At 41.5% G+C, this 121,978-nt stretch overlaps 2 protein-coding genes and 1 pseudogene across 12 annotated transcripts; 1 reads left to right on the top strand and 2 right to left on the bottom strand.

Annotated features, from left to right (window-relative positions):
• Window positions 1-8,119: 8,119 nt before the first annotated feature.
• LOC107651962 (zinc finger protein 420-like) lies at window positions 8,120-114,725 on the bottom strand. Of its 6 annotated transcripts, none has more exons than XM_056821966.1 (7): window positions 113,937-114,091; window positions 113,259-113,366; window positions 109,215-109,339; window positions 107,429-107,539; window positions 100,057-100,183; window positions 98,574-98,669; window positions 8,120-11,208 (listed from the first exon to the last, which is right to left on the bottom strand). In XM_056821966.1, the coding sequence occupies exons 3-7, from the start codon at window positions 109,245-109,247 to the stop codon at window positions 9,188-9,190; spliced, it is 2,388 nt and encodes a 795-aa protein (XP_056677944.1). In that variant the 5' UTR covers window positions 109,248-109,339; window positions 113,259-113,366; window positions 113,937-114,091; the 3' UTR covers window positions 8,120-9,187. The 6 variants fall into 6 exon arrangements, with proteins under 6 accessions (XP_056677944.1, XP_056677946.1, XP_056677949.1 ...); XM_056821968.1 differs by lacking the exon at window positions 8,120-11,208 and adding an exon at window positions 91,580-93,836 and having other exon boundaries at window positions 113,937-114,082; XM_056821971.1 differs by lacking the exons at window positions 8,120-11,208; window positions 107,429-107,539 and adding exons at window positions 91,580-93,836; window positions 113,602-113,750 and having other exon boundaries at window positions 113,937-114,070.
• LOC100027742 (zinc finger protein 420-like) lies at window positions 48,539-72,103 on the bottom strand. Of its 6 annotated transcripts, none has more exons than XM_007489586.3 (5): window positions 71,954-72,103; window positions 68,195-68,340; window positions 60,912-61,038; window positions 59,377-59,472; window positions 48,539-52,013 (listed from the first exon to the last, which is right to left on the bottom strand). In XM_007489586.3, the coding sequence occupies exons 2-5, from the start codon at window positions 68,297-68,299 to the stop codon at window positions 49,594-49,596; spliced, it is 2,748 nt and encodes a 915-aa protein (XP_007489648.1). In that variant the 5' UTR covers window positions 68,300-68,340; window positions 71,954-72,103; the 3' UTR covers window positions 48,539-49,593. The 6 variants fall into 6 exon arrangements, with proteins under 6 accessions (XP_007489648.1, XP_007489649.1, XP_016287800.1 ...); XM_007489587.3 differs by having other exon boundaries at window positions 71,891-72,078; XM_016432314.2 differs by lacking the exon at window positions 71,954-72,103 and adding an exon at window positions 69,389-69,763.
• Window positions 53,116-54,507, top strand: LOC130458237 (thioredoxin-dependent peroxide reductase, mitochondrial-like; annotated as a pseudogene).
• Window positions 114,726-121,978: the final 7,253 nt, after the last annotated feature.

Genomic DNA, 121,978 nt, shown 5'->3' with positions numbered 1-121,978 from the left:
ACTCAGACCCAGATGATACAGTACCAAATGGTACAATAATAGTTGAACAGAAAATTGATGAAGAACAGGAACCCTATGAGTACATCAAGCTTTATGATAGAGTTAAAAAAGATTTAGATGAGTGGAACACAAGTTGGTATAGTGAACACCTGAATTCAGAATAAACAAGCTTTTCTGATTCTGATTCTGATTTAGCAATTGAAAACATAGGTAACTCATTATCAGTACAGGAAATACTGTATATTACAGGAGTCAGTAGTTCTGAAGAATTTTGTAAGAAATATGACTTAGGGGACAGTGACACTGAATTGGAAATAATATGATAGAGAACTTGGTACCAGGACTGGTTTGAGTTCTATAGGGTAGCAAACAACACAAAACCTTATAAGAACCCAGACTGGTACTAGGCATAAGATCTGACACCTGATCCACAAAGAAACCTTATTCAAATCAGGAAATCACCTAAGTCCATAGTGACAATTCCTGGCTGAAAAAAAATAAGATAAGTCCATGAACCCCAGTAAATGTAGATGGAAAACATCCAAGATGCTATTGGAGCATCTTAACTAAATGAAACTGAAACCGAAACCGAAACCAAAATAGAATAATGCCCAAAACAGATAGTATAAATTTGGGTTAGTTAGATTAGGGAGGATTAGTGTAGCCTGTGAATCACAGGAGAAGCGATTCCGTGTGGAACCTGGGAGTTTATTTGGGTGGATTTAGAATCCTTTAGAATTATTAAACCTATATAAGAATTTCAATCTCAAGCCTTGACTAAAATATCATTAACCTCTACAATCAACCACATAGGAATAGAATAATTGCCTTACAATCACACATTATGAAAGTTACCTAGTTTCATTACATTAAAAAAATCTCATTTGCATGCATGAGGATGGCACAAACATCCTGTATAAAGTTTTATTCACAGGCATCAAAATATTCACTCTTACATGCATGCACACATTAATCTTCCACACACACACATGATCCTGTAGTTCCGGATACCTGAGATCATCTTTCAAGGTGAGACAACAGGCAAGTATGTATCCTGTAAAGGAGAAGGCACCCTGGACCTGTGACAAACTTCAAGCAATACCAAAGAATGGAAGATACACAGACAATTGGAAAGAACTTTCAATCAAAGACATTATGGGAAATTAACTTTGGGAAAATGGGTCATATAAGATTAATTGCCAATCATATTAAATTCACATATAGGGAAGTACATCCACATATATATTGGAATAAATATGCATCCACCAAAACATAACTACAACATGAACAAATTTCACATTGACATTAGAGACTGTGCCATTTAAATAAGGACAGTCCATAACTTGTATATCTGCAAAGAAATCTCTACTCCCTGAAGATATATATGTATATATGTATTTAAATAACATGTGACATATGTAAATGTATTAAAATAGTAGACATGTATATATATAACATAATAATTATCTAATCCACTAATATAGATAGAAAGGAGAGTTAAAATATTAACCGATTGTACCACAGTGTATAAGTTTCTGTGTACAATGTTCTCCTGGTTCTGCTCCTTTCACTCTACATCACTTCCTGGAGATTGTTCCAATTCAGGTGGAATTCCTCCACTTTATTATTTCTTCGAGCATAATAGTATTTCATCACCAACATATACCACAATTTGTTCAGCCATTCCCCAATTGAAAGTCATCCCCTCATTTTCCAATTTTGGCCACCACAAAGAACACAGCTATGAATGTTCTTGTACATGTATTATCTCTTTGGGGTACAAACTCAGCAGTGTTATGGCTGGGTCAAAGGACAGACAGTCTTTTATCACCCTTTGGGCATAGTTTGAAATTGCCCTCCAGAATGGTTGGATCAATTCACAACTCCACCAGCAATGCATTGTAAACCTTAAAATTTCTTAGAGTTATGAATGTTGGAAATTTCACCATTGGGAAATTTCATACTTGGAAAAAATGTCCTACTGATAGTAAGAACTCTATTGGAATGTGAAACCCCTTGGCATGGAAGGATCCTTATCCTCCCTACTTAAGACTACTTTAGGACAGAAACTTTTTGCTAAACAATGGAAAGGGCTTTGACCTATACTTAAGCATAGAACAGGAAGTTCTTTGAGTCATGATTGATTTTAGAATTGATACAATAGAGATACTTGGAATGACAGAACCAGGTCTTGGAAAATACAATCTCCACCCTACTTAGAGCAACAGGATTTAGGAAGGGCTGCAGCAAAGATCAAGATTTAATTATTTGAGAATATGACCTTCAAGAGACATGTGCAAAGCCACAGACCTCTGGGTGGTCCTGGGTTAAACTAGAGCCACCATTGGCACAGGGGAGACATCGATAGTGATTGGTAGATGTGAGAACTGAGGGGAGGGAACTTAGATGGTTTCCTTAAAGATAGCGAGGTGTGAGGACAGAGGGGGAGGAGTTTTTTTGCTCTGAGAGGTTTTGCTCTGAAGGAGTCTGGAGGTGGAGGCCCCTGAGACTGTTTCTCCATTTTGGTCACGTGAGTGATAGGGACTGATCTCTTTTCTTTGCCTTAGCTATCTAAGGGATTGGGCCTTTGGCCCAGCCTAGGGAGAGGGGGTATTTAAGTCCTATTCCTTTTCTCTCCCCTTTCTCTCTCTCTCTCTCTCTCTCTCTCTCTCTCTCTCTCTCTCTCTCTCTCTCTCTCTCTCTCTCTCATACCTTTCTTCCTCCTGTTTTTAATTAAAAACTCCAAAAGGTTGACTGCTGACTTGAGTTTTCATTTAGGAATTACATAGCTGAATTCCTTGGCGACCTTAAATTAATATATATCAGTCTTTTAAAGTGATTTCCATATCACAGCATTAATGTCCCTACTTTGCCACATCCGCTCCAACATTCATTACTTTCCTTTGCTGTCATGCTAGCCAATCTGCTAGGTGTGAAGTGATACCTCAGAGTTGTTTTGATTTGCATCTCTCTGATTATCAGAGATTTAGAGCACTTTTTCGTGTGCTTATTAATAGTTTTGATTTCTTTAACTGAAAATTGCCTATTCATGTCCCTTGCCCATTTTTTAATTGGAGAATGGCTTGATTTTTTGTACCACTAGTTTAGCTCTTTATAAATTTGAGTAATTACACCTTTGTCAGAGGTTTTTGTAATGAAGATTGTTTCCCAATTTGTTACTTCCCTTCTAATTTTGGATGCATTCGTTTTGTTTGTACAAAACCTTTTTAATTTGATGTAATCAAAATTATTTATTTTACGTTTTTGTGATTTTTTTCTAGCTCTTGCTTGGTTTCAAAGTCTTTCCTTTCCCAAAGATATGACAATTATACTATTCCGTGTTCACCTAACTTACTTATAGTTTCCTTCTTTATATTCAGGTCATTCACCCATTCTGAGTTTATCTTGGTGTAGCGTGTGAGATGTTGATCCAAACCTAATCTCTCCCATACTGTGTTCCAATTTTCCCAGCAGTTTTTTTTTTTTATCAAAAAGTGGGTTTTGATCCCCCAAACTGGGACTTTGGGTTTATCATAGACTGTCTTGCTGAAGTCATTTACTCCAAATCTATTCCACTGATCCTCCTTTCTGTCTCTTAGCCAGTACCAAATTGTTTTGATAACCACTGCTTTATAGTATAGTTTGAGATCTGGGACTGCAAGTCTTCCTTCCATTGCATTTTTTTTCATGATTTCCCTGGATATCCTTGATCTTTTGTTCTTCCAAATGAACTTTGTTATGTTTTTTTTTTCTAATTCTGTAAAGAAGTTTTTTGGTAGTTCAATGGGTATGGCACTAAATAAGTAAATAAGTTTGGGCAGGATTGTCATTTTTATTATGTTAGCTCATCCTACCCATGAGCAATCAATGTTTTTCCAATTTTTTAGATCTAGTTTTAATTGTGTGGAGAGTGTTTTGTAGTTGTGTTCATATAGTTCCTGTGTTTGTCTCGGCAGATAGATTCCTAAGCATTTTATATTGTTTAGGGTGATTTTAAATGGAATTTCTCTTTTTGGTTGATTCTCTAGGATTCTTTAAGTAAATCATCATATCATCCACATTGCCAATTTTAATTTTAATACCTTCAATTTCTTTTCCTTCTCTAATTGCTACTGCTAGTGTTTCTAGTACAAGGTTAAATAATATGGGTGATAATGGGCATCCTTGTTTCACTCCTGATCTCACTGGGAAGGCTTCTAGTTTATCCCCATTGCAGATGATGTTTGCTGATGGTTTCAGATATATACTATTTATTATTTTTAGGAAAGGCCCTTCTATTCCTATACTTTCTAGTGTTTTCAATAGGAATGGGTGTTGTATTTTATCAAAGGCTTTTTCTGCATCTATTGAGATAATTATGTGATTTTTGTCAGTTTGCTTGTTAATATGGTCAATTATGCAGATAGTTTTCCTAATGTTGAACCATCCTTGCATTCCTGGTATGAATCCTACCTGGTCATAGTGAATAACCCTTGTGATGACTTGCTGGAGTCTTTTTGCTAGTATCCTATTTAAGATTTTTACATCTATATTCATTAGGGAGATTGATCTATGTTTTTCTTTCTCTGTTTTTGACCTGACTGGTTTTGGAATCAGTACCATGTTTGTGTCGTAAAATGAATTTGGTAGAACTCCTTCTTGGCTTATTCTGTCAAATAGTTTGTATAATATTGGGATTAGTTGTTCCTTGAATGTTTGATAGTGTGAATTTCAAAACTACTCCACCCTATTCAGATTATTCTTTAGAAGATTGGATTTAGCTATTTCCTGATCAATAACAATAGAGATACTTGAAATAACAGAATCAGGTCTTGGAAACTACATTCTTCACCCTACTTGGTGTAACAAGATTAGGAAGGGCTGCAGCAAACTCAAGATTTAATTATTTGAGAATATGGCCTTCAACAGACATGTGCAAAAAAAATTTAAAAAGGACAGACCTCTGGGCGGTCCTAGGTCAAGCTTGAGCGCCACCATTGGCACATGTGAGATGTAGGAAGTGAGGTAGAGAACAGCCTCTGGAATTCTTGGGACTTCCTGGGAGGAGGGATAGAGTTCAGTTTGAGGCTGGTGCTTGAGGTTGGAGGAGCCCTGCAGGCTGCTTTCCTTCAGATTGGTCATGTGAGTGATATGGACTGATTCCTTTCCCTGCCTTGGCTATCCAAGGCCTTAACGCCTTCTTTGGCTCAGCCTGAGCCAGAGTGGTTCTGAGTTAAACTTCTTTCCTTCTCTCCCTTTGTCCTTCTCTCTGTCTCTCTGTTTCTCTCTCTGTCTCTGCCCCCTCTAATGCATGCTTCCTCCTGTTGTAATTAAAACACCATAAACATTTGGCAGCTGACTTGAGTGTTTCATTTAGGAATTATGTAAGTGAATTCCTTGGTGACCTTAAATTAATATATATCAGTCTTTTAAAGTGATTTCAATATCACAATAGAAATCATTTTTGAATCCATCTGGGCCTAGGGATTTTTTTAGGGAGTTTTTTGATGGCTTGTTCAATTTCTTGTTCTGATATGGGGTTGTTTAGGTAATTCATTTCTTCTTCTGTTAGTCTAGGCAATTTATATTTATATTTATATATAATATATAATATAATTATATATAATATATATATTATATTTATAATTATTCATCCATTTCACCTAGATTGCCATATTTGTTGCCATATAATTGGGAATAGTAGTTTTTAATGATTGCTTTAATTTCCTCTTCATTAGAGGTGAGGTCTCCCTTTTCATCTTGGATACTGTCAATTTGGTTTTTTCATTCCTTTTTTTAGTTAGACTGACTACTACTTCATATATTTTATTTGTTTTTGTTTTTCAAGGTACCAGCTTCTAGTATTATTTATTGAATCGATAGTTCTTTGACTTTCAATTTTATTAATTTCTTCTTTGATTTTTAGGATCTCTAATTCAGTCATCTGAGGATTTTTAATTTGTTCGCTCTCTAGTTTTTTAATTTGACCTCTGCCCTTCTTAATTGTTAATATATGAACTCAAGGAAATAAATTTGCCCCTGAGAACTGCTTTGGCTGCATCCCATAGGTTTTGAAAGGCTGTCTCATCATTGTCATTTTCTTCAATGAAGTTATTGTTTCTACGATTTGTTCTTTAACTAACAGGTTTTGGAGAATCGTATTGTTTAATTTCCATTTAATTTTTTATTTATCTCTCCATGTACCCTTACTAATTATTATTTTCATTGCATTATGATCTGAGAAGGTTGAATTTATTATTTTTGCCTTTTTGCACTTGTTTACAATGTTTTTATGCCCTAATACATGGTCAATTTTTGTGAATGTACCATGTGGTGAAAAGAAGGTATATTCCTTTCTGTCCCTATTTATTTTTCTCCACATGTCTACTAACTCTAATTTTGCTAAGCTTTCATTCACTTCTCTTACCTCTTTCTTATTTATTTTTTGGTTTGATTTACACTAGTATAGTTTTTCTGTCTATTTTATACTTGAGCTCCCCTAGATTCTCCTTAAGAAATGTGGATGCTATGCCATTTGGTGCATACATTTTGATTACTGATATTTCCTCATTGTCTATTCTGCCTTTTATCAGGATGTAATTACCTTCCCTATCTCTTAACTAGATTTATTTTTATTTTGTCTTTGTCAGATATCATGATTGCCACTCCTGCCTTCTTTTTATCAGTTGATGCCCAGTAGATTTGGCTCCATCCTCTTACTTTCACCCTATGCATATCTATCCTCCTCATGTGTTTCTAGTAAACAGCATATGGAAGGGTTTTGGATTCTAATCCACTCTGGTATTCACTTGCATTTTATGGGTGAGTTCATTCCATTCACATTCAGAGTTATGATTACTAGCTGTGTATTTCCCAGCATTTTGATTTCTACTTCTGGTCCTGCCTTTTCTTCTTTCACTATTTCCTTATACAACAATGTTTGTTTATAATCAATCCCCCTAGTTCCCACCCCTATTTTACTTCTCTTTCAACCCCTCCCTTCTTATTCCCCACCTTATTTTCCCTGTAGTTTCTAAAATTGCACTTCCACCCTCTCCCTCCCTTGTACTGCTTCCCTCATCACCAGTCTGTTTGTTACCCTTCTACTCCCCTATTCTTTACCCTTCCAGTGTATTGATGTTCTCCCCCCCCTCCTGCCATGAGCTACTTTGTGACATAAATTTACCCACATTTCTTTCTTTTCCCATTATTTTTAGTATTAACCTCTTTTTTTTAGCTCTAGTTGTATGTATATATACACACACATGTATATGTATTTATGCCTGCAGAAAAAGACCAAGCTCACTAACTGAATCTCAGGGACTCAGTCCAAGTGAGTGACCTAGAGAGGATCTCACCAACTCACAGAAGCTTTTCCTGTGTTCTTTCTTTCAAGTTCTAAGCTCACAAACTGCTCTCTACCCTGTTTGTCCCCTAAGAGATTTCTTTATCAAATATCTTATTTTAATCACTATTTTAATAAATATCCTAATTTCCCTATTAAAATAACAAAATGGTGAAACAAAGAGGAAGAATGGTCTTGTTTAAGACAAGTCACAAAGATGGTGGAGGACTATTCTTGTTTTCACATATCAGTTAACCAAAACTGTAGATTCCTATTATTCCATCATAATTATCAGTAAAGTCACCAAGACCTTGAGTGAGTAGTACAAAGTTACCACCCATAGTGATCTTTTTTACACTTAACTAGATTTATCAGTACTTGTCACTAAGATGCTTATGTGAAAGATAATCATCCTTCAATTTTAATTATAACTATTTTCTGTCACTGAGTCATCAGATTTCTTGACATTAAAAAGACTATCTCCTAAGGCTCTGTGTCTCTGCTGTTGATCTTGAATAGGGTCCAGCTTTATTGGGAGTCTGGTCTCCTCCCAAGTAATCTATTTAGCTTGGAGTTCTGTATTGGTGTGATATATTTTTGCCACATATTTACCACAGACCATAATGCAAAATTGGCTTAAGATTTGACATGTAAGTTATAGATATTGAAATGTAACTGTATCAGTTATATTACACAGCCTCTCAGTGCAATCAGTCCAGAGTATAACACTGACAGATGCATGGTGATTTTCTAAGTAAGGTAACTATAATGATAACGCATTCATCTCAATAGAACTCATTGCAAAGTCAATAATTTTATTTCATATTTGAAATCTACAATATCATTGGTTAGTCTTTAATTTTTTATTCATAAAAATTTTTGAGGAAAACTTATATAGAAAATGATGCTAATTACAAATGATTTCTATAGGGCATAGACATTATTTTCTTCCTGAATTCACTCCTCTTTAGATCCAGAGGCCATGAAATGATGAATTCAGGCATTCGCAAATAAAACTGAAGTTTTTAATTGGACATATTGTTATAAAGCAAGTAATAACTCCTTTCCAAGTTTAATCTTGATTATATTAGTTTTGTTCATATAAGTTTTGAATTTAATATAATAAAAACTGTATTTTAAATCCTATGAAGTTATCTGTTTCTTACTTGGTCACAAATTCTTCCCTGATCAATAAATTTATCTGAAAGATAAAAGATATAGTAACGGGAATTGTCTGATTTTGAGCACAAAAGAAAGCTCAGTGAGAATGTCTGTGGTTTCTGTGATGTATGTTATAAAAGGGAAAATTATAAGACTGGCCCTAAACTTTATTTAATCAAAGGCAATAGGGAGAAAAGATGGAAAAATAGGTGACATACTTTCCTCACTGCTCCATTTAGCTTGCTATTCTGTGGGCAGAATTATGGTGCCTTAGCAATACTCACAGGTAAGTCTAGACAGCAAAAAATCTGAAAGAGAAGAACTTAAATATCCGCTCTCAACTCAGCTTTTCAAAATATTTCTCTACCCACTAACTCACAAATCTCATCTTGGGAGCTAACAGTGGCTTTCTACTTTGCCTGAGCCAAACAGGGGGGCAGTCAAGGGGACAATCCAGGAGACATCCACCCTTCCCCCATTGTGATCTTTGTGATCCCCCATTGTGACTCTACTGCAGTGTTTTCCCTCCTGCCATTCTATCCTCAATTGTTCCCATCACGCAATCCTCCCCTCTCAGTCAAGTTCCGAATCACACCAGTTATGCTGCCCCAGAGAGAATTTAGGGTAATTTAATTCACACAACAGCAAGACTGGAAATACATGTGAAGATCATTCCACATAGCTTGTATTCTTAAGGTTTCTCTACATGTGGATTCTCTGATGTACAGCAAGATTGGAGCTCTGACTGAATGTCTTTCCACATTTATTGCATTTATAAGGTCTCTCCCCAGTGTGGATTCTCTCATGTACAGTAAGACTGAATTTCATTGTGAATGTCTTTCCACACTGCTTGCATTCATAAGGTTTCTCCCCAGTGTGAATTCTCTGATGTACAGCCACATAGGACTTATCTATGAATGACTTTCCACACTGCTTGCATTCATAAGGTTTCTCCCCAGTGTGGACTCTCTGATGTCCAGCAAGATGGGAGTTCTGACTGAATGTCTTTCCACATTGCTTGCATTCATAAGGTTTCTCCCCAGTGTGTACTCTCTGATGAACAGAAAGTTTGGACTTACGACTGAACTTCTTTCCACACTGTTTGCATTCGTAAGGTTTCTCCCCAGTGTGGATTCTCTGATGAACAGAAAGTTTGGACCTTTCTTTGAATGTCTTTCTGCATTGCTGGCATTCATAAGGTCTCTCACCAGTGTGGACTCTCTGATGAACAGCAAGTTTGGACTTTCTAGTGAATGCCTTTCCACACTGCTTGCATTCATAAGGTTTCTCCCCAGTGTGGATTCTCTGATGTACAGCCACATAGGACTTATCTATGAATGTCTTTCCACACTGCTTGCATTCATAAGGTTTCTCCCCAGTGTGGACTCTCTGATGTCCAGCAAGATGGGAGTTCTGACTGAATGTCTTTCCACATTGCTTGCATTCATAAGGTTTCTCCCCAGTGTGTACTCTCTGATGAACAGAAAGTTTGGACTTACGACTGAACTTCTTTCCACACTGTTTGCATTCGTAAGGTTTCTCCCCAGTGTGGATTTTCTGATGAACGGAAAGTATGGACCTTTCTTTGAATGTCTTTCTGCATTGCTGGCATTCATAAGGTCTCTCACCAGTGTGGACTCTCTGATGAACAGCAAGTCTGGACTTCCTAGTGAATGTCTTTCCACACTGCTTGCATTCATAAGGTTTCTCCCCAGTGTGGATTCTCTGATGTACAGCCACATAGGACTTATCTATGAATGTCTTTCCACACTGCTTGCATTCATAAGGTTTCTCCCCAGTGTGGACTCTCTGATGTCCAGCAAGATGGGAGTTCTGACTGAATGTCTTTCCACATTGCTTGCATTCATAAGGTTTCTCCCCAGTGTGTACTCTCTGATGAACAGAAAGTTTGGACTTACGACTGAACTTCTTTCCACACTGTTTGCATTCGTAAGGTTTCTCCCCAGTGTGGATTCTCTGATGAACGGAAAGTATGGACCTTTCTTTGAATGTCTTTCTGCATTGCTGGCATTCATAAGGTCTCTCACCAGTGTGGACTCTCTGATGAACAGCAAGTCTGGACTTCCTAGTAAATGTCTTTCCACACTGCTTGCATTCATAAGGTTTCTCCCCAGTGTGGATTCTCTGATGAACGGAAAGTATGGACCTTTCTTTGAATGTCTTTCTGCATTGCTGGCATTCATAAGGTCTCTCACCAGTGTGGACTCTCTGATGAACAGCAAGTCTGGACTTCCTAGTGAATGTCTTTCCACACTGCTTGCATTCATAAGGTTTCTCCCCAGTGTGGATTCTCTGATGAACGGAAAGTATGGACCTTTCTTTGAATGTCTTTCTGCATTGCTGGCATTCATAAGGTCTCTCACCAGTGTGGACTCTCTGATGAACAGCAAGTTTGGACTTTCTAGTGAATGTCTTTCCACACCACTTGCATTCATAAGGTTTCTCCCCAGTGTGGATTCTCTGATATCCAGCAAGGCTGATGCTGTGCATAAACATTTTTCTGCACTGATTACTTTCACTATATTTTTCTGCAGTGTGCTTTCTTTGATGTTCAATATGAGACAAATTTTGAGGTGCAACACTGAAGTCTATGAAAGCAAAGTTATCAGGACCATCACTAATGAATCTTTGTCGGTCAATTTCTTCCACAGAAGGGCTCATCTCTCTTTGATTCTCCTTCATTTCAGGTCTGATTTCTCCTTCTAAAAGAAACAAACAGTAAAACATACATATACAGCAACATATACACATATATAACTCTAATCTTCTCTCCTCAACTGTCAGAACATAAACCGCTCACTATCTAATTTCCTCAGGTAAGAAGAAAAGTCTTCCAACTGAAATGGGCACAATTCATACTTTGAAAATGCCATCCACCTCAAAGCTAAAGAACAATTTAAATAACAAAGAACCTCCCATGTGATCTCATTGGCTCTTGATAACAAATATGGGATTTTGTACAGGCTAGCTTTATTACAATCCTGACTCAGATCATGACCTCAGAAAGGCTGGATGAGTGACGATCCAAAATCTTGGTAGCTGAGACCAAATCTTGGGGCTGGGCATGCTCTGTACACAGTATTAGACATTTGATTTTCAATCTTTTTGCTTTCATTTTCATCACCTATACATTCAATACTCTCTTCCTAGGTATGACACAGCACTGGGTGTATGTAAACTAAAAATATCTAACTTCTTGGTAAGCATAATGAGATTCCCTTGATCATTGCTTTCGAACTTATTTTTTATTCCAGTATCTGAGATAAGATAAAGAAATTTAGCACTCTTTTTTGCATTTATCAAAGGCATAAATGATTTTGTTCTGTTGTGAAGTCCTTAAGAGCAGCCATTACTCTTCTTAAAAGGCCTGTTCTACTAAATACAATTTTAAACAAAAACATGGCATTTCCCATATTTAAAAATGTCTCATATAGTAAGCTGAGTTCAAGATGCTTTTGTAAAGAAATGGGAAAATGGTACATCCAGAGATTGACCATGTACTAGATCATAAAAACATGGCAAACAAATGCAGAAAAGTATAAATAACAAATGCAACCTTTTCAGATTATAACACAATAAAAATAATGATCAGTAAGGGTACATGGTGAGCCAAATAAAAAATTAATTGGAATTTAAATAATATGATTTTCCAAAATCGATTAGAGAAAAAATCATAGAAACAATTAATAATTTCAATGAAGAAAACAACAATGATAAGACATCCTTTCAAAATCTATGGGATGCAGCCAAACCAGTACTCAGGGGAAAATCTATATCCTTGAGTTCATATATTAACAAATTAGGAAGAGCAGAGGTCAAGGAATTGGACATGCAAATCAAAAAACTTGAAAGGGAACAAATTAAAAATCCCCAGAAGAAAACTAAATTAGAGATCCTAAAAATTAAGGGAGAAATTAATAAAATTGAAAGTGAAAGAACTATTGAACTAATAAATAAGACTAGAAGCTAGTATTTTGAATAAACAAAATAGACAAAGTACTGGTCAATCAAATTTAAAAAAAGGAAAGAAGAAAACCAAATTAACAGTATCCAAGATGAAAAGGGATACCTCACCTCCAATGAAGAGGAAATTAAGACAATCATTAAAAACTATTTTGCCCAATTATATGGCAATAAATATGCCAATCTAGGTGATATGGATGAATATTTACAAAAATATAAATTGCCTAGATTAACAGAAGAAGAAAAAGAATTCTTAAATAAGCCCATATCAGAAAAAGAAATTGAACAAGCCATCAAAGAACTCCCTAAGAAAAATTCCCTAGGGCCTGATGGATTCACAAGTAAATTCTATCAAATATTCAAAGAAAAGCTAATTCCAATACTATACAAACTATTTGACATAATAAGCAAAGTAGGAGTTCTACCAAATTCCCTTTATGACACAAATATGGTAGTGATTCTAAAGCCAGGCAGGTCAAAAATGAAGAAAGAAAAATATGGTCCAATATCCTTAATGAATATAGATGTAAAAATTTTAAATAGGATACTAGCAAAAAAGACTCCAGCAAGTGATCAGGAGGGTTATTCGCTATGAAGGATGGTTCAATATCAGAAAAACCATCCACATAATTGACCATATCAATAAGCAAACCAACAAAAAATCACATGATTATCTCAATAGACGCAGAAAAAGCCTGACAAAATACAACACCCATTCCTATTGAAAACACTAGATAGTATAGGAATAGAAGGGTCTTTCCTAAAAGTAATAAAAAGTATCTAAAACCAACAGTCAACATCATCTGCAATGGTGATAAACTAGATGCATTCCCAATAAGATCAGGAGTGAAAGAAGGATGCCCATTATCACCACTATTATTTCATATTGTACTAGAAACACTAGCAGTAGCAATTAGAGAAGAAAAATAAATTGAAGGTATTAAAATTGGCAATGAGACCAAGCTGTCACTCTTTGCGGATGATATGTGTGAATTTTAAAATTTCTCAGACTTGTGAATCTTTAAAAGTCTCAGACTCTACCTTAGAACATTTTTGGTTAAAGCTGCTATCCCCTTATTTTTCAATAAAGGTACTTAATCAGGAATGTAGTTGGGAACTCTAACATTACTATACCCATACTTAGGCATACTTTAGGGGAAGATAAAGTTGTAAACTCCTGATTGAACAATGAAAAGTCTTCAACCCATACTTAAAGTGAAGCAAGAACCCTTAAGCTGGGTCTATTTTTAGATCTAATACAAAGGGGTGCTAAGTACCTATGAAGATCAAATTAATCAGGCAACTTGCAAAGGACAAGATTAGTCTACTCAGGTATGAATTACTCAAAAGTTTTAGTCTACTCAGGTGTGAATTAAGAATGGTCAGTCCTTTGGAAAACATCTACTGTGATTGGTAGATGTGAAAACTTAGGGGAGGTGACATAGGAGAAAATTCTCTTTAAAAGGAGGTCAGGGAACTTCCGGTTAAGATGGCGGCTTAGAGAAAGCTAAAGCTCAGATCTCCGGAAAACCCTTCCCGACCGATCTCAAACCAAAAGCTCCTAAGGCGCCGAAACTCAAAACGATCAACAGCACAGACCCTGGGAACCCTCCTCCTGGACCTGGACCCGGTTCAAAAGGTACGGCTCCCCTCAAAAGCCAGAACCCGAGATCACTCAGACCTCAGGGGTAGGAGCGCAGAGTCCAAGGCTCCCGGAAGCCGCAGCCCGGCCGGGCTCAGAGAGCAGAACCCTCAGGGCCTTCTACCCGAGTCCCAGTGAAAGTTACTGCCTGGGGCTTCCACTGCAGAGAGCTGGTCTAAACAACAGCAACCCTCAGGGCGGGCAAGACAGCCTCACGGGCTGGATCCTGCTATCCAAGTCTCAGTGAAAGTCCTTGCCCGGAGCTTGGGGAAGCTGCAGCCCATCCCCCGCAGGCCTACGAAACAGCCTCACGGCCAGCAATTCTGAAGGCAACTTCCGGAAAGCGAGCTGGGGGGAGAGTGTGGCCGCGTGGTCCGACCCTTCCATTCCAGTTCCAGTGAGGCATATTCAGTTTAACCCAGGGAAAGCTCATAGTCCTGCCCAGGACTAAAGCCTCTGATCACCAGACAGAGATAAGAAAAGCTAATCCTCCACATTCAGAGATGACAAACTCCACAGAAGCACAGAAGCCCCAAAATACCAAGAAAAATAAGAAGAAAGGGGCGACTTTGGACACATTCTATGGAGCCAAAATACAAAATACAGAGCACATAGAAGAAGATATACAAGAAAATTCTCCAAAATCTTCCAAAGGAAATAGAAACTCTCCACAAACCCATGAAGAATTTGAATCAGAAATGACCAAAAAGATGGAAGCCCTCTGGGAGGAAAAGTGGGAAATAATGCAAAAGAAATTCATGCATCTACAAAACCAGTTTGACCAAACTGTAAAAGAAAACCAGGCTTTAAAGCAAGAACTAACAAAGCAAAGCCAAAACACCAAGAAATTAGAAGAGAACATAAAATATCTCACCGACAAGGTGATAGATCTGGAAAATAGGGGGAGAAGAGAAAATTTAAGAATAATTGGACTCCCAGAAAAGCCAGAAATAAACACCAAACTGGACATGGTGATACAAGATATAATCAAAGAAAATTGCCCAGAGATTCTAGAACAAGGGGGCAATACAGCCACTGACAGAGCTCACAGAACACCTTCTACACTAAACCCCCAAAAGACAACTCCCAGGAATGTAATTGCCAAATTCCAAAGCTATCAAACAAAAGAAAAAATCCTACAGGAAGCCAGAAAAAGACAATTTAGATATAAAGGAATGCCAATCAGGGTCACACAAGACCTTGCAAGTTCTACTCTGAATGATCGTAAGGCATGGAACATGATCTTCAGAAAGGCAAGAGAGCTGGGTCTCCAACCAAGAATCAGCTACCCAGCAAAACTGACTATATACTTCCAAGGGAAAGTATGGGCATTCAACAAAATAGAAGACTTCCAACTTTTTGCAAAGAAAAGACCAGAGCTCTGTGGAAAGTTTGATACCGAAAATCAAAGAGAAAGGAATACCTGAAAAGGTAAATATTAAGGAAAGGGGAAAATGTTATCTTCTTCTTTTACTCAAAATCTCTTCTATAAGGACTACATTTATATCAACCTAAGTATACTAATATGTGGGGAAAATGTAATGTATAAATAGGGGGTAAAGAAAGACCAAATAGAATAATCATTCTCACACAAAGATTCACATGGGAAGGGGAGGGGAAGAAAACTCCTACAAGAAGGAGAGGAAGGGGGGGGGGGGTTACTTAAACCTCAATCTCAGGGAAATCAACTCTGAGAGGGAAAAACATCCAGATCCATTGGGATCTTGAATTCTATCTTACCCAACAAGGGTAAGGAGAAGGGAAAACCAAGGGGGGGAGGGGGAGAGGGAGAACAAAAAGAGAGGGAAAGAGAGGGGGGAGGGGGAGGGAACAAAAAGGGAGGGACTAAAAAGGGAAACATCAAGGGAGGGGACAAGGGGGACTGTTTCAAAGTAAATCACTGGACTAAAAGGTAGAGCTGAAGAAGAAAAGGTTAGAATTAGGGAAGGCAATCAAAATGCCAGGGAGTCCACAAATGACAATCATAACTTTGAACGTGAATGGGATGAACTCACCCATAAAACGTAGACGAATAGCAGAATGGATCAGAATCCAAAACCCTACCATATGTTGTCTTCAAGAAACACACATGAGGTGGGTTGACACCCACAAGGTCAGAATTAAAGGATGGAGTAAGACCTTCTGGGCCTCAACTGATAGAAAGAAGGCAGGAGTGGTAATCATGATATCTGATAAAGCCAATGCAAAAATAGACCTGATCAAAAGGGATAGGGAAGGTAATTATATTTTGTTAAAAGGGACTATAGACAATGAGGAAATATCATTAATCAATATGTATGCACCAAATAATATAGCACCCAAATTTCTAATGGAGAAACTAGGAGAATTGAAGGAAGAAATAGACAATAAAACCATACTAGTGGGAGACTTAAACCAACCATTATCAAATTTAGATAAATCAAATCAAAAAATAAATAAGAAAGAGGTAAAAGAAGTGAATGAAATCTTAGAAAAATTAGAATTAATAGACATATGGAGAAAAATAAATAGGGATAAAAAGGAATACACCTTCTTCTCAGCACCACATGGCACATTCACAAAAATTGACCATACATTAGGTCACAGAAACATAGCACACAAATGCAGAAAAGCAGAAATAATGAATGCAGCCTTCTCTGATCACAAGGCAATAAAAATAATGATTAGTAATGGTACATGGAAAACCAAATCTAAAACCAATTGGAAATTAAACAATATGATACTCCAAAACCGTTTAGTTAAAGAAGAAATCATAGAAACAATAATTTCATCGAGGAAAATGACAATGGCGAAACATCCTTTCAAACCTTTTGGGATGCAGCCAAAGCGGTAATCAGAGGTAAATTCATATCCCTGAATGCTTATATTAACAAACAAGGGAGAGCAGAGATCAATCAATTGGAAATGCAAATGAAAAAACTGGAAAGCGATCAAATTAAAAACCCCCAGCAGAAAACCAAATTAGAAATCCTAAAAATTAAGGGAGAAATTAATAAAATCGAAAGTGATAGAACTATTGATTTAATAAATGAGACAAGAAGCTGGTACTTTGAAAAAACAAACAAAATAGACAAGGTACTGGTCAATCTAATTAAAAAAAGGAAGGAAGAAAAGCAAATTCACAGCATTAAAGATGAAAAGGGGGACAGCACCTCCGATGAAGAGGAAATTAAGGCAATCATTAGAAATTACTTTGCGCAATTATATGGCAATAAATACACCAATTTAGGAGAAATGGATGAATATATACAAAAATACAAACTGCCTAGACTAACAGAAGAGGAAATAGAATTCCTAAATAATCCCATATCAGAAATTGAAATCCAACAAGCCATCAAAGAACTTCCTAAGAAAAAATCCCCAGGGCCTGATGGATTCACCTGTGAATTCTATCAAACATTCAGAGAACAGTTAATCCCAATACTATACAAACTATTTGACATAATAAACAAAGAGGGAGTTCTACCAAACTCCTTTTACGACACAAACATGGTACTGATTCCAAAACCAGGCAGGTCAAAAACAGAGAAAGAAAACTATAGGCCAATCTCCCTAATGAATATAGATGCAAAAATCTTAAATAGGATACTAGCAAAAAGACTCCAGCAAGTGATCAGAAGGATCATTCACCATGATCAAGTAGGATTCATACCAGGGATGCAGGGCTGGTTCAACATTAGGAAAACCATCCACTTAATTGACCACATCAACAAGCAAACTAGCAAGAACCACATGATTATTTCAATAGATGCAGAAAAAGCCTTTGATAAAATACAACACCCATTCCTATTTAAAACACTAGAAAGCATAGGAATAGAAGGGTCATTCCTAAAAATAATAAACAGTATATATCTAAAACCAACAGCTAATATCATCTGCAATGGGGATAAACTAGATGCATTCCCAATAAGATCAGGAGTGAAACAAGGATGCCCATTATCACCTCTACTATTTGACATTGTACTAGAAACACTAGCAGTAGCAATTAGAGAAGATAAAGGAATTGAAGGCATCAAAATAGGCAAGGAGGAGACCAAGTTATCACTCTTTGCGGATGACATGATGGTCTACTTAAAGAATCCTAGAGATTCAACCAAAAAGCTAATTGAAATAATCAACAACTTTAGCAAAGTTGCAGGATACAAAATAAACCCACATAAATCATCAGCTTTTCTATATATCTCCAACACAGCTCAGCAGCAAGAACTAGAAAGAGAAATCCCATTCAAAATCACCTTAGACAAAATAAAATACCTAGGAATCTACCTCCCAAGACAAACACAGGAACTATATGAACACAACTACAAAACACTCGCCACACAACTAAAACTAGACTTGAACAAATGGAAAAACATTAACTGCTCATGGATAGGACGAGCCAATATAATAAAAATGACCATCCTACCCAAACTTATTTATCTATTTAGTGCCATACCCATTGAACTACCAAAATACTTCTTCACTGATTTAGAAAAAACCATAACAAAGTTCATTTGGAAGAACAAAAGATCAAGGATATCCAGGGAAATAATGAAAAAAAAAACACATATGATGGGGGCCTTGCAGTCCCTGACCTAAAACTATATTACAAAGCAGCAGTCATCAAAACAATTTGGTACTGGCTAAGAAACAGAAAGGAAGATCAGTGGAATAGACTGGGGGAAAGCGACCTCAGCAAGACAGTATACGATAAACCCAAAGATCCCAGCTTTTGGGACAAAAATCCACTATTCGATAAAAACTGCTGGGAAAATTGGAAGACAGTGTGGGAGAGACTAGGAATAGATCAACACCTCACACCCTACACCAAGATAAATTCAAAATGGGTGAGTGACTTAAACATAAAGAAGGAAACCATAAGCAAATTGGGTAAACACAGAATAGTATACATGTCAGACCTTTGGGAGGGGAAAGGCTTTAAAACCAAGCAAGATATAGAAAGAATCACAAAATGTAAAATAAATAATTTTGACTACATCAAACTAAAAAGCTTTTGTACAAACAAAACCAATATAACTAAAATCAGAAGGAAAACAACAAATTGGGAAAAAATCTTCATAGAAACCTCTGACAAAGGTTTAATTACTCATATTTATAATGAGCTAAATCAATTGTACAAAAAATCAAGCCATTCTCCAATTGATAAATGGGCAAGGGAAATGGATAGGCAGTTCTCAGATAAAGAAATCAAAACTATTAACAAGCACATGAAGAAGTGTTCTACATCTCTTATAATCAGAGAGATGCAAATCAAAACAACTCTGAGGTATCACCTCACACCTAGCAGATTGGCTAACATAACAGCAAAGGAAAGTAATGAATGCTGGAGGGGATGTGGCAAAGTAGGGACATTAATTCATTGCTGGTGGAGTTGTGAACTGATCCAACCATTCTGGAGGGCAATTTGGAACTATGCCCAAAGGGCGATAAAAGAATATCTACCCTTTGACCCAGCCATAGCACTGCTGGGTCTGTACCCCAAAGAGATAATGGACACAAAGACTTGTACAAAAATATTCATAGCTGCGCTCTTTGTGGTGGCCCAAAACTGGAAAACGAGGGGATGCCCATCAATTGGGGAATGGCTGAACAAACTGTGGTATATGTTGGTGATGGAATACTATTGTGCTAAAAGGAATAATAAAGTGGAGAAGTTCCATGGAGACTGGAACGACCTCCAGGAAGTGATGCAGAGCGAGAGGAGCAGAACCAGGAGAACATTGTACACAGAGTCTAATACACTGTGGTATAATCGAACGTAAAGGACTTCTCCATTAGTGGCGGTGTAATGTCCCTGAACAACTTGCAGGGATCCAGGAGAAAAAAACACCATTCATAAGCAAAGGATAAACTATGGGAGTGGAAACACCGAGAAAAAGCAACTGCCTGAATACAGAGGTTGAGGGGACATGACAGAGGATAGACTCTAAATGAACACTCTAATGCAAATACTATCAACAAAGCAATGGGTTCAAATCAAGAAAACATCTAATGCCCAGTGGACTTACGCGTCGGCTATGGGGGGTGGGGGGGGGAGGAAAAGAAAATGATCTATGTCTTTAACGAATAATGCTTGGAAATGATCAAATAAAATATATTTAAATTAAAAAAAAAAAAGGAGGTCAGAAGGCCTCTGAAAAATTAGTTCAGCTTGCCAAAGCTGAATTGGAGGCTGGGATCTCTCTCTCGGTGGCTGAACTTGGGTCAGCTTCCTAAGCTGATCTGGAGGGTCTCTGAACACTAGAGTTTTGCTTGGAAGGATCTTGTGGTGAGTGATTAAAGACTGACTTAGTTTTCTCTTTTAAGGAGAAAGTCTCCTGGGGATTGAAGTCCTGGATTCAAGTCTCCATTTTTAAAATTTCTCCGTGTGATCATTTTTGGAAAAAATTAATTTCCCCCCCAAAGGATCATGAAAACAATCAACTTAAAGATTACAATAATGTGAGGATAAGAGAAAAAAAAGAACAAAACCAATAATTGCTGGACGCATTGACAAAAAGCCAGTTAGGGGGCAGTCCCCTTTGGCATGAAAGTATACATACAAATAAATGTTCAATCAACCACACCCAAAGTTCATTCTTGTGCAGCTTGTGTTCTGGAGGCTTCTTCATGGTGTCTTCTCCAACTGTTCAGTTTCTGGATTCAGAGAGGTAGCATCTTTCTTTACCTAAAATTCTCCTCAAAAGGAATTTAAACTTTGTAATTTAAATAATAATATTTTTTACATTCCCCCTGTTAAGAAGGTGACTGAAAAATACAGGATCACTTAGGGATGCATGGCTGAGGTATGAGGTATATGAATCAATTGGCAAGAGAAATTAAAAAGATATCAGAAAAATCCAAAAGAAAAGAAAATACTGGATGAAAATACAGAGTATCAAAGTCTTATGTGTAAAAATTCTAAGTAAAAGAAAAAAAATCTATAACCGGTCCTTGAATCAGGGCCCAATTAAAATGATCTAAGCAATGATGCATTTACCCAGTCAGTAGCCAGGACTACAGAAAGTTAACACACTATGAAAGACAGAAAAAAAGGACTAGATTATAGGAGCCAAGTAGGAGACAAGTTTGAGATACTTGGTAGAATGTGGAACAAGGAAGACCTGCCTTTACTACATGTTAAACATCTTCAACCTTGAACCCCAAACACGTTCAAGTCCTCTTTGTCTCGGCTCAAAATTACATCAATCCCACCAGGATTGGTTGGTCTCTTTAACCTTGTGCTCGATTGACACTATGCAGTTTAGCTTTTGCTTCTTTGGCACTGTGCAATGGCTCTTTTGTGTGTATCTTGTCCTGGAATTAGACAGAATCATTAAGTAAAGTCCCATAATATCGTTAAAGAATTAGTGGCATCATTTTTATACTCACAAGCTTTTGGGGCATGCGTTAGCAAATGTATCTTAAACTTATATTATGGCAAAATCAAAAAGTTAAAGAAAATTGTAATGCTGGTGACATGTGCTTCAAATATAAAAAGAAGAGAAAAATAAAAACTGAAAAAGTATATTGTACATACAAGAAAAATAAAAGAGCTTTAAAAAATTAAAAAAATATGGCTTATAATCATTGACATGTGTCAGCTAAGGAAATATAGAATACAAGGCTTTCTCACCAAAAATGAGATCTATTTCCTCTTCAGATATGGCCATGATCCACTGAGAGTATAAGCAAATGAATTGAACAAGGTAACATTTTTCATTGTTAAAGAATAGTAGTACAAATATGTAGTTATCAAAATCCCCAAAATTCTCAATAGCCCAATTCATTACAATAGCAAACAAACACACAATCATTTTTACATTAGTTTCTGTATGGCATTTAAAAGCCTATGAATTGATGAATATTTGTCACAATTTTTACAAACATAGAAATCTTTCAACCTTGTTAATAAACATATTTTTAAACAAACTAAAACTCATTTTTGGGTTCAGAACATCAAAAAATCTAGATATCATTCTGGTGGAAGTAAAGTAGCGAGCTGAAGAGTATAAATGAGGAATGTTCCTTTTTTTGGAGGCTTTTTAGGGATACAAATGCTCTGAGATTAACTGCCTCAACTTCCATTCACATATTTAGAAATGTGGGAAGGTGGGGGATTATAAAATGTATTTCACTTCAGCTACTAGAATGAGCCTTACCTTGTGGTAGGGGCAGGCAAAATGACCAGAGATTGTTAAGAAAAATTTCTAAAAATCATGTTTAAAAAAAAAAACCCTTAAAATCAGTTGAGATATTTAACACATTAAATTTTCCAAAGGTAGTTATACAATTGTAGCAATTTTCTGATGGAGTCTATCTATCCTCTATGTGACAATTTACAAAGTCAAAAATAGAAAGGCTGTTTTCATATATGGCCTTAATTACAATGATATTTGTTCAATATAGTTATAGGGGAAAAGCAACAGAATATAACAGTTAAACTCAGTACATTAAAATGATTCAGTGTAACAGAATTATATTGAATGCAGTAATATATGAATTAAAAATCACAAAGTTAAATCTTAAATAAAGCAATCAGTAAAATGTAATAGAATACAGAGATTTTTTATAAACCATTGGAGTTTGAAATGCCTTAAAACTTCAGTCTTTAAAGTTCCTTGGGTTTGTTATCCATTTAGATGTCTATTGTCCGAAGGCAGAGTGCTAAGGGCTAAACAATGGAGCGACCCATCCAGGGCTACAAAGCTGGGAAGTATCTGAGGCCAGATTTCAACTGAGGACCTCCCGTCTCTAGGCCTGGCTCTCAGTTCGCTGAGACACCCAGCTGCCTGTAAACCTCAAAATTCCTTAGACTTATAAATGTTGGAAATTTCACCATTGGGATATTTCATACTTGGAAAATTTCTTACTGATAGACTATAGGAATGTGAACCCCATTGGCATGGGAGGTTCCTTCTCTTCCCTTCTTAAGATTACTTTAGGACAGAAACCTTTTGCTGAACAATGGAAAGGACTTTGACCTATGCTTAAGCATAGAACAGGAATTTCTTTGAGTCATGATTGATTTTAGAATTGATACAATGGAGATACTTGGAACCAATCTCCACCCTATTCAGTCCTAACAGGATTGAGTAAGGGCTGCAGCCTAGATCAAAATTTAATTATTCCAATCTCTACCCTACTCAGGTTAACAGGATTTAGAAAGGGCTGTAGCAAAGGAGCAAAGATTTAATCATTTGAAAATATGATCTTCAACAGACATGTGCAAAGCCTCTGGGCGGTCCTGGGTTAAGCTAGAGCCTCCATTGGCACAGGGAAATTGATGGACAGTGATTGGTAGATGTGAGAACTGAGGGGAGGCAACTTGGATGGTTTCCTTAAAGATCGGGGGGGGGGGGGGGGGGTCTGAAGACTCGAGGGTGGTTGTTGAGGAGTTGGTCGGAGTGGTGGCAGTGTACTCTGAGAAGCTTGCTCTGAAGGAAGCTGAAGGTGGGGGCCCCTGAGACTGTTTCTCCATCTTGGTCACGTGAGTAATAGGGACTGATCTCTTTTCTTTGCCTCAGCTATCTAAGGGCTTGGGCCTTTTGGCCCAGCCTAAACGGAAGGGGTATTTAAGCCCCATTCCCTTCTCTCCCTTTTTCTCTCTCTGACTTGAGTTTTCATTTAGGAATTACATAGCTGAATTCCTTGGCGACCTTAAATTAATATATATATCAGTCTTTTAAAGTGATTTCCTTGTCACATGCCTCCCCAAAGTTAGCTAAAAGGTTGTACAGAGCTGAATTTTCTTTCTGACACGCAAGTGAAGTCAATAAAAGGATCAATTCAATTAAAAGATATCCTTGTAAAATAGCCATGCTTTTAAGTTCCTGTTCGTAAGTCTCTTTCTTCTCCTCTCCCTTTTCTCTCTCCCCTCCTATGATCCTCCCACACGGTCAATACCCCTGTCCACATGGAGGCTTAGCCTAAGGGAAAATTACCCTGTCTGTTACCAGCTGGTTTTTGATCCTGAAGAAACTGGGTCTGCTACCAGCAGCCTGGGTGATGAGCCGGCTGGGGTCGAGTGCGTGGGTCTGGGGTGCAGAAACAGGCAGGCAGCAGCCAGTGGATGGCTGCGGGCAAGAACACAGGCAAGCAGGGCTGGGAGAGCGGGCACCAGGTGAAAACGGAGAGGCCAGGAGCCAGAGCTGGAGCAGGCCGCCGGGGTGGGCAGGACCAGGACCAGGTGAGCGATATCAAACAGGTCCCAATTACAGGCAACAGTAGCCAGGCTGGAAGGGCTGTGACCAGGTGATCGATATTGAATCAAGAAGGTCCGAAGCAGATGGCTGCCAGCAGGAGCTGATCAAGATGGTTTTCTAAAAAAGCATCTTGGAGAAACGTGGCTTAAAAAAAAATTCTAGGCTAAAAAATTTGAGAAGTTTTCATCCAATCTAGTGGTCACCAAAACTGTAACAGTTAAAATTTAGGGAAACTGAGGCAGGTAGAAATTAGTTTCGCTCTGCAAGGAGTTTTATGTTTTTAGAGGTTTATTAAAGGTTAAGGATTAAAGAATATACAGAAATAGAAAAGATGTGTCTAGGCCTCTGGCCTAGACAACCTCACCTACATTATGAAAAGAGCTGTGTCTGCTTGCAATCGGAAACAGGAAAGAGCGACAAAAGCCTTTCCAATTCCGTTAAATACCCCATCTCGCTCTCGGCCCAGGCGAGGTTACAAGGCATTCTGGGAAGTGAGCAAGGACTCCTGGGGATTGAAGTCCTGGATTCAAGTCTCCATTTTTAAAAAGTAGGCCCTATTTCCTCTCTCTCTCTCTCCTTTTTCTTAATTCCTTAATTTGTATTAATTAAAATCTCCCTAAAACCCAGCTGGCTTGGGTATTTCATATTTGGGAATTAATTCCCATGGCAACCACTTTATTTTTAATATAAAACTAAGACACTAAAAATTATCTTTATGCTTTTGGCAATTCACAGTCATGAAACCACTTTTTCGCAGTCACAGTTTATAGCAACCACTCTTTTGTCTGTAACATATGATGGTCTACTTAAAGAATACTAGAGAATCAACCAAAAAGCTAGTCGAAATAATCAACAACTTTAGCAAAGTTGCAGGATAAAATAAACCCACATAGGTCATTAGCATTTCTACATATCTTCAACACATCTCAGCAGCAAAAATTAGAAAGAGAAATTCCATTTAAAATCACCCAAGGCAATATAAAATACTTAGGAATCTATCTGCCGAGACAAACACAGGAACCATATGAACACAACTACAAAACACTTTCCACACAATTAAAACTAGATCTAAACAATTGGAAAAACATTAACTGCTCATGGGTAGGACGAGCTAACATAATAAAAATGACCATCCTACACAAACATATTTACTTATTTAGTGCCATACCCATCGAACTACCAGAAATTTTTTTTAATGAATTAGAAAAAAACCATAACAAAGTTCATTTGGAAGAACAAAAGATCAAGGACATTGAGCAAAAAAATGAAAACAAAATGGGAAGGGGGCCTTGCAGTATCAAATCTCAAATAGTGGTCATCAAAACAATATGGTACTGGCTAAGAGACAGAAAGGAGGTTCAATGGAATAGACTTGGGGTAAGTGACCTCAGCAAGACAGTCTATGACAAGCCCAAAGATCCCAGCTTTTGTAACAAAAAAACATTATTTGATAAAAACTGCTGGGAAAATTGGAAGACAGTGTGGGAAAGATTAGGTTTGGATCAACACCTCACACCCTAACCCAAGATAAACTCAGAATGGGTGAAAGACTTGAACATAAAGAAGGAAAGTGTAAGTAAATTATGTGAACACAGAATAGTATACATGTCAGACAGACTTTTGGGAAAGGAAAGATTTTAAAACCAAGCAAGACTTAGAAAGAATCACAAAATGTAAAATAAATAATTTTGATTACATCAAATTAAAAAGTTTTTGTACAAACAAAACCAATGTAACCAAAATTAGAAGGGAACAAAGTGAGAAACAATCTTCATAACAGAAACCTCTGACAAAGGTCTAATTACTCAAATTTACAAAGAGCTAAATCAATTGTACAAAAAATCAAGCCATTCATCAATTGATAAATGAGAAAGGGACATGAACAGGCAGTTTTCAGCCAAAGAAATCAAAACTATTAATAAGCACATGAAAAAGTGCTCTAAATCTCTGATAATTAGAGAGATGCAAATCAAAACAACTATGAGGTACCACCTCACACTTAGCAGATTGGCTAACATGACAGCAGAGGAAAGTAATGAATGCTGGAGGGGATGTGGCAAAGTTGGGACATTAATGCATTGCTGGTAGAGTTGTGAATTGATCCAACCATTCTGGAAGGCAATTTGGAACTATGCCCAAAGGGTGCTAAAAGACTATCTGCCCTTTGACCCAGCCATAGCACTGCTGGGTTTGTACCCCAAAGAGAGAATAAGGGAAAAGACTTATACAAGAATATTCATAGCTGCGCTCTTTGTGGTGGCAAAAAAATTGGAAAATGAGGGGATACCCTTCAATTAGGGAATGGATGAACAAATTGTGGGATATGTTGGTGATGGAAAACTATTGTGCTCAAAGGAATAATAAAGTGGAGGAATTCCATGGGAACTGGAACAACCTCCAGGAACTGATGCAGAGTGAAAGGAGCAGAACAGGAGAACACTGTACACAGAGACACTGTGGTACAACCGAATGTAATGGACTTCTCTATTAGTGGCAATGCAGTGATCCTGAACTTGGATGGATCTGTGAGAAAGAACACTATCCACATTCAGAGGAAAAACTGTGGGAGTAGAAACAGAAGAAAAACAACTGCTTTATTACATGGGTTGAGGGGTATATGATTGGTATATAGACACTAAAGGAACATCCTAGTTCAAATATCAACAGCATGAAAATAGATTCTGTTCAAAGACGCATATAATACCCAGTGGAATTGCGCCTCAGCAATGGGAAGGGAAGGAGGAATTGAATATCATTTTTGTAACCAAGGAATAATGTTTGAAATTAACCAAATAAAATTTTTAAAAATGTAAGGAAATGGGCAAGAAAGTTCGTATAATTCTCTTCCTGATTCCTACCTTATATACTCACTTTTTCATGATATTCTTAAAAACTGAATACATTTGGTGGGGTATTCTCATTCTATCTCAGAAACATGCTAGGACTTTTAACCCTGGGAAAGTAACAGGAGCTCTGTGGGTTTCAGATTCTTCAACTATATTCTGGACACAATATCAAGTGACTCCTAGAGTTCCTATGAGTATTTAAGTTAAACCACTAAATTTATCCTTTACAATGGATACTAAAGATATGAGCCCTCCTGGCACCTGCAAGAAAATTCCAGGCCCTTCAGTCCCAAACACTGACTTCTTAGAGGGTCACAGACCAATCCCCTGAAGGGAGCAGATAGGAAATGGGGGTCCCAACAGTCACATCTTGCAGATGGGGAAACTGAAGCCTGTAAGTTCAGTCACTTGCCTAGGGAGCCCCTGATAAAACCTCTAAAGAAGAATTCCAAGTCAGGTCCTCCTGCCACCAAACATAGCCCTGGTTTCACCAGAGCACACAGAAGCCTCTGGTCAACCTGGCTCTCCCACACCTCTTTTACCCTCCCTCACCTCGGCAGCAGCCCCTCAGGTCTTCTTGCTCCAGCATCCATGGGGCTTCCTTCTGCTCCAAATAAGAGATCACATCTTCTGGGGGACCTGGAAGCCCTGGGCAAGGGAGAATCGGTCAGGGGAGAGGATGGAGAGAAGCTCATCACTGCGTTCTCATTAGGGAAAGATTGGGGAGTCCAATGACTCTACTCAGACATCTGTCCATGGGGTTCTCACAAGAGTCTGCCCTCACCACTCAGTATCTTTAATACAGGAGTCCAGGATAGGATGTGCCTATTACTCTGCTGAGGGGACTTCAAATGAGCAAATGCTCCCCCTTACCCCCTGCCCCATCCTTTTCTGGTCCTTTGTGACAGAAACTCCTAAACTCCCAATCTGGGTTCAAGGGGTAGACCCAGACACAGGAAACTCAAGGGAATGGCTTTTCTCCCATCACCCTGCCTGCTCCTCCCTCCTTGATCTCTGAAACTTGTGGACTCTCTCTTGGAGAGTCTCTGCCTCCTCTCCTGGGGAACTCAACAATCATCCTTGGGCCTGATGCTCTCAGCCGGTTCATTCATCTTGACAATGACAAGGGAGGGCAAGCAGGGCCTGTGGGAAGCTTAAGGGGCCTCTGGGATGAGAATCTCCCCAGTATTTAGGGTGGGGAGAAGAAAGGGGAGAAGATTGGGGACCAATCTGGAACCAGAATATTAGTTCTGGGTCATTTTCATCAGAAAAGGCTGGACCCAGTCCATAGTTTTCCATTAACTGAAAATGAGAGGCAGCTAGAAGGGGAGGGGGCAGGGGCCTAGGATTAGAGGCAGGAAGTCCTCAGTTTACATTTCACCACAAAAGCACCTATATAGGTGGCTCAGAACAAGCCACTTAATGGAATCTATTTCCTCATCTGTAAAATGGGATTAATTGTCACTGAATTAGAAAGATGAAGGTGAGGAAGAAGTGCCATAATATTAAAGACAGAACCCCAGGCCAAGAACAGGTTGTTATAAATGCTTCATCCCTTCCCTCCCTTTATTACTGGCTCTGCTGGAGGCTTAGGGCAATAGGAAGGAAGACTAAGGACAAACCATCTCTCCTGGGGACACTGAAGAGCTTTGAGCTATGAATTTATGTTGGATAAAGAGAAAAAGATCCCTAATAGTAGATCCACCCCAGAGAGGAAGAGGGTAGGAAGGAAACACTCCTGAACAGTTCTTAAGGATGGGTTTGGGAGACACAATTCCAGGTCAGGGAGAGGTGAGAGAATCAGCTCTGAGGTTACTTTCATACCTGAGATTCTCTAACACATATTTGATCTCTGACTTCAGGAGCACCAAAGGGAATCCCCAAGGTCCCATGACACAATACAAACTCATTTTACAGGAGAAGCAGGCAGCAGGAGGGCCCTGCCTCTGGGACTCAGAATGCCAGCCCTCGTCCCTTCATTAGGATTGAAAATTGCTCCTAAAATTGCCTGCTGCTGAGGGGAATATTCCCTTGGATGGCAGACTGGGGCAGCAGGGAGAGGGCTCCTTACCCACAGAGAGCAGGTTCTGGGCATTCTCTAGCATCACCTCCTTGTACAGCTCCTTCTGGGGAGGGGACAAGAGGCACCACTCCTCTCTGGTGAAGTCCACAGCCACATCCTTGAATGTCACCGCCTCCTAGAGTACCACAAGTCAGAGGACAGAGGGCTGAAAGCCACATCAGAATGAAGAGCCCACCTCTGGTTAGTTACAGGAGGAAACTGGCACACAGAGAAGGGAGGGGCCAAAGCTACCCTTTGTCAGTGTCAGAGACAGCACTAGAAGCTGAGTCTTTAAGAGCCCAATGGAAGATTGAACAAAGTAGCTCTATGATGCTGTGGAAGGACTTCAAGTAGTTTCTATTGTGTGAAGGGAAATATCTAGGGGACCTCCATTGCAGCTTTGATCCCAAGGGCCCCAGAGGTGGGAAGTAGGTGTCACAGAGTCACGTGTCTGTTGCCCTGTTGCTGTATCCCAGTGCAGGCAGCCTCATCAGTCTGAGAGTCATCAACATGCCAGAGCCTGAGCCAAGGAAGGAGGAGCTGGAGAATGTAAAAGCCAGGTGAGGGAAGGAGAGGGGGCTTTTATACCTCCCCCCAGAACCTACTGGCACTCTGGGCTGGAGGTTCCTGATCTCTTCACCTCTGGCACTCCCAGCCTGAGCAAGCTGAATCGAGAAAGAGATCTAGAAAGGCTGAGATCTCTCTCTTTCTGCCTCTCTCAAACTTTCTCTCTTTACTAATAAATCCTCATCAATCTGGTAATGAGCCCTGAGATTAATTTTTACTTATAACACTATGGAAGGCATGAGAAAGGAGAGAATATGTTCCAGAGAGGGTGGGAACTCAGGATGCAGCCCAGCTTGACCTATGCTGGGAGAAGGCTGAGCTGATCTCATATCATTTACTTATTGATGCTATTTACTAGTAACTGCCTGAGTCACGGTTCTCTGTCTCCTGACTCAGCTCAACATTCAGCCAGGCTATAAGAGAAGTGCAAAACCCAGCTCTTGGGCACTTCATCACTCTTCTAGCCTGATTTCAAGGCATTTGCTGACCTTGGAAGATTCAGGTGAGCCCCAGGGAGTCAGGTCTAGGCTTTCTACACCCCTGACCCATCTCAGAGATGTCTGGGTTACCGCCCAAAGTTGGGGACGTGACCTTGCACTGGACTCACACAAGAATCACTTCTTAGTCTGAGGAGAGAAGTAGGGCTGGGGCATTGCTGGTCCTTTATTACTGATTATTCCAATCAGTCACAGTGTCCCTGATCATCCCAGTTCTATAACCAATGGTGACCCTCCATCCTATTATAGACATCACTTACCCTGTCTGTTCTTTGTTCTGTGCTTCCCCAAACCTATCAAAGGGATCTATCCTTCTGCTTAGGGTTTGGAGCATTAACAGAAAAAGCCCCTGACCCCTTTTGTTGACAGGAACCATTACCCTGCTTATCTTCCTTCAAGAGCTGCCTCAGTTTACCCTTTGGTTACATTTCACTCCCAAAACCTGCAAATGTGAGCTTCACAATGTTGGACAGAGCAGTAGATGTTCACTAATGAAGAGTCTGCAGTATTTTTAGGAAGAGATCCTGAAGGGAAGACATCATTTGCTTCTTGAATACACTAAGCAGCAGAAATGCAGGAGTGAAAAACTGAAGACAACAGTAAGAGCAGGAGAACATCAGAGAGCAGAAAGAGGTTTCTTTTAAAAACTATAGACAAGGAGAAAGGGAGGAAGGAGGAAACCCGGGAGGGCTAAAAGTGAAGGCAAAGATAGATAGGATCATGGGGAAAATCTTGTGGTGTCCCATCAGCATACTTCTTGTGTTGGACTGCAGGACCACAGGGGAGTAGAGGAGGTATGTACAGAGAAGATGGGGACACATAAAGGGTTTCTCAAGGACCAGATACTTTCATTTCTATTCCCTCTATATTTAGCACCTGTTCTGTACTTCTGGGCATTCCCCAAGAGGAAAAAGACAGTTCTTGCCCTCCAGGAGCTCATAGTCCACTGGGAGAGAGAGAAAACTTGCAGACACATGGACAGAAAGCAACGTCTGTCTAGGAGAAATAGGGAATAATGGAAGGAACGAAGGCACTCTGACGAAGAGGGATGAGGGAAGATTTCCAGTAGAAACTTTTGATTCTTTAGTTGGGACTTACAAGAACTTTAAAGGGGTCAGTGATCTGAAATATAGAGGGAAAATATTCTAGAAATGAAGTAAAGCCATTGAAAATGCCTGGAACTGGTCACAGACATACACATGGTGAATAAAGTGCCAGATCTAGAGTCAGGAAGACCTGGGTTCAAATGTGACCTCAGTCACTGCTCAGATGTGTGATCCTGGTTAAGTCACTTAACTTTGACTGCCCAGCCCCTACCACTCATCTATCTTAGAACTGATCTTGAAATGGAACTTAAGAATTATAAAAAACAAAAACTGTTTCCATTTGGGGGCAGTTAGGTGACTCTGTGAATAGAAAACTAAAAATAGAGAAAGAAGGTCCTGGGTTCAAATATGACCTCTGATACTTCCTACCTATGTGACCCTGGGTAAGCCACTTACCACCAATTGCCTACCTCTTACCCATATTCTGCCTCACAATAGATGTTTGCCATCAATTCTAAGAGAGAAAGTAAAGGATTTTTTTTTAAGTGGTTAGCTGAAGGAATCCAGAAGGCCAGGTTCCCTAGATCCAACATTACAAACTGGGGAGTAATGAATAAGAAGATGGAAAGTGGGCTTTGTATACCAGAGTGTTTTGTATTTGATCCTGGAGGGAATAGGGAGTCACTGAAGTTTATGGAGTAGGGGAGTGACATGATCAGAAAAGAGCTATAGGGAAAATCATTCTGGTGGGAGAATGGAGAAGGCCTTGGAGTGGGAAGAGCCTTGTGGGAGACAGACCCAGCAGCAGTTTGTCTTAATAGGCCTGGAAGGGGGTAATGTGGGCCTCCACCACAATGATAGCAGTGACACAGGATAGGAGGGGTGTATTGGAGAGAGATGCTACAAAGGTGAAACTGATAGGTCCTGGCACCATATTGGATAATTGGGGAAGGGACAGTGAAGAGTCAAGGGGGAGGTAAGGGGGACGGGGGGGGGGGGGGGGGGGGGAGGAGGAGTGCCTCCTTTTTCAGTCTGAGGAACAAGGAGGCTATAGGCTATAGAGAAGATGGGGGTTCTGTCTAGGTATGAAAGAACAATGTGTTTGGGACACACTGTGCTCAAGATTTCTACTGGTCACCTAGTGTGAAATCACACTAAGGAAATTTGAGATGAAAGACTAGAGGTCAGCACAGAGAATGAGGAAGAAAATGCAGATCTGAGACTCATCAGCAGAGAGATGGTGCTTGAATACCTGGTAGCTGATGAGATCACCTAGTATAGAAGTCCAGAGGGAGAAGAGTAAAGGGGCAAAGACAGGGCTGGAGGAACTCCCTCACCCTCACCCTACTGTTACAAGATCTAGAGGAGAAGCCAGCAGAGAAGACAGAGAATCACAGGTCAGAGAGGTAGAAGCTAAACTAGGAGAAAGAGCTGTGTCCTAAAACCCTAGAGAGAACAGAATATCAAAGAGGAGAGAGTGGGCCAAAAGCATCAAAAGCTTCACACAGGACTGAGAGAATGAGGACTAAGGAGGTGGTCTCTATCTTCTAAGAAAGAGAAGAGCATGTGGGGAAGGAAGTACGGAGGAGAAGCCAAGTCTAAGCCAATATTGGTACATGTAAGACACAGGAAGTGACATAAAGAACGGCCTTTATGTTTTGTGTCACTTCCTGTAAAAGGGATTTGGCTGTGGAACTTGATCCTGGAGGAGCTCGAGCATAAGACCTCAGACTGCTTCCCTTTAGATGATTGCATGGTGAGTGATAAGGCTAACTCCTCTTTCCCCTGGCTTTTCTGGGGAGGCCCCTTGGCTGAGGCCTTTGAAGCCTTGCCTCACTCAGACCAGGCAAGAGCAGCTCTTTCCTTTTTTCCCTCTCCCTGTCTCTGTCTCAATTTCTTCCTTCTATTGTAAATAAAACACCATAAAATTCCATTCTGACTTGAGTATTTCATTGGGATTTAGAATTTAAATCCCTAGTGACCAACTAAAAATATATTCAGCCCAACCATAAAATTTACCCCTTACAATTCCAACTGCTTAAACACCATGGACAGGGCTTAGGCCCTAGATATTGAAATCAGGGGAGAAAGAAACTTATCTATCTTAAAAGAAATGAATTAAATAAGACAATGAATACAAAGGAAACAATTCAATCCTGGGTCATCTTGCTTTCTAATTGGAGAAAAGATTAGGGATTTGCCAAGTCAGGATGGGGAAGAGGGACAAAATAAGTTCAAGGACAAAATGCTTACCCAAACTCAAGACAGAGGCAATCATCCAAAAGATAAAAAAGTTTGAATATTTGATAATTTAAAACAGAAAAACTTCTGCACAGAACCTTAACCTCTGTTTGCCTCAGTTTACTCAACTGTGAAATGATGAGAATAAGAACATTTATTCCAGAGGGTTATTATGCAGATTGCTGAAAGCAGATTTTTAGGAGAACATAAAGCACTCCAGTCTGTCTGTATCCCATTCTTTGCCACTTAGCCAGATGTCTTTCTGACAAGGCCAGGATGTCTCCCTCAGGACCCCCCTAACCCTATTAGCAAAGAAAACTCCCAGGCCTTTCAGAAATTCACCCCTTTCTCTCCAGCCTGTCCAAAAAGGGAAGGACTAGACCAGTGAGGAATTCTACCGAACAGAGAAGGACTGTACCCAGCTGCTGGCTATGGTACAAACAGCTCTGCTCAAGAACATTTGAAGCTCCTCTTCTGGGAAAAAGGCCCTGTGTCAGGGCCCTTCCTGGGCACACCCCAAACTCCTCAGACTCTCTCTGGGTCAGGGAGATCAGCAGCATAAGACCAGCGGGGTGTGGGGGTGGGTCACACTCTGGAGTGGATACAAAAGCTACAGGGAAGCTCTCTGGGTACATCCCCAGCTGCCTGATTCTGGCTGTCACTGGCAAGGACCCTGACCATTCCTACAACAGGCTCCAGTGGCATATACTGATCTTCCAGCCCCTTCCTCTCCCCTTACACCTCTCCCCTCCTCATCTGACCCAGGGCCTCTGGCCTTCTGGCTGATCCTTGGCCAAGACCTTCCATTGTCTGATTCTGGGCCTTTCCTGGAGCAGTCTGTCTCCCTGCAGGGAATGTTCTCCCTCTTGCCTCTGGATTCTGAACTTCCTTCAAGTCCCAGCTGAATCCTCCCCTTATAAATCAATGATCTCCCCAGAACCCTTAGGGCCTTCCCTCCCACAATGCTTGTCTCCATCATGCCCCCACAGAGCTTGTTTGGACATGGCTGCTGAAAGGTCTCCTCAGTCAGACTAGGTGTGGGGGGGAGCCTGGAGAACAGACAATGGCTTTCCCTTCCTTTGTGTTGAGCAGTGCTGACACACACAAGGGTGTTCATCCAGACTGGCTAACTTGGGCTAAGAAGTGGGAAAGAGGAAGGAGCCAGAGAGACCTGGGAAGACTAGAGGACATGAGGCAGAAGCCAGTGAGCAGCACCAGGGGACAATGTCTTCCCTGAGGAAGGCACAGACACAGGCTCTGCTCTGTATCAGATTCAAGAGGGAACAGGTGAATAAAAGCAAAGAGGGTGTGAGTCCTGCCAGGCAACTAGAGAGAGCAAAGGGTTCCTAGACAAAGAAAAAGTCAATGATCATCCTTGACACTCATTTGTGCCCCGGAAGAAATCCAACATGGGAGGCAGTGCTTTGGGGGAGCTCTTGGGGTCTGAGCTGCCCAAGAGCCAAGGGATTACTCCCAAAGTCAAAAAGAGAGCTGGGAAGTACTGTTCCTCCTCTCTTGGATATAGGTACAGAAATGGCCCAGCAGGAAGAATGGAACAGCTTTCTAGCCCATCTTGTGCCAGAGCCAAGGAAGGTCCTGTAGTAAGCAAAGGAAGATTGCAAAATGAACTGCATTTGATTGACAGGGACATGTGACAAAGAATCACATGGGAGCCTGGGTCAAGATTCTAAAGTCCCAACTGAAAAAACCAGACTTCTGGGGGAAGTTTGGAGGTAGCTGTGATTTCCATCTTTTCTATAAGTTTTCTGGCCCTTTTTGGAGATACCAGCTTGAGAGGAGAAAACCTGTTGGAACTGGCTGCTGGCAGCTAGAAAGAAGTCCAAAGAAGAACTTCTCTGCTGGACCTACTTTGGATTTTACCTCTGGGATCTTGGCTCATTTACTGGACTCTGTTTTCTGAGGTTCTGTTTGGTGAGAACTGAACTTATTTAGCCTAGATAAGATAGCCATTGGGATTATATGAAGGGAATTTAGGTTTTGGAATAAGGTTAAGAACTTTTCCTACTCCTTTGTTACCCTCCTTCCTCTCCCTTTCCTCATCAATAAACTTAAAATATTTAGATGTTTCCCTCTTGTCTCTTTCCCTTAAAAAATCCCATAATAACAGTCCTCACTGGCTGATGGGGCTCCCAACTGGGAATGGAATGCACTTACCTGGACTGGGAGTCTGTCCTTCTTAAAGGCCATCCCTGGGACTCCAGGCTCCCTGTAGAGGCAACAAAGTAGCCCCAGAGAGTCCATCTGATGAAGCTACTCCATCTTTTTCCTGGCCTTGTCTCTGTAAGGGTTAAATTAGGAGTTTTAACAAAATAAAAGAGCAGTTTTTAATAATTTAAGTTTTAATGAGAATATAGTAGAGTTGTAAATTAACATTATACCTTTAAGTCAGAAGAAGAAAAACTTCAAGCAGCTTTTAACAATTATCAATTTAGTTTCATTAAAACAGAGATAGTAAAGGAATATGATAAAATGAATAAAGTAAGGAAATATAGGGAAGAAGCAGAGAAAGAAAATTTCCTAATGTCTATACTAGTGATCCTATAACTACCTATATTTACTACCTAAAATTGCCTGTATCTATCTGTAACAACCTATCACTACTGTTAATAACATCTACCCAACAAAGTTCCAATTCGATTCAGCCCAATCAAAACAAAATCAATCAGTGTTTAATCCAACCCCAAATAGGTCTGTCAACTAGCACAAGAGCCCTTCCAAAAAGCTGAAGAAAGAAAAAAAGCTAATAGACCAAATCAAAACCCTAACACCCTCTAAAGGCTAAAGCAAAAAAGCCCTCTCAGTAAGCTGAGGCCCATCTTTAAATTCCAGCAATTAACCACTAGCCACCAGCCCAACACAAAGCAGAAAACGTCCCAACTGCCAGTCCTATCAGCACCTGACAGACTGACCAACTTATGCTGGCCCCCTTTTTCTACCTGATTTCCTGTCTATGGTTTCTACTCCTGTAACTGTGGGCTGATTAATCCCTACACATCTCTATGGTAAGAGGACCTGCAGGTCCCCTGTTAAATTGAAAAAGGAATAAAGAACTCCTTTTGACATCTCCCCCCTTAGGGTCCTGCCCCTCCCCCTCTTTACAGCCCCCTGAATGGAGCTCTTCCCAACAGGCCTCCCTGGGCCCAGGGAATGTCTGACTTCTCTGCCCTTCTGAGCCCCAGTACCTGGTCCTGGAACCACCCTCCCAGGGCAGTCCCTCCACTTTTTCCCCTCGTATAGAAAAGTCCAACTTCCTCACTGCCTTTGGGATCACTCTCTGGGCCAATTGTTCTTGGTTGGATCTCAGAAGAAATCAGAAGACCTCCCTCCCAGCTCAGGATCCTCATCCCTCCTGGGGCCAGACCCTTGGCCTCTGTACCCTGAGCTGGGGGGGGGGGGAGAAGGGACCCAGAGGGGCAGAGGTTTTCCCTTCTCTTCCCAGGCCCAAGGCTGCCCCACAGGGGCACCCTACAAGGGATGACAAGCCACAGGAGACACCAAGGGCAAGACCTGCCCTCAGGGGTGTTACAAGGGAATCACTTTAAAAGACTGATATATATTAATTCGCCAAGGAATCAGCTATGTAATTCCTAAATGAAAAACTCAAGTCAGCCGTCAGCCTTTTTTGGAGTTTAATTACAATAGGAGCAAGAAAGGAATTAGAGATATATAGAGAGAGAGAAAGGGGAGAGAAGGGAATAGGGCTTAAATACCCCTTCTGTTTAGGCTGGGCCAAAAGGCCCAAGCCCTTAGATAGCTGGGGCAAAGAAAAGAGATCAGTCCCTATTACTCACGTGTCCAAAATGGAGAAACAGTCTCAGAGGCCCCCACCTTCAGCTTCCTTCAGAGCAAGCTTCCTCAGAGCCCAGGAACCACACCGACCAAAAAAAACTCCCCCCTCTTCAGTCTCCAGACCCTCCTATCTTTAAGGACACCATCCAAGTTGCCTCCCCTCAGTCCTCACATCTACCAATCACTCTTCATCAATTTCCCTGTCAATGGAGGCTCTCGCTTAACCCAGGACCGCCCAGAGGTTTCTGGCTTTTGCACATGTCTGTTGAAGGTCATATTTTCAAATGATTAAATCTATACTCCTTTGCTACAGCCCTTTCTAAATCCTGTTAACTTGAGTATGGTAGAGATTGGAATAATTAAATTTTGATCTAGGCTGCAGCCCTTACTCAATCCTATTAGGACTGAATAGGGTGGAGATTTATTCCAAGTATCTCCATTGTATCAATTCTAAAATCAATCAAGACTCAAAGAAATTCCTGTTCTATGCTTAAGCATAGGTCAAAGTCCTTTCCATTGTTCAGCAAAAGGTTTTCTGTCCTAAAGTAATCTTAAGAAGGGAAGAGAAGGAACCTCCCATGCCAATGGGGTTCCCATTCCAATAGACTATCAGTAAGAAATTTTCCAAGTATGAAATATCCCAATGGTGAAATTTCCAACATTTATAAGTCTAAGGAAATTTGAGGTTTACAGGGGAGAGCCTGCTACCAGCAGAGGGATGGGGGACAGCTTGGGAAGAGGGTCTGAAAGGGCAGATGAACCCCGTCTCTCTATTCCTCCTCTTCTGCCCCCTGCCTCCTCTCATCCTACCAGAGCCCCAAGAGGCAGCAGTGCTTAGGGATCCCACATGGGATGGGCCCAGGCAAAGCCCCCAGGTCTGACGTGGGAGCCCAAACCATCCTGACAGGGAAGGGGCCTGAGGGCTCTGCCAGAAGGGGGAGCAGGGAATTATGGGGAAGGGGAGCTAAGGGAAGGGCTGGGAATGCACACAGTCCAGCAGAGCTCCTGGCAAGGAGGGCAGGGACCTTGGAGTGACTGAAGTGTTCCCAAGGTGGCAGCTGAGACTGGGGAAACAGAATGAAGGGGTGCTGGGGTCTCCCTGGGAGCTGGGGAGGGCACCTGGAACATGCTACCATAGCTGAGGCTGGGAAGCCCTAAAGGGAACTGGATCCAGGGAGTCCAAGGCCTGGCCCCTGATGGATACCAACCCAAGGGACAGGGGGTTAAAGAAAGGGGCCAGGAAAGGGCTTTAGCCCCTGGAATGGAATATTTCTACCTTTAGTCAACCTCTAGACTCTACCCCAGGTTTGGGATTCCACCTGGGCCACCACCCACAAGGCTGGGCAGGGGAGAGTCCCCCTCCCCCAACCCTTCACCCAGACTGCCTAGAAACAGCCTAAGGGAAGTGGGGGAGTTCCTGGAGGGAGAGCAGGGCCCCCATTAAGGGGATGGGAGGGGAGGCTAAGAATATGTAAGGTCCACAACGAGGTGCCATCTGGGGATTCTGGGGGGAGGTGAACCATCACAAGAGATTCTTACAGGTGAAGGGGAGATCAGTGAAGTTGGGGGAGAAGGGGAGGAGAAGGAAGGGGAAAGGAAGGAGGATAAGGGCAAGGAGGAGAAGGAGGGGTAAGAGGAGGATGGGGAGAACCAGGAACAGGGCCAAGAGGTCAAGGTGGGTCAAATCTGACAAGAATCTGGCCCAAAGCCAAAGCCCTGCTCTCAGGGGGAGGGAGCTGCAGGAGGATCACCTGGGAGGTCTCCCATCCTAGAAGTCCTCAAGTGCCTGCTGGAGGCCCCTTTAGGCTACAGAAGGGTCTCTACCAGTGCTCCAGGTAAGCCCAGACAGCCTCCAGTGGGAGATCCTCCAGCCAGGAAGCCCTTCCAGGGAGCCAGGGCAGGCTCAGGGTTCAAAGGCAAAAGGTGGAGCCCACAATAGCACAGGAAGGGTCTGAGATAAGATTGGAACCCAGGCCCTCCTCACTGCAGGCCTGGCACTCTCCCCTGTGCTTCCCTGCAGCCAGCTGTCAGAAGGCAGTCCTCCCTGCAGGGAAGGCCCTCCTCCTCCCCTCAGCCCAGCATCCCTGACTGCAGGGCCTTCCTAGTGCTCTGCTGGCCTCCTTGGCTCTCTTCTCTCTTCCTGCCAGCCTCCATTCAGATTCAGCCCCTGAGGTGACTTTTCTCTGGCCCAGCCTCCTCTCCATCAAATCTCCTAAGATGCTCTTCAGCACTCCTAGCCCTAATGACCCCATTCCCCTCTTCACTGCCACATCCTCTGCCCAGGAACACACCATTCTCCTCTGGGTCCATGAACAGCACTTCCAGCTCCAGACCAGGAGCACCTTCTCTGGCTGTCTTGGATGGGTGGCTGACAGGCTCTTTCACCCCAGGTTGGACCACTGTCCTCCCCAGTTGTCCTACAATCCAAATGATAGTGTTGCCTCCTCTGGGAAGACCTCTTGAACTCCTCTTCAGTCTTAGCCACCTCTGCTCATTTTTGCCTTGTTTAGCCTGAACAGAGCATGCTTGGGGTGACTGAAGCAGAGCAAGGGAAGACGGAAGGTGGGGTGGGGAGGAGTTTGGGGGTCTGGGGCCCAGAGGCTGGGAGACAGGACTCCTGGATCCTTACAAGAAGTGGTAAAACTGCATGCAGTACTAGGCCCTCCAACCCTGACACCCCCTCCAGGCCCGACGTTTTAGCAGGAAAGAAGATCCCGAAAAGGAAGCTGGAGGCCACAGCCGACCCCTGACAGACACCAGAAAACACCATGGATATATTTTACCCTGCAGGAAATTCGCACCCTGGCGCTGCCCTTCTAGCTCCATTGGGGCACCAAGTCCTTTCTGGTCCCAGCCAGCCCCGCCTAGCTTCAGAGTCCCAGGACGGGGGGAGAGGACGGGTTCCCAGCATTGCGGGGACGCAGAAATTGATCTCCAGGAGACACAGAGAAGGTGATCCGCTCCAAAGGATCTCGTAAAAGGGAGAATTCGAACTCAGTAATGCTCTCTGCCTCCCGCCCAACCTCTTCCTCAGAAGTCAGGCTCCTCTTATCTCTGGTTCCTCCCCACTCCGGCCCCACTTTCCAGCTGTCCCCTGCCACCACTTCATAATTACCAAGGCTTTAGGAGCGGGGCGGAGAAAGTTCCCTGGCTGCTAAAGAGCCGAGGCGGGAAAAAATTTGGAAGTGGAGGAGGAAGTGGGACTATGTACAATCTTAACTTCCGGTTTCCCGGAGGGCTATGCACTGCGTGTTCCGGGACTAGATTACCTCGCCCTGACTCTTCGGGTTGGCCCCTCCCCTCTCCGCTCCTCCAGAGCCTCCTGTGTGAGCCCCGCCTCCCTCCCTCATTCTTCCACACCTATGGTGGGCCCGCCCCGCCCCCTTTCCTCCCCTGTGGGTCAAAGGGACAGTGGTTCCTGTGCTCGCCCTGCTCAGTTTAAGGCGCTCCTGTTTCCTGGCTTTCGGTAAGAAAAAAAAGGGTCCCGGGGCATTAGGCTTCCCGAGTTCCAAGCTCTTTCTGATCCTAAGACAGTACAGGGACACCAGGAATGTTCTCTTCTCCCACCACGCTTGTAGAAAAGAAATGTGGGCGTGGCCAGGCTCCCCAAGGCCCGCAGAGCCAAGATGAGACTGACACCTACGGGATCTGCCGGAGGATACCAGAAAAGAGCCCGAGGCAGAAGAAAGAAGGGGAAAGCCACGCCCTCTCTAGCCACGCCCCGCTACCCGCAGGTGTTTCTGGGCACGCCCAATGTTGCAGTGCTGTCTCTATCCCCTCCTTCTTGGTGCACCCTCTCTAGCCTTGGGCAAGTCCCTTAACCCACATTGCCTATTCCTTACCACTCTTTTGCCGGGAACCAATATACAGTATTGATTCTAAGATAGAAAGTGAATGTTTAAAAAACAAAACAAAACAACTCGCAAGTAGAGGAATAAGTGGGTCTTTCATTAAAATAATATGTAGTATCTATTTAAAACCATGGTGAGTATCACCTGCAATTGGGACAACTTAGAAGCCTTTCCCACTATTAATATTGTACTAGATATTTAGCATCAGGGGGCAGCTAGGTGTCTCAGTGGATTGAGAGCCAGGCTTAGAGACTGGAGGTCCTAAATTCAAATATGACCTCAGACACTTCCCAGCTGTGTGATCCTGGGCAAGTCACTTAACCCCCATTGCCTAGCCCTTACTGCTCTTCTGCCTTGGAACCAATACAGTTCCAAGACAGAAGGTAAGGGTTAAAAAAAAAAAGAAATTTAGCTTCAGCAATAAAAGTAGAGAAAGAAATTGAGGAAGTTAAGGTAGACAGTGATAGTAAATTATCACTCTGGGGAAGATATGATGGTATACTTAGAGAATCCTAGAGAATTAACTAAAACACTCAGTGAAAGACTTAGTAACTTTAGCAAAGTTGTAGGACTCAAAATAACCCAAAGATCATCAACATCTATATATATTTCCAACAAAGTCAAGCAGCAAGATTTAGATAGGGAAATTCCATTTAAAATCACTCCAGACAATATAGAATACCTGGGAATTGACTTGCCACACAAACAGGCATGATATGAAAACAAAAACAAAACACTTTTCACACAGTTAGATCTAAACAATTGGGAAAAAGATTAACTAATATAATAAAAATGATATCTTCTTCAGTTTATTCTGGGCCATATCAATCAAACTACCAAAAATTATTTTATGGAACTAAAAATAATGGTAACAAAATTCATCTGGAAGAACAAAAGATCAAGAACATCCAGGAAATTAGTGGGGGGAAAAAAAGTGAAGGATGGTTTCCTAGCAGTACCAGATCTTAAATTGTACTATCAAGCAGTAATCATCAAGATCTGGTCAAGGCTAAGAAATAGAAGGGTAGATCAATAAAACAGACTAGGGATAAATGACCTCAGTACCCTAGTGTGTGACATACCCAAAGATCCCAGCTTGTGGGATAAGAACTCATTATATGACAAAATCTGTTGAGAAAACTGGAAAACAGAATGGCAGAAACTATTTTTAAAACAATATCTCTTATCCTATGCCAAGATAAGGTTAGAACTGGTATAGGATTTAAATATAAAGGGTGCTATTGACACTAGACTCAACAAAGCTCTTTGGGCCAAAAGAATAAGGAATGTCCCTTACCTTATCTGAGTGCCTTTGTCCAGGAAACACAATGAAGATGAAGACTCACCAAACAAGCTGTATACTCTGGTTACTTATGTGCCTGTCACTACTTTCAAAAACTTACAGTCAATGTGGATGAAAACTAAATTGAACTTCTTATAAATAAAGTTTTAAAATGTAAAAAAAAAAACATTCTAAATGGCTCTGGATTAAAGAAATGCAAATAAAAACAACATTGAGGTACCACCTCACACCTACCAGGTTGACCAACATGGCAGTAAAGGAAAGTGATAAATGCTGGAAGGGATGTGGCAAAATTGAGAATCTAATACATTGTTGGTGGAGTTGTGAACTGTAAAAATGGAGATTTGAACCCAGACTTCAAATCCTAGGAGTCCTTGGCCACTTCCCAAAATGCCTTGTAACCTCACCTGGGCCAAGAGTGAGATGGGGTATTTAAACTGACTATCTGCCTACTTGCTCTCTTCCTGTACTCGAAGATTGCAAGAATACAGTAAGTGAAATTGAATGGGCCTTTTGACCCTCCTAGACATGTGCTTTCCTATTTTGTATTTTCTTTATTTTTTAATCTTTAATAAACTTCATAACCTTTAATAATTTAAAAAATAATAATTAAATAAAATAAATAATTAATTAATAATTTAAAAAATAAAATAAATTTAATTTAAAAAATAATAAACCTTTAGCAGAGAAACTAATTTTAACTGTTACAGAATCCAAGGATTCTGGAGGGCAATGTGGAACTTTTCCCAAAGGGCTGTAAAACAATGCATTCTTTGATCCAGTAATGCCTCTACTAGATCTGTACCCAGAAGAGACTGTTTAAAATGGGAAGGGACCTACTTGTATGAAGATATTTCTAGCTATTTATTTTGTGGTGGCAAAGAACTGGAAACTAAACTGATGTCCCTCAATTGGAGAATGGCTGAATACATTGTGGTTCATGATGGTGATGGGATACTATTGTGCTATAAGGAATGATGAACAGGATGATTTCAGAAAAATCAGATGTGATGCAGAGTGAAATTAGTGAACTGATGCAGTGAAATAAGTGAAATAAGGAGAACCAGAAGAGCATTGGACACAGTAACACAGTAACAACACTATTGTGGGACAATCCACTGTGATCAACTTCACTGCTCTCAGAAATGCACTGATCTGGCACAATTCTGAGGAACTCATGACAAAAAATGCTACCCATCTCCAGGGAAAGAACTGCTGGAGTCAGATTTCGGATCAAAGCACCCATTTTTCACTTTACTTAAGTTTGTCTGGGGTTTTTGGTTTTATATGATTATTCGTACAAAATGAACAATATAAAAATATGTTTTGCATCATAACACATGAATACCCCAGATCAAGTTGCTTGCCAGTTTGGAGAGGGAGGAAGAAAAGAAGGGAGGGGGACAATTGGGAACACATAACTTTGGAAAAATTGTTAAAAATAAAATATTGTTATAAGAAAATCATGATAACCTCAAAGGATCTTGTCAGGAATCCTGCACATTTGCCTGAAAGAATCTGGGAGAAAAGATCAATGAAAGCAGTGAAAGGGCCTGGTGAGATGTTTTTGAGGTCAGTGATGATGGCATCGACAGTCTTTAGTTGGTCTCTCACACAGTCTATAAGACCAAACAAGGCATAGAGAACATTAAAGGATACAAAAGAGTTTGTTTTGAATACATGAAATTGAAGAAGTTCTTGTGTAAATGGAATTATCCTCCTTTGTTTCTTTTTAACTTAATTAATCAAGGACTTGGACTTCCCCTCCCTCTATTTTAATTTATCAGGGGCCTTGAGGACTTTTTATCATTGAAATGTGCAGAGATATACCAACTCACAGTGAAAGGAAGTAGAAACCAGAGAGGCAGGAAGTGACATGGAAAAGGGGATATAAAAGACAAAGACCAAAAGAAGATTGATTGGTTTGTTGGAGACACTCTTTCCTTAGAGTCTGCATCCTTGACTAAAGCTTTCTACACTGGACAGGGTTGCTGAGTGAGTGACTCAGGCTGAAGGAAGTGACTTGCCTTGATGGATTTCTGGCTGAAGATGAAGGGGACTTCCATGTGGAGATTGGGACTTGAGGGAGCCCCTCCCAGATGCTGAGCTGGATTACACTGGAGAAACACTTAGGGCAGTAGGCTAGACAAGGCTCTATCCCCATTCTATATCTTCCACTTTCAATATCTTTTTCAATATATTTGTAAATAAATCTGCTAACAGTCATTTTGACTTAAGGGCTAATATTTTATAAATGGCAACCACAATCTCACTTTTATGACTCTTATATTGAGTCAAACCTAATTTTAATTCTTATACTCTGCACAAACAAAACTACTGCAAGCAAGTGTATTCATTTAGAAAATTTTAATTATTACACAAACTTAGAAGAGAAAAAACAAAATGGAAGGTAATTCATAGCAAATGTCTCTAACAGAAGCTTAATTTCTCAAATATATAGAGCACTAAATCAAATTTATAAGAATACAAATCATATCCCAATTAATAAATGGTGAAGAATATGAACAGACAGTTCTCAGGTGAAGAAAGTAAAGCTGTCTCTAGTCATGAAAAGATGCTCTGAATCACTACTGACTAGAGAAAGAAAAATGGAAACAACTCTGAGATACTGTAAAAATTTGGTGATAGAAACTTCTAGGGAGCAGGGATTTTCCTTCAGACGACACCCATACTCCATTAATCTGTTTTGCTTTCAATTTTTGCTTCCATTTTTCCACTTCCTTTTCATTTTGGAAAGTGATAAATTTAAGTCATCAGTGGTTGTTAATGTTAAAATTAATTCAGGCTCTTCTATGGCTGCTAGCTTTGCCGCTGAATCTGCTTGATAATTTCCTCTAGAGACAAAGTCACTGTCACCTGTATGGGCAGAGCATGAACTACAGCTAGGGCTTCAGGCAGCTGGAGAGAAGAAAGGACTTCATTAATAATTTCTGCATTAGCTATAGATTTTCCAGCTGAGGTTAAAAATCCTCTCTGGAGCCATAGCATTCCAATTGAGTAACAAATGCCAAAAGCATATCAACAATCCATATAAATTGTTGCCTTTTTATCCTTGGCAATTATACAAGGGTGCTTCAGAGCTATGAGTTCTGCTCCTTGAGCGCTAACATTAAAGGGTAATGAAGCTGACCACTCAGTGGCAAATTCTGAGACTACAGCAATCCAGGTGTAGTGTATGCCATCCCTCATAAAAGAGGAACCATCAGTAAATAAGATCAGATCTGGATTGTCTAAGGGAGTGTCCAAGAGATTATCTCAAGGCTTTTCTACCATGGACACTAATGTTTCGCAATTGTGTAATGGTTCTCCTGAAGTTGGTAAATCTGGAAGCAAGGTGGCAGGGTTAAGGGGTTGTACAGCATTTCAAGGTAATGTTTTCACTATTTAAGAAGGTTATTTCATACCTTGGAATTTGCTGATCTGAGAATGCTGGTGCTCTACGCCTTAGCAACAATGCTTCTACCTCATGTGGGCACATAATTGTTAATTGGCATTCCAATACTAGATCAACAGTTTTTTTTTTCAATAGTAAGGCTGTAGCAGCTACTCCTCTAAGACATGGTGGTGCTCCTGATGTTACTGGGTTCAGTTTGGCAGAATAATAAGCAATTGGGTGCTGAGAAGGCCCCAAAGTCTGAGTTTAAAACACCTGAAGCTACTCTTCTTCACTCATGTACATACAAGGTAAATGATTTGTTGTAATGGGATGCCTAGAGCAGGGGAAGACAGGATAGCCTGTTTTAGATCTGATAGAGCTGACAAGTGTTCTGGCTCTAATTTGAGGGGTTCAGGGACCGAGTCCTTTGTTAGTGCTATAAAGGGTTTAGTAATTTCCGTATAGCAAGGAATCCAGTTTCTGCAAAACCCTGTTGCTCCTAAAACTGCTCTCAACTGTTTGTTAGTGGTAGGAGTGCTTAAATTTTGAATAATTTCAATTCGTTTTGGAGAAATATAATGAGCACCAGCAGTCAGGATGAGTTCCAAATATTCTACTTTAGGGAGACACCACTGAACTTTATTTTTCAAGATCTTATGCCCTCTTTTGTATAGTTCCAAAAGAACATGTTTACTATCTTCCTGACATGCTTCTGCATCTGTTGAGGCCAAGAGTAGATCATCTATGTATTTGGTTAATTTACTATTTTTAAATGTTACAGTATCTGTGACTTGGCTCAAAATTTGTGAAAATTAACTTGTGCTTTCCATGAACATTTGAGGCAGACAACTCCATATATACTGGGGGCCCTTCCAGGTGAAAGCAAAGATATGCCTGGAGTTCTCATGAAGGGTATGGAAAAATGCCTGAGCATAAGTCTACTGCTGTAAAGTATGTAGATGTACTAGGAATAGAAGAAATAATCGTATGTATGTTGGGAACTAAGGAGTGTCTCTTTATAACATGGTTGTTCACAGCCCTCAAATCCTGTATGAATCTATAGAGGTGCTTACCATCGGGCCGTATTTTTGTTTAACGGGCAGGATGGGTGAATTGTGTTCAGATTTACTAGGGATTATTATTCCGTAGTCAATTAATGAGTTTATTACTGGGGTAATACCCTCAAATGCCTCTTTTGAGAGGGGATACTGAGGGATGGAAGGAGGTGGACTAGATTTAGTTTTTATCTGCACAGGTACAGCCGACTTAAGTAAGCCTACATAAGATGTGGCCCAAAGAGACTCTGGTATATCTGCAGGTGGGATGCTCTTTCCCCTCCTGACTCTCTGAGAGAAGTACAGGGAGTAATTTTAAAGATTCCTAAGGAACTTCCAATGATAAGGAACTATCTGGGGAGAAAGTTATTGTGGCTCTGAGTTTGCATGGAAGGTCCCTCCCCAGCAAATTTAAAGGAGAGTCAGGCACCAAAAGGAAGGAATGCTGTACTGCTAGAGGTCCTACAGACACCATTCTAGGGGAAAGCTTTTTAACACTTTGAGGTATCCCTGACACTCCCATTACATTCTCTGAGCCAATGGAATAACAATGTAAATCAGGTGTACTCTTCAGTACAGACTTGGAAGCTCCAATGTCTAGAAGACAATCATAATAGGTATTACACACCTTTATAATAACATGGGGTTCATCAGTATGGGGGGAGGTAGTGGATAGGAACAACAGGTAGTAGGAGATCAGGGTCTGGAAAATCAAAGGATGTATCCTCTGATTCCTGTGCCCCAGCTCAATATATTGTTTAACAATATGAAAATAAGGAATAAGAATCTCTTTAGGTGGTTTTCAGTTCTCTCTTCCCTTTCACCAGTCAAGAGTAAAGTTTCAGGTGTCTCTCTCCAGTAGCAGCCAGAAAAAGACCAAGCTCACTATCTGAAGCTCAGGGATTCAGTCCAAGTGACCTAGAGAGGACCTCACCAACAAACAGAACCTTTACCTGTGTTCTTTCTTCTAAGTTCTGATCTCATGCACTGTTCTCTAACTTGCTTGTACCCTAAGAGATTTATCAAATATCTTATTTTAATCACTATTTTAAAATCCTAATTTCCTTATTACAATAAAAAAACGGTGAAACAAAAAGAGGAAGAATGGTCGTGTTTCTAAAACAAGACGAGTCACAAGGAGGGTGGAGGGCTATTTTTGTTTTCACATATCAGTTAACCAAAACTGTGGACTCTTATTATTCCACCATAATTATCAGTAAAGTCTCCAAGTCCCTAAGTGAGTATGACAAAGTTACCACTCATAGTGATCTTTTTTAAACTTACCAGGTTAATCAGCACTTGTCACTAACATGACTATGTGAAAGATCATCATCTACTTTATTTCAATAAAAACTATTTTGTTACATATGTACCACAGACCTCAAAGCAAAATTGGCTTTAAAATTGACATGTAAGTTGTAGCTATAGAAATGGTATAATAAGTGTAATTCTATCAGTTATATTACATAGCCACTAAGTACAATCAGTCTAGTGTGTGAAGCTCATAGATGCATGGCGATATTCTGTGTAAGATAATTATTATGATAATGCATTCAACTGAATAGAACTCACTGCAAAGCCAATAATTTTATTTCATAGTTGAAATTTACAGTAACATTGGTTATTCTCTAATTTTTGCTTCATACAAATTTTTGAGGAAAACATAGAAAATAGTGTTAATTTGAAATTTCTATAGACCATAGACATTATGTCCTTCCTGAATATACTCCTCTGTAGATCCGATGCCAAGAAATGATGAATTCAGGTATTTGTGAATAGGGTTATAATTTTTAAAAACTGAAGTATTTAATTAGACATCTTGTTGTAAAGCAAATAATAACTCCTTTCCACTTTTAATTTTGGTTATATTAGTTTTGTTCATACAAAAGTTTTAAATCTAATATAAAAACTATGTATTTTAAACTTTATAATGTTATCCATTTTTTGCATGGTCATAAATCCTTCCCTTATCCATAAATTGATCTGAAAGATAAATTATTCAATGCTCCTTTAATTTTCTTATGGGATCACACTTTAGGTCTAAAACACATTCCCATTGGGCCCTAATCTTAGGAGACCTTAAGATATAGAGGGAATTGTCTGATTTTAAGCAAAAGGAAAGCTGAGTGTGGTTGCTATGAAGTATGGTATACAAGGGAAAATTATGAGACTGGCCTAAATGTTGTTTAATCAGACGAAGTGGGTAGAAAAGATAGAAAAATAGGAGACATACCTTCCTCATTGCTCCATTTAGCTTGCTATTCTGTGGGCACTATGAGGGTGCCCTAGCAATGCTCACAGGTAAGCCCAGACAGCTGAAAGAGTTTAAATAGCTACTTTTGACTCAGTTTATCAAAACATCAAAATTAACTCTCACAAGTATTGTCTTAGGAGCTCACCTTGGGTTTCTATTTTGCCTGAGTCACACAGGGGAGCAGTCAAGGGGACAGTCCAGGAGACATCACTCTGCCCTCATTGTGACCTTTCAACTCTAATTCGGTGTTTTCCCTGCTACCATTCTATCCTCAATGGGTCCCATCACGCAATCCTCCCATCTAAGTCAAGTTCAAAATCCTACCAGGTATGCTGCCCAAGAAAGAAGGGATGGTAAATTTCATTCAAACTATAGCAAGTCTGGGGCTAAATGTGAAGATCTTTCCATATAGCCTGTATACCTAAGTTTTCTCCCCACGTGAATTCTCTGATGTACAGCAAGATTGGAGCTCTGATGGAATGCCTTTCCACACTGCTTGCATTCATAAGGTTTCTCCCCAGTGTGGATTCTCTGATGAACAGCAAGACTGTATTTCACTGCAAATGTCTTTCCACATTGCATGCAGTCATAAGGTTTCTCCCCAGTGTGGATTCTCTGATGAACAGCAAGACTGGATTTCATTGTGAATGCCTTTCCACACTGCTTGCATTCATGAGGTTTCTCCCCAGTATGGATTCTCTGATGTACAGCAAGACTGTAGCGCCGACTGAATGTCTTTCCACACTGCTTGCATTCATAAGGTTTCTCCCCAGTGTGGATTCTCTGATGTGCAGCAAGATCAGAGCTCCAACTGAATATCTTTCCACACTGCTTGCATTCATAAGGTTTCTCCCCAGTGTGGATTCTCTGATGAACAGCCACATAGGACTTATCTATGAATGTCTTTCCACACAGTTTGCATTCATATGGTTTTTCTCCAGTGTGGACTCTATGATGTATAGCAAGATCAGAGCTCTGACGGAATGTCTTTCCACATTGCTTACATTCATAAGGTTTCACCCCAGTGTGGATTCTCTGATGAAAAGCAAGGCTGGATTTCATTGCGAATGTCTTTCCACACTTCTTGCATTCATAAGGTTTCTCCCCAGTGTGGATTCTCTGATGTACAGCTACATAGGATTTATCTGTGAATGCCTTTCCGCATTGCTTGCATTCGTAAGGTTTCTCCCCAGTGTGGATTCTCTGATGTACAGCTACATAGGATTTATCTGTGAATGTCTTTCCACACTGCTTGCATTCATAAGGTTTCTCACCTGTGTGCATTCTCTGATGTATAGCAAGAGTGGAGCTCTGACCGAATGTCTTTCCACACTGCTTGCATTCATAAGGTTTCTCCCAAGTGTGCATTCTCTGATGTATAGCAAGATCAGATCTCTGACGGAATGTCTTTCCACATTGCTTGCATTCATAAGTTTTCACCGCAGTGTGGATTCTTTGATGTGCAGCAAGAGTGGAGTTCCGACGGAATGTCTTTCCACACTGCTTGCATTCATAAGGTTTCTCTCCAGTGTGGATTCTCTGATGTATAACAAGAGGGGACCTCTGACTGAATGCCTTCCCACACTGTTTGCATTCATAAGGTTTCACCTGAGTGTGGATACTCTGATGAACAGCAAGACTGTATTTCATTATGAATGTCTTTCCACACTGTGTGCATTCATAAGGTTTCTCCCCAGTGTGGATTCTCTGATGTATAGCAAGATCAGAGCTCCAACGGAATGTCTTTCCACACTGCTTGCATTCATAAGGTTTCTCCCCAGTATGGATTCTCTGATGTGCAGCAAGAGTGGAGCTCCGACTGAATGTCTTTCCACACTGCTTGCATTTATAAGGTTTCACCCCAGTGTGGATTCTCTGATGTGCAGCAAGAGTGGAGTTCCGACTGAATGTCTTTCCACACTGCTTGCATTCATAAGGTTTCTCCCCAGTGTGGATTCTCTGATGTATAGCAAGATCAGAACTCTGATGGAATATCTTTCCACACTGCTTGCATTCAGAAAGTTTCTCCCCAGTGTGGATCCTCTGATGAACAGCAAGACTGGATTTCATTTTGAATATCTTTCCACACTGCTTGCATTCATAAGGTTTCTCCCCAGTGTGGATTCTCTGATGAACAGCAAGAGTGGATTTCATTTTGAATGTCTTTCCACACTGTTTGCATTCATAAGGTTTCTCCCCAGTGTGGATTCTCTGATGTACAGCTACATAGGACTTATTTGTGAATGTTTTTCCACACTGCTTGCATTCATAAGGTTTCTCCCCAGTGTGGATTCTCTGATGTACAGCAAGGTTGTAATTCATTGTGAATGTCTTTCCACATTGCTTGCATTCATAAGTTTTCACCCCAGTGTGGATTCTCTCATGTGCAACAAGATGGGAGCTCACGCGGAATGTCTTTCCACATTGTTTGCATTCATAAGGTTTCTCCCCAGTGTGGGTTCTCTGATGTACAACAAGACTGGAGCTCCGACTGAATGTCTTTCCACACTGCTTGCATTCATAAGGTCTTTCTCCATTATGGATTTTCTGATATCCAGCAAGGCTGGTGCTATGCATAAGCGTCTTTCTGCAGTCATTACTTTCACTACATTTTTCTTCAGTGTGCTTTCTTTGTTCTTCAACATGAGATGAATTTTGAGGTGCAACAATGAATTCTTTGAAAGTAATGCTATCGGGATCATCACTCTTGAATCTTTGTAGGTCCGTTTCTTCCATAGAATGACTCATCTGTGTTTTATTCACCTTCATTTCAGGTCGGATCTCTCCTTCTAAAAGAAACAAATAGTAAAACATACATATACAGCAACATATACACATATATAACTCTAATTGTCTATCCTCAACTGTCAACATGAACTGCTTTCTATCAAAATTCCTCAGTTAAGAAGAAAAGTAGTCCAACTAAAATGGGCACAATCTATCCTTTGAAAATGCTATTACATCAAACCTAAAGAACTATTTAAATAACAAAAAGCCTCCTGCGTGATCTCATTAGCTCTTCATAACAAATCTGGGGTTTTGGACAGGTTAGCTTTATTATAATGAGACCATGACTTCAGAAAGGCTGGATGAGTGACTACCCGAAATCCTGGCAGCTGAGACCAAATCTTGTGGCTGGGTATACTCTGTCCACAGTACTAGAAAATTCAGTTTCAATCTTTTTGCTTTCATTTTCATTGTCTATACATTTAATCCTCTTCCTAGGTATGACACCACTGAGTGCATGTAGACTAAATATATTTAACTTCTCTGAAAGCATTATGTAATTCCCTTGATCTTTGCTTTTGACCTTATTTTTTTCATCCAGTATCTGAGATCAGATAACAAAATTTAGCACTCTTTTTTGCATTTATTGAAGGCATGAAAGATTTTGTTCTGTTACTTAGGCCTTAAGAGCAGCCATTACTTTTCTTTAAAGGCCTGTTTTCACTAAAATAAAATCATTCTACTAAATACAATATTAAAGATAAACATGGCATTTCTCATGTTTAAAAATGTCCCATACGGTAAGCTGAGTCCATAATGCTTTTGTAAGGAAATGGGCACGAAAGTTCGTACAATTCTCTTCCCATTTCCCACCTTATATAGATACTCACTTTTTCATGATATTATTCTTAAAAATTGAATACAGTTGGTGCTACATTCTCATTGCATCTCAGAAACATGCTAGGACTTTTAACCCTGGGCAAGTAACAGGAGCTCTGTGGATCTCAGGTTCCTCAACTACAATCTGGACATAACCATGTCAAGTGACTCTTGGGGTTCCTATGAGTATCTAATAACATTTATAAAGTATATGACACATACTAGGGGTCATATACAAATGATGTTTGTTTTTATCATTAGAATTTGGATAATTTCCTCCTTTAATTACTTTTCTCCTAAAATTGTCATTCTCTTCACTCCTCTAGTTCCTGATTTCCCTGTTGAATTAAATGCATTTCTAGCCACGCTTGTAAGATGGTGGCAGACGTGAGATTACACTGGGCTTCGGTTGCTTGGCAAGTGAGTTCATTTTCCTTGGGAATTTCAGCAGTCTTTAGGTCTGTTGCTAACAGAAACAAATTTCCAGTCAACGTAATGCTCACAAATGCTGCCAGTCCCAAATAGGCCTTCAGCACACCAGTGCTTCAGCTTATGTGCCTGCTGTCACCCGACAAGCTCCGCATTTTAAGGGTACAGCTGTTGTCAATGGAAAATTCAATGATGACCTGTTGACTTTAAAGGCAAATATTTGGTACTTTTCTTGTACCCTCTGGATTTCACATTTGTGTGTCCAACAGAAATCGTTGCTTTTAATGACAAAGCTAATGAATTTCATGATGTGAATTGTGAAGTGGATTTCCAATTTAGCCACCTTGCCTGGATAAATAAGCCAAGAAAGACTGGTGACATAGGCCACATGAATATTGCATTCCTATCAGATTTAACCAAACAAATATCCAGAGACTATGGTGTGCTGCTCGAAGGACCTGGGTTTGCAATAAGAGGTCTCTTCATAATTGACCATAATGAAGTTATTAAACACATAAGTATCAATGATCTCCCTGTGGGCCAAAGTGTAGAAGAAACTCTTCGTTTGGTGAAGGAATTCCAGATTGTGGAAGTGCATGGAGAAGTCTGTCCAGCAAACTGGACACCAGATTCACCTATGATCAAGTCACCTCCTACTGCTTCCAAAGAGTACTTTGAGAAAGTGAATAAATAAACTATTCTATGTACTGAAGATGTGTATGACTTTTTAAATTATGAAGAAACCACAAATTGGAATCTACAATAACTTGCAAGAAATTTACTGCATATAGAAGAGTACAATATACACACTTCCTGCTTGTGTCTATAAATATCACCCCCAAATGCTCAGTTTTCATATAACTGCCCCCCTAAAAATTATTTGACCTTAGTGGTTATTCTTAGTTCAAAGATTCCTTTAGTAACAGATATTTGCATTTCCCATAGTTCTTTTTTATGAATTGCACTTCCTATATATTTGACATCTTAATTCAAATATAAAGTCTCCCTTTGTGAATTTATAGGCTAAAGAAATTTTTCATTGCCTCTATGCAGTTTTTTTTTATTTAAACTATAACCTTTTTTTCTCCATAAAGTGAATGTCCTGTGATGAGAGGTAACTTTAGAGGTCTTATATTTGTTTTTAAAAATCTAACACAGTGGTAAGTTATCCTAGTTAATCATGGTGGGCAGACCAAGGATTTTTAATTCAGGGGTTCATTTCACCATTATTTGATGTTTAAGTAAACTTTGTCCTGATACATTTCAAATAATATTTAACGTAATTATAAGGGATATCTGTTGAATCTCCGAGTTGCATATAATGCAGCTTTAGAAATGATTGTTGAATATTTCTTTTTCTTCCTGAAGAATAAGAGTATTCCTTTGATCAAGAATAAAGATATCTTAAAGTAAAAATAAATAAATAAATACATTAACATTCCCCAACAGTCCATTCTCCTTGGATCATCTTAAGAGCGAGATTCAGGATCTGTTGCTCTTTCTAAACCGCCTCAAAGACTGGGTTCTAGATTGTGAGCTCCAGAACAGCTTAGATAGCTGTTTCCCTTCCTTTGCAAACTCAGGCCTTAGCAGGGTTTCTAGAACATATTTCTTATTTAATACATTTTTAATGAGTGACCCCATGACTTATGTCAGGCCCAAGCTCTACCAGGATCTTTGCATTCTGGTCTCTCTCCTAGTCAGCAAATGCATGCTCTGGCCTCACCCATGTTTCTGTCTCTCTGGCACTTATTTTTCAGCAGTCAACAGTAACTCCAACGGAACTAGAGCAGACCCAATCCTGAAGAATACAGAGATTTCACTACAGGCTCTCATCTCTCTAAAGTGAGGTGCTGTGGTCAACTGACTGTCCAAGAACAGGACAATCCTTGCACCCCAGAGACAAGGATATGGGCTGGGGCTGATGATTTGGGGAAAGCTTAGCCTTGAATTGCTTCCAAGAAAGGCAGCAGTTTTCATTTCTGTTCATTGGCAGCAGGTCAATAGAGACAAAATAAATCAGGATACCAGCTGCCTGGTTCCACTCGACATTGAGGCTCCCTGACCTCAGCTGGGTCCTCACCTTGGCAAGGCAATCCTGTGATATCTCCCTCATGGATTCCTTTTGCCACCCACCACAGTAGCCTACCTAATATTTCCCTGGTCTCCAGCTCTCCCTCATGGCTAATTCCCACCCCCTGCCTCACCTTCTGAGCTGAGAGCTTGGCCTCATATTTCACTGAACAAAACCTGGATGTCTGCAGACCTCTCTTATCCTCCACATCTCACTCAGCTCTGCTGCCTCCTATTGCTCATTGGCCTAAGGATCAGAGAAAAAGGTCATTTCTCTAGCTAAGGAAAATCTCTTTTCATGGGCAAAGAAGCACATCCTATCTCTCATCTAAGCCCATCTATTCCTCCATGCAGAGGCCCCATTGTTCTTTCATCTTCAGCTTCTTTCACACTAATGAGCTAATGACTCTTTTCCTCTGGGAACCAATAAACCATTTCTTCCCAATGCTCCAAACACTCTCACTTGATCTCTTCCTCCACATGAAATACTGTTCTATAGCTGTCCGTGCGTTCAGGGCTAAACTGCTAGACATGGCCATTTGCAGTGAATTGTACAACTGCCTTTCCCTTATTTTCTCTGCTACACTTTCCTCCACTCAGTGTGGCTCTCCTGAAGCCCCAGGACACTTGCCCCACTAGACCTCTCTAGTGCTCCTTCCCTTCAGAGCCTTCCCCCTCTTGATTGACTGCTCTGGAGCTGGGATATAGAAAGTTTCTGCAGAACTGTTGTCATGCTGCTATCTGCTCCAGCAGAGGGTGAGCTTCAGGAGAGCAGCAGATGTCCACTGGAGTCTTTTATGTCCCCTATAACTTAGCCTAGGCACAGAGCAATCACTCATACATGTTTCTGGTGGGAAAGGAAATTTGTGGTTCTCTTGGTCTATTCTGAGTTTACACCACTGAAAAGGAAATCATTTATTCTCTTTGCTTAGCTGGAGTTAAAATTTTGCTTAACACTAATTTAAATACCTCTATATTGGGAAGACAGAATTAACTCTCCTTTGTCTACATTTTGATTGAATCAACACAAGGATGAACTAGGAGGAGGAGCTGAAAACCACTTACTGAATACTTTGTGCTAGGTGAGAAGCCAGGAAGATACCTGGAGAACTCCACCCTTTTTTCCAACTCAGCCAGAAACTTTTGAATTCTCTTAAGAGTTCACACTCTCAGAAACTATGAACTCATTCAATGAGTATTCACCTCTCAAGAAGGTGGGAACTGCTTCCCACAAACACTGCCCCCTGGTCACTGTTAGACTATTTAGAAGCTATGATTTGTTTCTATTAAGAGGGAAAGAGATAAGGAGTCACCATAAAAGCAAATCCTGAATTCAGTTTGAGGAGATGGTCTTGAAGAAGATAGCCTGCCTTCTGAAAATAAGTCTTATGACTGGGGAGTCATCAAGGGAGTTTTGCAGGAGACTACAACTTGGATTGTGGGCTTGGAGTTCAGCTTCAACATAGATTCTGATTACTGGATGACTTTGTTGGGTGAGTGAAAAGGACTGATTCATTTCCTAGTTTCCTAAGAGATTAGCTGCTAACTTGGAGGAGGCCTCATAATTACTCACTATTGACCCTCCTGACTGAGGACTAGAAACCTCTCTCACATTTCCCTACTTTATTGTTTCCTCTCTATTTTCATAAATAAACTTCTGACTTGAGATAAAATAATGTCAGCGATCACATTATTTCATATAATTTAATTCCAACCATTAAATTTAACCTTTGAACTGGATACTAAAGAGCTCAGAGGGGATAAACTCAGGACTTACAGGCCCTTCAGTCCCCAAAACTGACTTCTTAGAGGGTCACAGATGGATCCCCTAAAGGAAGCTAATAAGAAATAGGGTTCCCAACAGTCACATCTTACAGATGGGGAGTCATGATATCTGACAAAGCCAAAGTAAAAATAGACCTGATTAAAAGGGACTGGGAAGGTAAATACATCCTGAAACAAGGGAGTATAGATAATGAGGAAATATCACTAATCAACAGGTATACACCAAGTGGTATAGCACCCAAATTTCTAAAGGAGAAACTAGTAGAAATGAAGGAGGAAATAGATAGTAAAACTATACTAGTGGGAGACCTGAACCTATCACTAACTAATTTAGATAAATCAAACCAAAAAATAAAGAGGTAAAAGTTGTGAATGAAATCTTAGAAAAATTAGAGTTAATAGATATATGGAGAAAAATAAATAGGGACAAAAAGGAATACACCTTCTTTTCAGCAGCACATGGTACATTAACAAAGATTAATCATATACTAGGTCATAAAAACACGGCATACAAATGCAGAAAAGCAGAAATAATAAATGTAACCTTTTCAGATCAAAACGCAATAAAAATAATGATCAGTAAGGGTACATGGAGAGTCAAATCAAAAATTAATTGGAAATTAAATAATATGATTCTCCAAAATTGGTTAGAGAACAAATCATAGAAACAATTAATAATTTCATTGAAGAAAATGACAATGATCAGACATCCTTTCTAACTCTATGGGACGCAGTCAAAGCAGTACTCAGGGGAAAGTTTATATCCTTGAGTTCACGTATGAACAAATTAGGGAGGACAGAGGTCAATGAATTGAACGTGCAAATCAAAAAACTTGAAAGCAAACAAGTTAAAAACCCTCAGAAGAAAACCGAATTAGAGATCCTAAAAATTAAGGGAGAAATTAATAAAATCAAAAGTGATAGAACTATTGAACTAATAAACAAGAGTAGAAGCTGGTATTTTGAAAAAAAAAATAGAAAAAGTACTGGTCAATCTAATAAAAAAAAGGAAAGAAGAAAACCAAATTAACAGTATTATACATGAAAAGGGAGAACTCACCTCCAATGAAGAGGAAATTAAGGCAATCATTAAAAACTATTTTACCCAATTATGTGACAATAAATATGCCAATCTAGGTGATATGGATGAATATTTTCAAAAATATAAATTGCCTAGATTAACAGAAGAAGAAATAGAATTCTTAAATAATCCCATGTCAGTAAAAGAAATTGAACATGCCATCAAAGAACTCCCTAAGAAAAAATCCCCAGGGCCTGATGGATTTGCAAGTGAATTGTATTAATATTCAAAGAACAGCTAATCCTAATACTATACAAACTATTTGACATAATAAGTAAAGAGGGAGTTCTGCCAAATTCTTTTTATGACACAAATACGGTATTGATTCCAAAGCCAGGCAGGTCAAAAAATATTCATAGCTATGCTCTTTGTGGAGGCAAAAAATTGGAAAATGAGGGGATGCCATTCAATTGAGGAATGGCTGAATAAATTGTGGTATATGTTGGTGATGGAATACTATTGTGCTCAAAGGAATAATAAAGTGGAGGAATTCCATGGGGACTGGAATAAACTCCAGAAACTGATGCAGAGCAAAAGGAGCAGAACCAGGAGAACATTGTACACAGAGACTGAAACACTGTGGTACAATAGAATGTAATGGACTTCTACATTAGTGGCAATGCAGTGTTCCTGAACAACTTGGAGGGAACTATAAGAAAGAACATTATCCACATTCAGAGGAAAAACTGTGGGAGTAAAAACACAAAAGAAAAACAACTTCTTGATTACATGGGTCGAGGGGGATATGATTGGGGATGTAGACTCTTAATGAACATCCTAGTGCAAACAACAACTACATGGAAATGGGTTCTGATCATGTACACATGTAATAACCAGTGGAATTGTGCGTCAGCTATGGAAGGGGTTTAGGGGAGGGCAGGGAGGAATAGAAAATGATTTTTGTAACCAAGGAATAATGTTTGAAATTGACCAAATAAAAAATAATGCTTAAAAAATTAATAAACAAAGAAAGAAAGCAATGGGGGTCCTAACATCTTACAGATGGGGAAACTGAGGCCTGTAAGTTCAGTCACTTGCCCAGGGAGCCCCTGATAAAACCTCTAAAGAAGAATTACAAGTCAGGTCCTACTGTAACCAAATCTATCCCTGATTTCACCAGAGCACACAGAAGTCTCTGTTCAACCTGGCTCTCCCACACCTCTTTTACCCTCCCTCACCTCGGCAGCAGCCCCTCAAGCCTTCTTGCTCCAGCATCCATGGGGCTTCCTTCTGCTCCAAATAAGAGATCGCATCTTCTGGGGGACCTAAAAGCCCTGGGAAAGGGAGAATCAGTCAGGCAGGAGGCTGGAGAAAAGCTCATCACGTACTTCTCTTTATGGAAAGGTTGGAGAATCCAATGACTCCACACAGAGAATCTAATGATGGGGTTCCCACAGGAGTCTGACCTCATCACTCAGTGTCTGTAATGCAGGAGCCTAGGGTAGGATGTCACTGTTACACTGCTGGGGGACCTTGAATACGCAACAGCTCCCCCTTTCTCCCTGCCCCATCCTGTTCTGGTCCTTTCTGACAGAAACTCCTAAACTTCCAAACTGGGTTCGAGGGTTAGCCCCAGACACAAGGAACTCAAGGGAATGGCTTTTCTCCCATCACCCTGACTGCTCCTCCCTCCCTGATCTCTGAGACTCATGGACTCTTCTCTTGGGGAGTCTCTGTCTCCTCTCCAGGGGAACTCAACAATCCTCCTGGGGCCTGATGCTACCTCTCAGCCTGTTCATTCATCTTGACAATCACAGAGGAGGACAAGCAGGGCCCGTGGGAGGCATATGAGGCCTCCTGGAGGACAGTCTCCCCAGCATTTAGGGTGGGGAGAAGAGAGAGGAGATCAGGGACCAATCAGGAACCAGAACATTAGGTTCTGGGGCATTTTCTCCAGAGAAGGCTGGACTCAGTCCATAGTTCTCCATTATCTGGAAATGAGAGGCAGCTAGAAGGGGAGGGGGCAGGGGGCCTGGGATTAGAGGCAGGAAGGCCTCAGTTTACATTTCACCACAAACAGCTCCTATATGGGTGCCTCAGAACAAGCCACTTAATGGAATCTATTTCCTCATTTGTAAAATGGGGATAATTGTGTCACTGAATTAGGAAGATGAAGGTAAGGAAGAAGTACCATAATATTACGGAGAAAACGCTCGACAGAACCTGGACCAAGAGCAGGTCATTATAAATGCTTTATTCCTTCCTACCCTTCCTCACTAACTCTGCTGGAGGCTTAGGGCAAGAGGAAGGAAAGCTAATGGCAAACCATCTCTCTTGGGAACACTTGATTAGCTGTGAGCTAAGAATTTAAGAGAACTGACAAAGAGATCCCCAGGACTGGATCCACCCCAGAGAGGGAGAGGGTAGGAAGAAAACCCTCCTGAAGAGTTTTTCTAGATGGGTTTGGAAACCCAATATCCAGTTAGAGAGAGGTGAGATGGAATCAGCTCTGAGATTAATTCCACGTCTGAGATTCTCCAACATTCAATTGTTCTCAGACTTCAGAAGCACCAAAGGAACCTCTAAGGTCCAATGACATAATGCATAGTCCTTTTACAGGAGAACCAGGCAGCAGGAGGGCCCTAGCTCTGGGACTCAGCATACCAGCCCTCATCCCTACCTCATTACTGAAAACTGCTTACAACTCTGACTCCTGCTCAGGACCATATTCCCTTGGATGGCAGATTAGGGCAGCAGGGAGAGGGCTCCTTACCCACAGAGAGCAGGTTCTGGGCATTCTCTAGCATCACCTCCTTGTACAGCTCCTTCTGGGGAGGTGACAAGAGGTGCCACTCCTCCCTGGTGAAGTCCACAGCCACATCCTTGAACGTCATCACCTCCTAGAGCAACCCAAGTCATGAGGAAAAAGGGCTGAAAGCCACATCAGAATGAAGAGCCCACCTCTGGTCAGTTACAGGAGGAAACTGATACACAGAGAAAGGAGGGGCCCAAAAATCCTGCCCTTTGTCAGTGTCAGAGCCAGCACTAGAAGCCAAGTCTTTAAGAGCCCAATGCAAGTTTGAGCAAAGCAGCTCTATGATGCTGTGGAAGGACTCCAAGGAGTTTCTATTGTGTGAAAGGAAATATCTAGGGGACTTCCATTCCCCCTTTCCCATGGGCCCCAAAGGTGTGATGTAGGTGTCACAGAGTAATATGTCTGTTGCCCTGCTGCTATGTCCCAGTGCAGCCAGCATCATCAGTGTGAAAATCATCAACATGCCAGTGCCCAAGCCACAGAGGAAGGAGCTGGGAATGTAAAAAGGAGGTGAGGGAAGGAGAGGAGGCTTTTGTAACCCTTCCCACACACCCAGAACTAACTGGCTCTCCAGGCTGGAGGTTTTTCTCTGAGTGTTCCTGATCTCTTGATCTCTGGCACTCCCAGTCTGAGCAAGCTGAATCAAGAATGTGATCTATGTTAAATTTAATTGTAATTGGACTCTGAATATTTAAATAGGTGGTCACCAGGGATTTAATTTCTAAATAGTAAAATGAATTTATGGTCGTTTATTTACAAAAGAGTGAAGATATTAAGGAATGAGAGAGAGAGGGGAAACTCCTGCTTCCTCTGAGCCAGGGACCTTTCTCGGAGGTTTATACCTCGGAGAAAGGCAGGGTTACTAAGTCAGCCTTTCACTCACCAACAGTGACCATCTAAATGGAAAGAAGTCTAGGTGTCTCTCTTTTGGTCACTCCTCATGTGTCCGTCTTCCAGTCTGTCCTCTGAGTCAGAGAGCTCTTAGATCTTCTCAATTGAATATCTTCTTCTGGCCTCTGGTCCTCTTTTAAAAGATCTTTTCCCCTTGTGTCACCTCCCCTAAATTTTCATGTCTAACAATCATAGCAGACTCTTTACTCCAGAACTGCCTACTCTTTAGTTCACTCCTTCTTTGGTTAGATTATACCTTTTTGGGTTACTTAACACATTTTTTTTTGTTAGTTCACCTTTTGTAGTTATTTAACACCTTTTTGTAGTTAAAATGGGTAGATCTATTTAAAATACTGAGTTTTCACCTTTTGGGGATTAAAATCTAAAAATAGATTGTGGATTACAATTCAATCTTCACAATAAAGGAAGAGCTAAGTATCTTCATTGTTACAATCAGGAGATAGCTAAATCCAATCTTCATACTCTCCCCTGATGATCATTGGGAGACTAGTCTCTCCATTGATCATTTAACAGAATCATCTTATAGTCCTAAAAACCTTCTAACTACAGATGTATACAATATTTCAATTTCTAAGAGGAAATTACAATAGTTAGAGAGAAACAGAAAAGAGAGGAAGCAAAACCAATGTTTTGCTAGGCACACTGGCAAAAAGCCAAATTAGGGGGAAGTCCCCTTTGGTATAAAAATATACATTTACAACAAATGTTCAATTCTCTTTTTGTTCAATCGACTGCACCCAAAAGTTCATTCTGGATCTTCTTGATGCAATATAGGTTTCTGCAAGCATCTTTTTTCAAAGACTTTGTTCTTCTGGATTCATGGAGTTAGCAAACTTCTTTTCCTGAAATTCTTCTCAAACAAAATGTAAATCATGAATTTTATTTTTAATAGCAATATAATACCATCCCCCCTGAAGAGGGTGCTTATCAACACCTGAATCAACTCAAAGTAGTTGAATTATAGGTGATGAGTCAATTATCAAAAGAAAAATCAAAAACATAAAAGCAAAATAGAGGAAAAGAATTAAGCTTTTGAGAGAAATAAAAAGTCAAAATCAGAATCAAAATATCAAAAACTATTTACATAAAATTTCTGAATTAAAAAGAATAAATTCATAACAGGCCCTTGTTATTAGGGTCCAATTAAAGTAATTTTTATCTTATCCTACAAGTTTGTAGGACAGAATGCAGTAATATTTCACTTACCCATTTGCAGCCAAGACTACAGGAAGTTGCCATACTATAAGAGAGAAAAAGAACTAAACTTTTGTGTAAAAAGGGAAATGTGACTTCCTGATCTGATATTTCATCATTTCTCAGGGATAAGGGAGCCAGACTACCCAATTTTTAGGTACTTTCAAAGAAAATATTTTACAAGGAGTGTGGTTCAAGGAGTCCTGCATCTTAACATATGTCAAGGTCCTCAACCTCGAGTCTCACACTAGGTTCAAGTCCTTTCATATTGGTGTAGAAGTTCATCAATCCTACATGGATTGGTTTCTTTTTTACCTGTGTGCTCTTTTGGCACTTTTCAGGTTAAATCTGTGCTTCTATGGTACTATGTAGATAAAGTCTGTGCTCCTTTTTTGATCCCATTTTCTAGAATCAGACACAATCATTAATCATAGGCCTATAATATTTATCAATAAGTGGCAGATTTCCATAGTCTAAAGCTTTTGGGTTGCATTTTTATACCAAGTAAATGGATATCTTAGCTTATTTCAAAAATAGTTAAAAGAAAATCTTTTCAATATAATTACATGTGCTTCAAATGCAAAAATGAGAGAAAGGAAAAAAAAAACTGTATGGCATGAATAAAGTGCAACAAAATTGTACAAACCCAACAATAAGGAAGTCATAATCAATAGTTAAACACTACCAATATAGTCAATTATTCATTATCAACAGAGGGTACTTGTTTTACATGGCTACAATGAATCCATGAGTCCCTCTCCCCAATTTTAATAGCTATCAGTGTAATTAATAGGATTTGGAATGGTCCATCATAAGCAGTTTCAGTCAACCCAGTATGTTTGAAATTCTTTATATACACACTATCACCTGGGTTTAAATCATGAAGCGAGAAGTCTATGGGGCCTGCTTAAATAGCAGCTCCAGAGTCATGGAGTTCTCACAGTTTTGTTTATAATTGTCTGATATATGTAGCAATGGTTGTATCCCCTCCTAACAATGAGGTATAGCCAGGGATAAATGGTTGTGGCTGAATAGGTGAATGTCCAAATAGCATCTCAGATGGTGAGATATGTAAATCACCTCTGGGTCTGCTTCTGAGACAAAATAGGGACAGAGATAGAATTTCAGGCCATTTCAAATGAATCTCCATGCACAATTTTCCAATCATAGTTTTAAGGTTCTTTATTCATTTGTTCAACTTGGCTGGAGCTCTGGGAATGATATGGTGTAGAATATTTAGGAGTTATCTCCAAACATGAATAAATTTTTGATAAGACTGAATCAGTAAAATGAGTTCCTATATCTGAGTCAATATGTGCTGGTAGGCGAAAGCAGGGAATAATGTCTTTTAAAAGGACTTTGGCAACAAAAGCAGATGTGGCCTGAGCAGTAGGGAATGCTTCAGTCCATCTGGTCAGCTGATCATCTATGACCAGAAAAAATTCATACTATCCAGCTGTCAGCATAGAGATAAAATTGATTTATAAATGCTCAAATGGTGTGTAGGTGAGAGGACGTCCACCAAAAGCTTTACCATGAAAGGTGTGTTGATTAAAGGCCTGGCAGGTAGGGCAGGTTGCACATACTTTTGAGGCTATAGTAGTTATACCAGAGGCTATCCATACTCTTTTAAAAGAGTTCATGATGCCCTGGGTGACAAAATGACCATTTTTATGAATAGATTGGCAAATTTGTTGATAAAAACTCCTAGGGACCAAGGGTTTTCCTTCAGATGACACCCATACTCCATTAAACTGTTTTGCTTTAAATTTTTGTTTCCAAGTTTCCACTTCCCTTTCATTATAGGAAAGTGATAAATTTAAGTCATCAGTGGTTGTTAATGTTAAAATTAATTCAGGCCCTTCTATGACTGCTAGCTTTGTAGTGGAATCTGCTCGGTCATTTCCTGTAGAGACAGGGTCAATGCCACCTGTATGTGCAGAGCAATTAACTACAGCTATGGCTATGGGCAGCTGGAGAGCATAAAGAATTTCATTAAGGGGGCAGCTGGGTAGCTCAGTGGATTGAGAGCCAGACCTAGAGAGGGAGGTCCTAGGTTCAAATCTGGTCTCAGACACTTCCCAGCTGTGTGACCCTGGGCAAGTCACTTAACCCCCATTGCCTAGCCCTTACCACTCTTCTGCCTTGGAGCTAATACACAGTATTGACTCCAAGATGGAAGGTAAGGGTTTTATTAAAAAAAAAAAAGAATTTCATTAATAATGTCTGCATTTGCGTTATATTTTCCAGCTGAGGTTAAAAATCCTCTTTGGAGCCATAACATGCCAATAGCATGACATATACGAAGGTGTACTGGGAGTCTATGTAGACTGTAACTCTTTTATCCTTTGCAATGATACAGGAATGTTTCAATGCTGTGAGTTCTGTACCTTGTGCTCTTACATTTGAGGGTAAGGAAGCTGACCACAGTTTTAAATTCATTAACTACTGCAGCTCCTGCATAATGCATGCCATCTCTCATAAATGAAGAATCATCTCTAAATATTATTAAATCTGAATTATCCAATGGGGTGTCCAGTAAATCATTAAGAGGTTTATCAACAATGGACACTAAAGATGTACAATGGAGTAAAGGTTGTCCAGAGGTTATCAAATCAGGAAGTAAAGTAACAGGATTAAGTGTTCCACAGAGTTTTAGTGTGATGTTTATTGTTTAGTAGTCTTATTTCATACCTAATAATCCTTTGGTCAGTAAATACTTGTGTCTTATGTCTTAATAACAATGCCTCAACCTCGTGTGGGCACATTATGGTCAGAGGGCATCCCAATACCAGATCCTACAACAGGCTCCACTGGCATATACTGCCCTTCCAGGCCCTTCCCCTCCCCTCACACCTCCCTCTTCCTCCTCTGATCCAGGGACACTGGCCTCCTGGCTGAACCTTGGCCAAGACCTTCCATTGTCTGATTCTGGGCCTTTCCAGGGACTGTCTGTCCCCCTGTAGGGAATGTTATCCCTCTTGCCTCTGGCCTCTAAGCTTCCTTTGATTCCCAGGTGAATCATCCACTCCAGAACCAATAATCTCCCCAGAACCCTTAGAGCCTTCCCTCCCACAATGCCTGCCTTGTTTGGATATGGCTGCTGAGGAATTTCCCTGGTCAGTCCAGTGGATGGGGGTGGGGCTGGAGGGCAGCCAAGGACTTCTCCCTTCCTTTGTGCTAAGTAGTGCCCAGCATAAACGAGGGTGTTCCTCCAGACTGACTGACTTGGGCTAAGAAGTGGGAAAGAGAAAAGAGCTAGAGTGATGTGGGAAGACTCAAAGACTTGATGCAGAAATCAGTGAGCAGCACCAGGGGACAATATCTTCCCTGAGGACAGCAAGGACCAGGGGATATCCTCAGACTCTGCTCTGTAACAGACTCAAGAGGGAAAAGGAGTCAGTAGGGGAATGGTGTTGGATAACCTGATGGGATCCATTAGGTTTAGATCAACATCTCACACCCTACACCAAGATAAATTCAGAATGAGTTAATGACTTGATTATAAAGAAAACTATTTGTAAATTAGGTCAACATAGAATAGTTTACCTGTCAAATTTATGGGAAAAGAAAAAATTTTAAGACAAAGCAAGAGTTAGAAAAAATTACAAAATGTAAAATAAATAATATTGATAACATTAAATTAAAAAGGTTTTGTACAGACCAAACCAATGCAATCAAAATTAGAAGAGAACAAATTGGGAAAAAATTTTTATAACAAAAACCTCTGACAAAGGTCTAATTACACAAATATATAAGGAACTAAATCAATTGTACTAAAAACAAGCCATACCCCAATTGATAAAAGAACAAAGCACATGGATAGGCAATTTTAAGATAAGAAATCAAAACTATCAATAAGCACATGAAAAAGTTCTAAATCTCTTATAATCAGAAAAATGCAAATCAAAACAACTCTGAGGTACCACCTCACACCTAGCAGATTAACTAAAATGACAGCAAGGAAAGTAATAAATGTTGGAGGGGATGCTGCAAAATTGGGACATTAATGCATTGCAGGTGGAGTTTTGAATTGATTCAACCATTCTGGATGGCAATTTGGAATTTTGCCCAAAGGGCTTTAAAAGACTGTCTGCCCTTTGATCCAGCCATACCACTTCTGGGTTTATACCCCAAAGAGATCATAAGGAAAAAGGCTTGTACAAAAATATTTATAGCCTCACTCTTTGTGGTGGCAAAAAACAGGAAAATGAGGGGATGTCCTTAAACTGGGGGATGGCTGAACAAATTGTGGTATATGTTGATGATGGAATACTATTGTACTCAAAGGAATAATGCCCTGCAAGAATTCCATGTGAATTAGAATGACCTTCAGGAATTGATGCAGAGTGAAAGGAGCAGAACCAGGAGAAACCATATACTAATACTAACCAGAGACTAATATGGGGTGCCACAATCAAATGTAATGGACTTCTCTACTAGCAACAATACAATAATCCAGGACAATTCTGAAGGACTTATGAGAAAGAATGCTATTCACATCAAGAGAAAGAACTGTGGAAGTAGAAACACAGAAGAAAAACAATTGCTTGATCACATGGGTCGATGGGGATATGATTGGGGATGTAGACTCTAAATGATCACCCAAATGCAAATATTGATGATATAGAAATAGGTCTTAATCAACAACACATGTAAAACCCAGTAGAATTACTCACTGGCAGGGGCCAAGGAGGAGAGGGGAAGAACATGAATCATGTAACCATGGGAAAATATTCTAAATCAATTAATTAAATAAAAATTTTCAATTAAAAAAAAAGGGGCAACAGGTGAAAAGGAGCAGAGGAAGAGGGTGTGAGTGTTACCACCATCTTTAGACAGGGGAAGAGAAGGAATTAGTGGTCATCCTCCATGCTCACTTATGCCCAGGAAGAAATCCATCATGGGAGGCAGTGCTCTGGGGGAGCTGTTGGGGTCTGAGCTGCCCATGGAACAGGGAATCACTCTCAAAGCCAAGAAGAGAGTTGGGAAGTACGGTTCCTCTTTTCCTGGGTGTGGGTACAGAAATGGCTCAGCAGGAAGGAGGAAGCAGCTTCCCAGCCCATCTTCTGTCAAAGCCATGGAAGGTCCTCACTGGTTGATGGGGCTCCCATCTGGGGCTGGAATGAACTTACCTGGGCTGAGAGTCTATCCCTCTCAAAGGCCATCCCTGGGACTGCTGGCTCCCTGTAGAGGCAACAAAGTAGCCCCAGAGAGTCCATCTGGTGATGCTCCTCCATCTTTTCCTGGCCTTGTCTCTTTAAGGGTTAAAGTAGGAATTCTGGCAAAAAAAAAATAGCAGCTTTTAATAATTTTTAAGTTTTAATGAGAATATAGTAGGGTTGTAAATAAATATTGCCCCTTTAAGCCGGAGGAAAAAACTTCTAACAGCTTTTAACAATTAACAATTAAGTTTAATGAAAATAGATAGTAAAAGAATATAGTAAAATGAATATAGTCAAGGAAATATAGGAAAGATGCAGAAAAAGAAAATTTCCTAATGTCTATATAATAGTGATCCTATAACAACCTATATTTACTACCTAAAACTGCCTATAACTACTGCTAATAATAGCAACCATCCTACAAAGTTCCAACCCAATCAAAACCAGCTCAATCAGTATTTAATCCAACTCCAATTAGGTCTGTCACAAAGACCAGCCACCTTCTAAAAAGTTCAAGGAAGAAAAACCCTAACAGCCCAAACCAAAACCCAAAAGCCCTCTAAAGGCTAAAGCCAAAAACACCTCTCAGTAAGCTCAGCCCTATCTTTATGGTCCAGAAACTAAACTAACCACAAACTGCCAATCCAACCCACAGCAGCAAACGTCCCCCCACCTGTCAGCAACTGACAGACTGACCAACTGATACTGGCACCTTTTTATGCCCTTTTCCTATCTCACTTCCTGTCTCTATGGCTTCTACTCCTATAACTGTGGGCTAATTAATCAATACAAATCTCTAGGGTAAGAGGACCTTCAGGTCCCCCATTAAATTGAAAAAGTAATAAAGAATTCCTCTTAACATCTCCCCACTCAGGGTACTGCCCCTTCCCCCCTCTTTATGACCTCCTGAAAAGAGCTCCAGCCAAAATTCTTCCCAACAGGCCTCCCTTGGCCCAGGGAATGTCTGACTTCTCTGCCCTTCTCAGCACCAGAAGCTGGCCTGGAGCCCCTCTTCTGGGGCAGTCCCTCTCTTTTCCCCAGTGTAGAAAAGCCCATCTTCCTCTCTGCCTTTGTCCTCACTCTCTGGGTCAATTGCTCTCGGTTGGACCTGAGAAGAAAGCTGCCTTGATCTCCCTCCCAGTTTGGGGTCTGGCTCAGCCTCACCCTCCTGGGGTCAGGCCCTTGGCCTCTTCACTCTGAGCTGGGGAGGGAGAAGGGACCCAGAGGGGCAGAGGTTTTCCCTTCTCTTCCCAGGCCTGAAGTTGCCCCACAAGGGGTGAGGGGCCACAGGAGTCACCAAAGTCCAGGCCTACTCTCAAGGGAAAGCCTGCTACCAGCAGAGGGAGGTGCGGGGGCAGCTTGGGGAGAGAAGGTATGAAGGGGCAGATGAGCCCCCTCCCTCTGTTACTTCTCTTTTGCCCTCTGCCTTCTCCCATCCTCCCATAGCCCCAAAAGGCAGCAGGGCCATGGGATCCCATATGGGATGGGCCCAGGGGGAGCCCCCAGTGTTTAGGGTGGGAGCCTAAAACCCCCAGGTAGGGAAGGAATCTGAGGGCTCTGCCAGAAGGGGAGCAGGGAACCATGGGGAAAGGGAGCTAAGGGAAGGGCTGGGAAAGCATACAGTCCAACAGAGCTCCGGGCAAGGAGGGCAGGCACACTGGAGAGAATCAAATGTTCCCAGACGGGCAACTGAGCCTGGGGAAACAGGATGAAGGAGTGCTAGGGTCTCCCTTGGAGCTGGAGAGGGTACCTAGGACCCTCTGGCACAGCTGAGGCTGGGAATGCCTAAAGGGAACTGGATCCAGGGAGTCCAAGGCCTGGGCCCTGATGGGGATCAGTCCAAGGACTAGGGGTCCAAAGAAGGGGGCAAGGAAAGGGCTTTGGCTCCTGGGGAGTCCGGGGGCAGAAAGGCAGAGTTTAGGGATCCTTACAGAGAGCTGGGTCTTAGGGCAGCACAGGGGAATCTCTAAAGCAGGAGATAGGGATTAGGACACCTGGGTCAGGAATCCCTGGGCCCCTAGAATGACACCTCTCTCCTCCTAGACCCCTCCCCAACCTCTAGACCCCACCCCAGGGTTGGGATTCTTCCTAGGCCACCACTCACCAGGCTTGGCAGGAGAGAGCCCCCTTCCAAAATCCTTCCCCCTAGACTGCCTAGATACAGCCTGAGGGAGGTGGGGGAAGCAGAGAACTCCTGGGGGAGAGCAGAGCCCCAATGGAGAGGGGATATGGGGGCTGAGGGAATGAGGCCCACAATGAGGGGCCACCTGGGGGTTTGAATGAGACAGGTGAAGGGGGAGGAAGGGACAGGGAAGGGGAGAGGGGGCATGGGGATAACCAGGAACAGGGCCTGGATGTGGCCAAGATGCAAAGGTGGGTCGCATCTGAGAAGAAACTGGCCCAAAGCCAAAGCCATGCTCTCAGGGGTAGGGGCTGCAGGAGGACAACCTGGGAGCTCTCCCATCCCAGAAGTCCTCAAGTGCCTGCTGAAGGCCCCCTTGGGCTGAGGGTGGAGGAGTAATGGAGGTCCCTCCCAATGCTCCAGGGGGGCAGCCAGCCTCCAGGGGGTAGATCTTCAGCCAGGAAGCCCCTCCAGGGAGAGAGGACAGGCTCTTGGTTCAAAGACAAAAGAGGGAGCAATAGCACAGGAAGGGTCTGAGGTCACATTAGAGCTCAGGCCCTGCTCCCTGCAGGCCTGGCATGCTCCCCAGCTGCCTAGGTGGGGCTCCCTTTGCAAGAGGGCAGTCCTCCCTGTGGGGAAGGCAATCCTCCTCCTCTCAACCCTGCATTCCTGACTGCAGGGCCTCCTAGGCTCTCTTCCCCCTTCCAACCAGCCTCCATTCAACCCCTGAGGTGATGTTCTTCAGGCACCCCCATCATATCCTCAATGATGTTCTTTGACATTCCCAGCCCTAATGACCCCATCCATCTCCTCCCTGCCACACCCACTGCCCAGGGACACACCAGCCTCCTGGGGGTCCATGAACAGCACCTCCAGCTCCTGGCCAGGAGTACCTACTCTGCCTGTCCTCGATGGGTGGCTGACAAACTCTCTCTCTCTCAGTTCAGATCACTGCTCCCCCACCTTCCCTACAGTCCAAATGACAATCTCGCCTCCTCCAGGAAGCCCTCCTTAACTCCCCTTCGCTCTCAACCCTCTCTCTGGTCGTTATTGCCTTATTTAGCCTGAATATGCATGCTCGGGGTGACTAAAGTTAAGGCTGCCTAAGGGACAGGAGCAGAGGGGGTGGCGGTGGGGAAAGGAGTTGGGGGTATGGGGTGCAGGACTCCGGGGTCCTTACAGGGTGCAGAAAAACTGCATCCAGTACTGGCCCTCCTGAAAACCTCCGTCTAAGCAGGAAAGGAGCTCCCGAAAAGGAAGCCGGAGGCTAAAGTCGACCCCGGTCAGACACCAGAGCAGCCCTGTGGATATGCTGTAAGCTGCAGGAAAATTCTCAGGCCCCTAGTCCTTTCGCAACCCAGCCAGCCCCATCCATCTCCAGAGTGGGGGGGGAGAGGAGGGGTCCCCGGCTTGGGGGGGTCCAGGAATTGGGCTCAAGGAGGCACTGGCAGGAGGTGGTCTGCCCTACAGGGAGAATTCGAACTCAGTAGTACTCTCTGCCTCCAGCCCTCCCCCCTTCCTCAGCAGGAGCCAGGCTCCTCTACCTTTGGCCACTCCCCACTCCGGCACCCCTTTTCAGCGGTCCCCTGCCAACACTTCATGATTACCGAGGCCTCAGGCGCGGGCCGCAAGAAGTTCCAAGGCCGGCTAAGGAGGGGAGGCGTGAAAATCTTTGGAAATGGAGGAGGGGGACTGGGTAGGAGCTTAACTTCCGGTTTCCCGGAAGTCCTCTTGCCCGGTCCTGCCCCTTCGGGCGGGCCTATGTCCCCTCCCTCTCCCCTCCTCCAGAGTCTCCCTTCAGAGCCTCCAGTGTGAGCCCCGCCTCCCTCCCCTTCATTCTTCTACACCTACGGAGGGCCCGCCCGGTCTCCGCCCCCGCCCCTCCCCTTGGGTCAGAGGGTCTGTGGTGCCTGTGCCCCCTCAGCTCTATCTAAGGCGCTCCGTTTCCCAGACTTTCGGGAAGAAAGAAAAGCGGGACATCAGACGTCCCGAATTCCAAGCTGTTTTTCGTCCTAAAACAGTGCGGGCGCACCAGGCATATTTTCTTCTCCCCCTAGGCTTGTAGAAAAGAAATGGGGGCGTGGCCAGGCTCCCCACAGCCTGCAGACCTCCAGGGAATCTGCAGGAGGACAGGAAAAAAGAGCCACAGGCAGAAAGAAGGAGAGAGCCACGCCCTCTTGACCCGCCTTCTCTAGCCACATCCCCTTTTTGCGCACGTGTTTCTGGACACGCCCCTGTTGTTGTGGTGTCTATTCCCAATCTCTTGGTGTGCCCTCTCTAGCCTAGGGCAAGTCCCTTACCACCCTTTTACCTGCAACTAATATACAGTATTGATTCTAAGACCGAAGGTGTGTTTAAAAAACAAAACAAAACAACTCGCAAGTAGGGGAATAAATGGGGCTTTCCTTAAAATAATATGTAGTATCTATTTAAAACCATGGGTGAGTATCACCTGCAATGGGGACAACTTAGAAGCCTTTCTCACTATTTATACTGTACTAGAAATTTAGCTCCAGTAATAAAAGTTGAGAAAGAATTTGAGGAAGTTTAGGTAGACAATGTTGATCCTAAACTATCACTCTTTGCGGATGATATGATGGTATACTTAGAGCATCCTAAACAATAAACTAAAACATTCATTGAAAGAATAACTAGCAAAGTTGTAGGACACAAAATAACCCCACATAAATCATTAACATTTCTATATATTTCCAACAAAGTCAAGCAGCAAGATTTAGATAGGGAAATTCCATTTCCTCCAGATGAAAAAGTGCTCTAAATCTCTTATAATCAGAGAAATGCAAATCAAAACAACTCTGATGTATCACCTCACACCTAGCAGATTGGCTAACAAGGCAGCTATGGAAAGCAATGAATGCTGGAGGAGGTGTGGCAAAGTAGGAACACTAATCCACTGCTGGTGGGGTTGTGAACTGATCCAACCATTCTGGAGGGCAATTTGGAACTATGCCCAAAGGACTGTAAAAGACTGTCTGCCCTTTGATCCAGCCATAGCACTGCTGGGTTTGTACCCCAAAGAGATAATAAGGAAAAAGACATGTACAAAAATATTCATAGCTGTGCTCTTTGTGGTGGCAAAAAATTGGAAACTGAGGGGATACCCTTCAATTGGGGAATGGCTGAAGAAGAACAAGAGATCAAGAACATCCAGGGAATTAGTGAAAAAAAGTGAAGGATGTTTTCCTACAGTAATAGATCTTAAACTGTATTATCAAGCAGTAATCATCAAAAGATCTGGTCCTAGCTAAAAAATAGAAGGGAGGATCAATGAAACACTAGAGGTAAATTTGGATTGCAAGATGTCAGAAAACAAATGTTAAAAATTTTTTCTGCATGCAATTGGAAAAATGTATAATAAAATCTTTGGGAGGAAAGTAATATTAGAAGAAAAAAAGTTAATTTAAGAAAAACCTTTCCAGTTTCTCAAATGGATGCCCACAAATTTATCCACAGATAAACTGAGAAGTCATTCTCACACAAGGACAAGAGTGATGACCCCTCTCTCCCCCCCAGACCCCGCCCCAACCTCTAGACTCCACCCCAGAGTTGGGATTCTCCTTGGGCCACCACCCACCAGGCTGTGCAGGAAAGTGTCCCCCTCCCCCCAGCAACCAGCCCCTCCTTCCCTCCCCCACCATCCTGGGGACCCTTCCCCCTGCCCTCCCCCTGCCTATTTACTGCTTGAGGGAAATGGGGGCATCAGAGAGCTCCTGGGGGAGTGTAGGGCCCCATGGGGGAGAGGGGCAAGGGAATGGGAGGCCCACAAGGAGAGAGTATATGGGGGTTAGAATTGCAGAGGCTTGAGGTGTGGAGTGCAGGAAGTTATAAGGCCAACTAAGGAGCTAATGAAGTGGGGTACTTCATAAAGTGAGTCCAGACACCCAGAAGTTCAATTAATGGAATCAATATAATTTATAAATAATACATACCTAACTGGCCAGGGCAACTTTCCTAGTGAAAGTTGCACCAGACTGAAGGTACAATGCAGTTTTTATAGGGTGTGTGAAGAATTTATTACTACTACAGAAAGACTTGCAAGCAAATGCAAAAATAGAAGTCTGAAGACCTGTCAATCAGGAAGATTCCAAGGAAGAATGTGGCTAGGAAGAAGGCAGTTTCAATAAACTGGCACAAAAACTGATTTTCCCACTTCTTCCTTGAGGCTCTGAGGTAGAAGCTGACAGAGAAGATTTACTCTGAACTTATGGCTATTGGTTTCTCCTTGAAAGATTTGGAGCATAGCTCTGAATATCTTTTTCAAGTCATTGACAATATTCCCTTAAAGACAATTCAACCTTTACTTTCTTTATATTGATTTTATAATAGATTAGGGAATTCATAAATTCCCTTTACCCTATCCCAACTCCCTACCTTTTCTTCCTTTAAAATAAATCCCTTTTTCAGGATTTTGAAGTGAAATTAGTCGGTTGAAAGCTGCTGTCAACTTACCAACGCTAAATAGCCCCTAAGACCAACAGAAGAACAGGAAGTGGGGGAGGGGAGTGAGAATTCAGTCTCTCCTATAACCTTATTTCCCAATGTGACTGTTCCAATCTTTCCATTTACCTTAAATGTTAAAGGAGCCTCTAATACAACTTGGTACCCTGGAAAAGGTCTCACCCTTCCCAAAACAGTATAAACCTTAAAATTTCACAGACTTATGAATGTTAAAAATTTTACTCCACATTGAGGAATCCTCCAATTCCCTACTTGAAATAATTCCCTACCAGATAGTGAGAACTCTACTTGAACGTGAAAACTCCTTGCTATGGGAGTATCCTTACTCCACCCCTACTTAAGACTGCTTTAGGGCAGAAAACTCCTTGCTAAACAATGAAAGTACATGAAAACCATTCTTATAAAGGAAAGGAGTTCTTTGAGCCATGCCTGTTTTTGGAATTGATACAATGGGATGCTAGGTGCCTATAAAGGTGGGGCAACTTGTAAACTACTTAGACCTAAAAGGTGAAAACTTACTCAGAGGTTTTCTCTTAATGAAATTAGTCGACACAGCAGCATTTTTTTCTGACTTACTAAAGAGATTAATCTACTTAGCTGTGAATTCAAAATGGGCTGTCTTTTGGAAAACATCTACAGTGATTGGTAGATGGAAAAACTTAGGGGAGGTGACATAGGAGATTTTGCCCTTAAAATATAGAGCTCAGAGAAGAGCTGGAGATCATTCTGAAACATTCAGATTGAGGAGGTCATTCTGAAACATTCAGATCGAGGAGGACTCATTCTGAAACATTCAGATTAAGGAAGGACTGATTCTGAAACATTCAGATGGAGGAGGGAGCTGGTGAAAGCAGCTGAGATGATGCTGGTCTGGTGTCACTAGAATCCTTGCTTAGGCAGATCTTGTGGTGAGTATTAAAAGACTGACTGACTGATCTCTCTCTCTTAAGACTCAAGTCTAGGCCATGTTGGCTTAAGGCCCTTCATACTTATTTCCTTTTTCTCTCTTTCTCTCTTTTCTTTAATTCCACATTTGTATTAATTAAAATCTCTATAAAACTCAGTTGACTTGGGTATTTGAATAATTGGGAATATTTCCCTGGTGACCACCTTATATTTGATTTAAAAACCAAGACACTGTAGTTAAACATATTTCTGTGGTCAAATTTACTCACCCTCTCTTATATCTATCACAATTTATATCTTCCACCATTTAACTCACTACAGTTTAAGACCTCAACCATTTTAAATCTAACAACAGTGAAAGATATTAGTAAAAAAAAAAAAGATGTTTCTGCAGATAATCTGTGGACTGGTGGTACTCTCAGTCTTTGCATGTTATTGGATTTATAATTTAATGTATTGTGTAGTGACTAATATTCTGATGGACACTATAGAATTGATATCTAATTCAACTGCTTTTATAATGACTATACCTTTCACTACCAACACTGTACTGTGGCAAATCCTCACCCAACTGTATGTGTTTACCATGGCTGCCATATGGACCTTCACCTCTCTTAAGAACATTATCAAGTTTATGACACCAAAGAAGGCAGCTCAAATCTTGTTTGTAGAAACAAATCTGGAACAGTTAGTTAAGAAAATGTATGAGGAGTTTCTGCAAAAACAAGGATTAGATCAGGCTAAGGATGGAAGTGAATGAGAAGACACTGGGCTTAGGGACAAAGATAATAAGGAGAAGGATAAGAAAGCAAAAGGGAAGGACAAGAAAGGGACTCAGGAAAATAGCAAGGAAGTCAACAATGATGTTGAGAAAATATTACCACTCAGGGACATTGCAAAGATATCAGTCCCTGCTAGGGTAGTCAAAGACACACAAACAGTTTTCAACCAAGGAACTTGATTCCATTGTGGGTTTTTAAATTAACAATCAATAACTAAATCTTATATTTTATAAAGTTTTATTAATAATAACTAAAGCAAAAGAACTACCTGACTTCAGCCTGGTCCCAGGTTTAAAAGAGGAAGAAGGAGGAGTTACAGCCACTTAAATACAATCATGAAAATGTGGGGACACAGGAAAATGGAACCCTGGGAAAAACTAAGGGACTTCTGGCAGATGAAGTCCAAAGGCTCAAAATCTCCATTTATACACTATCCAGCTCATATTTCCAAAATTTCTCTCTGAGTCTTACCATGTGCTTAAGGAACTGAGAGGGCTTTTAAAATCTTTGAACATGATATCAAGGATTCAGAGTTCCTCCTTTCAGAATTATGTAGTCCCCAGGAGCATAGGCAATTTGTTGAAGAGAGGAGAACTGACAGCACCCTGATGAGTTGGCTCACTGAAGAACAGAGAGAAGATTTTGATTTTGCTAATCCTGCAAGCATGGCTTATTTGAGGAAATGCAGGGAAGATCTCCTGCAATCCATAAAGTCTTTCTGTTCTAAACCTAATGCATGAGGTAAATTTGATAAATTGATTCAGATTTCACTATCAATCACAATTGCTTGAGAGATAAATAACAAAACATCTTCCTATCTAGGTGTAAAGCTAGAAGATAACTTAAAGCAGACCAGTTTTGGGGTTTTACTCAATTTACAAGTTCTGTTTTTCTTGTGTTACTTTGAAGTGCCTAGTAATGCTGCCTGGTTTCTGTTCATCAACAAATTCATTAGAGTGTGATAACTGTAAGGAAAGGTTTATTTTGGTGCTCAAGCATTTGACCAGTGTTTATTGTAGGACCTTGAAGTGTATCTTGTGCTAGAGAAAGGGAGAGGGAGGTTATGGGCAATAATCTTTGGGCTTTGATTCTGTAATTGCAGACTTTTTGGGGTAATAATCTAGGGGGATTAAAGTGGGATATATGTTGATCCTATAAATATTTGGCCTCATATTATTTCTCCTGTATTGGGGAGATATTAATAATCATAACAAGTCCATTAGTGGGGGAAGTTGGAGAAAGAAGTCATAGAAGGGAGGTTGGCAGGGGGGAGAATTTTATTCTCGGGGGGAGGGGCTGCTTTGCAGCTTCCAACTTCTCACTGTGACCATGTCAGTGGGTGGGGGTCTGTTGGTCCCCCACAGTCCTTCATCCTTTACATTACTTATTGCATTTTCTTCATTTTCCAAAGTCTCAGTTTCTATATATTCATTTGCAACAAATTGTTACACTCCTCTTAGGAAACCTTCATAATGAAGCCTTACCACCCTTTGATCCCTTCTGAGAATCATATTTTTGGGTACTATCACTAGCCACTTGGGAGTATTTTGGTCTTGCACCATTTTTTATGTAGGTGTGCATTGTCTTCATATCTGGAGCCTGGGAAGTCCCTTGATAGTATCTATCATTGTATGCTTTGGGATAGCTAGGTCTCCTATTTTGATACCCATATCCATAATGATTGACAAAACCATGTCCTCTAAAACCATTATCTCTGAATGCATTGTAATTCCTGCCTTGGATTCCCCTGAAATTATTTCCTCCATTTTGTCTGTAATTATTATAATATCTCCCATTGTGCTTAAATATTTGTTCCCATGACTGACAATCACATATTACGTGGCCTAGTCTCCTACACATGTAACATCTTCGGGCTTGGTTGTTAAACCCTCTTTGTCAGTGATGGGCAACCTTTTGAGCTTGGTGTGTCAAAATTCACCAAAAAAACGAGCATAACTCTGGTGGTGTGTCACTTTGAGAAAAAAAAAACACAATTTCTCGATATTTATAGTTTAAATAACAAAATGTATAATTGTAATATTTAACTGTATTTAATAAACCAAAAGTTAATTATTTAACTTACCTGCTTAGTGACTTCTTTGTTCATCTGTCAGTTTCTTTTGTTGGTCTTGATATTATTTAACTTGTGTGGGGTGCCATGAACTAAGATAAGTGAAGGGGAGGGGGAATTCTTTAAGTAACCTGCCTATTAGTGACTTTTATTGCTGCTGAATATCATTAGCTAAATCTTTAATTGAAGGTTGATATTTTGTACACTTTAAGCTCAAGCAAACACTACTAACTCCATCAGTCAATCTGTTCCTTTGGTTGGTTTTGATATTATTTAACACTGAGAATAAGGTCTCACAAAAGTATGTAGAGGGAAAAATCGTGAGTAAAGCCATTGCTATATTTTTCAGGGTGCTAAAAGTGTCTGGTAATTGGTACCAGGCACTCCAAATTTCTTGTTGGTAGTAGCACTTCTCTTGATTCTCCAAGCAGCACCTTTCCAGATTCTCAAGCTTTGACCTCAACTCAACAAACACCTGAGCTCAGATGCTGTCTTGAAATTCTGCAAGTTGCATCTCCAAATCATCAGTTTGCATCTATTGGAAACCATTTAATTCCAAACTACTGTAGACTACTACATCAGGATACTTAATTATTTTCATGGAGTGTTCTAGGCTTCTAAATTGATTAAATCTATCACTGAACTGGTCAAGTAATGAGTCTAAAACATGCTGGTACTTTATATGCAAGGGTTCCATTTCATTTTGTACAACTGCACTGGCCTTCTCAAAATACTTTGTTAATCGAGGAAAATGCTTTTATTTTTTAGTTTCTACATCTCGCTTGGTAATTTTAAGTTTGCTTTCAAAAGCTTTTATGTATCCAAACATAACGTCAATAATTTTGCCAAAACCTTGTAACTTTAAGTTCAGTTCATTAATATGAACAGAGAGATCTGTAAAAAACATCAGGGTGTTGACCCACTCATTATCATTGAGCTGAGGAAAGTTTCCCAGATGCTTATCCTCAAGAAATCCCTTAATTTCTTCAAAGTACTCCACAAAGTGCTCAAGAAATTTTCCTCAGCTGAGCCATCTTACATTATTGTACATCCACTGTAGTGGAATCAACCTCCAGTAAAAGTGCAGAAAATTCTGGCTTGTGAAGGGGACAAGCAGCTATTAAATTAACTATTTTTGTAACAACTGACATTAAGTCATTTAAGTTGGTGAATCCTGCCTTGACACATGGGTGGCTCAGTGGATTGAGAGCCAGGACTAGAGATGGGAGGTCCTAGGTTCAAATCTGGCCTCAGACACTTCCCAGCTGTGTGACCCTAGGCAAGTCACTTGACCCCCATTGCCTAGCCCTTACCACTCTTCTGCCTTGGAACCAATACATAGTATTGATTCCAAGAAAGAAAGTAAGGGTTTTAACAACAACAAAAAAATACAATGAAAAGGCACAATTGGATGTCCAATAACTTGCATAAACAATTTGAGAAACCCTACCATGTTTGGTGCCTCATCTGTTGTCACTGACACAACTTTAGAGATATCAGTGCTTAGGTCACAGAATGTTTGTATAACAACCTTATATATTTCGCTTCCTGATGTATTTGTTGGCACTGATACAGCACTGATACTAACTTTATCAACTCTTCTCTCATTGGGAGATCATCAGAATATAGACCAATAATGGCCAACTGAGCATGTGATGTGACGTCAGTAGTTTTATCAAGAGAGATGGAAAAATATTTACAATTACTTATGTCTCTCTTTAATTGATGTTGTACGTTTGTGTTCAGTCTCATTATTTGGTCTTTTATGATATTTCTGAGTGGTAACTCAGATATTCTCTTAATAATTGCATCTTTATTCTGCATATTGTGAAACAGAACTGGTGCACATATTAGGAGAGTTTATTTAATAAATTCTCCCTCACTGAGTGCTTTTCCATGTTGATCTATGGAGTGAGCAATTCTAAAACTTGCAGATGTTAAGTTTGTAGAGCCTTTTACAAATTTAAGGATGGAATTAGATTGGCTCTTATAAAGGTGTAACTACCTGGAAATGTATTCCTTCCTTTCATCCTCATTTTTTTCAAGAACTGGGAATGATTAGTTTCAAAATGTCTATTTATATTCCACATTCTGCTTACTACTGTTTTAGTACAGAGAACACAAAATGATCTGCCATTTTTTTCTGTAATACCATACATCTTGGGCCATGTCTCGTGAAAGGGTCAGCTACTGCTACTGTTAAGGTCCAGGATTTCACCTACCACCATGGAAGTCCAAGAACAATGCACACTGGCAGAGAAAGGCCATTTATTGAACTGATGTGCATCAGTGGGAACCTCTATCATCAGAGTTCCGAGTTGCTTCTGACAGGCTGGGCTTTTTATACTTTTCTGTAGGTACCTTACCATCCTTGGAATTTTGCCTGCATGTATGGCCCTTATCTGCTTCCTACTATTCTTGGAGCTTTGACAATTCTATATTGTTGGGGTCCCCTTGACCTGTTGTTTGATATATTTATTGGGGTCCTCCTGGCCTTTATCTGGTACCTACTGCAGCTGGCGGTTTGGCATATTTATGGTTCTGACAAGTTTCTCAAGGCTGACCAGCTCATTAGGCCTTCCTGCTAGGATTTGGTATATTTACCGTTCTGACAGGTCAGATTGTTAGGCCCTCAAGTTTGGCCATTTTCCGGCCTCCCTCACTACTACCAGTTCCTTTGCTTAACCTTGTTTTTTTTTTTAATTTAATTTTTTGGGTTCTCCATCAGGGGGGCAGTAACAGAAGATAGAATTATAGATAGCCTGTTAGCCCTGCAGGCAATTAGGGGTTAACTAGCCTAACTGACCACAAGGTGGCATATGTGCCGGTCTTTTAGGGAAGGGCAGGGTTAATAAGCAGAAATAAGGGTTAATAAGGATGCACAAAAGCAATTGTGGTGAAATGAAGTCTGCACTAAGCTTCAAGATGGCATTCCTTATGTAAATTAAGATGGCTGCTGCTATTTCTAATGGTGGGAAATAGCACCCGTAGCACAGGCCCTCACCTCTCCCAGCCTCCCCTTCACTTATCTCAGTAATGATGGTCAATTAGAAATCCATGACACCCCAGAACAGTAGATTGGATGATGGTTGCTGTGATTATGTGGTTGCTGGTAATGGCAATCACAGGGCTCCAGAGATGTGTCCCATGTGGCATTCCACAGCTCCCTGCTCAGCTGGCCAGAAGTGAAGTCAAAGATCCCCTTACAGCCTAACCAGAAGTTCCAGAACTAGATGCTCTGTGCTGGAGTTCTGTTGTTTTGGCCTACAGACCTCCGGTACAGAGTGTCTACACTATACTATAGCAAATGTTTTATCCTCAGCTACTGAACCTGGCTGTACAGGAGCCAAGATTGAAACATCCTTCTTGGCATGCGGCCCCATATTTCTCTGTATGGGACTCTTGGACTCTGAGAAGGACTCTTGGATTCATTGCTCACATGTAAAGAGAGTATCTTCTGCTGAGACTGATTGACTGTATCCTATCACATGCATTGAAGATAATAATCCATTGACAAGTGGATGCTGTTTTTCAAAAACACATTGAATTCCTGATTTTTTTCTTCTCTTTCCCTTATTTTTTATTATTGCTTTTATTTTGAATATTTGAATTTTCCCCCCTTTCCTCATTTCTTGTACAAAAGATACATACAATTAAATTTTTTCCCTCTCACTCTGCAGTAATATAAGTTTAAATATACATACTTGTTATATTATTAAAACATACCCAAACAGCTTTAGACTGTGGGAACCTGCCATTTATTGATAAAATGTTATGGGACTATGATTAATGTTTGTGTCTGATTCCAGGAAATGGTATAAAAAACAAGGAGCACAGACTTAACCTGAATAGTGCCAAAAAAGCACACAGGAAATACTAATGTGGACTCAACGTTGCGAAGCTTGACATACGCTAAGTCGTAGGACTTCCTTGTATCTACACTCTTTATGAAGTACTCATACAAGTACAAAAATTTGACTATCATGCTGGCTCCCTATATCCTTGAGAATGAAAAAAGTCAGACCAGGGAATGACTCTTCCCTATCAAAATAAAATTCTAGTTCCTTTCCTTCTTATAATATGACAACTTCCTGTAGTCTTGGCTGCAAATGGGTAAGTGACTTGTGGGATAGAAATTACTTTAAATTGGACCTTTACAAGGGCCCATTATGAAGTTATTCTTGTTTACTCAACATTTTATACAGAGATTTTGGTATTTTGATTCTGATTTTGAACTTTTTTTCTTCCCTTTTTCCCAAAAGGGAAAGAAAAGAAAAAAGGGAAGAAAGTTAACTATCTTCCATATTTTTTCCCTTTGTATATGTTTGTTTTGTTTTTATTATTTTTGAATTCTTTTAATAACTGAATCATACACCTCCATAACTCAACAATGCATCCTGAGCTGAACTGGATTTTTTTTTAACACCCACTTCAGGGGGGATTGTATTTTAATAAAAATCCAAGATTTTGAAAAATTTTGTTTGTTTGTTTGTTTGAGAAAGATCTTCAAGGAAGAAGCTTGCTAACTCCTAAATCCAGAGAATGAACTGTTGCAGAAAGATGCCAGAAAACCTACATTACACCAAGATCAAGAATGAACTTTGGGGTGTGGTTGCTTGAACTGAAGGTTGATTGAATTTATTTTGAATGTACACTCTTCTGCCAAAGGGGACTGCACCCTAATTGGCTTTTGTCAATGTGCCCAGCAAAACGTTGGTTTTGTTGTCTCTCTCTCTATCTCTCCTATTTTCCCCTTATCTCTAACTATTGTAATTTCATAGCTGGTATGTTTATAAGACCCATCTGAGAGACTAGTCTTCCTTGGGCCTCAGGGGAGATTTTGTGAATTTCAAAACTACTCCACCCTATTCAGACCATTCTTTAGAAGATAGGATTTAGCTATTTCCTGATCAATAACAATAGAGATACTTGGAATAACAGAATCAGGTCTTGGAAACTATAATCTCCACCCTACTCAGGGTAACAAGATTAGGAAGGGCTACAGCAAAACTCAAGATTTACTTATTTGAGAATATGGCCTTCAACAGACATGTGCAAAAAAGGACAGACCTCTAGGCGGTCCTAGATTAAGCTAGAGCCACCACTGGCACATATGAGACGCAGGAAGTGAGGTAGGGAACAGACTCTGGAGTTCTCGAGACTTCCTGTGAGGAGGGGGAGAGGGAGTTGGAGGCTGATGCTTGGAGTTGGAGGAGCCCACGGACTGTTTTCTTCATTGTGGTCATGTGAGTGATAGGGACTGATCTCTTTCCTTGCCTTGGCTATCCAGAGCCTTGGGCCCGCTTTGGCTCAGCCTAAACAGGGTGGGTATTTAAGCCCTATTTCCTTTTCTCCCCTTTCCCTCTCTCTCTCTCTCTCTCTCTCTCTCTCTCCCTCTAATACTTTCTTCCTCCTGTTTGTAATTAAAACACCATAAAGAAAGGTTGGCAGATGACTTGAGTTTTCATTTAGGAATTACATAGCTGAATTCCTTGGCGACCTTAAATTAATATATATCAGTCTTTTAAAGTGATTTAGATATCACAGTGGAGAGCAAAATTTCTGCCTGTTTTAACTTTTTTGGGATCACTAACCTTTTCTTTGGTATCCTGAATTCTAAAGGGGCTCAGGATTATTCCACCAATGTTTAAATTATGTAGGTGATTGGACTTGGTTGTTTGGGCCTGTGGTCTCAGTAGACATGTTGTGGCCCAATGCTGCTCTGTGAGACACTGAAAAATTCAGGAGACCGTCTCGGCTTTAATTTGGGATATGATCATTTAAAATGTCCATCTTTGGGGTAGGCAAAGCAAACACGTGTTGTCTTTTTAAATTGAACTGACATTGGATTCTTGTGGACTAAAGTTTTTATGTCTTGGCATGTTCTCATAGCTTTTTTGTGAGGAATTGTCTCCTCAAAGAACTCTGTAACATTACATAGGTTAGTTACAATTTGCCATGCTCTTTTAGCAGCTAGCCCAATTTGATTAAAAGTTTTTTCTGAATATAACAATTACCTATTAATACTTCTAATTTACCTGTGACAGTTAATTCATCATAGGTAATGGGCACATGGATTTCCTTTTTTTTTTTTAATCTAGCTTGTTCCTTGCTTAACTTTTGAAATAGCACATTCAAGTTAAGAAATCTTTGGCAATAAGCATAGATGCAATTGATAACAATGATCTGGATTTAGAGATTGCTTGTTTATCTTGTCCAGCAGCTCCTTGGTGATGGGAGCTTTATTACCATACTGAATTACCCTGCTTTTGATCTCTTTAGGAGTCAGGAATGCAACATTATTATGCTGTTCTAAATTACTTCTGCATTCTCAGAATTATTTCAAATTTCTGTTGCAGAAGCTGTTTTGCTTGTTTTCTTCTCTAGATTTAGGATGATTGTAATCCTGCATTAGGTTTTTGTGGAGGTGGAGGTTGAAATTCAGGTGGAGTGGGGGGAAGGGAGGATCAAGAGGATACTCCTAAGGTGAGGGAAGGTCAGACTTACTTGCAGCTTCTGCAGCAGGCACAAGTAAGAGGGTAGAGAATAAATTGATAGAAAGTCAGTTAAAGCCATAAAAGTTGAAAGAGCAATAGTGATATATAAGTGTTAGTAGAATTAGTGAAAGGAGGGGGAAGAAACTGAGAAACAGCTCAACTCACCACATTTTGTGCAGTATTCTGACTAGATTTCATGTGATTCAAATTGCTGGTAATATTCTGTGTCCTTTTTTAAAATTTTTGTTTTTCATAGTTTGCCCTATTAAATGCCATTCTTGTTTAGTAAATGCTCCTTGTTCTGGAAAGTCAGGACAATATTTCAAGGTAACTTTAAGTTACACCTGGAGCTAAGCTGCAAGGCTCGTCTGAAAGGTGGCCAACCTTCTTGCGACCTTGCGTGGGGTAACGGTCATACAAAGTGACGAATGGACCCTAATGGAAAATGTATAACGACCCTTTATTGAGTTCAAACAAAGCAATATATAGGTCAACACACAGGAAGATATAATGTTACCACCCAGCAACAGCAGGAACCAATAATTGGGCAGATTCATAGGAATTCATGACGTTACCTGCCAGGCACAGGGAAGAACCGAGAAGATTCCAAACAAAGACAGAGAAATAACTTTCCCACAGCCTCTCATAAATTCTCACAACCCTTATCAGTCTTCTGCTGGCTACTCCAACCTTACAGTTTCTTTCTCACAGACCTTATCAATCCTCCCGCCGCTGTTATTCCAACCTTGAGCACACAGCTGTGCAGGTCGTACACAGTTCAATCCACGACCCCGACTATGCAGCTCAACTGGGGAGGAAGAGGAGGCTTAACCCTTATGGTTCTGCCTTTACAGCAATGCCTCAAATACACTAAGCCTCTGAGATCTAAATTCCTAGCTTTAAAGATTTCGTAGTATGAGAAGACAGGTTTTTGACCCATGTTCCAGAATGGAACAGCAACTCATCTCATTGGCTAAATGCAGGTCTGCTGCTCTGTCTCCAATATTGAACCCAATACATTTCCTCAGGTGATTTATAATCTGTTGGGTGCCATAATGTAACCTCCTGCAGCTACATATTAATATTTTTTGGAGGAGGAGATTGGAAACTGAGGGAAAATGGATAGAGGAGAGAATGAGAGACTGAGAGAGAGACAAAGGAATAAAGACTCAGAGACAAGGAGTTAAACAATATAGGCTATATTGTGCTTGCCCCTCTGGTGGAATTGAGAGAGGGCTCTACATGTGCCCTCAAATTTTTTGGAGAGTTTAGGAATGTGGAGTGTAGCTAATGAACATGTGACATGGCATAGGTTTTAACACTGGCTCAACTGACAATCACTGAATCAAAGAGGAGGAGGTTAATCCAACATGTGATTAGGATACGGAATGTGGTCTAATAAGGTGGTAGCTAGGACCCTGTGGCAAATAATGTCCTGCTCAGGAATCCTTTTGTCCTTTGGACTGAAGATTTGCAAATACAATAATCAAAAAAGTAACATGACTGTGAATCTGGTATATGAACACACCAGATACAATATCAATAGACCAATCATACTTTCAAGATGCTAATGTAAGATCTGAACAACTGAAGGACTCATCCCCCCAGGACTGTGGATCCATGACCTAACCCCACCCAGGGTTTCCCAACTGTTCTGAGAAGATAAACAGAAATAGGCATCACTTGACCCCAAGGACCTAACCCTACCCAGTATTTCCCAACTGTTCTGCTAAGATATCCTGTTATCCTGTGCTGCAACTCAATCCTCTCCTCCCCTTCATTCATGGTCCCATCTGCCTTGGAGGCTGTGGGACCCAAGCTCGAGCTTGTAATAAAGCAGTACCTCTTACTTTTACATTATCAGGTGTGCTTCCTAATTTGGGAAACCAGAACCGGGTCGAACACTAATATACCTGGTATGCTATAGGCAGTATCACCAAACCTCTAACCAAGAGCTAGGGGTAGGGATATAGGACACCTGAGCTAGTTTAAGGGATGTGGGAAGGGAAAGTGTGACTCAATGGTAAATGTGGGGATGGTGCCCTGTGACATTTGGGAAGTGAATATGAGAGTGGATAGCCAGTAGCTAGTTCTAGGAGAGAGCCATGTTCCAGATTGCCTCAGACGTTGCCCACCATGAGGTAAGAAGTGGAGAATGAGGCTCAAAGGAAAAGGAAGCCAGCAGAAGTCTGGAGTCTTCTGGTTTCCTGGCCCAGACTTGCATGGGACCTGCACCTGAAGAATGGGTTTCCAAAAGGCATAGTGATCTCAACTCCTAAGGGTCTTGCTTACATCCAGCTCACTCTGGGTGGGCCTTCCCAGACCTAAGAGCCCCACTCTACCCAGTCTCTGAAGCCCTTTCCTCCAATGGTACCCTGTGTCAGGAGTTCAAGATTCTGGCTGCCTCTACTTGCCAAGCCCTGCCCTTCATCATAGGGATCGCAACTCCCTTTCCAGACTTTTTATCTTTCACTCTGATGTGGACTGATAGCAGGCCCTTAGGGGTATTGAGGAAAGGATCCCTCAGACTCTGAAAACTGCCACTTCTCACTAGTTAAAACTGGTTAAACATCAACTACAAAACCTGTAGTTTCAACATGAGTCAAACATGAATTGTAGATAGTTGTTACCAAGTCTGTTTATGGGATCTGTAATATTCCATACTGGGCATCAGTTTTGTGTCTAATCAGTTTTATTAAGTATTCATATTGTTCTTAGAACTGTAATATTAACTACCTGTAGCAGTCCTCCATTGTACCACATCCCCCACCCCATGTTCTCATTCCAGAAGGACAGGGAGACCTCTCCCACATTGACCAATGATGACAGGGTGAACAATGTGGAACAAGGGGCCTGCGCACTGGGGACTCTGGCATTCCAGAGGAATCCCCCAAATTCACTATGTCACCACACCCTAAAACACATTGGCACCTGAATTTGGCCATGCCCCCTTCCAGGGTTTTCAGGAAACATGAAGATTTCTCTGGAATGGGAGATGACAAGCTCCCTGGCCCTAATAAATATGCAAACACTAATCCAGAGCTGGGAAGCTGCTATTCTACAGTTGTGGCTGCTACTCTATACATGAAACTAACACTGTACAACAGAGCAGCTACTCTATATAATCAGCTGCAAAGAAGCTATTCTACTAGTCCCTGAATCTATCTTTCAGCCTTGAGGCTACCTGATTAGCCTCCAGAATATTTCACCAGTAATTATACAACCATAAACTACTTCTTAAATTATTTTCTAAAAAAGTGAATGAGATACAAGTCTCTCATTCTTGGGCTGAGATTCTTCTACAAACTTGGGTGTTTCTCCCACAAGAACCCCTCTCTACTCTGTCTCTGACACAGTGATACTGGCCTCCTGGGTGATTCCTGGTCAAGACACTACCTCTTGTAACTCTGTCTGTCCTGTAGTTGTCTCCACTGCTTGGAATATGTCCTCCATGGTCATATTGATCTCTTGAATTCAGTCTTCTTAGGTAGCATCTCACTTTCTGAAGAATTGCACTTGGTCCCTAAATCTCTTAGAACTTTCCTTCTGAGGGTTCTAGATCTTGTTCTTCCTCAGGCCTTCAATTCTGTTGCAGGACTTGAATTCTATCTGGGCCACTACCCATGCTCATTTGAGGAGCTCCATTTGCCCCATCTCTTCAACACCTGCCTCTTTCCTTCCTTCATGTCCAGGACTCAGTCCCTCCTACTGAACAGGAAGATATCCATAAACCCTGGGCAGCAGACTAATCTGAATTTAGAGGTCCCTATCATTTGAGGTGCTGACAGCAAATATCTCTTGAGAAAACGTTCTGTAGGCTACCATTTATAAGGATGAATCTAGATTTGGTGGAACTGTCTTAAAATCAATTATAATGTAGTTCACATGTGTTTTCCTATTAGGATAATTATATTTGACCTTGAATTTGTGAGTGCAAAACTCCCTTCCCCTTTATAATTATAATAGTATTAGCCTTTAGGATTATTTTTATAACATAATCATTAGTTTTGATTTCATAGTCAAATAATATAGTTTGCTTTATAAAAATTATAAACATTAGGGGGCAGCTGGGTGGCTCAGTGGATTGAGTCAGGCCTAGAGACGGGAGGTCCTAGGTTCAAATCTGGCCTCAGACACTTCCCAGCTGTGTGACCCTGGGCAAGTCACTTGACCCCCATTGCCTAGCCCTTACCACTCTTCTGCCTTGGAGCCAATACACAGTATTGACTCCAAGATGGAAGGTAAGGATTTTAAAAAAAATTAAAAACATTAGCTAAGAAAATTACAGTTTAGGGTGCTATCAAATTTTCTTTACATCCTCACCTTAAAACTATAACCCAGGAATTTCCATAAGTCCTACCACAACCCTCTTGGGTTTATAATGAAGAAATGTTGGTGATATGAGAAAGTTGAGAGGAGGAGGATGTGATAAAATACTGTTTGATGCCCCCAGAAGTATCTTTTAGCTCTCCTCTCTGAAGGAATGCTAGGGATGGCTTCCCTTCCCTAGGTCAATATGGAAGGTTCTTGGAGACAAACTATTTATATAAAAAGCTATTCATTCATGTTTAACAATATAAAAATAAAAATTAATAACAAGGAAAGCCTTAAACTAACAGGGAACTATAACTACCCACCTTCCAAGTCCGTCTCATGGTGGAGTCTTCCGTTCTTCAGGTTAAACTAAAAACTAGCTGACACTAAAAAAAAAATACCAAACACAAAACACTATGTCCTACCTAAGATCCTTATTCATTTAATTTAATTTGATAAAAATGTCTCCAAGTACATAGATTCAGTCAGTCAAGATGGCAGCTGCTGACAATCGGGAAACCCTGGTATGGCCCAGAGCCCAGATAAACAGCCTTCGATCTTTCCCTTTCTCCAAAATTGATCTACAGCAAAGCAGATACCAGTATCTACTTAGAGATGACTTCTCTGGAACAGGAAAGTAAAAAACCTCTTCTGACGGTTTCCAGAGTTCTCTCTTCCCTTTCACCAGCCAAGAGTAAAATTTCAGGTATCTGTCTCCAGCAGCAGCCAGAAAAAGACCAAGCTCACTAACTGAAGCTCAGTGAGTGACTCAGTCTGAGTGAGTGACCTAGAGAGGATCTCACCAACTGAAAGAACTTTTTCCTGTATTCTTTCTTCCAAGTTCTGATCTCACACACTGCTTTCTACCTTGCTTGTATCCTAAGAGATTTCTTTATCAAATATCTTATTTTAATCACTATTTTAACAAATATCTTGATTTCCTTATGTAGCATTCCAAGCATATTCACATCTAAGAAATATAAATGATGTATGGATATCGTGTCATCAGACACAGGGTTAAACTGATATTTGTGGGTGGACTCTTGACCTAGCTATGCTGCTTTTGTTCAAGGCAAACTCATTAACATTTAGCAAGGAGTCAAATTCCTTTGTAAAAGCCCATATTGAAGTCAACATGCCCAAAAGGTGTCATCATTGCCATCCCATCCAATCTAAATTAACTATGCTTTGTTAGGTATTCATTGAGTACCTCCCTAGCCACAATGAAATAAATTTGGGAGGCGGCCCTGTGATTTTCTCTCTTGGACTTTGCATTCTCACACTTGATACTCTTATCCTATTTTCTATCTAGGAACTCTTGTTTCCACGTGTTCCATTAGTTCTCACATTTTCCTTTAATTATCTTTCCAAGGAGAATGTCATAGGGATTCACGCCTTCCCTTGCCAAAAATACTGACTTGTCTGTGTTCCTTTATTCTTCACCCATTTTCTCAGATTCCTTGCTCCTTCTCGAGCCCAAACCCACAAAGGAAAATTCTTTTTATAACAGCCTCTGGACGTGTGTTATACCTTATTACAATAACAATATGGTGAAACGAAGAGGAAGGATGGTCTTGTTTGTAAAACAAATCAAGTCACACAGAAGGTGAAAGGCTACTCTTCACAAAGCAGTTAACCAAAACTGTGGACTCCTTTTATTTCACCATAATCATCAGTAAAGTCACCAAGACCATAAGTGAGTACTGCAGTTATGACCCATAGTGATCTTTTTTACACTTACCAGGTTAATCAGCATTTGTTTCACTAAGATGCCTATGTGAAAGATTATCATCCATTCTATTTTAATTATGATTGTATTTTCTGTCACCGAGTCATCAGATTTCTTGGCATAAAAAAAGCTATCTCCTAAGGCTCTTTATCTCTGTTCTTGATCTTGAACAGGGTTCGGATTCATTGGGAGTCTGGTCTCCTCCCATGAAATCTATTTATCTTGGAGTTCTATATTGGTGTGATAAAATTTTTGCCACATATGTAGCACAAACTTTAATGCAAAGTGGACTTAAGATTTGATATGTAATAGGTATGGAAATAGTATAAGTGTAACTGTATCAGTTATATTACACAGCCTCTAAGTGTAATCAGTCCAGAATGTCAAGCTGATAGATACATGGTGATTTTCTATCTAAGTTAATTATGATAATGCATTCAACTGCACAGAACTCATTGCAATATCAAGAATTTTATTTCATATTTGAAATCTATAATATCATTGGTTATTTTTCAATTTTTGCTTTGAACAAATTTTTGAGAAAACCATATATAGGAAATTATGCTAATTAGGAATGATTTCTATAGAGCATAGACGTTATTTCCTTCCTAAATTCACTCCTCTTTAGATCCAGATGCCAAGAAATGATGAATTGAGGCAATTGCAAATAGGGTTAGAATTTTTAAAAACTGAAGGATTTAATTGGACATATTGTTGTAAAGCAAATGATAACTCCTTTCCACTTTTAATCTTGGTTATATTAGTTTTGTTTGTACGAAAAGTTTTGAATTTAATATAATAAAAACTATGTATTTAAAACTTCATAATGTTATCTGTTTCTGATTTGGTCATAAATTCTTCCCTTGTCAATAAATTGATCTGAAAGGTAAATTATTATATACTCCCTTAATTTTCTTATGGTATCACACTTTAGGTCTAAAACATATTTCCATTTGGCCCTAATCTTAGGAGAGCTTAAGACATACTAGAGTAAATTGTCTGATTTTGAGCAAGCAAGGGGAGATCTTAGTGTGAATGTCTTTGATTTCTGTGATGTATGGTATACAAGGGAAAATTATGAGACTGGCCCTAAATTTAATTTAATCAAAGGTAGTAGAGGAAAAAATGAAAAAAAGGAGACATACTTTCCTCACTGCTTGATTTAGCTTGCTATTCTGTGGGCACCATTAGCGTGCCCTAGCCATGCTTATAGGGAAGTCCAGCCAGCAACAAAACTGAAAGAGAAGAGCTTGGATATCTGTTCTTCCCTCAGTTCATCAAACAATTTCTCCACCCAGTAACTCACAAATCTCATTTTAGGAGCCAAGCATGGCTTTCTATTTTGCCTGGGCCACCCAGGGGGACAGTCAAGAGGACAGTTCAGGGGACATCACCCTGTCCCCAGTGTGATCTTTCAACTCTATGGCTGCCTTTTTCATGCTGCCTTTCTATCCTCAATGGTTCCCATCAAGCAATCCTTCCCTCTGGGTAAAGTTCAGAATCACACCAGTATGCTGATCCAGAGAGAAGGGAGGGTAAATTTCATTCACACAATAGTAAGACGGGAACTGCATGTGAACATCTTTACACATAGCTTGTATTCTTAAGGTTTCTCTCCAGTGTGAATCCTCTGATGTATAGCAAGACTGGAGTTCGTTGTGAATGTTTTTCCACACTGCTTGCATTCATAAGGTTTCTCTCCAGCATGGATTCTCTGATGTACATCAAGATTGGAGTTATCTGTGAATGTCTTTCCACACTGCTTACATGCATAAGGTTTCTCCTTAGTGTGGACTCTCTGATGTCTAGGAAGACTGGAGTTCATCGTGAATGTCTTTCCACATTCCTTGCATTCAAAAGGTTTTGCCCCAGTGTGTATTCTCTGATGTCTACCAAGATTGGAATTATCTGTGAATGTCTTTCCACATTGCTTGCATTCATAAGGTTTTTCCCCAGTGTGGATTCTCTGATGTACAGCAAGATAGGAGCCTGAACGGAATGTCTTTCCACAGTGTTTACATTCATAAGGTTTCACCCCCGTGTGGATTCTCTGATGTACACTAAGATTGGAGTTCATTGTGAATGTCTTTCCACATTGTTTACATTCATAAGGTTTCGCCCGAGTGTGGATTCTCTGATGTACAGCAAGATAGGAGTTCATTGTGAATGTCTTTCCACAATGATTGCATTCATAGTGTCTCTCATCAGTGTGGATTCTCTGATGTCTAGCAAGATTGGAATTCATTGTGAATGTCTTTCCACATTGCTTGCATTCATAAGGTCTCTCACCAGTGTGGATTCTCTGATGTACAGCAAGATTGTAATTCATTGTGAATGTCTTTCCACATTGTTTGCATTCATAAGGTTTCTCCCCAGTGTGGATTCTCTGATGTCTAGCAAGATCGGAGCTTCGATGGAAGGTCTTTTCACATTCCTTGCATTCATAAAGTTTCTCCTCAGTGTGCATTCTCTGATATCCAAGAAGGTGGGATCTGTGAATAAATGTCTTTCTACACTGATTACTTTTATTAGATTTTTCTTCAGTGTGCATTCTTTGATGATCAATATGAGATGAATTTTGAGGTGCAACACCAAATTCTCTGAAAGCAAAGTTATTGGGACCATCACTCATGTATCTTCGTAGGTCCATTTCTTCCACAGAAGGGCTCATCTCTGTTGGATTCACCTTCATTTCAGGTCTGATTTCTCCTTCTAAAAGAAACAAACAGTAAAACATACATATAGAGCAACATATACACATATATAACTCTATCTTCTGTCCTCAACATGATCCACTTCATATCCTATTTCCTCAGGTAAGAAGAACAGTCTTTGAACTGAAAGAGACACAATCTATCCTTTGAAAATACCATTACCTCAAAGCTAAAGAACAATTTAAATAACAAAGGGCCTCCCATGTGATCTCATTGGCTCTTCAAAACAAATTTGGGATTTTCAACAGACTAGCTTTATTACATTCCTGATTCAGACCATGACCTCAGAAAGACTAGATGAGTGACGACCTGAAATCCTGGCAGCTGTGATCAAATCTTGTGGTTGGGCATGTTCTGTCCACAATACTAGACAATTCATTTTCAATCTTTTTATTTTCATTTTCATTGTCTATAAATCCAATCCCCTCTCTTCCGAGGTATGACACCACTGAGAGCATATAGACTAAATATTCTTATTATTTCGTCATCCAACTTCTCTGTAAGCATTATGTAATCCCCTTCAGCATTGCTTTTGACATTTTTTGTTCAAATGCCTGAGAGCAGATAAAGAAATTTAGCACTCTTTTTTGCATTTATCCAAGGCATAAAAGGTTTTGTTCTGTTCTCTAGTCCTTAAGAGCAGGTATTACTTTTCTTTAAATGCCTCTTTTCACTAAATCCTTCTACTAAATACAATTTAAACAAAAACATGGCATTTCCCATGTTTAAAATATGTGTCATACAATAAACTGAGTCCATGATCATTTTGTAAGGAAATGGGCAAGAAAGTTTGTACAGTTCTCTTCCTATTTCCCACTTTATATAGATACTTTCTTTTTCATGATATTCTTCTTAAAAACTCAATACAGGAGGCAGTGGATTCTTACTGTACCTCAGAAACTTGCAAGGACTTTAACTGTGGGCAAGTAAAAGGAGCTCTGTGGGTCTCATGTTCCTAAACTATAACATGGACATAATAGTATCAAGTGACTCCTAGGGTTCCTATGAGGATCTAAGAAGACAATATTTGTAAAGTGTATGACACACACTAGCGTATGCAAATGTTGTTTATTTTTATTAGTAGTATTTGGATTATTTCCTCCTAAAATTTCTTTTCTTCTTAAATTTTCATTCTTTCACTTCTCTAGTTCCTGATTTCCCTGTTGCATTAAATGCATTTCCATTCCCCAACACGCCTTTCTCCCAGGATCATCTCAGTGAGATTCAGGATCTGTTGCTTCTTTCTAAATCACCTCCATGTCTGGGTTCTAGATTGTGAGCTCCAAGACAGTGCAAACTTTTGTTTCCCTTCCTTTGTATGCTCAAGGTTTAGCATAGTTCCTAAAACATATTTATTAATTAATATATATTTACTGACCAGACCCAGGGATTACTTATGCCAAGCCCAACCACTACCAGGATCCTTGCATTCTGGTCTCTATCCTAGAAGACCTGTATGCTCTGGCCTCAGCCATGTTTCTGTCTCTCTGGCACTTATTTCTCAGTAGTCAATAGTAACTCTGTTGGAACCAGAGCAGACCCAATCCTGAAGATCCCAGAGGTATCTCTATAGGCTCTCATCACTCTAAAGTGAGGTGCTGCTCATGGGCTACAGGTCAATGGAGATAAGAAAAATCAGAAAACCAGCTGCCTGGCTCCACTCAACATTGAGGCTCCCTGACCTCAGCTGGATCCTCATCTTGGCAAGGCAATCCTCTGACATCTCCCTCATTGATTCCCTTTGCCACCAACCACAGCACCTTTCCAAATATTTCCCTGGTCTCCAGCTCTCCCTCATGGCTAATTCCCACCCCCTGCCTCACCTTCTGAGCTGAGAGCTTGGCCTCATATTTCACTGAACAAAACCTGGATGTCTGCAGATCTCTCTTATACTCCACATCTCACTCAGCTCTGCTGCCTCCTATTTCTCACTGGCCTAAGGATCAGAGAAAAAGGTCATTCCTCTAGCTAAAGAAAATCTCTTTCCATAGGCAGAGAAGCACATCCTATCTCTCATCTAAGCCAATCTATTCCTCCATGCAGGGGTCCCATTGTTCTTTCATCTTCAGCTTCTTCCACACTAATGAGCTAATGACTCTTTTCCTTTGGGAACCAATGAACCATTTTTCCCCAATGCTCCAAACACTCTCACTTGATCTCTTCCTCCACATGAAATACTGTTCTACAGCTGTCCATGGGTTCAGGGCTAAATTGCTAGAGATGGCCATTTGCAGTGAATTGTACAACTGCCTTTCCCTTATTTTCTCTGCTACACTTTCCACCAGAATCTTCAGTCTGGCTCTCCTGAAGCCCCAGGCCACTGCCCCCATTGTAAACCTCAAATTTCCTTAGACTTATAAATGTTGGAAATTTCACCATTGGGATATTTCATACTTGGAAAATTTCTTACTGATAGTCTATTGGAATGGGAACCCCATTGGCATGGGAGGTTCTTTCTCTTCCCTTCTTAAGATTACTTTAGGACAGAAACCCTTTGCTGAACAATGGAAAGGACTTTGACCTATGCTTAAGCATAGAACAGGAATTTCTTTGAGTCTTGATTGATTTTAGAATTGATACAATGGAGATACTTGGAATAAATCTCCACCCTATTCAGTCCTAACAGGATTGAGTAAGGGCTGCAGCCTAGATCAAAATTTAATTATTCCAATCTCTACCCTACTCAGGTTAACAGGATTTAGAAAGGGCTGTAGTAAAGGAGTAAAGATTTAATCATTTGAAAATATGACCTTCAACAGACATGTGCAAAAGCCAGAAACCTCTGGGCGGTCCTGGGTTAAGCTAGAGCCTCCATTGGCACAGGGAAATTGATGAACAGTGATTGGTAGATGGGAGAACTGAGGGGAGGAACTTGGATGGTGTGCTGAAAGATAGGAGGGTCTGGAGACTGGAGGAGGTGTGGAGGAGTTTGGTCGGGGTGATTGCGGTGGACTCGGAGAAGCTTGCGCTGAAGGAAGCTGAAGGTGGGGGCCTCTGAGACTGTTTCTCCATTTTGGTCACGTGAGTGATAGGGACTGATCTCTTTTCTTTGCCCCAGCTATCTAAGGGCTTGGGCCTTTTGGCCCAGCCTAAACAGAAGGGGTATTTAAGCCCTATTCCCTTCTCTCCCTTTTTCTCTCTCTCTATCTCTAATTCCTTTCTTGCTCCTATTGTAATTAAACTCCAAAAAAGGCTGACGGCTGACTTGAGTCTTTCATTTAGGAATTACATAGCTGAATTCCTTGGCGACCTTAAATTAATATATATCAGTCTTTTAAAGTGATTCCCTTTTCACATTGTGGCGACCACGAAGGGTCACACCATTAGACCCCTCTAGTGCTCCTTCCCTTCAGAGGCTTCCCTCTCTTGACTGGCTGCCCTGGAGTTGGGATATAGAAGGCTTCTACAGAACTGTTGTCATGCTGCTATCTGTTCCAGCAGAGGGTGAGCTTCAAGAGAGCAGCAGATGTCCACTGGAGCCTTTTATGTCCCCTATAACTCAGCCCAGGCATAGAGCTATCACTCAAACATGTTTCTGGTGGGAAAGGAAATTTGTGGTTCTCTTGGTCTATTTTGAGTTTACACTACTGAAAAGGAAATCCTTTATTCTCTTTGCTTAGTTGGAGTTAAAATTTTGCTTAACGCTAATTTAAATACCTCACTAGATTGTGAAGACAGAATTAACTCTCCTTTGTCTACATTTTGATTGAATCAACACAAGGATGAACTAGGAGGAGCTGAAAACTACTTACTGAATACGAAGTCTACTTAGTGCTAGGTGAGAAGCCAGGAAGATACCTGGAGAGCTCCACCCTTTTTTCCAACTCAGCCAGAAACTTTTGAATTCCCTTAAGAGTTCACACTCTCAGAAACTGAACTCATTCAATGAGTATTCACCTCTCAGGAAGGTGGGAACTGCTTCCCACAAACACTGCCCTCTGGTCACTGTTAGACTATTTAGAAGCTATGATTTGTTTCTATTAAGAGGGAAAGAGATAAGGAGTAACCATAAAAGCAAATCCTGACCTCAGTTTGAGGAGATGGTTTTGGAGAAGATAGTCTGCCTTCTGGAAATAGTCTTATGACTGGGGAGTCTTCAAGGGAGCTTTGCAGGAGACTATAACTTGGATTGTGGGCTTGGAGCTCAGCTTCAACATAGATTCTGATTACTGGATAACTTTGTTGGGTGAGTAAAAAGGGCTGACTCATTTCCTAGTTTCCTAAGAGACTAGCTTCCAACTTGGTGGAGACCTCATAGTTACTCACTACTGGCCCTCCTGGCTGAGGCCTAGTATAGGTATTTTCTCTAACCTCTCTCACATTTCTCTACTTTTTTGTTTTCCCTCTTTTCATAAATAAACTTCTGACTTGAGATATAATAATTTTGGCTACCATATTATTTCATATAAATTTAAGTCCAACAACTAAATTTAACCTTTATACTGGATACTAAAGATTTCAGAGTGGATAAGCTCAGCCCTTCTAGCACCTACTTCCAGGCCCTTCAGTCCCAAACACTGACTTCATAGAGGGTCACAGACTGATCCTCTGCAGAGAACAGACAGAAAATGGGGGTCCAAGCAGTCACATCTTACAGATGGGGAAACTGAGGCCTTCAGATTCAGTGACTTTCTCAGGGAGCCCCTGCTAAAACCTCTGAAAAAAGAATTCCAAGGTCCTGCTGTCACCAAATCTAGCCCTGGTTTTCTCCTACACCTCTTTTCCTCTCCCTCACCTGGGCAGCAGCTCCTCAGACCTTCTTGCTCCAGCATCCAGGGGTCTTTTCTCTGCTTCAAATAAGAGATCACATCTTCTGGGGGACCTGGAAGCCCTGGGCAAAGGAGAATCAGTCAAGGAAGAGGATGGAGAAAAGCTCGTCACTGAGTTCTTTTTAGGGAAAGGTTGGTGAGTCCAGTGACTCCACTCAGAAATGTCATGATGGGGTTCCCACAGGAGTGTGCCCACATCACTCAGTGTCTATAATGCAGGAGCCCAGGGTAGAATGTGGCTGTTACCCTGCTGGGGAACTTCAAATGAGCAACAGCTTCCCCTTTTACCCTGCCCCATCCTTTTCTGGTCCTTTCTGACAGAAACTCCTAAACTTCCAAACTGGTTTCAGGGGTTAGCCCCAGACACAGGGAATGAGGAAATGGCTTTTCTCCCATCACCCTGCCTGCTCCTCCCTCCTTGATCTCTTGAGACTCATGGACTCTTCTCTTGGAGAGTCTCTGCCTCCTCTCCTAAGAAGTTCAACAATCTTCACTGGGTCCAATGCTTTCTCTCAGCCTGTTCTTTCATCTTGACAATCACAGAGGAGGACAAGCAGGGCCTGTGGGAGGCTTACAGGGTCTCCTAGAGGAGAGTCTCCCCAGAAATTAGGGTGGGGAGAAGAGAGGGGAGAAGATTGGCAACCAATCTAAAACCAGAACGTTAGGTTTTGGGGCATTATTTGGAAATGAGAGGCAACTAGAAGGGGAGGGGGCAGGGGGCCTGGGATTAGAGGCAGGAAGGCCTCAGTTTACATTTTGCCACAAACAGCTCCTATATGGGTGCCTCAGAACATGCCACTTAATGGAATCTATTTCCTCATCTGTAAAATGGGGATAATTGTGTCACTGAATTAGGAAGATGAAGGTAAGGAAGGAGTGCCATAATATTACAGAGATTCGACTCTGTAGCTCGACTCGACAGCCTCAATTGAAAGCTGGTCATTATAAACGTTTCATTCCTTCCTCACTGGCTCTGCTATAGGCTATGGGCAATAGGAAGACTAAGGAAAAACCATCTCTCCTGGGGTCATTGAGGACCTCTGAGTCACAAATTTAAGCTGGTTAAAGAGAAAAAGATACCCTATAATAGATACACCCCAGAGAGGAAGAGGGGAGGAAGAAAACCCTCCTGGAACAGTTGTCCAGTATGGGTTTGGGAGACACAATTCCAGGTCAGAAGAGAGACGGAATCAGCTCTGAGATTAATTTTATACCTAAGATTCTCCAACACACATTTGATCTCAGAATTCAGGAGCACCAAAGGTCCCATGACACAATGCAAAGTCCTTTTACAGGAGAACCAGGCAGCAGGAGGGCCCTGGCTCTGGGACTCGGCATACTAGTCCTCATCCCTTCATTATGACTCAAAACTGCTACCAAACCTGTCTGCTGCTGAGGGCAATATTCACTTGGATGACAGATTGGGGCAGCAGGGAGAGGGCTCCTTACCCACAGAGAGCAGGTTCTGGGCATTCTCCAGCATCACCTCCTTGTACAGCTCCTTCTGGGGAGGGGACAAGAGGCACCACTCCTCCCTGGTGAAGTCCACAGCCACATCCTTGAACACCAACCCCTCCTAGAGCAGGAGTCAGAGGACAGAGGGCTGAAAGCCACATCAGAATGAAGAGCCCACCTCTGGTCAGTTACAGGAGGAAACTGACACACAAAGAGAGGGGCCCAAAGGTCCTGCCCTTTGTCAGTGTCAGAACCAACACTAGAAGCCGAGTCTTTAAGAGCCCAATGGAAGTTTGAACAAAGTAGCTCTATGATGCTGTGGAAGGACTTCAAGTAGTTTCTATTGTGTGAAGGGAAATATCTAGGGGACCTCCATTGCACCTTTCATTCCAAGGGCCCCAGAGGTGGGATATAGGTGTCACAGAGTCACATGTCTGTTGCCCTGATGCTATGTCCCAGTGCAGCCAGCATCATCAGTGTGAGTCATCAACATGCCAGAGCCTGAGCCACAGAGGAAGGAGCTGGGGAATGTAAAAGGTGGATGAGGGAAGGAGAGGGGGCTTTTGTACCCTGCCCCCCATACCCAGGAACTAACTGGCTCTCTGGGCTGGAGGTTTTTCTCTGAGTGTTCCTGATCTCTTCATCTCTGGCACTCCCAGCCTAAGCAAGCTGAATCAAGAATGTGATCTAGAAAGGCCAAGACCTCTCTCTCTGCCTCTCATAAACTTTCTCTCTTTATTAACAAATGCTCATCAATGTGGTAATATGTTTGGAGATCCATTTTTTACTTATAACACTATGGAAAGCATGAAAATGTGAGAATGTGTTCCAGAGAGCGCAATACCTACTGTATTACCATTTTATTCTGAAAATCGTTTGTACTCACACAGTGATTAAGTTAAAAGGGAAATGGATCTCATTTCTGGGTGAGAAACCTTTGTATTCCACCTTTCTTTAGCCGACACAGTGTGTCAATAATTATAAGCTATATATTATTGAATTTTAAAACTCTTTTATTATTGCTTTTGCTTGCATGTGCAATGTACTATTTCAGTTTTTTATTTTATCTCTCCTTTTTGTATTTGAAGCACATGTTATCAGTATTGAGATTTTCTTTAACTTTATTTGAATTTGCAGTAATATAAGTTTAAAATATATTTGCTGTAATATGAATACATACCCCAAAGCTTTAGACTATGGAAACCTGCCATTTATTAAAAATAATTATGGGACTTTGCTTAATGATTCTGTCCTATTCCAGGACAAGAGAATACAAAAGAGCCATTGCACAGTGCCAAAGAAGCACAAAGCTAAACTGCATAGTGTCAATTGAGCACAAGGTCAAAGGGACCAACCAATCCCAATGGGACTGATGAAATTTTGAGCAAAGACAAGAGGACTTGAACTTGTTTGGGGTTCGAGGTTGCAGCTATTTTGACATATGTCAGAGGCAGGTCTTGTCCCACATTCTACCAAGTATCTCAAATTTGGTTCCTACCTGGCTCCTATAATCTAGACCCTTTTCTGTCTTTCATAGTGTGGCAACTTTCTATAGTTCTAGCTACTGATTGGGTAAATGTATAATTGCTTAAATCATTTTAATTGGGCCCTGATTAAAGGACTTGTTATAGATTTATTTTTCCTTTACTTAGAATGTTTACACATAAGACTTTTATAGTCTATATTTCATCCACAAATTATTTTCTCTTATATTTGGATTTTTTTTATGTTTTTTATTTCTCTTGACAATTGATTCATATTCCTCATAATTCAGCCATGCATTCCTAAGTGATCCCTGGGTTTTTCAACACGCTCTTTGGGGAGGGAATTTATTATTATTATTATTCAAAATTGCAAAGCTTAAATTCTTTTTGAGAGTAATTTTAGGATAAGAAACACACTACCTCTCCAAATTCAGAAAGTGAACTCTTTTGGAGAAGACACCATTAAGATGCCTGCACAGACCACACACTGCAATAGAAGATCCAGAGTGAACTTTGGGATGTGGTGATTTGAACTGAGTGGGGTTGAATGCATTTGTTTTGTATGTATTCTCTTATGCCAAAGAGTATACCCCTACCTGGCTTTTTGTTAATGCACCTAGTGTGAATCTTAAAACTGCTCAGACTGTACCTTAGAAGATTTGGTTAAGCTATTCCCCTATTGTGACAATATAGGCACTTGGTCAGGAAGGTATTGGGAATTGCTCAGACAGTGCCTTAGGTGAAGATAAAGTTGTTAAACTCCTTACTGAACAATGAAAAGTCCCCAACTCATACTTATAGTGAAGCAAAACCCCTAAGCTAAGTGGTCTGTTTTTATATTTAATATAAAAGGGTGCTAAGTACCTATAAAGGTTAAATTAATCACTAAAAGGTCAAGCAACCTACAAAAGGCAAGCTTAACAAAAGAGGTGTGAAGTTTTAGTCTACCCAGAGGTGAGAACAAAGGAAGATGTGAACTAAGAATGGACAGTCCTGGGAAAAATGTCTACTGTGATTGGTAGATGTGAAAATTTAGGGGAGGTGACATAAGAGAAATTTCTCTTTAAAAGGAGCTGGCTCTCTGAACTGAGTGGGAGTTTGGAGTTAGTTTTGGAGGAGCTGGCTCTCTGAACTTAGTTGGAGTTTGGAGTTAGTTTGGAGGAGCTGGGTCTCTGAACTGAGTTCAGGAGTTGACGATTTCAATGAAGGACTGGAGTTTTGCTTGTGACAAATCTTGTGGTAAGTGATAAAAGACTGACTAGGCTCTCTTAAGGGTCAGGCCTAGGCCATTTGGCCTAGGCCCTTCATACAATTTTCTCTTATTCTCTCTCTCTCCCTTTCCTTAATTCCTTCATTTGTATTAATTAAAATCTAAAACCCAGCTGACTTGGATATTTTCATATTTGGGAATTTTTCCCATGGTGACCACTTATTTTTGATTTAAATCAAGATACTAAAAATTATCTTTATAGTTTTGGCAATTCACAGTCTTGAAATCCACATTTTTCGCGATTACACTAACAATCATTGGTTTAGTTCTATTTTCCTCTTATCCTCAAATTATTGTAATTTCAAAGCTGGTAGGTTTACAAGACCCACTGGAGAGAATAGTCTTCCATGGGTCTGGGGGTGTGTGTGTGTGTATAATTGAAAATCTGTTACCCTAAAAGAGAACTACATTTCCCAGGAGCCCACTGACTTCCAGTCATTATGAAATTCCTGTAGTTAGGGATATTAGGTGGGAACGAGGAAGGTCCCACCTCTTCACTTCTGGTCCCAAGCTTGGTGGTGGTAAGATGGGTGTTTGAACTGGCTGATCAACCATAGGCACATGGTTTTTATTTTGTATCCTCTTTATTCCTTGATTTCTAATGATCATTTAATAAATCCCTTAAAATATGATATTTTTATTATTGAGATTTAATTTTAACTTTTACAAGTTTACTCTTTGGTTACATTTCATTCCCCAAACCTGCAAATGTGAGTTTCACAATGTTGGACAGAGCAGTAGATATTCACTAATGAAGAGGAGTCTGCAGTATTTTTAGGAAGAGATCCCAAAGGGAAGGAATCATTTGCTTCTTGAATACCCTAAGAAGCATAAATTCAGGAGGAGTGAATAACTGAAGACAACAGCAACAGCAGAGTACATCAGAGAGCAGAAAGAGGTTTCTTTTAAAAACTACAGATGAGGAAGGAGGAAACCTGGGAGGGCTAAAGTGAAGATGAAGACAGATGAGATCATGGAAAAAATCTTGTGGTGTCCCATCTACTCCAGGAGGAAACTTCTTATGTTGGACTTGTGACAGAGGCTGGCACATAAGAAAAGTGCCAGGCTGAAGAGTATGTGAAACTAATGAACTCAAAGGCAGAGGGGCCCCAGGAATTTGGAATATTGAGGAGAAGACTCTGACTAGTAGAGAAGTTGGTCAGGAGGAGCCGAAGAGAGAAGGTCAGAAAAAGACTTTCTCCTGAGGGTTACCCACTTTTTCCTGCTTGTGATTGGAAATCATCCCCCCTCCCCCCTCAACACTTCCCAACTGAAGGGACCCAGAGAAGAGAAATCTGAGAAAAACATTTTAAATCTTTATCTGACTTTACTTCAGCTCCTGTTGCTCTGGATCTGAACTTTGGCCAAGGGGCCAAACCCAGGGTGAGTCAACCTGACTTTCTCTCAGGGGGCTCAGGCTGCCAAGGCCTGAGTTCCCCCCAAAATTCAAGGAGGGAGGGGAAAGGGTTTAGATAGACAGGAACCCCCTTTCCCCATTTTCCTCTCCTATTCTTTCCTTGATAGTTATTCCTTATATTATCCTGATTGAGTTGACATTAAAAGTTTTCTGTTCCCCAAGCTGTGAACAAGTGTGAGTGAACAGATCAAGAGGAGACCCTCTGGTCTCAATTGGTGGAGGGGGAACAAAAGCGAATTGGGGAAAGCAGCCTTATCTAGGGAGGGAAGGCAGAAAGGGGAAAATCTTCAAAACCCCTCTCCTCTCTCTGAGCCAACCCTAAACATCAGCTGTCTCCCCTGAACCCCACTTTGAGAAGGGAGGTCTCCACTCTTTCCCCCTCCCAATACTAAAAGACTGAACCCCTCGGTTACAACTTAACCTCCTCTTTAAATAGAAACTACAGGACCACAGGGAAGAAGAGGAGGTATACAGAGAAGACAGGGACATACCAAGGGCATCTCAAGGACCAGAAACTTTCATTTCCATTCCTTCTACATTCAGCACCTGTTCTGCACTTCTGGGGATTCCCCAAGAGTTTCGAGAAAGACTGTCCTTGCCCTCCAGGATCTCAGAGTCCAGTGGGGGAGGGAGACAACTTGCAGATACAGGGACACAAAGAAAGATCAGTTGAGGAGAAATAGGTAAGAATGGAAAGAATGAAGGCACTCTGACTAAGAGGGACAAGGAAAAGTTACCAGGAGAAAGTTTTAAATCTTTACTTGGGACTTACAGGCAGTTTAAAGGGGTCAGTGATCTGAAATGTGGAGTGAAAATATTCCATACATGAGATAAAGCCATTGAAAATGCCTGGAACTAGACACAGCCAGGCACACATGGTGAAAAGATTGCCAGATCTACAGTCAAGAAGACTTGAGTTCAAATGTGACCTCAGTCACTGCTCAGATGTGTGATCCTGGGTTAGTCACTTAACTTTGACTACCTAGCCCTCATCACTCATCTATCTAAGAACTGATCTTGAAAAGGAAATAAGGATTATAAAAAAACAAAACCCTTTTCCATTTTGGGGCAGTTAGGTGACTCTGTGAATAGAGAACTAGAATTAGAGACAGAAGGTCCTGGGTTCAAATATGACCTCTGACACTTCCTACCTCTGTGACTCTGGGTAAGCCACTTACCCCCAATTGACTACCTCTTACCCATATTCTGCCCCACAGCAGATGTTCACCATCCATTTCAAGACCGAAAGTAAAGAATTTTTTAGAAAGCATGCTGCTGAAGGAATCCAGAAGGGCAGGTTCCCTAGATCCAAGAGTACTTGAGAGTAATGAATAAGAAGATGGGAAAGAGGGCTTTGAATACCAGAGTGTTTTGTATTTGATCTGGGAGGGAATAGGGAGCCACTGAAGTTTATGGAGTAGGGGAGTGACACAATCAGAAATGAGCTATAGGAAAATCACTCTGGTGGGAGAATGGAGAAGGCCTTGGAGTGGGAAGAGCCTTGTGGGAGACAGACCCAGCAGCAGGTTGTCTTAATAGGCCTGAAAGGAGGTAGCGTAGGCTTCCACCAGGATGATGGCAGTGACACAGGACAGAAGGGAGTGTATTAAAGAGATGCTACAAAGGTGAAACTGATAGGTCCTGGTGCCATATTGGATATTTGGGGAAGGGACAGTGAAGAGTCAAGCAGGAGGAGGGGGTGGGGTGCCTCCTTTTTCAGTCTGAGGGACAAAGAGGCTACAGCTATAGAGAAGATGGGGGTTCTTTCTAGGTGTGAAAGAACAATGTGTTTGGGACACACTGAGCTCAAGATGTCTACTGGTCACCTAGTGTGAAATCACACTAAGGAAATCTGAGATGAAAGACTGGAGGTCAATACAGATAATTGGGAAGAAAATGCAGATCTAAGACTCATCAGCAGAGAGATAGTGCTTGAATACCTGGTAGCTGATGATATCACCTAGTATATGAATCTGACATTTCCTACCTATGTGACCCTGGGTAAGCCACTTATCCCCAATTGCCTACCTCTTACCCATCTTCTGCTTCACAACAACATATGCTTACCATCAATTCTAAGACAAAAAGTAAAGGATTTCTTTTTTAAAGTGCAGCTAAAGGAATCCAGGAGGCCAGGTTCCCTAGATCCAAGAATACAGACTGGGGAATAATGAATAAGAAGATGAGAAAGAGGGCTTTGAACACCAAACAGAATGTTTTGTATTTGATCCTGGATGGAATAGGGAGCCACTGAAGTTTATGGAGTAGGGGAGTGACATGATCAGAACTGAGCTGTAGGAAAATCACTCTGGTGGGAGAATGGAAAAGGCCTTGGAGTGGGAAGAGCCTTGTGGGAGATAGACCCAGCAGCAAGTTGTCTTAATAGGTCTGGAAGGAGGTAATGTGGACCTCCGACAGGATGATGGCAGTGACACAGGATAGAAGGGGGTGTATTGGAGAGATGCTACAAAAGTGGAACTGACAGGTAACATTGGAGATGTGGGTCAGGGGCAGTGAGGAATCAAGTGGAACTCCTTGGTTTTCAGCCTGAGGGACAAGGAGGATACAACTATAGAGAAGGTGGGGGTTCTGTCTAGGTGTGAAAGAAGAATGTTTGGGACATACTGAGCTCAAGATGTTTACTGGTCAACTAGTGTGAAATCACAGTAAGGAAATTGGAGATGAAAGACTGGAGGTCAGCACAGAGAATGGGGAAGAAAATGCAGATTTGAGACTCACAAGCAGAGAGATGGTGCTTGAATACCTGGTAGCTGATGGAGATCACCTAGTAAAGAAGTCCAGAGGGAGAAAAGTAGAGGACCAAAGACAGGGCTGGAGGAACTCCTAACCCTACTGTTACAAGATCTAGAGGAGCAGCCAGCAGAGAAGACAGAGAATCACAGGTCAGAGAGGTAGAAGCTAAACTAGGAGAGAAAGCTGTGTCCTAAAACCCTAGAGATGAGAATATCAAAGAGAGAATTGGCCAAAAGCATCAAAAAGCTGCAATAGGACTGAGAGAATGAGGACTGAGGAGGTGGTCTCTATCTTCTAAGAAAGAGAAGAGCACATGGGGGAGGAGGTATGGAGGAGAAGGCAAAGTCTGAGAAGATGGAGAAAGGATGGAGGCCCAACCTTGAAGTGGAAGGAGGTTCCACTGATAAAAATTCTTATGGATAAAGGGACATGAGGACTCACACTGAGGCCAGAGAGACTTGGTGCTTGCAGTCTACTTCTCTTGAGGTGGGGAGGTTGCAACTTGTAATGGGGGTGAATGTATCCAGTGTGGCACTTGGAGGACTGGAATAGCTTTGATCCAAGGACCAAATTTCCAGGCAAATGAAAAAGAAAAAAAAAGAGGTTAACTGTGACAGGTAAAAGATGAAATGCCTGAGGAATCAACGCTCGGCTTTTCTCAGCACATCAGTTTATTAAAGCAATGTATGCCAATTGGTTAACCAACAAGGACCAGGCCCTTTCATGGGCTTAGGCCTGGATATCAAATAAGGGGGGAAAGAAACTTATCTATCTTAAAAGATATGAATTAAATAAGACAAGGAATACAAAGGAAACAATTCAATGCTGGGTCATCTTGCTTTCTAATTGGAGAAAAGATTAGGGACTTGCCAAGTCAGGATGCAAAGAAAATTCCCAGGCCTTCTAGAAACTCACCCCTTTCTCTTCAGCCTGTCCAACAAGGGAAGGACTAGACCAGTGAGGAATTCTACTGGACAGAGAAGGACTGTACCCAGCTGCTGGCTATGGTACAAACAGCTCTGCTCAAGAACACTTGAAGTTCCTATTCTGAGAAAAAGGCCCCATTTCTGTGTCAGGGCCCATCTTGGGCTCACCCCAAACTCCTCAGACTCTCTCTAGGTCAGGGAGCACAGCAGCAGAAGGACAGTGGGGGTGGAGGTGGTTGTCATCCTCTGGAGTAGATACAAAAGCCACAGGGGAGCTCTCTGGGTGCACCCCCAACTGCCTGATTCCTGCTGTCACTAGCAAGGAATCTGACCATTCTACAACAGGCTCCATTGGTATATACTCAATCTTCAAGCTTCTTCCTTTTCCCTCACACCTCCCTCTTCCTCCTCTGGGCCAGGGACTCTGGCCTCCTGACTGATCCTTGGCCTTCCATGGTCTGATTCTGGGCCTTTTCAGGGGCTGTCTGTCTCCCTGCAGGGAATGTTCTCCCTCCTGCCTATGGCCTCTGAGCTTCCTTTGAGTAACAGGTGAATCTTCCCCTCAGGAAACAATGATCTCCCCCAGAACCTTTAGAGCCTTCCCTCCACAATGCCTGCCTCCATCATGCCCCCACAGAGCTTGTTTGGACACAGCTGCAGAGGGGTCTCCTCAGTCAGAAGGCCAGTGGGGACCTGGAGGGCGGTCAAGGGCTTCTCCCTTCCTTTGTGTTGAGCAGTGCCCAGCACACACAAAGTTGTTCCTCCAGACTGGCTGACTTGGGCTAAGAAGTAGGAAAGAGGAAGGAGCCAGAGAGACCTGGGAAGACTTGAGGACATGAGGCAGAAGCCAGTGAGCAGCACCAGGGGACAATGTCTTCCTTGAGGACACAGGGACCAGGGGACACCCTCAGGCTCTGCTCCTGACCAGACTCAAGAGGGAATAGGTGAAAAAAAACAAAGAGGATGTGAATGTCCCCAGGCAAGCAGAGAGAGCAAAGATATGATCTCTAGACAGAGAAGGAGTCAATGGTCGTCCTTGACACTCATTTGTGTCCAGGGAGAAATCCAACATGGGAGGCAGTGCTTTGGGGGAGCTGTTGGGGTCTGAGCTGCCAAGGGCCAAGAAATCACTTTCAAAGCCCAGAAGAGAGCTGGGAAGTACTGTTCCTCCTTTCTTGGATGTGGGTACAGAAATGGCCTAACACAAAGGAGGGAGCAGCTTCCAAATCCATCTTGTGTCAGAGCCAGGGAAGGTCCTCACTGACTGATGGGGCTCCCATCTGAGGCTGGAAGGCACTTACCTGGGCTGGGAATCTGTCCCTCTCAAAGGCCATCCCTGGGGCTCCAGGCTTCCTGTAGAGGAGTAGAGGAGTAGCCCCAGTGAGTCCATCTGGTGAAGCTACTCCATCTTTTCCCAGCCTTGTCTCTGTAAAGGTTAAAGTAGGAGTTTTGACAAAATAAAAAGAGCAGCTTTTAATATTTTAAGTTTTAATGCGGCTATAGTAGGGTTGTAAATTATTATTATCCTTTTAATCCAGAGGAAGGAAAACTTCAAGCATCTTTTAACAATTAACAATTTAGTTTCATTAAAATAGAGATAGTAAAAGAATATGGTAAAATGAACATAGTAAAGAAGAGAAATACAGGAAAGAGGCAGAGGAAGAAAATGTCCTAATGTCTGTACTAGGGATCCTATAACTATCTATATTTACTACCTAAAATTGCCTATAACTACCTATAAATACTGCCAATAATGTGCACCCCACAAAGTTCAAACCCAATCCAGCCCAATCAAAACCAAATCAATCAGTGTTAAATCCAACCCCAATTAAGTCTGTAAGGAGGACGAACCCCCTTCCAAAAAGCTGAAGAAAGAAAAACAGCCCAAAGCAAAACCCCAAAACTGAAAAGTCCTCTAAAGGTTAAAGCAAAAAAGCCAAAATTCCAGCAATTAACCAACAGTCACCAACCCAACACAAAGCAGAAAACATTCCAACTGCCAGTCCTATCAGCACCTGACAGACTGACCAACTTATGCTGGCCCCCTTTTTCTACCTGATTTCCTGTCTATGGTTTCTACTCCTGTAACTGTGGGCTGGTTAATCCCTACACATCTCTATGGTAAGAGGACCTGCAGGTCCCCCGTTAAATTGAAAAAGGAATAAAGAACTCCTTTTGACGTCTCCCCTCTTAGGGTCCTGCCCCTCCCCCACTTGACAGCCCCCTGAATGGAGCTCCAGGCAAAGCTCTTCCCAACAGGCCTCCCTGGGCCCAGGGAATGTCTGACTTCTCTGCCCTTCTCAGCAGCAGGAATTGGCCTGGAGTCCCACTCCTGGGGCAACTGCTCCCCTTTTCCCCCTAATATAGAAAAGCTCAACTTCCTCACTGCCTTTGGGCTCACTCTCTGGGCCATTTGCTCTTGGTTGAACCTGAGAAGAAAGCTGCCCTGATCTCCCGCCCACTTCAGGATCTGGTTAAGCCTCATCCCTCCTGGGGCCAGGCCCTGGACCTCTGTACCCTGAGCTGGGGAGGGAGAAGGGATCCAGGCCCGAGGCTGCCCCACAGGGATCTACAAAGGGTGAGGAACCACAGGAGACACCAAGGGCCAGGTCTGCCCTCAGGGGAAAGCCTGCTACCAGCAGAAAGAGGTGGGGGCCAGCTTGGGAAGAGAATAGGGTCTGAAGGGGCAGATGAGCCCCCTCCCTCTGTTCCTCCTCTTCTGCCCCCTGCCTGCTCCCATCCTCCCAGAGCCCCAAGAGGCAGCAGTGCTTTGGGATCCCACATGGAATGGGCCCAGGCAAAGCCCCCAGGGCTGAGGGTGGGAACCCAAACCACCCTGGCAGGGGAGAGGCCTGAGGGCTCTGCCAGATGGGAGAGCAGGGAATTATGGGGAAGGGGAGCCAAGGGAGGGGCTGGGAAGATGCAGAGCTCCTGGCAAGGAGGACAGGAACCCTGAAGAGAATCAAGTGTTCCCAAATTGGTGGCTGAGACTAAGGAAACAGATTTAAGGGGTGCTGGGGTCTCCCTGGGAGCTGGGGAGGGCACCTGGGACCCTCTAGCACAGCTGAGGCCAGGAATCCCCAAAGGGAACTAGATCCAGGCAGCCCAAGGCCTGGGCCCTGATAGGGACCCACCCAAAAGACAGGGGGCCAAAGAAGGAACCAGGAAAGGGCTTTGGCTCCTGGAGGGTCCAGGGACAGGAAGACAGAGCTCAGGGATTCTTATAGAGGGCTGAGACTGGGGGCAGCATAGAAGAATCTCTAAGGGCTGGGCAGGAGAGAGACCTCCTCCCCCATCCCTTCACAGACTGTCTAGAAACAGCCTGAAGGAGGTGGGGGCAGCAGAGAGCTCCTGGAGGAGAGCAGGGCCCCCATGGAGAGGGGGTTGCAGGTATGTGAGGCCCACAAGAAGTGGTCATCTGGGGGTTGGGGGGGGGGCTGAACCATCTCAGGAGATTCTGGCAGGTAAAGGAGGGGTCAGTGAGGGTGGTGGGGAGGGGAGGAAAAGGAGGATAAGGGCAAGGAGAAGAGGGAGAGGAAGGAGGAGGATGGAGATAATGTGAATCTTGAAATTTCTCAGACTTGTGAATGTTAAATAATTCCCCATTGGGGAATTCTCCATTGGGACAATTCCCTATTGGGACCACTCCCCATTTGGACAGTGAGAACTATACTTAGATCAAAAATGTGAAGACCTCTACTCCACCTGTACTTAAGCCTGCTTTAGGGGAGAAAACTCCTTGCTGAACAATGAAAAATACTTAAACCCATACTTAAGCCATGCCTATTTTTAGAATTAATACAAAGGGGTGCTAAGTACCTATAAAGGTCGGGCATCTTGTGAACTTACAAGGAGCAAAGAGGAAAAAACTTACTCAGAGATTCTAGCCTACTCAGGTGTGGATTCAGAATGGGCTGTCCTTTGGAAAACGTCTACTGTGATTGGTAGATGGAAGAACTTAGGGGAGGTGACATAGGAGAAAACCCCCTATATAAGAAAAGGACAATCTGTTAAAAAAAAAAAACAGTCTCTAAGGAGGCTGTTAGAAGGAGGGTGCTCTAAGGAGGAGGCTCTGAAAAATCAGTCTCTAAGGAGTCTCTTGGGAGAGGCTCTTGAGGACAGTCAGAAGAATCTCTCTCTGGAGAAGGATGGCTGGCTGAACTGGTATCTATATTCTTGCTTGGACAGATCTTGTGGTGAGTGATTAAGGACTGACTGATCTCTCTCTTAAGACTCAGGTCTAGGCCATGTTGGCTTAAGGCCCTTCAAACTTATTCCTTTTCTTACTCTTTCTCTCTCTCTTTAATTCCTCATTGTATTATTAATTAAAATCTCTATAAAACCCAGCTGACTTGGGTATATTTGAATAACTGGAAATATTTCCCTGGTGACCACCTTATATATTGATTTAAAACAAGACACTGTAGTGAAAATATATTTCCTGCGGTCACAAATTTACTCACCCACTCTTATATCTACTACAATTTAAGTCTTCCACTATTTTAACTCACTACAGTTTACAACTCAACCATTTTAATTATAAAAACTTATGACTCCCACTCTTTTAAATGCCACAAGAACCAGAAACAGGGCCAAGAGGTCAAGATGGGTCGAATTTGACAAGAAACTGGCCTAAAGCTAAAGCCCTGCTCTCAGGGGGAGGGGGCTGCAGGAGGACCACCTGGGAGCTCTCCCATCCTAGAAGTCCTCAAGTGCCTGCTAGAGGCCCCTTTGGGCTAGAGGGGAGCCCAGACAGGACTCCAGTGGGAGATCCTCCAGCCAGGAAGCCTTTCCAGGGAGCCAGGACAGGCTCAGGGTTCAAAGACAAAAGGAGGAGCTGCCAATACCACAGAAAGGGTCTGAGGCCAGATTGGAACCCAGGCCCTCCTCACTGAAGGCCTGGCACTCTCCCTTGTGCTCCCCAGCAGCCAGTTGTCAGAGGTCAGTCCTCCCTGTGCAGAAGGCCCTCCTCCTCCCCTCAGCCCAGCATCCCTAACTGCAGAGCCTTCCTAGTGCTCTGCTGGCCTCCTGGGCTCTCTATTCCCTTCCTGTCAACCTCCATTCAGCCCCTGGGGTGACTTTTCTCTGGCCCAGCCTTCCCCTCCCCCATTAAATCCCCCAAGATGCTCTTCAGCACTCAGCCCTAAAGACCCCATCCCCCTCCTCCCTGGCACATCCTCTACCTAGGGACACACTAGACTCCTGGAGGTCCATGAACAGCATCTCCAGCTCCTCACCTGGAGCACATTCTTTGGCTGTCCAGGATGGGTGGCTGACAGGCTCTCCCTCCCCAGCTCGGACCACTGTCCTCCCAGACTTCCCTGTAGTCCAAAAGACAATCTCACCTCCTCCTGGAAGTCCTCCTGAACTCCTCTTCAGTCTCCGCCCTCTCTCTGGTCATTATTGCCTTGTTTAGCTTGAATAGAGTGAACTTGGGGTGACTGAAGCTGAGGCTGCCCAAGGGAAGAGGGAAAAGGAGTTTGGGGGTCTGGGGCCCAGTGGCTTGGAGGCAGGACTCTTGGGTCCTTACAGGGGGCGGTAACTGCATCCAGTACTGGGGACACTCCCCACCCTTGGACACCCTCTCCAGGCCCGATATTTTAGCAGGAAAGAAGATCCCGAAAAGGAAGCTGGAGGCCACAGCCGACCCCAGTCAGACACCAGAGCAGCACCATGGATATATTGTACCTTGCAGGAAACTCGCAACCCGGCGCTGCCCTTCTAGCTCCATTGGGGCCCAAATCCTTTCTGGTCCCAGTCAGTCCCGCCCAGTTTCAGAGTCCCAGGACAGGGGGGAGGGGAGAGGTTCCCGGCATTGCGGGGATGCAGGAATTGGGCTCCAGGAGGCACAGGCAGAAGGTGATCGGCCCCAAAGGGAGAAAAAAGGGAGAATTCGAACTCAGTAAAACTCTCTGCCTCCCGCCCATCCTCTTCCTCAGCAGGAGCTAGGCTCCTCTATCTCTGGCCCCTTCCCCACTCCGGCCCCCCTTTCCAGCCGTCTCCCCCCAACACTTCATAATTACCGAGGGTTGAGGAGCGGGGCGCAAGAAGTTCCATGACTGGCTAAGGAGCCTAACCTAGAAAATCTTTGGAAGTGTAGGAAGAGGTGGGACTAGGTACAATCTTATCTTAACTTCCGGTTTCCCGGAGGCATCGGCACCGCCTGTTCCGGGGCTAGATTACTTCTCCCAGCCCTTTCGGGTTGGTCCTCCGCTCTCCCCTCTCCCTTTCTCCAGAGCCTCCCTTTCAAGCCTCAGGTGTGAGCCCCGCCTCCCTCCTGTTCATTCTTCCACACCTACGGTGCTCCCGCCCCGCCCACGCCCCTAACCTGTAGGTCGGAGAGACGGTGCTGCCTATGCTCACCCTGCTCAGTTTAAGGCGCTCCTGTCTTCTGGCTTTCGGGAAGAAGGAAAAGAGTTCCGGGGCATCAGACGTCCCGAGTTCCAAGGTCTTTCTGTTCCTAAGACAGTATGGGGACACCAGGAATGTTCTCTTCTCCCACCACGCTTGTAGAAAAGAAATGTGGGCGTGGCCAGACCCCCCCCCCCCACACACACACACACAGCCTGCAGAGCCTGGATGAGACATGGGGATCTGCCGGAAGATACCCGAAAAGAGCCAGAGGCGGCCAAAAGAAGCAGAAAGCCCGCCCTCTTGATCCACCCTCCCTAGCCACGCCCCTCGTCGCGCAGGTGTTTCTGACTATGTCCCTGTTGCTGTGCAGTCTCTTGGTGCACCCTCTCTAGCCTTGGGCATGTCTCTTAACCCTCATTGCCTATCCCTTAACCTTCTTTGCCTATCCCTTACCTCTCTTTTGTCTGGAACCTCTAACAATCCGATCAGCCCAGCGGTTGTTATATAATTTTCCTTTGTGGGTTATAGCTTGAGAAGGAGAAGGGAGCCTGAGAAAAATGGGTGATAAATGAATACTGAAAGACAAGTTAATTGATATGGGGAATGGCACTAGCTCCTAATAATATTTTCCCTTGAAAATTAATTAAAGGAAAATATGAGAAATAAGAGAACACGTGGAAATAGGAATTCCGAGATGGAAAGATGGGCTAGGAAAGATAGAGATAGAAGGAAGAATTTCAAGGTTGCAGGAATCAAGAGAGAGAATAGCACCCCTCACCCCAGCATTTATTGTGCATTGAGAAGTGATCAGTGAATACATAATGTAGCACATAGGTCTTAACATTGGTTGAATAGACAATGACAAGATCAGAGGAGGTGGGGATTCACCTGACTTGCGCTTTTCAAAGGAATGAGGTTTGACAAGGGAAGGGCTAAGCCTTTGTGGCTTAGACTCAGGGATTCTCCTGCCCTTAGAACTGTCTATACATTGATCATTAACTGGTCTGACCAAGCATCTAATATATCAACCATACTTCCCAGATGCCAACATGCCTGGTATGCTACAGAAACAATATACAGTATTGATTCTAAGAGAAAGTGAGTGTATAAAAAACAAAACAAAACAACTCCCAAGTAGAGGAATAAATGGGCCATTCCTTAAAATATGTAGTATCTTCTTAAAACCATCAATGAGTACCACCTACAATGGGGACAACTTAGAAGCCTATTAATATTAATGTTGTACTAGAAATTTAGCTTCAGCAATAAATCCACTGTGATCGACTTCACTTCTCTCAGCAATGCAATGATCAGTCACAATTCTGAGGAACTCATGACAAAGAATGCTACCCACATCCAGAGAAAGAATAGTTGGAGTCAGAATTCAGACCAAAGCACCCATTTGTGTGCAGTTTTTGGTTTTATATGATTATTTGCACAAAATAAACAATATAAAAATATGTTTTGCATCATAACACTTGTATACCCCAGATCAAGTGGCTTGCCAGTTTGGAGAGGGAAGAAGAAAAGGAGGGAGGGGGACAATTGGGAACAAAGAATTTTGGAAAACTTATGTGGAAACTTGTTAGAACATGGAATTGGTAAAAATAAAATATCTTTATAAAGCCTCCCGTCCAGCAGGAAGCCTCATGGTAAGAAAATAGAAAAGGGATAGAAGTTTTGGATCCCGTGAAGGGCGTGAAGGAGCCAACCTTTGAGATGTCAATAATGAGTCAGTAATCAATTATCATTAATATTTTGGAGCCGCAGCCATGCTCCGATCAATGGACGTCACTGAAAAGGCTATATTCCATCCAGAGATCCCAATTTAACACTGCACTGGTCAGAGGATGATATAGTTCAGCTGGGAGAATGAATAGAGACTAATAGAATTAGAGAATGCTAGGTATTAGCATTGGAAAAGAAAGAGAGACACCTGGCCCAAGGCCAGGCCTCAGGTAAAGATAGAGAGGAGAGAGAAAGGTGGAAAGACAGTGTATAGTAAACCTGTAAGCTTGTCCAAGAAGAAGGAGCTGGCCAGGGCTTCCCAATTTATTCTCTTTGATATGCAAATGAACTCAATACATATTGATAAGTTATATAATGCCTCAATACATATAGATGAGTTGCATAGTGTATTGCCATTGGATAATTGCAAATTATGACAAGGTGAAGGTGGAATTTTTATCCTCAGGTGAGTGAGACAAAGGGGAGCAAGGTTTCACGCCCTAACTCCAGCCATGTGCCCATTCACAATCCTTGTCTCTCCATAATACCCATGGGCTGTACTGCTACACTTTATAAGAAAATCATGATAACCTCAAAGGATCTTGGCAGGAATTCTGCCCATTTGCCTGGGAGAATCTGGGAGAAAAGATCAGTGAAAGCAGTGAAAGGGCCTGGTGAGATGCTTTTGAGGTCAGTGATGATGGCATTGACAGTCTTTGGTTGGTCTCTCACACAGTCCATAAGGAGGGTTATTTCTCCCAGTGGGACACTCCCCATGTTACAGGAAGAAGTGACAAAGCCACCATCTCCTCCCTAGCTGGCTGACAGGTAGTCCAAGGCCAGCTGGTGGTCCATCCCCCTGGCTCCCAAAGTACAGCATCTTTCAGTCCATTTCTCACATCCTTCAGCAGTGCCCTTATTTGGTCCTTTAGTTGTTCTGGAACCACATTTGTGGAACTTTCAGTTTCTTGTGGACTTCTTCCTCTGCCATAACCTAGAGAAGAAATCCAACAAGGGCTCTCAGGCCTCTTAGGATATGTTCCACTGCATGCTGGTCACAGTACATGTCTGATGCTGTGGGGACATCTCTGTAGGAGAGCAGGTCTACACACACATGCTCTGGGGTCATGTCAGATTAGTCAGGAAAAGTCTTTGTGGGGGCACATAGTCCTGGGGCACTGATGGTGCACCTGTCCACCATGTCTTCTCTGGTGCTGCTAGTCTGCTCTACTTTATCCAGGTGACTACTGTGGTGTGGTAGTCTACTGATTCAGTCCAGTTTGACCATGGGAGACACCCTGTGGAAGAAGCACCTGGAATGTCCCCCAGAGTCCCCTGTCCTTGGGCTGAGGTGGTTGGGTGATGAGCAGTGGCTAGATAAAAACGGAAAATGGTTTTCCCCCCACTGCTGGCAAAGCATCAGTGAGGTTATGTGTGTAGGAGTCAGCTGTGGTAGTGAATCATCCACCTCCAATTTTGGGTAGGTTGGAGCATGCCCAGCATTAGGGGAAGTTATATGTAGAGGCAGCTGCTTTAGCTCCTTCCATGTGGCTATGTGATGGGGAGCCCCTAGAGCAAGTCACCAGATAGGGGCCAGTCCAGCCTTTCCAGGACACTGTTGTAAGACAAGTCAAAAGACAAGCAAATTGCAAGAGACTGATGCAGTTTGGGATTCACAAGCCCTATGAAAACAACTGGCCTATGATCTAGGGGTGGGAGGAACTACAGTTTTGAAAAGCCTGGAGGAGAATCTGAGGGCTCTGTCTCTGTCTCTCTTTATCATCTTGTGAAGTCAATGTCTCTGGACTGCCTTTCTCTCCCTGAGCTCTCTTATTTGACCTCTGACAAGTAACTGCAATGGAGGAAGAAAACTACACACCAATCTCCATAATGAACATTAATGCAAAAATGTTCATCCAAATACTAGCCAGGAGATTACAGCACTCTATCATAGAGATCATTCACCATGATCAAGTGGGTTTCCTACCAGGAACACAGGGATCCATATCAGTAACAAAAGCAATAGAAACTATCTGATTATCTCAATAGAGGCAGAAAAATCTTTGGACAAAATATAGCATCCATTCCCACTAAAAGCCCTAGAGAACTCTGGAATTAAAAGAGTTTTCTTTCAAAGAGCCATCACCAAGCATTATCTCTAATGAAGATAAACTAGAAGCCTTCCCAATAAGACCAGGGGTGAAGCAAGGATACTCATTATCACCATTACTATTCAACAGTGTATTAGAAATGCTAGCTATGCCACTAAGAAAAGAAAAAGAAATGGAAGGAATTAGGCTAGACAATGAGGAAACAAAGCCATTGCTCTTTGCAAATGATGAGATAGGATACTCAGAGAATCAACCAAAAAACTAATTGAAGCAAAGAACAACTTCAGGAAAGCTGCAGGATAGAAAGTAAATCCACTTAAGTCATCAGCATTTCTATATGCTACCAAGAAAGTCCAACAGCAAGAGAAAGAAATAGAAATCCCATAAAATAAAATAATTGTAGACAATACTAAAAAAAACCCAAAAACCTGGGTATCTCCCTGCCATGACAAACCAGGGAACTATATGATTCCAACTGTAAAATACTTTCCACACAAATAAAGTCCCAATTAATTTTTGATTTGGCTTTCCATGTACCCTTACTGATCATTATTTTTATTGCATTATGATTTGAAAAGGTTGCATTTATTATTTCTGCTTTTCTGCATTTGTTTGCCATGTTTTTATGACCTAGTACATGGTCAATCTTTGTGAATGTACCATGTGCTGCTAAACAGAAGGTGTATTCCTTTTTGTCCCTATTCCTTTTTCTCCATATATCTATTAACTCTAATTTTCCTAGGATTTCATTCACATCTTTTACCTCTTTCTTATTTATTTTTTTATTTGATTTATCTAAATTTGAGAGTGGTAGCTTCAGATCTCCCACTAGTATAATTTTACTATCTATTTCCTCCTTCAATTCCACTAGTTTCTCCTTTAGAAATTTAGATGCTATACCGTTTGGTGCATACATGTTGATTACTGTATTGCCTCATTGTCTATACTCCCTTTTATCAAGATGTATTTACCTTCCCTATCCCTTTTAATCAAATCTATTTTTACTTTGGCTTTGGCAGATATGATTGCAACTCCTGCTGAGACAAACACAGGAATTATATGAACACAACTACAAAACACTTTCCACACAATTAAAACTAGATCTAAACAATTGGAAAAACATTGATTGCTCATGGGTAGGAAGAGCTAACATAATAAAAATGATCATCCTACCCAAACTTATTTACTTATTTAGTGCCATACCCATCGAATTACAAAAAAAAAAACCTTTTTTACTGAATTGGAAAAAAAAAAAAACAGAACAAAGATTCATTTGGAAGAACAAAAGATCAAGGATATCCAGGGAAATCATGAAAAAAAATGCGAAGGAAGATGGCCTTGCAGTACCAGATCTCAAACTATACTATAAAGCAGTGGTCATCAAAACAATATGATTTTGGCTAAGAAACAGAAAGGAGGATCAGTAGAATAGACTTGGGGTAAGTGACCTCAGCAAGACAGTCTATGATAAGCCCAAAGATCCCAGCTTTGGGGACCAAGATCCACTATTTGATAAAAACTGCTGGGAAAATTGGAAGACAGTATGGGAGAGATTATTTTGGATCAACATCTCACACCCTATACCTAGATAAACTCAGAATGGGTGAATGACTTGAACATAACGAAGGAAACTCTAAGTACATTAGGCGAACACAGAATAGTATGTATACATATCAGACCTTTGGGAAAGGAAAGATTTTAAAACCAAGCAAGACTTAGAAAAAAATCACAAAATGTAAAATAAATCATTTTGATTATATCAAATTAAAAAGGTTTTGTACAAACAAAGCCAATGTAACTAAAATTAGAAGGGAAGTAACAAATTGAGAAACAATATTCATAACAAAAACCTCTGACAAAGGTCTAATTACTCAAATTTACAAAGAGCTAAATCAATTGTACAAAAAATCAAGCCATCCTCCAATTGATAAATGGGCAACGGACATGGATAGGCAATTTTCAGTAAAGGAAATCAAAAGTATTAATAAGCACATGAAAAAGTGTTATAAATCTCTTATAATCAGAGAGATGCAAATCAAAACAACTCTGAGGTATCACCTCACACTTAGCAGATTGGCTAACATGACAGCTATGGAAAGTAATGAATGCTGGAGGGGATGTGGCAAAGTGGGGACATTAATTCATTGCTGGTGGAGTTGTGAATTGATCCAACCATTCTGGAGGGCAATTTGGAACTGTGCCCAAAGGGTGCTAAAAGACTGCCTGCCCTTTGATCCAGCCATAGCACTGCTGGGTTTGTACCCCAAAGAGAGAATAAGGGAAAAGACTTATACAAGAATATTCATAGCTGCGCTCTTTGTGGTGGCAAAAAATTGGAAAATGAGGGGATGCCCTTCAATTGGGGAATGGATGAACAAATTATGGTATATGTTGGTGATGGAATACTATTGTGCTCAAAAGAGTAATCTAGTCTAGTCTAGTCTAGTGGTAGTCTCTCGGTGACCGAGAATGACTATTGTCTTTGTGCAGTTTCATCTACGGTGTACCCTCATGTGGCTTTGGAGTCCAAAGGCTGAGATGCACAGTTTGTGGCACATGGGGCATGGGACTCCAGTTGTTACGAGAGGTGCGGTTGTGGCCTGGTGTCAGCGTTCACGTGCAGCGACAAGACGTCAATGTTGCTCATCTTCAAAGATGGTGGCGTCATGGTGAATGTGGGTTCGCCAGCTGCTTCTGTCAGAGGCAGCGAGTTCTAGTCGCTTTGGTAAAATGACTCCCCCTATCGGAATCAATACGTGCTGGCAGGCCAACCAGGTATTGATTCCGATAAGGGGAGTCATTTTACCGTTTCTGTCCTAAAGCAGTCTTAAGTAGGGTGGAGCAGGGACACTCCCATAGCTAGGAGCCCCCACACTCAGGTAGAGTTCTCACCATCTGCTAGGGAATTTTTTTAAGTAGAAGATTCCCCAATGGGGGAAACCCCTAACATTCATAAGTCTGAGAAATTTTGAGGTTTACAATCCCCCTGATGATCATGGGAGACTAGTCTCCCCATTGATCAATTAACATAATCAATTTTGTAATTCAAAATGCACTTCTAACTATAGATATACATGATATTCAATTTTCTAAGAGAAATTAGAATAGTGAGAGAGGAAATAGAAAAGAAAAGAAAGCAAAACCAATGTTTTGCTAGGCACATTGACAGAAAGCCAAATTAGGGGCAGTCCCTTTTGGCATAAATGAGTACATTTACAATAAATGTTCAATCAAAGTTCAGTTCAATCTATCATATCCAAAGTTCATTCTTGATCTTCTTGATGAAGTGTAGGTTTTCCGGCATCTTTCTGCAACAGTTCATTCTCTGGATATAAAAAATTTCATGCTTCTTTCTTGAAGATCTTTTCTCGAACAAAAGTCAAAATCTTTAATTTTTATAAAAGTAAAATCTTAAACAAAAAATCAAAATTCTTGGATTTTTATAAAAATACAATCTCAAACAAAAAATTCAAAATTCAGAAATTCTTAGATTTTAAATTAAAATACAATCCCCCCTGAAGTAGGTGTTAACAAACATCAAGTTTTAACTCAGAATGCAATGTTCAGTTATGGGGGTGTATGAATCAATTATCAAAAGAAGAGAAAAATAATCAAAAACATAAGAAAAATTCAAAATAGGCCTTGTATAGGTCCAGTTTAAAGTAATTTCTATCCCACAAGTATGTAGGACCGAATGCAGTAATATTTCACTTAGCCATTTGTAGCCAAGACTACAGGAAGTTGCCATAATAGAAGAAGAAAAGAATTAGAATTCTATTTTGATGGGGAAATGTCATTCCCTCGTCTGATTTTTTTGTCATTCTCAGGGATATAGGGAGCCAGCATGATAGTCAAACTTTGTACTTGTATGA

Source organism: Monodelphis domestica, chromosome 3, assembly GCF_027887165.1.
Source record: "Monodelphis domestica isolate mMonDom1 chromosome 3, mMonDom1.pri, whole genome shotgun sequence".
NCBI lineage: Eukaryota > Metazoa > Chordata > Mammalia > Didelphimorphia > Didelphidae > Monodelphis > Monodelphis domestica.
This window is presented reverse-complemented; position numbering and strand designations above follow the sequence as displayed.

Bases quoted from the DNA above. Each gene is read 5' to 3' on its own strand.
- LOC100027742 (XM_007489586.3), bottom strand. From the start codon at position 68,299: ATGGAGGAGCATCACCAGATGGACTCTCTGGGGCTACTTTGTTGCCTC. The intron at 59,473-60,911 runs GTAAGGAGCCCT...TCCCTTTCCCAG, and splicing joins CCAGAACCTGCTCTCTGTGG to GGCTTTTAGGTCCCCCAGAA. The intron at 52,014-59,376 runs GTGAGGGAGGGT...TGTTTCTTTTAG, and splicing joins CTTGAGGGGCTGCTGCCGAG to AAGGAGAGATCCGACCTGAA.
- LOC107651962 (XM_056821966.1), bottom strand. From the start codon at position 109,247: ATGGCCTTTGAGAGGGACAGATTCCCAGCCCAG. The intron at 107,540-109,214 runs GTAAGTGCCTTC...CTTGGATCAAAG, and splicing joins GGGACAGATTCCCAGCCCAG to CTATTCCAGTCCTCCAAGTG. The intron at 11,209-98,573 runs GTGAGGGAGAGG...TGTTTCTTTTAG, and splicing joins TCTGAGGAGCTGCTGCCCAG to AAGGAGAAATCAGACCTGAA.